Source organism: Aegilops tauschii, chromosome 2 (genome assembly GCF_002575655.3).
Source record: "Aegilops tauschii subsp. strangulata cultivar AL8/78 chromosome 2, Aet v6.0, whole genome shotgun sequence".
NCBI lineage: Eukaryota > Viridiplantae > Streptophyta > Magnoliopsida > Poales > Poaceae > Aegilops > Aegilops tauschii.
In genome coordinates, this window is record NC_053036.3 from 650,442,342 (window position 1) to 650,586,520 (window position 144,179).

Here is a 144,179-nt window from a genome sequence, read left to right on the forward strand (position 1 = left end):
TTCATTCATGTGCATTTTGGGTTTTTTGTGAAACTACCCTACCCCCTTGGGATTTCCTATAAATAGAGGTGGAGGGGCAGCCCTCCACACTCATCCCTTGCTCTCATACACATGCCATGCATTATCTGGCTTCTTCTCTCCCTCCCACGAAAAGAGTTTCGTAGGGCCGTAAGGCTGTCTGGGTTCCGGCAGGAACTAGTTCTGGACGGCGAAGCCCTGCCGGATAGATGACACCGTATGTGTGCAACTCTATAGAGAGATCGTAGTTTCGGTCTTAGTTCGTGAGTGCCTCCCGAAGGGCTGTCCGCGTGACCGTCCGAGTTTCGAAGGTCCTCCCGAAGGGCTGTCCGAGTGACCGTTCGAGTTTCGAAGGTCCTCCCGAAGGGCTGTCCGCGACACCGTCCGGGGGGCTGTTCGACCGCCTCCTGGAGGGCTGTCTGAGGAGCAGATGAGGGTATACATCCTCGCGGTTGGGAGGTTGTAAATCCTAGCTGCGGGGATCTGCACCGCCGATCGTCATCGACTCTACTTCCCGCTGCGCTACGAGTCGGTAACGAAAAAGATCAAACCATGTATGCAGTCTCCATAGTGGTCCTGGGCTGGTGCGTAGGTCGGAAAATTTTTGTTTTCTGCTGCGTTCCCCTACAATATTGTTCATTGAACTATAGTGAATCAATTATGAGTTCTTTGCTGCGTAATTTTTTTTGAGGGAATTCTTTGCTGCGTAATTAGATAGCCGTGTATGCTCTTTGATCTATTTGTCTACTTCACTCAAGTTTCATAAGTAGTTCTTCAGAGGGAGTTGTGTGCGGTAGTGGGTACAACTTGCGGTGATCCATCCCAGTGACAGAAAGGGAATGAGCACGAATTGTATTGTTGCTACTTGCTTCTAAGGATAAAATGATGGTTTCTTTATCACACTTGGATGATAATTTTACTGTCTACATCATGTCATCTTTCTTATTGTAGTACCCTACTATTTATTATGAACTTAATACTTTGAGATGCATGCTGGATAGTGGTCTTTAGGTGGAGTATTAGTTATAGTTCTAGTTGGATAATGACCTACATATCGTGGACATTATGCCTATACGAGATTGTGCCATGAATGATCATAGTCATAACTCTATCTTATGTTATTGCGTACACCGTTATAATTACTTTTCTCGCTGTTCCAATTTATTATTTTGTCCTATTTATCAATTCCTACCATACCATATAATCTATCCTTGTAACTAGGAGCACAAGAAGTTTGACAACGTTCCTGAAACACTGGGGGAAGAGTATTTTGTGTTTGGTGTGCAGGTACCGACGATTTAGGTTGCTGAAGAAATCCCTACTGGTTCGATAAACCTTTGTTCTCATTCGAGGGAAATACTTATTGGTAGGTTACTTTAGCCTTACACTTTGGGGGGGGGGGGGGAGGGAGGGTGGTTACCCAACAACTCTTACGAGAGGGCAAGCAAGTTTTTGGGTGCCGTTGTCGGGGAATTTCTTCCAACTTTAATAGGTCCTACACATTACCACTTTTCTCTCTTGTTATCCATCTTACCTAGTTACTTTCTATTTACTATTTGTTTGCCTTTTTGCTTGCTAAAATTTTAAAAACCACAAAAAAATTAAAAGAAAGAATTATATACATTTTTTAACCTTGTTATCATGGCTAGTAATTCACTTCCTACCACTTCACCCGAGCTAGAAGTGCTTCACTTTAAACAAAGAAGTGGGGAGATATTAAAGCCTAGTTTATAATGTTGGACACTCATAATAGATCCATAATTAAAATACTTCTTAGTAATTTCTATGTAGGTCTAATCATGCAAAATAGGAGCACTTCATATTATGTTGCTGAAAGAAACTTCATTGAAAATGACGCTATGAATTCTTACGAAATGAGAATCTAATACCATAAAGTGCGCTCCTTTTTCACAAAAGGGAGTTCAATTGCTTGAGAAATTAGGAGAGGTCCAAAGTGATATAATGGACCTAAGTAAAAATGGCTTCCTCCCCCGCCAAAGAAATTAGGAGAAATCTGTCCCTCTGTCGCCCGCCATTGCTATATAAACCGCTGCCCCAGCCATAGTCGCAGTCATTCGCCTCCGATCCCTCTCTGCACCACTCCTACCATGTATTCCTCCCCCGCCAAAGCTCTCTGGGACAGGCTGACACCGGACCAGAAGAAGGAGATGGCCGCCATTGCTGCTAGCTGGTTGGCCGGCAGGCAACAGGAGGACGACGACGTCCCAATGGAGGACGGCCGCCGCCGACGAGTCGGCGCCACCATCCTCCTCCTCCGCGCCACCCTCACTGGTGCACTGCACCATGACCATCGGCGAGGCCCGTTCCCATTACGTGGACATGGTGTGGGAGGAGCGGTTCTGGGAGGCACAGGCCGCCGCTGCCTACAATCACCACCTTCTCCAGGAGCACCTGCAGGCGGAGGAGCAGCTCAACGCCGGTAGGAAGATCACGCTGGACGCGGACGTAGCGGAGCAGGTAGTGCTTCTCGAGTCCTACCGCTCCGCCCGCCTCGCCCGCAAGCGGTACCGCCAGCGGGTGGCGGAGGTGGTGGCGGCCGCGTACAAGGAGGGCGACAAGGCGGTGTTCGGCAAGACCGACGACGAGGAGGAGGACATCGCCGAAGACGGCACATCCGCGGGCGCCGCCGGCAGTGAGGAAGAATAGTGCACAGTAGGTCGCCGCCGCTCGGGTCCCGGGAAGGCCACCACTCCTCCCCTCTCGTCGAAGCCAAGCTTGGTTGGCTGAACATTGTTGCTTCCCGTGGCTCCGGAGGTGGAAGTTATGGAGGCAGAGCTGGAGAGTGCCGAGGCGGAGCTAGGGAAGGCGAAGCTTCAGTTCTTGGGGTTCATGGCCGGACACGGGGAACGGGCGCCGATGACCATTTAGATTAGGTAATTATGCCTAGCCGGACGAGCTCCGCTTAGTTGATGTAATGTAATAAAAAATCCGTCATGTTTATATAAAATTCGGCCGTGTTTATATGAAATCCAGCCATGTTTGAACGAATATCGCTCAGTTAGTTCGAACTGTTGCCAAAATGCATGCGGTTATGGTTGGATGGCGTCTTCCTGCATCCGTGTCCGCGGACTGGTACCTCCCTATCCGCGAATGGATGCGGAAGAAAATTTACGGGTTGACGTTGGAGGTGCCCTTATGTTCACGCGTGAGAGAGAGCTTGTCTTTTACCTGTATATTCGCGCCTATCAGTTTAGTTGTCATGTGAGCCCTTTGTCCTTAGCATCTTGAACTAAGAGATATTTAGTTAAACAATGTAGTGTTTGATCAACACATGCGTGGCCCACTGAATACACACTAATTAATTAAGCCACATGCCTATCGTGTTCAGATCGCGTCTCTAGTGTTGGCGTAAGGCATGCGAGAAATGATGGAGGTTTGGCTCTTCGACCCATCCCGGTCCAAGTTTGCGCTGTTTTTGGGGTAAAACGGACAACGCGCGGACGGGCGGGCCGTGTGCGCATGTCCTCCCCTAGCCCGCAATCGGTGGCACATGGACGTTTTTTTTCTATCCGCCCCCCTCCCTCCCTCCGGCCGCACCCCCTCCACTCTTTCCCACTCTTGTCCACTCTTTCCCTCGCCGCCGCCGCCGCCGCCGCCGCCATTGCAGCTGTGCAGCTCGGACGCGCGCTCGCCCAACCCTTCCCCTCGTCTCCCCCAAGCTACCCAACCACGGCCACCTGATTTGAGCACCCGGCGGCCGGATATGGAGCGGATCCGGTCGGTCTTGAGCTCGCCCGGCTGTGGGAGGCCGCGCCGCGCCATGGACTAGCCGGGCACCGGGCCGGAAGGCCCTGGCAAGGCCGCAAGGCCGCATGCAGGTAGTGGCTCCTCCTCTAGCCGCTCGGGTCTACACCGTCGGTGGTCCGCCGGCAGATACACGAATGGCGGTCGGCCAGGTTCGGTGCTAGCCCAAAAGCTCGTCGGCGCACTGTTGCCACTCATTAAGTGCGACCACTGCCCAAAGAAGGTCGTGCGCCGCGTGTCTACAACACCAGAACATCCCGGATGGGTGTTCATCAAGTGCTTAAACGATGGGATATGTGCTATTTTTAGCTTTGGTTGTGCTCTTGGATTTGACTAGTTGTGCTAACTTAAAATTTTATTGTGTAGCATGGATGCAAGTTTTGTTATTAGGAAGAAGAGTACATCGATATATTGATAGAGCGCAATTTAGTAGATGTTCGTGCACTTTTAACTACCACAGAGGCTAGAGATGAGACTAGTGCACTTGTTGCTAGAATAGAGGCTAGACATGAAACTAGATGTGAGGAAGCAACGTCTACTTCTTTACACTCGAAGAAGAAAGAAGCATGCAAGATCGAGCCTCCTCCGCAAATAAACAATGAATGCATCGAGAAGGCACTAATCCAACTTACCAGAGCAGTTACGGAAGTTGGATATCTTCTAAAATGTATTCTTGTGGTTCTTGTTTTTTTGTCTTGGTTTTCTAGTCAAAATTTGGTGATGTATTTCTCATGTACCAAAAATGAATGATGAAAAAAAGTTATGGGCTTGCAAAGAAAAATGTACGCGGACAGGATGCGGCCGGGATGCGTCCGCGTGTTGGGCGCACGGCCACCGCATCCCAGAAACTGCCCGAACACGACCCCATTGCCCTACCAAAGGGACAGAATACCGGGCAAAACGGACGTCCGTTTGGGGTCGTGCGGTGGAGTTGGCCTTACAGCTGCTAACAAACCGATATGAGACTGACATGTGGACCCAGCTGAAGATATATGTAACATATAAGGTTCTAGGGTAACATCTCGGATGAAAGCTTCCATATGACGAATATTTTTTCAAAAAGTTTGACAAATTGAACATCTATCATAAATTTAAATTTAAATTAATTTTGTGTGTGCTGAAACGAAAACAAATCACTTCCTATAGATCAGAATCCACCCTTTATTCACAGCAAAGTTATTTTTCATTTCGGTAAGAGCAAACTGAATTTAAACTGGGTTTGTTTATAGATGTATGTTGATTGTTTTAAACTAGAATATTGAAATGTAGAAAATTTGCATGCCTTTACCAAATTAGAGGACATTTTCACCTTGTACGTTAACTGTCACAAACGTCTATAGATCAATGCTGTTGCTACTTTGTGTTCCTTATATTTTGCAAAAAAAAGGAACTCTTTTATCCTGTGCCATAAAACTCTTCCTTTTAACACTTCTATATGCTGGGTTGACGGCATCTCATCAATATAGCTAGGTCTCTAATTTTAGTTCTGAAGTAAACGGACCCAGTGGGTAAACAAGTGGACATACAGTAGGCTTATCCTTGCCAAAATGGACAAATAGAGTGTTTTGCAAAAAATAATAAAAAAATTGAAGCTCTAACAGTCGGGCTGTTGGTAATGAAAATGTCAAACCTTCATACAAATAGGCAGCAATGCACGTGCATACTGGCACTACTTGTATCATACTGGCATTCTAAGATGACGATCACATACCTTTTAGACTAAAAATCATAACGACAGTTTGACTTCTAATTAAAAATCCACTTTGTTTATAAAAAACTATGTACGTTATGCGTTTGTTTTACAATTCTAAGGCAGAGCAAAGACCAGACCTCATTCAGTGTTTCACTCTTCCCTGTTCTTCTGAATTATAGTTGTAGTTACAAGGATCATGACGCAAGCAAGCACTTCGACAAAATTTAACATGAAGGTTGGTTTCTTTTGGAGAAATAAAAATACATTATTCCTATAAAGGATGGTGGAGTACCCGCCTTCGTGACTGCTCGACGGCGATTAGAGCCTCCCAGCCGTCCGTTGCCGGGTGGCATGCTGCAGGAGCTTCTCGGGGCCGCTCTAGGCCGTCCAATCTGCCTGGACGGCTCCGACCCGGGCGACTTGGTTGGAGGGTCCATGACAGATGGACTGAGGGCGCGCGATCATTACAGTCAGTGTGCGTCCATGACGGGTGGACTGAGGGTGTGCGATCGCCGCACTCAGACGGCTGGTTGATGACGAGTAGACCGAAGGCGCGCGATTGCTACATTCGGAAAAGAGCCTCCTCAACGTACATTGTCGGTTGGCTTGCGGCAGGAGGCTCTCGTGGATGAGGCGAGCCGTTGCATCTGCCCGAACCAGCAGGTGTCCGGCCGACTAGTCTGGAGTGTCCATGATGGGTGGACCGCTCAGCTCGCTCGGGGCCAACGTCATTGGGCAGTGTCAGGCCTGCCAGCACACTCACGCAAAGCTCTAGTTGAGCCCGCCTAGCGGCGTACTTGCCCCTAGGTGGGTTGGTACGGTCGCGACAGGCACGAAAGCCGGGTCCCGGTCACAGCGCCGGCTCGCGCGTGGGGCCCGATTCGGGATTGCGTGTGCTAGTGGGCGCGTGGGGCCATCCCGCCCGAGCCGGCTGCCTTGTTGGTGCCTGTTTCATCCAGTTAGAGCCGGCTCTTAGCGTCTCCCGGCCAGAGTCGGCACAGCGTGTTGTCCGGTGCTACTTGTGATATGCATTGGGATTTTCCCTGAAGAGGCTGGATGAAATAACATAGTAGCAGATAGTATTCCCCTCAGTGGAGAACCAAGGTTATCGAACCAATAAGAGATTCAAAGACAAAAGTCGACAATACCTGCACACGAACAAACAAAATACGGCACCCAACACGGGCAAGAGGGTTGTCAATCCCTTGTACTTGGTAATTGTAAGGATTAATACCGATAGTTGTAGATATATAAATTGCAAAAAAAAACTAATAAATTGCAGCGAGCTTGTTAGGGCTGTAGTAATAATGATGAATGGACCCAGAAGACATAGCTTTCACTAGCGGCATCTCTCTCAAGAACATAGCAAATGATGGGTACACAAATTACGTTCGGCAATTGATAGAAAAGAGGATAATAATCATGTTATTCATGGCATGATGAGTACTACGCATTATATCCGTGACAAGTAGACTGTTAAACTTACTGACGCCTACTACCGTTACTCCATTTCGAGAGCGCTTCTATGCTTGGATCTCTACGTATTAAGTTGATAACAAACAAAGTAATGCTTGAAGCAGGATGACATAATATAGACAAAATAAGGATAAATAATATGATTGAACCACGTCATTTTATCCTTAGTAGCGACAATACAAATATGCGCATTGCTATCCTTCTGTCACAAAGTAAGGACACTGCAAAATTAAAACTACTAATATGCACCACTTTCACTAAAGATCTAATTATCAACTTGGCAAAGAAAACTCATAGATCGGTAAGCATAGTTACAACAATCACACAATAAAGTTTAGAATATAACTCAATTAATTTCAATGAATAATCTGATCATAAACACACAATTCATCGCCTCCCAACAAACGTATTGCAAAAGAAGATTACATCGAAAGAACTCCGAGGATAACATTGTACTCCCTCAGTTCCTTTATGTAAGGTATATTATTTTCGGTGCATAATTATAGATTAGTTAGGACGAAATTACTCTTGGCAAAATTATTGGTTATTGGCAAGTAAATCAGTTAGTCCAGGAAAATAAGAGATACATGCAATCGAGAGAGAGAGAGACTTTCCTTCTTTTACTACAAGGAGAGATACACACAATCATGAGAGAGATACTTTGCTTTTTTCTGGAGGGCTAAAAAGGGAATTGTGAGGAATTAGAAGAGATACACACAATCACTGACTTGAAGCCTTGAATTATTACTCAAAAAAAGGGGCAGCCCGGTGCATGTAGCTCCCGTTTGCGCAGGTTTCGGGGAAGGGTCCGGCCACTTCCCCTGACCTGTTATAGTAAGTTTACAGTTACTATGGGCCTTGAGTTCACATAGAAGTAGAGTAGGTCAGGCTCCTTAGAAACGATTCAGGACAGTGGCTTAAGTGTGCCAGTTATGATTTGTCTTGATGTAGGCAGTAGGCTGCTGGTAGTCAGTGGCACAGATAACTTAAAAGCTGGAGTACTATTATCTAAAGCTGCACTGTTGTCAAAGGTGTAAAATCCAAACCCTGAAACCTGTTACTGCGGTAGCCGGTAGGTCTCTAGTAACTGGAAGTTTGCATAATCTCACCCATGGTACGATAGGCTTTTTTGGCCCATGTGTGTGTTCAAGGGCCTTTCTGTTATAATTGGTGCTTGGTACAATATTTAGTGCTACTCTTGAACCCGTTGGATAACCATACATCAACTTCTGCAATTTTGTAGCAAAATTTGGCTCGGACAGATGATGAGTCCTGGAAGGAGCGGGAAGCTGCTGTTTTATCGATTGGTGCTATAGCAGAGGGATGCATCACTGGGTTATACCCCCACCTTCCACAGGTAACCAACGACATATTCATAGCCCCATATACGTTGCAAGAAAGCAATTCCTCTCTTGACTAAGCCTCAGTAACAGCAAGAACACATGCCATGCATCAAATCATATTGAGACGACCATGGCTGATAATTTTCCTGAATTTAGTCTTCAGAAGCATTTTAATTAGCCTGATTACTTGCTTCTCTCATGAACCTTCTATAACATATCTGAGAATTTTCTTCTCAGCATGTGATAAAATCTTTTAAAAAATTCAGTTGCATTAATAGTTCCTGCATGATAAATTTCACATTCAGTTGCATCAATAGTTCCTGCATAATAAATTTCACATTCTTCCATGATCTGTGTTATCTGTGAGATTTTGGACTCTAGTGAGTTGCGGTTCAATTATTACTTTTCCTGTCTTCAACTATCTCTCTACATCGCTTGCAGTTTGCTGTATCTTTTCTGAGATGTTCTGTTCCATTGCAGATGGTTGCCTTCCTAATCCCACTTCTCGATGATAAGTTTCCTCTTATTCGGAGTATTACTTGCTGGACCCTCTCCCGATACAGCAAGTTCATTGTTCAGGTAACAGAATAATCATATGTATTGATGCTACATCGTCTGTTTGGAAGTATACCTTTTCCTGCAAAGGCTTGATTTTTTTCTACCTACCATGTAGTGCCATTAGAACATGTAGCATTTTTGGTTGCGTTGGTACATGTATAATATGTTGTGTATTTAAGCCTGTACTGGTGAACCACTCACTTCAATGTATACACCCAGTGGTCTCTAATGTTTCCGGGGGTAGGTACCCAAAGGGTTCTACTGTGGACTTCAGACAATGTTTTACTGAAGTGGACTTTGTTTATGTGTCCTTAGTTCGTAGATTTGTCTCTCTTAACTTCTTATTACACTTCTTTTTTTGCTGGCGCAAAGCCTTGGCCATCCAAATGGTCGCGAACAATTTGATAAGATTCTCATGGGTTTGCTTAGAAGGATATTGGATACTAACAAAAGAGTGCAGGAGGCTGCCTGTTCTGCATTTGCAACGCTTGAAGAGGTTCTTTATCTATTTTTGAGTTGATTTCCTGCACTGAGATCTTGTGTGTAATTACTAATTATGACATATTGGCTTCTGTTCTTCAGGAGGCTGCAGAAGAACTAGTACCGCGACTGGAAGTCATTTTGCAGCACCTTATGTGTGCATATGGAAAATACCAGGTTCATTAGATTTCAAACATTTATAGTTTGCAATCAGCTATTCCCTCCATTTCGCTATACAAGACCACCTGTCCAAGTTCATGGTAGTTAGACTCAAACACGAGGTTGACCTTGTATACCGAAACGGGGCAAGTTCACTTCTTAGTTCTAATGCTATGTTTTCCTTCTGAGCAGAGGCGGAACCTTAGGATACTCTATGACGCTCTTGGTACCCTTGCTGATGCTGTTGGAGCAGAGCTAAACCAGGTTCAACATTTGATAAATTCCCCTTTTGCTTGTTCTTTGACTTATCAAATAAACTTCTTTGACGGTTTCCTCATTCAGTTTTCCATGGTGTTAGTTCCTTATCAAGATTATTAATCCCTTCTAAATGATGTCATGCAGGCAAAATATCTTGATATATTTATGCCACCATTAATCGCGAAGTGGCAGCAACTTCCCAACTCTGACAAGGATCTATTTCCGCTACTTGAATGCTTTACATCTATTGCACAGGTATTGCTAATATTTTCATCTGTGACTAGCTTGTACTCGTTTTGAAGTCTGAACTTGTTGTATCTATGTGAAAGATCTGTAGTACTGCTAACAGTTGCCTATCTTGATACTGTACTACAAGAATGTGTAAAGTTCTCGCGCATGTCTTTTTCATCCAATATAACTCCTACTGCAGCAATTGGTTTGCTGAGTTAGTTAGTTCTCGTTCTACTAAAGCAGAATTACTTTGCATTTCATTGTGGGTCAGGACAGGATGAGTGGCCTCTTAAATAACCTCTGTTGAATCCTGTCTTATTGTACTCAAAATAACATTAGGAATTCCTATGGACCTTTTCCTTTCAGGCACTGGGACCAGGATTTTCTCAGTTTGCTGAGCCAGTGTTTGTGAGGTGCATCAGTCTTATCCAAACTCAGCAGTTGGCAAAGGTCTGCACAATCCCCCCCCCCCCCCCCCCCCTTCCCCTTCCACTTTAAGGGTAGATTTAACTTAAATATCTACTATGATCTGTACATCAAGTCTAACCACAAAGGCACAAACACATTCCCATGCTCTAACAAGCAATTTTTTTGTCTTAATTGATGCCTTAATAATGCAGTGTTCATCACTGAATGCTTAATGTGTCTTTTTTGGTCATTTATGGAAGAGGAATTAATAATAATATTATGATCTCAAGTAGGATCTTTTCAGCCTATACCTTCTTGTATTTGTACGAGTTGGTGAAAACCACATACACAATTTATCTTCATCATTCTTGTTGGTATAGAAGACACTTGATGAAGTTGCTCCTAATTAGAGTCACATTCTGTGAACATCTGTCATAAGTTTTGTAGTCTTAAGCATAGAGATTTTCTTCTCCTGTTTGCTTGGTTTCTGGTACTCCGATCTTTTAAGTACCCTGGATTATGCCAACTTAAAAATCAATCTGTTTGCCAATTTGACATCAATCTTTGCTGGAGCTTGCTATAGGGTTTAATACATGAGACAAGCTCATCCGGTTCTGTTGCTTAAGGGATATCTCCTTTCTACATGCAGGTTGATCCTGCTGCAGCAGGTGCGTTGTATGATAAGGAATTCATTGTCTGTGCATTGGACCTGTTGTCTGGACTTACAGAAGGACTTGGTGGCGGTATTGAAAGTCTGGTAAATTCAACTCTCCCATCAATGATATTCACTTTTCCTGCATCAAGTTCTCAACATCGAACTACCTCAGTAATTTGAGGGGGCTGCATGTGCTGGCAACTTATGGCGAAAAGAAAATTAAATTTATTAGTATCATGTAGTACATGTTCTTCATAATATGCTAAAATACACACTCGTTAAGGCTCATACACCCCTTACACAGTACTGACAGTGAGTTGAGTTTGGCTAGTAAATTTTATCATACCAGGAAGACTTTCTTATTGGGCAAGCTATCTTTATCTTTGTTTTAGGTTGCACAAAGCAACTTGAGAGATCTACTTCTGCAATGCTGCGTGGATGAGGCACCTGATGTTCGACAAAGTGCTCTGGCCCTTCTTGGCGACATTTCTAGGGTTGGTTGCAAAGCTCCTAAACTGATCTTTGTCATCGCTATGTCAATTTTGAGACTATAACACCTTTTTGTATATAGGTCAGCCCTATACATCTTCAGCCACGCCTCCAAGAATTCCTTACTGCTGCAGCAAAGCAATTGGTAAGTGACTAAGTGCCTATGTTCTTTGTGGTCCAGCATTATTTTATCTCCATTTGTTCCTCACATTGTTTCTTTGATCTAGACTCCACAATCTGTGAAGGATGCTGTGTCAGTTGCCAACAATGCTTGTTGGGCCATTGGAGAATTAGCAATCAAGGTTTGTGCCAAGCGTATTATTATTGGCCAGTATATTATTTGCATATCCCTTGAGTTGTTTTTTAGCATATGCCTTTTGTTTACTACTTGTAGCTCCAGTCGTTTGACATGTACTGCCACTTGCCCCATAGCAATTTCAAAACTCTACCTGTATAAGTTGTGGGCAGTGGGTGCTCTCTGTTTTGTGCCTGGAAGTCAAACGTACTAGTGCTCATCATTATTGTAAAGTTTCTCAGAATATACCTTTGTTTACTACTTGTAGCGCCAGCCCTTTGACATGTATTGCTACTTGCCCCATAACAATTTCAAAACTGTATATATAAGAGTTGTGGGCAGCGGGTGCTCTCTGTTTCGTGCCTTAAAGTCAAGCATACTTAGTGCTCATTAGTATTATTGTAAAAATTCTTGCATGTCTGATTGACTATTCCTTGGCAGATTGGCAAGGAAATTTCACCTGTGGTGATCAGTGTTGTTTCATGCTTGGTTCCTATTCTAACAACCCCAGAGGTGATTGCCTTTTTCCCCATCATGTTCTCTAGGCGACTGATCATTTCAGCTAAGTGTGTTGTTTGTCGTGCCATTTACAGAGCTTGAATAAGTCACTCATTGAAAATAGTGCGATCACTCTCGGGAGGCTTTCATGGGTCTGTCCAGACATTGTGGCCCCTCATATGGAGCATTTCATGCAAGCCTGGTGCAATGCCTTGTGCATGTGAGCATTCCTTTTTTCTTTCTGTAGCTTTTATGCTATAGGCAAAGATTTGTTGTTTGTAGTTTGATTGCATATGAGATGTGGAGCATGGTTTTTCTTTATGCTTTCGTGCAATGCTTCTCGGAGTTAATTTCCTTGTTGTACAGGATAAGAGATGATTTCGAGAAAGAGGATGCGTTCCATGGTCTTTGCGCAATGGTAAACTCGCAGCTCTTTACATAATAGTACTTGCTATTACACTCTTCATAGATGCGAATGGTCACTTACAACAAAAACTCTTGTGTGTGCACCACTAGGTGGCAGCAAACCCCACAGGGGCTGTGAGCTCACTAGCCAACGTATGCCAGGCCTGTGCAAGTTGGAATGTAAGTTAGTCGTTTCTGTTACATCCGTATGCCTAGAGTAGCGTCGCATGTATGAGCTCACTTTTATCTGTGCACAGGAGATAAAAAGCGAAGGTTTGCACAATGAAGTGTCCCAGATTTTGAATGGCTACAAGCAGGTAAAAAACAGCGGGGCCTTTTTGTGGTCGTCGTCGTTTCAGTTTGTGTATGCTGTATGCAAGAAACTGACGGTGATCTTTCTTTCCTCGTAGATGCTCGGAGCTGCCGGCTGGGAACAGTGCATGTCCACCCTGGAACCAGCAGTGGTGCAGAGATTAGCGAGATACGGGGTCTGACGGCGCTGAGAGCCCTGCGCCACCGGTTCTTGCTATACAATCACCACTGGAGTTGAACATGAGAAAAGGAGGGAAGGGCATGAGATTGCGCAATCAGGTGTCCCGGGTGTAGCACATTGTGTGATTTCCTATATGATGATGCGATTGGTTGATTGATTCTGCCTGCCTGGGTTGGTTGGTTGGCTGGTGTTGTATACTGTCCTCTGGTTATACAGGTCTGCTCAAAGTGTAGCGCGGTAAGAATTGAAATGTGACGAGAGGAACTCTGTTTTTGTCGAGTCGGAAAAGGCGGTGCAGGTGCGCGCCTTGTAGGTTATAGGAAGTTGAGGTCGGTCGGTCGAGTCAAAATTTGTATTGGCTGGTTGCAGTGGGGCCTTTTTGGGGTTTCGCTTGTCACAACACTGGCAACCCCAGCAGCAGCACTGAAAGAGTTTTTTTTGTAGAATGTATTCTATGTGAGAGAAAAGAGAGAGAGAGAGAGAGAGTTTAGGTCTAGGGTTTGTTTTTGTAATCCTTGATTAATAGGAAGGGCGTCCTTGTATTGATTCATTCCCAACAATAATAAAAAAAAAGATTGGAACAGCGTCAGAATCTTTGTTTAGATCAGCTGATGTTGTAAGAGTGCAACGACTGAACCGTTGTCATCTGCCACCCCTCCCATTGCTCGACCTTCCCTTCTCCCATCAACCTCTCCAGGTGGAGTATTTAACCAAAAACTACCACATTTCATGGAAGCGTGTCGAAAAACTATCACTTTACGATTTTGTGCGAAAAACTACCACTTTTTTTCTAATCCGTGGCAAAAAACTACCAAGTCGCGAAATCGCTCGCTTCGCCCGCGCTAAGCACAAATCTGACCGGTTGGGCCCATGAACCAAATGCCACCGTGGCCATCCTTCGCGCCGAGCACATCCAGTTTCGCCGTCCTCACCTGCTCCTCCCTCCTCGTCCGCGTCCGCTCCCTCCTCTCGTCCCTCTTCCCCCTCGGCCCGTCCGGGTCGGCCGCCCCGGTGTCGAACAGGGCGCCGCCGCCGCGGGGGGATCTGTTGCTGCCGCTTCCGCTGCCGGTGCTCTGGCGCCGGTCGGCCTTCCTCGGGATGCGGCCAGCGTAGGAGGTGCCGAGGAGGCCCAGCCGTCCTCGTCGGAGAGATCCCAGCCAAAGCGCTCGGCCATCTCCTGGAGGGCCCCGTCGCCGTCGTTGTAGACGTAGTCGAACTTGGAGTCGCCGCGGAGGAAGCGGTGCGCGTGCTCCCACTCGACGCGGTTGACATAGACGGGGTCGTCGAGCACCTCGCGTGCCAGGCGCGCCCAGACCAGCGTGTCCCCGCAGTCGAGCTCCGCGACCACCCAGCGCAGGTAGGACGGCGGCAGCGTGCCTAGCATCTGGCCCTTGTGCTTGCCGAACTCGATCACATGGTCCCTCGCGGGCCGCGACGACGCGCCGGCGCCCGCGGTGGCCCCGAGCGGGCGGAGGAGGGGGATCCTGGCGGGTCTGGGCAGCGTGGCAGTGGAGCGGCGACGGTGAAGGGGGGAGAGAGGCGCCGCTCGGGGTTGGGGTCTCGGCGGAGGCGCCGGGGAGGAAAGGCAGGCCCTTGCGGCGGCGAGCGGGAGCATGGCGTGCTGGCGGCGGCCGGAGAGCAGGGAAGCTTCCGTGAACTCCGGCGCGAAGAATGGCCACGGTGGCACCATGTTCGTGGGCCCAACTGGTTAGATTTGTGCTTAGCACGGGCGAAGCAAGCGATTTCGCGACATGGTAGTTTTTTGGCACGAATTAGGAAAAAAGTGGTAGTTTTTCGCACAAAATCGTAAAGTGGTAGTTTTTCAACACGTTTCCATGAAATGTGGTAGTTTTTGGTTAAATACTCCTCGAGGTGACGTCCTCTACATGCTGTCGTTGGCGACGTAGGAGGACATGGTGTATCACCCCATTGACAACGCCCCCATCAACCTCTGAGAGTGCGCCTGAGGTGGGCGTCTTGTCGGTGGTGGTCATGCGTGGATTCAACATCCTATGTGCGGATCGAATATGTAGGCAGGCGCCGGGCTGATGCAGTTCGACATCAGCTATGTTTGTTGGATCAGGCGGATCTAGCTGGATGCACTACTCGTTGGCTCTGTCACGTTGCGAGGTGGTGTGAGGCGCGACCTTTCTCTCCCTCACTGGTTTTGGTGAACATTGCCATGGCGGCGCATCTGACAGGCAGTGACAACTACGGGGCACTGTATTGGTGCACATAAGGTTGGAAAAAAGGTAGACGTAAGCGAGGCGGTTGGCTTTTGCTTAGTGCCTAGGCGGTGCCTAAGCGCCCTAGGGGCAGCCTAGGCGGTAATATAGTTTTTACTCGTAGTGTATTTATGATTATTATATGGGTGTTGATATTAGTTTAGGGCATATAAATTAATTAATTACCATCTACTGCCATTGGAATACAATCCGTTTGACATATCAGTGTAGTATGCGGCATTATTTCTTGCTTGAGTAGGCAATTCCTTGCTTGCCCTGCCTAGACCTCCATTTATGCCCTAGGCGAGGTGTTTGGCCATTGCCTAGCGCCCAGGCGTGCCTAAACGCCTCCTAGGCACTGCCTTTTCCAACAGACACGGCTATCACTGGCAAGGTGGCAGTGCATGGAAGTGATGCGATTATGTCTTCCCTTCCTTGCAATTTCTCCTTTTTGTCGGCTAGTACTGTGCGAGCAGGCTGGTAGACTGGTAGATGGTTGCAGCGACTATCGAGATAGAAGGTGGTGCGGGTGAAACCCTAGCTGTTAGTTGCACGAGAAAGAAAAAGAGCGAGTCCAGAAGGAGGAGAGAACCACCATCCACGAGTTTTGGATCAGGTTGGCACACAATGGCAGATGTAATTCTCCACAAAATGGAAAGTAGTTCCGAAATCGACCTGCTAAAGCGAGAGCCAATGAGGAGATGACTATTGATTGGCACTTCATGCACTTTAGAAATATCTGTTTAGTTACAGTTAAACTTCACAGTCTTGAACTCCATACATCTTAAGCTATTTTACATCCATATACTCTAAAATCACTCTACCAAGTTCTAAAGATATTTAATGGTACATACACAAACACATTATAATATGTCAAAGGGTATATGTTAATTGGTGCAATAATGTGAAAGTATCGGTTTCCTCTTTGCTTTATTGTCAAAAAAATGTAATAGTTGATTTTTCTTAAACACCATTAAATAAATAATACAAACATGCTTTGTAACAAAATACAGTTTCAATGTAGCACAACAAATGTTTTGGTAATGGTGAATAAATTCATTGAATGACAAATTTCTACCTTATTATAAATGTGCATTTTGAGGTGTTAATGCTGCCAGTTAAACCAAAAAAGTTTTTATATATAAATAATCAAATAACGTATCAATAAAATAACATACATTGATTAGATAAAAAAGTTTAGTATAAATGGATAGGTAAGTATATTTTTAACTATACGGCGAGTTAAGAATGAAATTTTCCTTCCTCAACCAAAAAAACTAGGTTACAAATAATGCGTATTGATCCAACCTAAAACACTAATGCATCGATCCAACCTTAAATTAATAACCCTATAAATCAAGAACAGACACAAAAAAAAAGTTTTACGAAACTTGCACTCCTTAATCAAGAACTTTACAAATCCAGAACCCAAAAAATAAAATAGATAAAAGGTAACTAAGAAAATAATGAAGATTTTAGAGTATTTAGAAAGTAAGAGTTAACAATGGGCGCTAGGATAGATATCCTGGCAGCATGTCTCGATTCCTACTTGATTTCATGAAATTATATTGTGTCGACTCAAAAATTATTACAAAATTCCCATATAATCTGGACTAGTTATTTTCTAAATAAATAGACAGAGATTGTGGTGGTTCCTCAAAAGTAAAACATTATGTCCCACGTAAAAATAATTATATAATATAAAACATATCCAACGAGAAGAAGTAATACTAGTTTGATATTGTAGGTGTTACTGACTCTTTCCTTATGGGCGATTGGAATTACAAATATTTGCCGGCTACAATATCAAACTACCAATGTTATCAATCCAGTAGGAGAACCACGCAAATCCTCGTTGACAGTACCTACATACACAAAAACAAATATTTGCACCCAACGCGATCAAAGGGGTTGTCAATACCCTCGGCGGTTAATTGGAAGGATCAAATCTCGTAGTGATAGGTAAATAAAATAAAACACAAAATAAAAGAACGGTAAATAAATTGCAGCAAGGTATTTCTGGATTTTATATAGGATAAAATTAGACCCGGGGGCCATAGTTTTCACTAGAGTCTTCTCTCTCGAACAAAAAGTATACATTGGTAAACAAATTACAGTTGGGCAATTGATAGAAAAAACGTATAGTTATGACGATATATAAGACAATGATCATGTATATAGGCATCACGTCTGAGACAAGTAGATCGACTCCGACCTGCATCTACTAATATTACTCCACCCATCGACCGCTATCCAGAATGCATCTAGAGTATTAAGTTAATAAAAACGGAGTAACGCCTTATGCAAGATGACATGATGTAGACAAAGTAAATCCAGCCAATATGAATAAATCCCGTCGTGTTCCTGGCAACAATACAAATACGTCTCTTGTCCCCTTCTGTCACTGGGATATAGAGCACCGCAAGGTTGAACCCATTACAAAGCACCTCTCCCATTGCAAGATAAATCAATCTAGTTGGCTAAACCAAATAGATAGATCAGAGAGAAATACAAAGCTATATAAATCGTGCATAAAAGAATTCAGAAAAGACTCAAATATTTACCATGAATAATCTGATCATAAATCCATAATTCATCAGATCCCAACAAACACACCGCAAAAGAAGCTTATATTGAATAGAACTCCAAGAACATCGATGAGACATTGTATCAAAGATCAAAGAGAGAGAAGAAGTCATCTAGCTACTAGCTATGGACCCGTAGGTCTGTGGTAAACTACTCACGCATCATCAGAAGGCAGCAAGGATTGATGATGTAGAAGCCCTCCATCATCGATTCCCCTCCGACAGAGTACCGAAAAAGGCCTTCGGATGGGATCACAAAAAGAACAGAAGCTTGCGGCAGTGAAAAAGTGTTTTGACTGGCTCTCTGTTGGGTTCTTGATTTTAGAGAATTTATAGAGGTAGAATTAGATCAGACGGAGCCATGTGGGGCCCACAAGGCATTTTGGCGCCTACCCCTTGGGCGCACCCTGTTGCCTTGCCGTATCCTCATTTGCCTTCTGACCTACTCCCAAAGCTTCTAGGGTCTCTCTTGTCTAGGAAAAATGGTCAAAAAGGTTCGTACCGTTTGGATTCTGTTTGGTACTGATTTCCTGGAAAACCAAAAACAGGCAAGAAAACAACAACTGACACTTGGCACTAGGTTAATAGGTTAGTCCCAAAAATTGATATATAATTGCATATAAAACATCCAAGATTGATACTATAATAGCATGGAACAATAAAAAAAATTATAGATACATTGGAGACGTATCAAGGGGATCCTCACCATGTCGGTTCTCGGCTTGGTGGGCCGGGCTATGACTCCCATTGTCGGTTTTGTCTAGGGCCACTTTGGGCGTCCCATAGCGGACTATGTGAAGATTCCGTAAGACTTGGAGCACAGTTCGAAGATACCGGATCCGTGGAGGCCTCTGTATCCATCGACGTGACCGACCTAGTAGTGTAAACCCTAGTCCCCGGTGTTGTGCAAGCAAGGGGTCGAGCTAGTCATAGATCATATTGAATCCCGGTGATGTTTGTCTTTGGCGGTGTCACCCTTTTCGCTAACTCGACCGGCCACCTCGACCAGGTCAGGCTTCCGCTCTAGGCTAGATCGTAAGATTCGACAACATGGAGTACATCGCCAATTGCTGCGGAGTGATAATCTTCTCGGGTTTAGTGTCTCACAAGAACCGAGGGCAGCAGAGGCCGCGTATCCCGATCTCGACGTCAGATCGGATCTTGGAGCTGCTGGAAGAAGTCATTTTTGACTCACCCACCACCCATCTCGTTGGCAACATCGAAGTTCTCACTGACTTCCTCCAAGGAACCTCCAAGGAGACAGAAGACACGGAAGAGGAGGTCGGCCAAACCCCGGACAACCGCCCGTCAGCCATGGCGCCCTTACGCAAATGGCAGGAGACCTCGACCTACGAGTGCTACATGGTGAACACGCCAAACGACAGTGCATGCAACATCAACAACAACAACAACAACAACAACGATGTCCATGGCAATGGCAACGACAACATTGGTGGTGCCGAGGACGACCCCAACTATAATCCCGAGAGGGCGAGCCCGCAGTGTGCCAAATCACATGAGGAGGACGGAGGGCTTTGGTCGCTGAGCGAGTTTGGCCCGTGATAAGTCTCATACATATCTATATTTTTGATTATTTCATGCTATTATAATATCACTTTTGAATACTTTTGTATCAATCTATATTATTTTTCTGGACTAACCTTTTAGTTCAATGCGTAGAGCTAGTTGGTGTTTTCTGCATGTTTTTGATTTTACAGAAAATCCGTATTTACGGAGCTCAAAATAACTTGGGGATTCATGATAATTTTTTTGGAGATAGAAAAAAATCCAGAAAGCACTGAAAGGGGCTGGGGGGGGGGGGGACCCCAGGACCCCACGCGGCCGGGCGACCCAGCCAGGGGTCCACCCGTGTGTGTAGGCCGCATGAGACCGCTAGCCACTGCTTTTCGTCCATCTTTTACCTATAGATCCCAGAATTCCAGAAATTCTCCATACCATTTTTTGTGACTTTTTCCACCGCCGCAAGTTCCTGTATTTTCAGATCCAATCTGGAGGCCTGTTCCAACACCCTGCCGGAGAGGGAATCAATCACCTGAGCCATCTTCATCAACCTTGCTTCTACCACAACCTTGTGTGAGTAGTTCCCTTAGGACCTTGGGTCGATAGCACTAGCTAGATGGCATCCTCTCTCTCTTGCGATTCAATACAAAGTTCCCATGAGTTGCCTCACATGATCAGGTTCCATATCATGTAATGCGGTTTTGTGTTTGTTGGGACATGATGAACAATCACTTTATGATCATATTGTTCATTGAACTATAGTGAATCAATTATGAGTTCTTTGCTGCGTAATTTTTTTTGAGGGAATTCTTTGCTGCGTAATTAGATAGCCGTGTATGCTCTCTGATCTATTTGTCTACTTCACTCAAGTTTCATAAGTAGTTCTTCAGAGGGAGTTGTGTGCGGTAGTGGGTACAACTTGCGGTGATCCATCCCAGTGACAGAAAGGGAATGAGCACGAATTGTATTGTTGCTACTTGCTTCTAAGGATAAAATGATGGTTTCTTTATCACACTTGGATGATAATTTTACTGTCTACATCATGTCATCTTTCTTATTGTAGTACCCTACTATTTATTATGAACTTAATACTTTGAGATGCATGCTGGATAGTGGTCTTTAGGTGGAGTATTAGTTATAGTTCTAGTTGGATAATGACCTACATATCGTGGACATTATGCCTATACGAGATTGTGCCATGAATGATCATAGTCATAACTCTATCTTATGTTATTGCGTACACCGTTATAATTACTTTTCTCGCTGTTCCAATTTATTATTTTGTCCTATTTATCAATTCCTACCATACCATATAATCTATCCTTGTAACTAGGAGCACAAGAAGTTTGACAACGTTCCTGAAACACTGGGGGAAGAGTATTTTGTGTTTGGTGTGCAGGTACCGACGATTTAGGTTGCTGAAGAAATCCCTACTGGTTCGATAAACCTTTGTTCTCATTCGAGGGAAATACTTATTGGTAGGTTACTTTAGCCTTACACTTTGGGGGGGGGGGGAGGGAGGGTGGTTACCCAACAACTCTTACGAGAGGGCAAGCAAGTTTTTGGGTGCCGTTGTCGGGGAATTTCTTCCAACTTTAATAGGTCCTACACATTACCACTTTTCTCTCTTGTTATCCATCTTACCTAGTTACTTTCTATTTACTATTTGTTTGCCTTTTTGCTTGCTAAAATTTTAAAAACCACAAAAAAATTAAAAGAAAGAATTATATACTTTTTTAACCTTGTTATCATGGCTAGTAATTCACTTCCTACCACTTCACCCGAGCTAGAAGTGCTTCACTTTAAACAAAGAAGTGGGGAGATATTAAAGCCTAGTTTATAATGTTGGACACTCATAATAGATCCATAATTAAAATACTTCTTAGTAATTTCTATGTAGGTCTAATCATGCAAAATAGGAGCACTTCATATTATGTTGCTGAAAGAAACTTCATTGAAAATGACGCTATGAATTCTTACGAAATGAGAATCTAATACCATAAAGTGCGCTCCTTTTTCACAAAAGGGAGTTCAATTGCTTGAGAAATTAGGAGAGGTCCAAAGTGATATAATGGACCTAAGTAAAAATGGCTTCCTCCCCCGCCAAAGAAATTAGGAGAAATCTGTCCCTCTGTCGCCCGCCATTGCTATATAAACCGCTGCCCCAGCCATAGTCGCAGTCATTCGCCTCCGATCCCTCTCTGCACCACTCCTACCATGTATTCCTCCCCCGCCAAAGCTCTCTGGGACAGGCTGACACCGGACCAGAAGAAGGAGATGGCCGCCATTGCTGCTAGCTGGTTGGCCGGCAGGCAACAGGAGGACGACGACGTCCCAATGGAGGACGGCCGCCGCCGACGAGTCGGCGCCACCATCCTCCTCCTCCGCGCCACCCTCACTGGTGCACTGCACCATGACCATCGGCGAGGCCCGTTCCCATTACGTGGACATGGTGTGGGAGGAGCGGTTCTGGGAGGCACAGGCCGCCGCTGCCTACAATCACCACCTTCTCCAGGAGCACCTGCAGGCGGAGGAGCAGCTCAACGCCGGTAGGAAGATCACGCTGGACGCGGACGTAGCGGAGCAGGTAGTGCTTCTCGAGTCCTACCGCTCCGCCCGCCTCGCCCGCAAGCGGTACCGCCAGCGGGTGGCGGAGGTGGTGGCGGCCGCGTACAAGGAGGGCAACAAGGCGGTGTTCGGCAAGACCGACGACGAGGAGGAGGACATCGCCGAAGACGGCACATCCGCGGGCGCCGCCGGCAGTGAGGAAGAATAGTGCACAGTAGGTCGCCGCCGCTCGGGTCCCGGGAAGGCCACCACTCCTCCCCTCTCGTCGAAGCCAAGCTTGGTTGGCTGAACATTGTTGCTTCCCGTGGCTCCGGAGGTGGAAGTTATGGAGGCAGAGCTGGAGAGTGCCGAGGCAGAGCTAGGGAAGGCGAAGCTTCAGTTCTTGGGGTTCATGGCCGGACACGGGGAACGGGCGCCGATGACCATTTAGATTAGGTAATTATGCCTAGCCGGACGAGCTCCGCTTAGTTGATGTAATGTAATAAAAAATCCGTCATGTTTATATAAAATTCGGCCGTGTTTATATGAAATCCAGCCATGTTTGAACGAATATCGCTCAGTTAGTTCGAACTGTTGCCAAAATGCATGCGGTTATGGTTGGATGGCGTCTTCCTGCATCCGTGTCCGCGGACTGGTACCTCCCTATCCGCGAATGGATGCGGAAGAAAATTTACGGGTTGACGTTGGAGGTGCCCTTATGTTCACGCGTGAGAGAGAGCTTGTCTTTTACCTGTATATTCGCGCCTATCAGTTTAGTTGTCATGTGAGCCCTTTGTCCTTAGCATCTTGAACTAAGAGATATTTAGTTAAACAATGTAGTGTTTGATCAACACATGCGTGGCCCACTGAATACACACTAATTAATTAAGCCACATGCCTATCGTGTTCAGATCGCGTCTCTAGTGTTGGCGTAAGGCATGCGAGAAATGATGGAGGTTTGGCTCTTCGACCCATCCCGGTCCAAGTTTGCGCTGTTTTTGGGGTAAAACGGACAACGCGCGGACGGGCGGGCCGTGTGCGCATGTCCTCCCCTAGCCCGCAATCGGTGGCACATGGACGTTTTTTTCTATCCGCCCCCCTCCCTCCCTCCGGCCGCACCCCCTCCACTCTTTCCCACTCTTGTCCACTCTTTCCCTCGCCGCCGCCGCCGCCGCTGCCATTGCAGCTGTGCAGCTCGGACGCGCGCTCGCCCAACCCTTCCCCTCGTCTCCCCCAAGCTACCCAACCACGGCCACCTGATTTGAGCACCCGGCGGCCGGATATGGAGCGGATCCGGTCGGTCTTGAGCTCGCCCGGCTGTGGGAGGCCGCGCCGCGCCATGGACTAGCCGGGCACCGGGCCGGAAGGCCCTGGCAAGGCCGCAAGGCCGCCTGTAGGTAGTGGCTCCTCCTCTAGCCGCTCGGGTCTACACCGTCGGTGGTCCGCCGGCGGATACACGAATGGCGGTCGGCCAGGTTCGGTGCTAGCCCAAAAGCTCGTCGGCGCACTGTTGCCACTCATTAAGTGCGACCACTGCCCAAAGAAGGTCGTGCGCCGCGTGTCTACAACACCAGAACATCCCGGATGGGTGTTCATCAAGTGCTTAAACGATGGGTTATGTGCTATTTTTAGCTTTGGTTGTGCTCTTGGATTTGACTAGTTGTGCTAACTTAAAATTTTATTGTGTAGCATGGATGCAAGTTTTGTTATTAGGAAGAAGAGTACATCGATATATTGATAGAGCGCAATTTAGTAGATGTTCGTGCACTTTTAACTACCACAGAGGCTAGAGATGAGACTAGTGCACTTGTTGCTAGAATAGAGGCTAGACATGAAACTAGATGTGAGGAAGCAACGTCTACTTCTTTACACTCGAAGAAGAAAGAAGCATGCAAGATCGAGCCTCCTCCCAAATAAACAATGAATGCATCGAGAAGGCACTAATCCAACTTACTAGAGCAGTTACGGAAGTTGGATATCTTCTAAAATGTATTCTTGTGGTTCTTGTTTTTTTGTCTTGGTTTTCTAGTCAAAATTTGGTGATGTATTTCTCATGTACCAAAAATGAATGATGAAAAAAAGTTATGGGCTTGCAAAGAAAAATGTACGCGGACAGGATGCGGCCGGGATGCGTCCGCGTGTTGGGCGCACGGCCACCGCATCCCAGAAACTGCCCGAACACGACCCCATTGCCCTACCAAAGGGACAGAATACCGGGCAAAACGGACGTCCGTTTGGGGTCGTGCGGTGGAGTTGGCCTTACAGCTGCTAACAAACCGATATGAGACTGACATGTGGACCCAGCTGAAGATATATGTAACATATAAGGTTCTAGGGTAACATCTCGGATGAAAGCTTCCATATGACGAATATTTTTTCAGAAAGTTTGACAAATTGAACATCTATCATAAATTTAAATTTAAATTAATTTTGTGTGTGCTGAAACGAAAACAAATCACTTCCTATAGATCAGAATCCACCCTTTATTCACAGCAAAGTTATTTTTCATTTCGGTAAGAGCAAACTGAATTTAAACTGGGTTTGTTTATAGATGTATGTTGATTGTTTTAAACTAGAATATTGAAATGTAGAAAATTTGCATGCCTTTACCAAATTAGAGGACATTTTCACCTTGTACGTTAACTGTCACAAACGTCTATAGATCAATGCTGTTGCTACTTTGTGTTCCTTATATTTTGCAAAAAAAAGGAACTCTTTTATCCTGTGCCATAAAACTCTTCCTTTTAACACTTCTATATGCTGGGTTGACGGCATCTCATCAATATAGCTAGGTCTCTAATTTTAGTTCTGAAGTAAACGGACCCAGTGGGTAAACAAGTGGACATACAGTAGGCTTATCCTTGCCAAAATGGACAAATAGAGTGTTTTGCAAAAAATAATAAAAAAATTGAAGCTCTAACAGTCGGGCTGTTGGTAATGAAAATGTCAAACCTTCATACAAATAGGCAGCAATGCACGTGCATACTGGCACTACTTGTATCATACTGGCATTCTAAGATGACGATCACATACCTTTTAGACTAAAAATCATAACGACAGTTTGACTTCTAATTAAAAATCCACTTTGTTTATAAAAAACTATGTACGTTATGCGTTTGTTTTACAATTCTAAGGCAGAGCAAAGACCAGACCTCATTCAGTGTTTCACTCTTCCCTGTTCTTCTGAATTATAGTTGTAGTTACAAGGATCATGACGCAAGCAAGCACTTCGACAAAATTTAACATGAAGGTTGGTTTCTTTTGGAGAAATAAAAATACATTATTCCTATAAAGGATGGTGGAGTACCCGCCTTCGTGACTGCTCGACGGCGATTAGAGCCTCCCAGCCGTCCGTTGCCGGGTGGCATGCTGCAGGAGCTTCTCGGGGCCGCTCTAGGCCGTCCAATCTGCCTGGACGGCTCCGACCCGGGCGACTTGGTTGGAGGGTCCATGACAGATGGACTGAGGGCGCGCGATCATTACAGTCAGTGTGCGTCCATGACGGGTGGACTGAGGGTGTGCGATCGCCGCACTCAGACGGCTGGTTGATGACGAGTAGACCGAAGGCGCGCGATTGCTACATTCGGAAAAGAGCCTCCTCAACGTACATTGTCGGTTGGCTTGCGGCAGGAGGCTCTCGTGGATGAGGCGAGCCGTTGCATCTGCCCGAACCAGCAGGTGTCCGGCCGACTAGTCTGGAGTGTCCATGATGGGTGGACCGCTCAGCTCGCTCGGGGCCAACGTCATTGGGCAGTGTCAGGCCTGCCAGCACACTCACGCAAAGCTCTAGTTGAGCCCGCCTAGCGGCGTACTTGCCCCTAGGTGGGTTGGTACGGTCGCGACAGGCACGAAAGCCGGGTCCCGGTCACAGCGCCGGCTCGCGCGTGGGGCCCGATTCGGGATTGCGTGTGCTAGTGGGCGCGTGGGGCCATCCCGCCCGAGCCGGCTGCCTTGTTGGTGCCTGTTTCATCCAGTTAGAGCCGGCTCTTAGCGTCTCCCGGCCAGAGTCGGCACAGCGTGTTGTCCGGTGCTACTTGTGATATGCATTGGGATTTTCCCTGAAGAGGCTGGATGAAATAACATAGTAGCAGATAGTATTCCCCTCAGTGGAGAACCAAGGTTATCGAACCAATAAGAGATTCAAAGACAAAAGTCGACAATACCTGCACACGAACAAACAAAATACGGCACCCAACACGGGCAAGAGGGTTGTCAATCCCTTGTACTTGGTAATTGTAAGGATTAATACCGATAGTTGTAGATATATAAATTGCAAAAAAAAACTAATAAATTGCAGCGAGCTTGTTAGGGCTGTAGTAATAATGATGAATGGACCCAGAAGACATAGCTTTCACTAGCGGCATCTCTCTCAAGAACATAGCAAATGATGGGTACACAAATTACGTTCGGCAATTGATAGAAAAGAGGATAATAATCATGTTATTCATGGCATGATGAGTACTACGCATTATATCCGTGACAAGTAGACTGTTAAACTTACTGACGCCTACTACCGTTACTCCATTTCGAGAGCGCTTCTATGCTTGGATCTCTACGTATTAAGTTGATAACAAACAAAGTAATGCTTGAAGCAGGATGACATAATATAGACAAAATAAGGATAAATAATATGATTGAACCACGTCATTTTATCCTTAGTAGCGACAATACAAATATGCGCATTGCTATCCTTCTGTCACAAAGTAAGGACACTGCAAAATTAAAACTACTAATATGCACCACTTTCACTAAAGATCTAATTATCAACTTGGCAAAGAAAACTCATAGATCGGTAAGCATAGTTACAACAATCACACAATAAAGTTTAGAATATAACTCAATTAATTTCAATGAATAATCTGATCATAAACACACAATTCATCGCCTCCCAACAAACGTATTGCAAAAGAAGATTACATCGAAAGAACTCCGAGGATAACATTGTACTCCCTCAGTTCCTTTATGTAAGGTATATTATTTTCGGTGTATAATTATAGATTAGTTAGGACGAAATTACTCTTGGCAAAATTATTGGTTATTGGCAAGTAAATCAGTTAGTCCAGGAAAATAAGAGATACATGCAATCGAGAGAGAGAGAGACTTTCCTTCTTTTACTACAAGGAGAGATACACACAATCATGAGAGAGATACTTTGCTTTTTTCTGGAGGGCTAAAAAGGGAATTGTGAGGAATTAGAAGAAATGCACCTTACATTATGAAGTTTTATAAAAAAAATACACTTTATATAAAGGAATGGGGGATTATTGAAGATCAGAGAGAGAGAGAGAGAGAGAAAGTTATCTAGCTACTGCTATCGACCCGTAGGTCCTGTGGGGAATTAATCACACATCATCGAAGGTGAAGCAAGGTTGATGTAGAGGCCCTCCATGATCGAATCCCCCTTCGGCAGTGAATTGACGAAGGACTTTGATACGTCTCCAACGTATCTATAATTTTTGATTGTTCCATGCTATTATATTATCTGTTTTGGATGTTTAATGGGTTTTACTATGCAGTTTTATATTATTTTTGGGACTAACCTACTAACCAAAGGCCCAGTGCAAATTGCTGTTCTTTTTGCCTATTTCAGTGTTCCGCAGAAAAGGAATATCAAACGGAATCCAAACGGAATGAAACCTTCGGGAGAGTTATTTTTGGAGCAAACGCAATCCAGGAGACTTGGACTGGGCGTCAAGGAAGTAACGAGGCGGCCACGAGGCAGGGAGGCGCGCCCAGGGGGGCAGGCGCGCCCCCACCCTTGTGGGCCCCTTGTGGCTCCCCTGACCTAGTTCTTTCGCCTATATATACTCATATACCCTGAAAACATCCGAGAGCACCACGAAACCCTATTTCCACCGCCACAACCTTCTGTACCCGTGAGATCCCATCTTGGGGCTTTTTCCGGTGCTCCGCCGGAGGGGGAATCGATCACGAAGGGCTTCTACATCAACACCATAGCCTCTCCGATGATGTGTGAGTAGTTTACAATAGACCTTCGGGTCCATAGTTATTAGCTAGATGGCTTCTTCTCTCTCTTTGGATCTCAATACAAAGTTCTACTCAATTCTCTTGGAGATCTATTCGATGTAATTCTTTTTGCGGTGTGTTTGTCGAGATCCGATGAATTGTGGGTTTATGATCAAGATTATCTATGAACAATATTTGGTTCTTCTCTGAATTCTTATATGTATGATTTGTTATCTTTGCAAGTCTCTTCGAATTATCAGTTTGGTTTGGCCTACTAGATTGATCTTTCTTGCAATGGGAGAAGTGCTTAGCTTTGGGTTCAATCTTGCGGTGTCCTTTCCCAGTGACAGCAGGGGCATCAAGGCACGTATTGTATTGTTGCCATCGAGGATAAAAAGATGGGGTTTATATCACATTGCTTGAGTTTATCCCTCTACATCATGTCATCTTGCCTAATGCGTTACTCTGTTCTTATGAACTTAATACTCTAGATGCATGCTGGATAGCGGTCGATGTGTGGAGTAATAGTAGTAGATTCAGAATCGTTTCGGTCTACTTGTCGCGGACGTGATGCCTATATACATGATCATGCCTATATATTCTCATAACTAAGCGCTTTTCTATCAATTGCTCGACAGTAGTTCGTTCACCCACCGTAAATTATGCTATCTTGAGAGAAGCCACTAGTGAAACCTATGGCCCCCGGGTCTATCTTCCATCATATTATTTTCCTACCAATTTGCTATTTCTGCCATCTTTTATTTTGCAATCTTTACTTTCCAATCTATATCATAAAAATACCAAGAATATTTATCTTATTATCTCTATCAGATCTCACTTTTGCAAGTGGTCGTGAAGGGATTGACAACCCCTTTATCGTGTTGGTTGCAAGGTTCTTATTTGTTTGTGTAGGTACGAGGCGACTTGCGTGTAACCTCCTACTGGATTGATACCTTGGTTCTCAAAAACTGAGGGAAATACTTACGCTGCTTTGCTGCATCACCCTTTCCTCTTCAAGGGAAAACCAACGCATGCTCAAGAGGTAGCAAGAAGGATTTCGGGCGCCGTTGCCGGGGAGGATTACGCCAAGTCAAGTCAAGTTAAGACATACCGAGTACCCATCACAAACTCTTATCCCTCGCATTACATTATTTGCCATTTGCCTCTCGTTTTCCTCTCCCCCACTTCACCCTTGCCGTTTTATTCGCCCTCTTTTTCCGTCCGCCTCTTTTTGCTTGCTTCTTGTGTCCGTGTGTTAGATCATTTGCTTCGCCGTCAGGGCTAGTCCTTCTATCATTGTTAGTACTCCCGATCATGAAGTTCTCAATTTTAAACAAAGGGAGGGAGAAAAATTTAAAAGATGCTTGGTATAGAATTTGCAATGCTCAGAATAGATCTACTAGGAAGCAATCTATTTCCGTTCTTCCTCGCAATTCTTATGTAGGCATCACTCCTTGGAACAGATATATTCTTGATACCATTACCGGAGGGAACTCCTTGGGTAGCCATACTTTTGATTCTTATAATGCTATGTTAGATTTGTTTGGCTCACCACCTCTTTTGGTTAATGGAACTATTTTAACTTTGGAACATGTGCTGCAAAGGCTTGAAATTATTGAAAATAAAGTTGCCACTATAGAGTTGATTGAAAATTTGGATAAAAATATCCACAACCAGATTACCCAATACGGATCTAAGGTAGGAGTTACTCTGAATTTTTTGAAGGAAAAAGAACCCATAGTTAATGAAAAGATAGATCAAGATTCCACAAGAATTGATAAACTTGAGGATATTATTACCAACTTAGGGTCTGCCTTTTCTTGCGTGAGAAATAACCCAAATCGTCCTAATGCTAAAATTGCCAAATTGATGTATGTTCCTAAAAATAAGGGTGAATCTTCTAGTAAGGAAAATGCGGATCTCAAATCCATAAGTGGTCACCCCAACTTTTTTGCTATCATTAAGGAACCTTTTGCTACAAATGAATTTCTTGATTTCTTGCCTAGGAGTTTGATCATTAACAAAAAGAAGGAAACTCCTAAGGGTTATAAGTGCTCTATTGAAGAATTGCCTACCAAAGATGATAATACCTAGATCTATTCTTGCTTTTATGCCTAGCTAGGAGCGTTAAACGATAGCGCTTGTTGGGAGGCAACCCAATTTTATTTTTGTTCCTTGCTTTTTGTTCCTGTTTAGTAATAAATAATTCATCTAGCCTGTGTTATGATTGTGTTTTTAATGTTTTAGTTAGTGTTTGTGCCAAGTAGAACCTTTGGGAAGACTTGGGGAAAGTCTTTGCGATCTTGCTGTAAAAAAATAGAAACTTTAGCCCTCACGAGATTTTCTGCCATTTTTTACTGGAGAGTGCTATTAGGTCGATTATTTTTGCAGATGATTAATAGATAAACTCTTCACGTCCACCTATTTATTTAAGAATTTTTGGGTTCCAGAAGTATACGTTTATACAGATTACTACAGACTGTTCTGTTTTTGACAGATTTTGTTTTTCGTGTGTTGTTTGCTTATTTTGATGAATCTATGGCTTGTATCGGGGGGTATGAACCATAGAGAAGTTGGAATATAGTAGGTTTAACACCAATATAAATAAAGAATGAGTTCATTACAGTACCTTAAAGTGGTGGTTTGTTTTCTTATACTAACGGAGCTCATGAGATTTTTTATTGAGTTTTGTGTTGTGAAGTTTTCAAGTTTTGGGTAAAGATTTGATGGATTATGGAATAAGGAGTGGCAAGAGCCTACGATTTTGGGATGCCTAAGGCACCCCAAGGTAAAATTCAAGGACAACCAAAAGCCTAAGCTTGGGGATGCCCCGGAAGGCATCCCCTCTTTTGTCTTCATCCATCGGTAACTTTACTTGAGGCTATATTTTTATTCACCACATGATATGTGTTTTGCTTGGAGCGTCTTGTATGATTTGAGTCTTTGATTTTTAGTTTACCAAAATCATCCTTTCTGTACACAACTTTTGGGAGAGACACACATGAATCAGAATTTATTAGATTACTCTATGCGCTTCACTTATATCTTTTGAGCTAGATAGTTTTGCTCTAGTGCTTCACTTATATTTTTTAGAGCATGGTGGTGGTTTTATTTTATAGAAATTATTGATCTCTCATGCTTCACTTACATTATTTTGAGAGTCCCTTAGAACAACATGGTAATTTGCTTTGGCTATAAAATTAGTCCTAATATGATAGGCATCCAAGATGGGTATAATAAAAACTTTCATAAAAGTGCATTGAATACTAAGAGAAGTTTGATACTTGATGATTGTTTTGAGATATGAAGATGGTAATATTAGAGTTGTGCTAGTTGAGTAATTCTGAAATTGAGAAATACTTGTGTTGAGGTTTGGAAGTCCCGTAGCATGCACGTATGGTAACCGTTGTGTGACAAATTTGAAACATGAGGTGTTCTTTGATTGTCATCCTTATGAGTGGCAGTCGAGGACGAGCGATGGTCTTTTCCTACCAATCTATCCCCCTAGGAGCATGAGCGTAATGCTTGGTTTTTGATGACTTGTAGATTTTTGCAATAAGTATGTGAGTTGTTTATGACTAATGTTGAGTCCATAGATTATACGCACTCTCACCTTTCCATCATTGCTAGCCTCTTCGGTACCGTGCATTGCCCTTTCTCACCTTGAGAGTTGGTGCAAACTTCGCCGGTGCATCCAACCCCCCTGATATGATATGCTCTATCACACATAAACCCCCTTATATCTTCCTCAAAACAGCCACCATACCTACCTATTATGGCATTTCCATAGCCATTCCGAGATACATTGCCATGCAACTTTCCACCGTTCCGTTCATCATGACACGCTTCATCATTGTCATATTGCCTTGCATGATCATGTAGTTGACATCGTATTTGTGGCAAAGCCACCATGCATAATTTATCATACATGTCACTCTTGATTCATTGCCCTTCCCGCTACACCGCCGGAGGCATTCATATAGAGTCATATATTGTTCTAGTATCGAGTTGTAATCATTGAGTTATAAATAAATAGAAGTGTGATGATCATCATTATTAGAGCATTGTCCCATGTGAGGAATTAAAAAAAAGAAGAGAAAGGCCAAAAAAAAGAAGGCCCAAAAAAAAAGAAAAAGAGAGAAGGGGCAATGGTACTATCCTTTTTCCACACTTATGCTTCAAAGTAGCACCATGATCTTCATGATAGAGAGTCTCTCATTTTGTCACTTTCATATACTAGTGGGAATTTTTCATTATAGAACTTGGCTTGTATATTCCAACAATGGGCTTCCTCAAATGCCGTAAGTCTTCGTGAGCAAGCAAGTTGGATGCACACCCACTTAGTTTCTTTTGTTGAGCTTTCATACATTTATAGCTCTAGTGCATCCGTTGCATGGCAATCCCTACTCCTTGCATTGACATCAATTGATGTGCATCTCCATAGCCCGTTGATTACCCGCGTCGATGTGAGACTTTCTCCCTTTTTGTCTTCTCCACACAACCCCCATCATTATATTCTATTCCACCCATAGTGCTATGTCCATGGCTCACGCTCATGTATCGCGTGAAAGTTGAAAAAAGTTTGAGATTACTAAAGTATGAAACAATTGCTTGGCTTGTCATCGGGGTTGTGCATGATGAGAACATTTTTGTGTGACAAAAATGAAGCATAGCCAAACTATATGATTTTTTAGGGATAAGCTTTCTCTGGCCATGTTATTTTGAGAAGACATAATTGCTTAGTTAGTATGCTTGAAGTATTATTATTTTTATGTCAATATTAAACTTTTATCTTGAATCTTTCGGATCTGAACATTCATGCCACAATAAAGAAAATTACACTGAGAATTATGCTAGGTAGCATTCCACATCAAAAATTCCGTTTTTACCATTTACCTACTCAAGGACGAATAGGAATTAAGCTTGCGGATGCTTGATACGTCTCCAACGTATCTATAATTTTTGATTGTTCCATGCTATTATATTATCTATTTCGGATGTTTAATGGGCTTTACTATGCACTTTTATATTATTTTTGGGACTAACCTACTAACCAAAGGCCCAATGCAAATTGCCGTTTTTTTGCCTATTTCAGTGTTCTGCAGAAAAGGAATATCAAACGGAATCCAAACGGAATGAAACCTTCGGGAGAGTTATTTTTGGAACAAACGCAATTCAGGAGACTTGGAGTGGACGTCAAGGAAGCAACGAGGCGGCCACGAGGCAGGGAGGCGCGTCCAGGGGGGCAGGCGCGCCCCCACCCTCATGGGCCCCTCGTGGCTCCCCTGACCTAGTTCTTTCGCTTATATATACTCATATACCCTGAAAACATCCGAGAGCACCACAAAACCCTATTTCCACCGCTGCAACCTTCTGTACCCATGAGATCCCATCTTGGGGCCTTTGCCGGCGCTCCGCCGGAGGGGGAATCGATCATGGAGGGCTTCTACATCAACACCATAGCCTCTCCGATGATGTGTGAGTAGTTTACCACATACCTTTGGGTCCATAGTTATTAGCTAGATGGCTTCTTCTCTCTCTTTGGATCTCAATACAAAGTTCTCCTCGATTCTCTTGGAGATCCATTCGATGTTATTCTTTTTGCGGTGTGTTTGTCGAGATCCAATGAATTGTGGGTTTATGATCAAGATTATCTATGAACAATATTTGGTTCTTCTCTGAATTCTTATATGTATGATTTTTTTATCTTTGCAAGTCTCTTCGAATTATCAGTTTGGTTTGGCCTACTAGATTGATCTTTCTTACAATGGGAGAAGTGCTTAGCTTTGGGTTCAATCTTGCGGTGTCCTTTCCGAGTGACAGTAGGAGCAGCAAGGCACGTATTGTATTGTTGCCATCGAGGATAAAAATATGGGGTTTATACCATATTGCTTGAGTTTATCCCTCTACATCATGTCAACTTGCCTAATGCGTTACTCTGTTCTTATGAACTTAATACTCTAGATGCATGCTGAACAGCGGTCGATGTGTGGAGTAATAGTAGTAGATGCAGAATCGTTTCGTACTACTTGTCGCGGACGTGATGCCTATATACATGATCATGCCTATATATTCTCATAAATATGCGCTTTTCTATCAATTGCTCGACAGTAATTCGTTCACCCACCATAAATTATGCTATCTTGAGAGAAGCCACTAGTGAAACCTATGGCCCCCGGGTCTGTCTTCCATCATATTATTTTCCTATCAATTCGCTATTTCTGCCATCTTTTATTTTGCAATCTTTACTTTCCAATCTATATCATAAAAATACCAAAAATATTTATCTTATTCACTGCTGGAATCAGCTTCTTTGCCGTCCGAAGGCATGGATCACGGACGGCAAACGTCTTTGCCGTCCGCCAGCAGACGGCAAACTGTCCGTCTGAACACGTTCCAGCAAAGGCCTTCTTTGCCGTCCACTTCCAGTAAGCGGACGACAAAGGATTTTGCCGTCTGCCATCCTAGGTCAGCAGACGGCAAAGACAACGGACGGCAGTGCGGTGGCGTGAGAGCCATTAGGGGGTTAACGGCGCTCTTTGCCGTCTGCCAGCAAACGGCAAAGAGTCAAAGCTCTTTGCCGTCCGCTGACAGACGGCAAAGAGATCAGCTAGGCAGTGCTGGGAAGCTGCCACGTGGCCAGCTATGCCGTCCGCTGGCAGACGGCAAAGTTATTTGAATCTTTGCCGTCCGCCAGCAGACGGCAAAGTGACCAAAGGCAGCCTGTGTTCCGAAGTTTTACAGGTAGCTGCCACGTGTCCTCTTTGCCATCTGCTAGCGGACGGCAAAGGTCTTTGCCGTCAGCTAGCAGACGGCAAAGAGGCTACATATCCTCTGTTTTTATTTGAATCCATTTAATTTCACAGGAATTCACACACAGATATACATATTTTTTTTCACATGCACATCAGACATATGATGTATCCAACACATAGCTCCATCCATGACAACATACATACATAATAAGAAACAGAGTTCCATCCATACATATTACAGTAACATCACAATGTTCATCCAACACATTGTTCCATGCATCCATATAACAAGTTCCACATTTTTCATCGATACAAACGAAAAAAAGAAAAGGGAAACAAGCACTCCATCCATGCAAGCTTCCATATAGTGAATTAAATCTGCAAAATGGGAAACAAGAAAGTTAGAAGAAGAAGACTAGAATCAGAAGAAGAAGAAGAAAATGAAGAAGAAGAAGAAGTAAGCATACTTAGGTAAAATGGAGCTAACCTAGCTAATTGTGCCATTTTTGAGTGAACTAAGCATATTATGCCATTTTATAGATATAACTTAGAGCTAACTTCATTTTGGAGAAAAGAAGAAAACTAGAAGAAGAAGATGAAGAAGAAGAAGACTAGAAGAAGAACTTCTTTTTCTTCTTCTTTGTCTTCTTCTTCTTTTCTTCCTATTCCTTCTTTTTTTCCTCTTCCTGGATTTTCTTCATCTTATTATGTCATTTGTGGACTACATAGGCTAAATTATGTCATAAATGGACAAAATAGGCTAAATAAGAAGAAACATGCCATTTTTGAGCTTACCTAGCTAATTATGCCATTTTTGACCTAACTAAGCATATTATGAGATATAACTTAGAGCTTACTTCTTGTTCTTCTTGTTCTTCTTCTTCTTCTTCTTCTTCTTCTTCTTCTTTTCTTCTTCTTCTTCTTCTTCTTCTTCTTCTTCTTCTTTTCTTCTTCTTTTCTTCTTCTTCTTCTTTTCTTCCTATTCCTTCTTTTCTTCCTCTTCCTTGATTTTCTTCATCTTATTATGTCATTTGTTGACTAAATAGGCTAAATTATGTCATAAATGGACTAAATAAGAAAAAATGCCATTTTTGAGCTTACCTAGCTAATTATGCCATTTTTGACCTAACTAAGCATATTATGCCATTTTTGATATAACTTAGAGCTAACTTCATTTTGGAGAAGAAGAAGAAGAAAACTAGAAGAAGAAGAGGAAGAAGAAGAAGAAGAAGGAGGAGGAGAAGAAGGATAGAAGAAGAAGAAGATCTTCTTCTTCTTCTAGTCTTCTTCTTCTTCTCCTTCTTCTTCTTCTTCTTTTCTTCCTATTCCTTCTTTCCTTCCTCTTCCTTGATTTTCTTCATCTTATTATGCCATTTGTGGACTAAATAGGCTAAATTATGTCATAAATGGACTAAACACGCTAATTAAGAAGAAAAATACCGTTATCACGGAGGTGTAGGAATGGTCGGGGCTGCGCCAGTGCCAGACAGAGGTGAAGGACCGGTCGGGGTTCCGGCATTGGCAGAAGGAGTGGTCGATGCTTGTCGGGAGCCATGCTGCACCAAAGATCATTTCCCATAATGTCTCGTTAGCAAGTTCGCAAACTGAAATGTGAATAGTAGTAAGCAACGACCATTCAAATCAAACTCACCGTGGTCGCCGGAGCAATCTGGGGCATCGACGGAGGGGCCTGACCTTTTTCTCGCACAAGCTCTGCACATTTGGTTCTCACGAGTCAGTCATATTAGATAGTAATGCGAACATTACGTGCATGATTGGGCTAATATGCACGAGAAACGTACCACGATGAGCTCGTATAGGGCCCGGTTAGCGCTGTCGTTCTGGTTCCTCTCCTCCTCCAACAACTTAGCCGTCCTCTCCTCCATCTCCCTTTCCCTCTCGTCCGCCTCCCTTTGTGCCTCCCTTTTTGCCTCCTCCACAAGCTCCTTCGTCTTCAATCTCTCTTTCTCAACAATTGCCTGCAACACACCACTCCTCGTTAGCATTGTAATCATCGACGGACGCACACACAATGTAATGGAGGAAAGGTGAGAGAGTCTGTATAACTAACCGCCGTGGCGATCTCCGTGGGCCGTGCACGAGGCGTTATCTCAGGACCAGAGCTACTCAGGTGCTTCTTGATCTGCGGGAGAGTCTTAGGACAACGTATCAGTCCATCACCAATGGCTAGAGAGCCATGGGACCTCCCGCCACCAGATATCATCACCAGCTCTGTATCAAAAGGATCCTGGCTCGGGTTAAAGTCCTCCCCTTTCCTCGCCTTCCCCTCGTGTCTGTACTTCACAAGCTTGTGGTGGGAGGTCTTGTTGGTGAAGCTCTCTGGATCATCTAGGCCAGACTCCGTGAATGGCTTGGCCTTCTTGTACGAGGCCATATGGGCCATGCCATAGAGGTCAAACAGACCTGGCAGAGCCTTCTTGTGGTGGTGCGCCTGAGAGAGAGGAACAAAATATTAGTTAAGGGCTCAAGCTAGCATGGAGAATGATATTGCTATGTAAATAGGTCATTTTGGAGCTAAGAAAGGTTATTATGTCATTTTCAAGGAAAATAAGCTAAGTTTAGGTCATTTTTGAGGTAACCAAGATTATTATGCCATTTTGACGAAAGTATGCTAATTATGTCATTATTGAGCTATCCAAGGTTATTATGTCATTTTAGAGCTAACTATAGCATATTTAGGCATTCTATAGAGCTATTTAAGGTTATTATGTCATTTTAGAGCTAATTATGTCATGAATGAACTAGCTAAGATTAGTTTAGGTCGTTATTGAGCTATCAAAGGTAGTTATGCCATTTTTTAACTGACTAAAGCATATTAAGTCATTTTATAGAGCTATCTAAGGTTATTATGTCATTCTAGAGCTAAATATGTCATAAATGAACTATCTAGCATGAAGAATGAATTGCATGAATCATGTAGCAAACCACATACCCAGTTCTCCCCGTACTCAAACATGTTGGAGCTCCCTTGATGGTGTGGCACACCTTCCATTTGGTCGCGCTTATCCTTGGCCCTTTGGTATTCGACTTTCCATTGGGCAGAGCACCACGCATCCACCAACGCCTCCCAACAGTCCATCTTATCCACACACCATCTCGGGGCACCTAAGTGAGTCAAGAGAAATTTCAGCGCTACGCCTATGAATCAAATCAAGAAAACTAAGTTCAAGGCCTTAAGTATAGGTAATTACCTGCATGTACTTCTCCTTACTCAGAAACTTGCCACGACACTTCTGCTTGCCCCTCCTAATACCCTTCGAGGCGTAGTAGTCTCAAACGGCCTGCACCCGAGCCTCGTGCCTTAAGTTCTGAAGTAGGCGCTTGCACTCGTTTTCGACAAGCATACACGCGGCCTCCTGCTCTTCCTCTGAAACCCTGTAGAAGGTCCGCAATCAAAATAGACAACACTGATTAGTACAATCACTAGGTAGTGTTGATTTTTAATTCCGTAAAGGAGAAATTACCCAAAACCGACGGAACACAATGTCGGCCACCGTCTCGCACAAGACACCGTCGACCCTCTCCTCCGGCGGGGCCGGGGCAACCGAGTACAGCTCCCAGGTCAGTGCTAGCTGTTGAGCCTGACCCTCACCTGGCAACGTGACCCACCCAGGGAAGTGCTGCCGGCAAAGCACACCAAGGACCTGCTTGGGCCTACGGGAACCACGGGGGCGTACCCAGCCCCTGCAGTATGACAAGGCCAACGCATTAGATATTAATTTGAAGGATCATGAAGGCAAAAGGTTAAAAAATAGTAAATGCACTTACTTCAACCCTTAGGCGCAATGAACCACCTCTGGTCGGGGGTCGTTGGCACGGGCGGGAGCTTTGTACAACCACGCTTGTAGACCTTCTTGCCCTTCTCAACCAGCTCGTCGTCGTTGTAGCTATCATCTGAAAAGGTGTCCTCGCTACCATCCTCCGAGCCACTAGCCTCCAGAGTCTCGTGGGACGAAGACCCCGTGACCGGAGTCTTCTGAGACAAAGACTCTGGGACCGGACTCACGTGGGGCGAAGGATCGGCGACCCGAGTCTGGTCGGGGGAAGGATCAGAGACCGAAGGCTCATGGACCGGAGTCCGAGACGGGTCCACGTCAGACGGAGCACTCCTGTGGTCGGGTGAATCAGCTGAGGGTGGCGGCAAGGAAGGCGTAACAACCTTCCTACCTCTCCCGCTGCCACGTCCACCTCTAGCAGGCTTCTTCGTCCTCCCCCGACCTCTCCCAGCCGAAGAAGAAGCACCCGCCGCAGTTGTCTGCATACTGTCTAGGAGCGCTCTCCGGAGGGGCTGGGCTGGAATAATGGAACCACCCCTCCCAGTAGCGCTCGCAGGAGGATCGGGGCGCTCTGGACCCTTGCCCACCATCCTGTCAACACCTGCAATGACAAAAATTAAACGAAATTAGTACAACATAAAAAATTTGGATACCTGACATGAACATAATAATATGTATATAATTTAACACCCGATCAACACAAATATATATGGGGTCGGGGTGTGGTGTCAGGGTGTCGGGGTGTCGGGGGTCGGGGTCGGGGTGTCGTGCCGAGGTGTCGGGGTGTCGGGCGTCGGGGTGTGGGTCGGGGTGTCGTGCCGAGGTGTCAGGGTCGGGGTGTGGGTCGGGGTGTGGTGTCAGGGTGTCGGTTGGTCGAGGGTCGGGGTCGGGTGTCAGGGTGTCGGGGGTCGGGGTCGGGGTGTCGTGCCGATGTGTCGGGGTGTCGGGTGTTGGGGGTCGGGTCGGGGTCGGGGTCTCTTTTCTCCTCTTCTTCTTCTTCCTCTTCTTCTTCTTCCTCTTCTTCTTCTTCCTCTTCTTCTTCTTCTTCTTCTTCTTCTTCTTCTTCTTCTTCTTCTTCTTCTTCTTCTTCTTCTTCTTCTTCTTCCTCTTCTTCTTCTTCCTCTTCCTCTTCTTCTTCTTCTTCTTCTTCTTCTTCCTCTTCTTCTTCTTCTTCTTCTTCTTCTTCTTCTTCTTCTTCTTCTTGTTTTTTTGTCTTGGTTTTCTAGTCAAAATTTGGTGATGTATTTCTCATGTACCAAAAATGAATGATGAAAAAAAGTTATGGGCTTGCAAAGAAAAATGTACGCGGACAGGATGCGGCCGGGATGCGTCCGCGTGTTGGGCGCACGGCCATCGCATCCCAGAAACTGCCCGAACACGACCCCATTGCCCTACCAAAGGGACAGAATACTGGGCAAAACGGACGTCCGTTTGGGGTCGTGCGGTGGAGTTGGCCTTACAGCTGCTAACAAACTGATATGAGACTGACATGTGGACCCAGCTGAAGATATATGTAACATATAAGGTTCTAGGGCAACATCTCGGATGAAAGCTTCCATATGACGAATATTTTTCGAAAAGTTTGACAAATTGAACATCTATCATAAATTTAAATTTAAATTAATTTTGTGTGTGCTGAAACGAAAACAAATCACTTCCTATAGATCAGAATCCACCCTTTATTCACAGCAAAGTTATTTTTCATTTCGGTAAGAGCAAACTGAATTTAAACTGGGTTTGTTTATAGATGTATGTTGATTGTTTTAAACTAGAATATTGTAATCTAGAAAATTTGCATGCCTTTACCAAATTAGAGGACATTTTCACCTTGTACGTTAACTGTCACAAACGTCTATAGATCAATGCTGTTGCTACTTTGTGTTCCTTATATTTTGCAAAAAAAAAGGAACTCTTTTATCCTGTGCCATAAAACTCTTCCTTTTAACACTTCTATATGTTGGGTGGACGGCATCTCATCAATATAGCTAGGTCTCTAATTTTAGTTCTGAAGTAAACGGACCCAGTGGGTAAACAAGTGGACATACAGTAGGCTTATCCTTGCCAAAATGGACAAATAGAGTGTTTTGCAAAAAAAAAAAATTGAAGCTCTAACAGTCGGGCTGTTGGTAATGAAAATGTCAAACTTTCATACAAATAGGCAGCAATGCACGTGCATACTGGCACTACTTGTGTCATACTGGCATTCTAAGATGACGATCACATACCTTTTAGACTAAAAATCATAACGACAGTTTGACTTCTAATTAAAAATCCACTTTGTTTATAAAAAACTATGTACGTTATGCGTTTGTTTTACAATTCTAAGGCAGAGCAAAGACCAGACCTCATTCAGTGTTTCACTCTTCCCTGTTCTTCTGAATTATAGTTGTAGTTACAAGGATCATGACGCAAGCAAGCACTTCGACAAAATTTAACATGAAGGTTGGTTTCTTTTGGAGAAATAAAAATACATTATTCCTATAAAGGATGGTGGAGTACCCGCCTTCGTGACTGCTCGACGGCGATTAGAGCCTCCCAGCCGTCCGTTGCCGGGTGGCATGCTGCAGGAGCTTCTCGGGGCTGCTCTAGGCCGTCCAATCTGCCTGGACGGCTCGGACCTGGGCGACTTGGATGGAGGGTCCATGACAGATGGACTGAGGGCGCGCGATCATTACAATCAGTGTGCGTCCATGACGGGTGGACTGAGGGTGTGCGATCGCCGCACTCAGACGGCTGGTTGATGACGAGTAGACCAAAGGCGCGCGATTGCTACATTCGGAAAAGAGCCTCCTCAACGTACATTGTCGGTTGGCTTGCGGCAGGAGGCTCTCGTGGATGAGGCGAGCCGTTGCATCTGCCCGAACCAGCAGGTGTCCAGCCGACTAGTCTGGAGTGTCCATGATGGGTGGACCGCTCAGCTCGCTCGGGGCCAACGTCATTGGGCAGTGTCAGGCCTGCCGGCACACTCACGCAAAGCTCTAGTTGAGCCCGCCTAGCGGCGTACTTGCCCCTAGGTGGGTTGGTACGGTCGCGACAGGCACGAAAGCCGGTTCCCGGTCGCAGCGTCGGCTCACGCGTGGGGCCCGATTCGGGATTGCGTGTGTTAGTGGGCGCGTGGGGCCATCCCGCCTGAGCCGTCTGCCTTGTTGGTGCCTGTTTCATCCAGTTAGAGCCGGCTCTTAGCGTCTCCCGGCCAGAGTCGGCACAACGTGTTGTCCGGTGCTACTTGTGATATGCATTGGGATTTTCCCTGAAGAGGCGGGATGAAATAACATAGTAGCAGATAGTATTCCCCTCAGTGGAGAACCAAGGTTATCGAACCAATAAGAGATTCAAAGACAAAAGTCGACAATACCTGCACACGAACAAACAAAATACGGCACCCAACACGGGCAAGAGGGTTGTCAATCCCTTGTACTTGGTAATTGTAAGGATTAATACCGATAGTTGTAGATATATAAATTGCAAAAAAAACATTAATAAATTGCAGCGAGCTTGTTAGGGCTGTAGTAATAATGATGAATGGACCCAGAAGACATAGCTTTCACTAGCGGCATCTCTCTCAAGAACATAGCAAATGATGGGTACACAAATTACGTTCGGCAATTGATAGAAAAGAGGATAATAATCATGTTATTCATGGCATGATGAGTACTACGCATTATGTCCGTGACAAGTAGACTGTTAAACTTACTGACGCCTACTACCGTTACTCCATTTCGAGAGCGCTTCTATGCTTGGATCTCTACGTATTAAGTTGATAACAAACAAAGTAATGCTTGAAGCAGGATGACATAATATAGACAAAATAAGGATAAATAATATGATTGAACCACGTCATTTTATCCTTAGTAGCGACAATACAAATATGCGCATTGCTATCCTTCTGTCACAAAGTAAGGACACTGCAAAATTAAAACTACTAATATGCACCACTTTCACTAAAGATCTAATTATCAACTTGGCAAAGAAAACTCATAGATCGGTAAGCATAGTTACAACAATCACACAATAAAGTTTAGAATATAACTCAATTAATTTCAATGAATAATCTGATCATAAACCCACAATTCATCGGCTCCCAACAAACGTATTGTAAAAGAAGATTACATCGAAAGAACTCCGAGGATAACATTATACTCCCTCAGTTCCTTTATGTAAGGTATATTATTTTCGGTGCATAATTATAGATTAGTTAGGACGAAATTACTCTTGGCAAAATTATTGGTTATTGGCAAGTAAATCAGTTAGTCCAGGAAAATAAGAGATACATGCAATCGAGAGAGAGAGAGACTTTCCTTCTTTTACTACAAGGAGAGATACACACAATCATGAGAGAGATACTTTGCTTTTTTCTGGAGGGCTAAAAAGGGAATTGTGAGGAATTAGAAGAAATGCACCTTACATTATGAAGTTTTATAAAAAAAATACACTTTATATAAAGGAACGGGGGATTATTGAAGATCAGAGAGAGAGAGAGAGAGAGAGAGTGAGAGAGAAAGTTATCTAGCTACTGCTATCGACCCGTAGGTCCTGTGGGGAATTAATCACACATCATCGAAGGTGAAGCAAGGTTGATGTAGAGGCCCTCCATGATCGAATCCCCCTTCGGCAGTGAATTGACGAAGGACTTTGATACGTCTCCAACGTATCTATAATTTTTGATTGTTCCATGCTATTATATTATCTGTTTTGGATGTTTAATGGGTTTTACTATGCAGTTTTATATTATTTTTGGGACTAACCTACTAACCAAAGGCCCAGTGCAAATTGCTGTTCTTTTTGCCTATTTCAGTGTTCCGCAGAAAAGGAATATCAAACGGAATCCAAACGGAATGAAACCTTCGGGAGAGTTATTTTTGGAGCAAACGCAATCCAGGAGACTTGGACTGGGCGTCAAGGAAGTAACGAGGCGGCCACGAGGCAGGGAGGCGCGCCCAGGGGGGCAGGCGCGCCCCCACCCTTGTGGGCCCCTTGTGGCTCCCCTGACCTAGTTCTTTCGCCTATATATACTCATATACCCTGAAAACATCCGAGAGCACCACGAAACCCTATTTCCACCGCCGCAACCTTCTGTACCCGTGAGATCCCATCTTGGGGCTTTTTCCGGTGCTCCGCCGGAGGGGGAATCGATCACGAAGGGCTTCTACATCAACACAATAGCCTCTCCGATGATGTGTGAGTAGTTTACAATAGACCTTCGGGTCCATAGTTATTAGCTAGATGGCTTCTTCTCTCTCTTTGGATCTCAATACAAAGTTCTACTCAATTCTCTTGGAGATCTATTCGATGTAATTCTTTTTGCGGTGTGTTTGTCGAGATCCGATGAATTGTGGGTTTATGATCAAGATTATCTATGAACAATATTTGGTTCTTCTCTGAATTCTTATATGTATGATTTGTTATCTTTGCAAGTCTCTTCGAATTATCAGTTTGGTTTGGCCTACTAGATTGATCTTTCTTGCAATGGGAGAAGTGCTTAGCTTTGGGTTCAATCTTGCGGTGTCCTTTCCCAGTGACAGTAGGGGCATCAAGGCACGTATTGTATTGTTGCCATCGAGGATAAAAAGATGGGGTTTATATCACATTGCTTGAGTTTATCCCTCTACATCATGTCATCTTGCCTAATGCGTTACTCTGTTCTTATGAACTTAATACTCTAGATGCATGCTGGATAGCGGTCGATGTGTGGAGTAATAGTAGTAGATTCAGAATCGTTTCGGTCTACTTGTCGCGGACGTGATGCCTATATACATGATCATGCCTATATATTCTCATAACTAAGCGCTTTTCTATCAATTGCTCGACAGTAATTCGTTCACCCACCGTAAATTATGCTATCTTGAGAGAAGCCCCTAGTGAAACCTATGGCCCCCGGGTCTATCTTCCATCATATTATTTTCCTACCAATTTGCTATTTCTGCCATCTTTTATTTTGCAATCTTTACTTTCCAATCTATATCATAAAAATACCAAGAATATTTATCTTATTATCTCTATCAGATCTCACTTTTGCAAGTGGTCGTGAAGGGATTGACAACCCCTTTATCGTGTTGGTTGCAAGGTTCTTATTTGTTTGTGTAGGTACGAGGCGACTTGCGTGTAACCTCCTACTGGATTGATACCTTGGTTCTCAAAAACTGAGGGAAATACTTACGCTGCTTTGCTGCATCACCCTTTCCTCTTCAAGGGAAAACCAACGCATGCTCAAGAGGTAGCAAGAAGGATTTCTGGCGCCGTTGCCGGGTAGGATTACGCCAAGTCAAGTCAAGTTAAGACATACCGAGTACCCATCACAAACTCTTATCCCTCGCATTACATTATTTGCCATTTGCCTCTCGTTTTCCTCTCCCCCACTTCACCCTTGCCGTTTTATTCGCCCTCTTTTTCCGTCCGCCTCTTTTTGCTTGCTTCTTGTGTCCGTGTGTTAGATCATTTGCTTCGCCATCATGGCTAGTCCTTCTATCATTGTTAGTACTCCCGATCATGAAGTTCTTAATTTTAAACAAAGGGAGGGAGAAAAATTTAAAAGATGCTTGGTATAGAATTTGCAATGCTCAGAATAGATCTACTAGGAAGCAATCTATTTCCGTTCTTCTTCGCAATTCTTTTTTTTTTGAGGGAGAACGACAGTGGGAGAGGCTCCCACTGACTTTGTATTACTCACAAAGGAACAATTACATATGTGTTACAAAGGGTTTTGTGGCCCCCCGGCCATGCTAGCTATCCACGGTCTTAGTGGCCCAAGTTTACAATGTAATTAGATAGGAAATGATGAAGATCCTCCCGGCAGTTATGTGTTAGCAGCTCCAAGAGATGCTTGAATCTAGCTAGCCATGCTCCATGGGAGTGCTGAATCCCTCTAAAGTGTTGATTGTTTCTCTCCATCCAAAGACTCCAAGCAGCCAAGAGAAAGATATCCATGAAGAGAGGTTGTCTCCAATTACCCCTACCTCCATGCAGAAGAGCCAGTCTGTTGTCAGCTATCGGCCATGTCACTCCAACTACATCCCAGCAGTGTTGACTAAAGGGGCAATTGAAGAACAGATGTTCCACCGTTTCCTCTGGAGGGTTTTGACAGAACATGCATGCATAGTTGCCCTCCACGACAACAAAATGTCTGCGTTTGAGCATATTCCTGGTATTCAGACGATCAACTAGGAGTAGCCACCCAAACATCTTGAATTTGATCGGGCTTTTAGCTTTCCAGAGCCATCCAAGCGCCTCATCTGCCACAACCTGTTTGTAGCAGTGATTATAGAACTTCTTGGACGAAAAACGCCCGAGCAAGCATTCCCAGACATCACAGTTATCGGCGGCCAGCCGATTTTGCGGCAACCCCTCCTGGATCTCTTTGATTTCTTCTCTCGCCTGGGTCGAGAGAGGTAGACTAAAAATCGTGGATGGGTCAGTTGCAGTAAGAACCTTAGCAATGGAGTCGTCCTCATTCAAACAAAATGAAAAGGCTCGTGGGTATATATCCATTAATGGGGAATCTTGAGTATTATCAAACCAAACATCTTTCCAGAACAGAGCACTAGAGCCATCCTCGGGGGTGACTAGTGATCCCTCGGAATATCCCACTGAGTTGCATCACATCTCTCCACCAGAAAGAACCCACCGCCTCAGATGCATGCGGTATCTTGTTTCTGTAGTAGGCATCCCAAACAAGTTCCACCCAGGGAACATCTTCATGATTATAGAATTTGAAAAGATATTTTAGGAGGAGGGCTGCATTCTGTGTTTTAAGATCAATAACACCAAGGCCTCCGCAGTGTTTTGGGCGGCAGACAAGCTCCCAGGCCACAAGAGAGTTATTTTTGACCCCGTCGTCAGAGTTTTTAGCCCAGAGGCAATGTCTACGCAGCTTGTCCACATGTTCAATCACCTTTGGGTGTATCTTGATGGTGCACATTGCATATATCAGCATCGAAGTCACAACTGAATTGACCAAGGTCAGTTTAGCTCCGGATGACATCAGTGACAGTGCAGTGGATGTCTTCCGCTCAACTGCATGAACCAGCGGCATAAGATCAAGGACACTGGGCCTCGTCGTGCCCATTGGCAGGCCGAGGTATGTGAAGGGCATGGAACCAACAGAGCAACCAAAAACCCCAGCCAGTTCACAAGCACGTCGGTGATCAATGTTAATGGGTATGAGAGTTGATTTCTGAAAATGGATCTTCAGTCCAATGGAAGTAGCATAATCTTCTAGGATAGCTTTCATACGGGCAGCCTGCACGGGACATGCCTGCATAACTAAAATCGTGTCATCAGCGTATTGGACAACCGGGAAATCACCCGCCCTGTCACGAGGGAGAGGAAGATCAAGCAGCCCTCGAGTAAAAGCATCTTTAACTGCTGCTTGGAGGAGGTCAGCCGCAAGGACAAAGATCAACGGTGAGAGAGGGTCCCCCTGGCGCACTCCACATTTACAGTTGAATTTTCGACCAGGGACTCCATTAAGGAGTACAGAAGAAACCCCCGAGCCAAAGATCGTGTTCATCCATCCAATCCATTTGTCATCAAAACCCATGTGTTTCATAATTTCCATCATGGGGGAGTGCTCAATAGTGTCAAACGCCTTGGCAAAGTCTAGCTTGAGGAGGATGTTTTCCCTCGCTGAGGTATGGCATTGATGGATGTATTCAAACGACCATGCTAGGCAGTCCTGAATAGTCCTCCCTTTGAGAAAACCGTACTGATTTCTGTGTATGATCTTGAGGATGACTTTCTGTAGCCGATTTGCCAAGATCTTAGTGATGATTTTCAGACAACAATTCAGTAAAGTAATTGGTCTATAATCATTTGCAGTTTCTGGAGAAGAGTTCTTTGGGATCAATGTGATATACCCCTCACTAATACTGGTTATATCTAGCCCTCCGGCATGAAATGCATGACACAACTCATAGAAGTCCGACTTGATGATCGGCCAGCAGCTCTTAAGGAAGCAACCATTAAAACCATCAGGACCTGGAGCCCGATCACTCGGCATTTCCTTAATAACAGTGTCAATCTCTTCATTGGAAAAAGGTGCCGACAAGTGCTCCAGTCCCTCAATCCGAAGGATGATTCTGGAAAGATCAAAGCGCATGTGAGTGGGTTTAGAGGAACCCAACCGTTCCTTATAGGTTTTGAACAACACCCCTTCCTTGCCAACATGGTCATGCATTTCCACATCGCCATCCCGAAGCATGGCGATAGAGTTATGTCTGTATCTCTCCGTGGCCAGAGATTGAAAGAGTTTGGTATTTTCATCCGCAAATCTGAAGTATCTGATCGTGCATCTTTTCCTCCAGTATTCATTCTGAAACTGTAACAATGTCTGCAAGTGAGATTTCAAAATTTTCCGGAAGTTTGATTCCTGGATAAATAGAGGTCTTTTGTCCTCGAGATTATCCATCGTAGCTAAAGATTCATTACAATTTTGAATGATGATTTTCAGCTTTGAGATATCCCTGCTCCATCTCTTGAGATCATACCTCAGAGTTTTTAGTTTTTTACAAATGCGGGCAGCAGCGTTCGGTGCATGGCATGCCTTGGACCAGGAGGCGGCCACCACCTCCATAAACCCAGAATGGTTAATCCAAAAGTTCTCAAAACGGAAGAGTTTGGACTTGGGGATAGAGGACTCAATTGTAACCACACAGGGAATATGATCGGACACCGGTTTTCCTAATGGCAAGACCATTGTATTTGGAAACGAAGTGGTCCAGCAAGAGGACGAGAAGAACCAGTCAAGCTGTTCAAGTAAGGGGTCGTCTTGCATATTACTCCAGGTATATGTTCGGCCCTTCACAAGTAACTCCATCAGAGACTGCGCTCTAATGATTTCATTAAAAAGCAACATGTCCGCAGCGTCACACCCAGGTTTGTTTCTGTTATTTGTGGAACGAATAAAATTGAAATCACCGAGGATCAACTAGTTCTCATCATCAGGTATATGTAGGTCAAATAACCAATTAGTAAAATCCACCCGACGCTGACCAGAACATGGACCGTAGACATTGATCAATTTCCACGAGTCACTGGACTGTGTAGCAACAAAAGAGACACCCACAGCAAACGAATCAACGTACCAAGGAGTGCCCACAAACACGGAGCTATTCCAGATAATAATAAGACCACCCGAGGCACCCACAGATGGGGCAAACACAAATTTATCAAACCGCTTAGGGCAGGAAGTTTTAATAAACGCCAGATCAAAAGATTCACGCTTTGTTTCCTGGATACATATCACAGAGCAACCACTAGTATCAATAGTATTTCTGAGAGCCAAAGTTTTAGCATCGGAGTTGATGCCCCGGATGTTCCACGACAAAACATTCCATGATTTATTCATGAACCAGCAGAAGTTCAGTCTCCAGCTCCCGTGGACGAGCGCTGATCATCCAGCAGCTTCTCGGGGGAAAGAGCATCCTGCGCAATCCCGCAGCGTTTGCCCATCTGTTGAAGATCTTCAATCGTCATAGGAGGGGGACAATCATCAGACCGAACCTGCACGGGGGCAGCAGCCAAAGAAACAACTGTGATAAAAGAAGTTTCGCGTGGTTTCACCCGTGACTTAGAGCGTTTGATGTCAGAGACGTGGTTGATCTTGAAACCATCATACTTAGTAGAATGAGTACTTCTTCTGACAGTGGTTGTGTCAAGAGGCACAAGCACATTGCGGGACTGAGAGGCATTATAAAGAGAAGTAGAAGCAATCACCTGAAGAGCCGACTCTTGAACAGACAAGGTCACTGGATGTAACGCTGCATCTTGGGGGGCAAGTCTTGAAATCTCCTTAAGACCAGGAGAACGAGCCACCCTCCCCCACTCAGTGTCAAACGCTGAAGACCTGCATTCAGTGGCCTCCTGCAGCCAAGACGACGGGATGATGGCAGCCCCCATCTGAAAGATTGAACTGAACACCTCTGTCAGAACATCACGCTCTGGGACTATGCCCTCCAGCCAGGTAGACACAGCAACATTCAACTGGTTCTGTATAAACTTGAAAGGATTGAGGGGAAACATAACAGCCTCAGATGTCTGAAAGGCTAGGGCTGGCGTATATATGCGTTTAAGCACCCCTCCCATCCAGAGCAACAAATCATGATCGACAGTCACAAAGAAACTAGCTGAATTTCCTCCAGCTCTGACGAACGCAAGTCGTGCAGTAGGATTCCCAAGCACAAAACCATCCGCCAAAGCTTCCACCGCTTGAAACTCTAAGTCAGAAGACCAAACATCCGACAGGTTATCCTGGATATTGATTTCAGGATCCACCCCATCCATCAGAGATGGTCCATCGTACTGGAAGAACGTTCTGAAGCTGAACCCTGTGTATGGCGGAGGAACCACAGGCCACAAAGGCCAACCATTATCCTGGAATTGCACCTGGGCCGGTTCTGGGGCGTGCCATGCCGCTTCATTCAGAGCCTCTTGGGCAGCCATCTCATCAATTCGTGCTTGCTGCATGAGGGTGTAGTAGGGAAGCTCATAAGGGTGGGGTGATGCATTCAGAAGCGGAGGAGCATCTTCATTGCCAACTAAATTAGGAATAGTATTCCTGCCATTCAGAACATACACTGGTACAGACCAGGATTGAGCAAGCCCTGGCAGCAAACCAACCCTGGTAACCAACAGACTATGTGGCACTTCAGCCACATCTTTGATATGGCATTTAACCAGAACTCGAGCTTTGTTGAAACCCGGACGTGGCCACACAAGGAGCTTGCCAAAGTTAGAAACGGCCTTGTGAATATAGTGCTCAGTCTGGTAATCCATAGGGAAAGCTAGAAACATAACCCAAACCTCATATTCAAAAGCAGGCATGCGCATATTGAGACCTTCATCATGAGGTACCAGAGAAAAAGTAGAATCCTCAGACAGAGCGTGAGGTCCCTTCCTAATTGCAGCATCCCGACTCTCCATATCCGCAAAGACCACACAGCCAATTCCTAACGGGTAAATAAAATCATCCACCAAATCATACTCTAGATCCCCAGTAATGATGCGACAGACCTCGGCCAACCAGAGCTCCTTTTGATGATCAGGGACTGGAGGGTGGACTGTAACAATGGCATACCTGTCATGGTTGAGGGGCGGATCATCGACCACCATGACATGGCGCTGAACGCGATGAGCAGGGTCACGGTCGAAGGTCGATCCAACCGGGGCGAAGGCGAACGGGCGCACTGGAAAGTTCGCCATAGCTAGAGCTGTCGGAGGTGTGGAATCAGCTGAAAGAGGAATCGCCGATGATGGACAGCAAGAAATCGGTGGGAGCGGGGGCAATGAAGGTTGGGGTGGTGAGCTCGAGGACGCCGGCTGACTCGATTGGGGTTTTTGGCAGGCTGAAGTGACTACACCCTGACCAGGGAGGCGTATCGTCAAGCGTTGAGCGGTGGCCACTTCCGAGGAGCGTGGGATTTTCTGTTTCTGTTTCCAAATCCAACGGGCCCGCGTATCCCTCGCCACACGGGCCATACCAACAACCATAGAATTACCAAACACAGACGCCTCCAGCTCACCCCGAGGCAGGATCCTCTCAGATTTTGTTACTGGTAAAGATTTTTGTGCCCAAACCAAATGAGGTAAAGCATTGCAATAGCTGGGCTTACGGGCCACATGACCCAGACGGTGGCAGAACGGGCAACGACGAAGCCCAGGACAAAGGCTAGTCATGTGATCCATTGCAGAACACGCATTGCATGGATGGCCTAGAGGGTCCGGGCCCACCTTGCATGGCATATGGAAGTTGGGATTATTACGTGTAGAAACACAGGAGCCATGCACAGAAACATCCCCACAAGGCTGATAAAAGAACCCATTGCAACAATCAGCAACATGACCAAGCCGATCACATAAAGAGCAAAGCTTAAGCCGCTTGTATATATAATCTTTGGTGGGAACTGAAGAGATTTGTACCATTTGCTGAACACTGTCATTATCATAACCAGCCTGCCATCCATCCAATATGGAATAAAGAATATCATCCGGAATGGACTCCCATAAACCCCGAACAAACAACTCACCTCGAAAAGAAGGTAACTTGGCCGGAATATCGGAGGAAATAGGTACGGATATGGATCCAATCCGAAAATTATCCTGAGAAACCGGAGCCCGAAAACTACCAAAAGAGAGCACGGTCGGGGGCTCGCCGGAATGCAAATCCGTCGGCGGCGGGATCAAACCCAATTTCTGAAACACTGGAATAGATGCAGGATCCATAGGCATATTTTGTTGAGATGATAACCATTTAGATTTGATCGCCGGGCCAGGTGAAGAAGCCAAACCAGTCAACTCAGTATCCGTATGCCATGATTGAACCCTGGGGTGCTTGTCCATACCACGATGCAAATGAAAATGACAAATAAAGTCCGGCCAAATACGGTCCCGTAGCCCAAAGATAAGATGTCCCACTCGATTTGATGCCACAGAGAACCGGAAATGACGATCACCCAAGCGAACGACATTGAAACCCACACCAAGCCCTCCAATACAAGACTGAAGAGCCAAACCAACCGAATCCACCGAAAGGGGAAAAGAGGCCGAGGAGAAGGAAACTTCAAGGAAGAATTCCTTGGAGCCGGAGTTGGGGACGAAATGGACCGTAGATCCAAACCGTGCACGCACCTGTGCCTCGACCTTAAGGCCGGGGGAAAAGTCCCAATGGAGGAGGCCATCCATTGGGTTCGCCAGGAGGAGATCATAGGGTTAAACCCTAGAATCGCCATCGTAGTCGCCCGAGGTGGAGAGGAGAGAGGTGGGAGCCATCATTCCACTCGAGTCCACTCCCTCATGACCCGCTTTTGCGCGGGTGAAGACAGCTGGCTGGCTCGTGGCAAAAACACTTCTTCGCAATTCTTATGTAGGCATCACTCCTTGGAACAGATATATTCTTGATACCATTACCGGAGGAAACTTCTTGGGTAGCCATACTTTTGATTCTTATAATGATATGTTAGATTTGTTTGGCTCACCACCTCTTTTGGTTAATGGAACTATTTTAACTTTGGAACATGTGCTGCAAAGGCTTGAAATTATTGAAAATAAAGTTGCCACTATAGAGTTGATTGAAAATTTGGATAAAAAGATCCACAACCAGATTACCCAATACGGATCTAAGGTAGGAGTTACTCTGAATTTTTTTAAGGAAAAAGAACCCATAGTTAATGAAAAGATAGATCAAGATTCCACAAGAATTGATAAACTTGAGGATATTATTACCAACTTAGGGTCTGCCTTTTCTTGCGTGAGAAATAATCCAAATCCTCCTAATGCTAAAATTTCCAAATTGATGTATGTTCCTAAAAATAAGGGTGAATCTTCTAGTAAGGAAAATGCAGATCTCAAATCCATAAGTGGTCACCCCAACTTTTTTGCTATCATTAAGGAACCTTTTGCTACAAATGAATTTCTTGATTTCTTGCCTAGAAGTTTGATCATTAAAAAAAAGAAGGAAACTCCTAAGGGTTATAAGTGCTCTATTGAAGAATTGCCTACCAAAGATGTAATACCTAGATCTATTCTTGCTTTTATGCCTAGCTAGGGGCGTTAAACGATAGCGCTTGTTGGGAGGCAACCCAATTTTATTTTTGTTCCTTGCTTTTTGTTCCTGTTTAGTAATAAATAATTCATCTAGCCTGTGTTATGATTGTGTTTTTTATGTTTTAGTTAGTGTTTGTGCCAAGTAGAACCTTTGGGAAGACTTGGGGAAAGTCTTTGCGATCTTGCTGTAAAAAAATAGAAACTTTAGCCCTCACGAGATTTGCTGCCATTTTTTTACTGGAGAGTGCTATTAGGTCGATTATTTTTGCAGATGATTAATAGATAAACTCTTCACGTCCACCTATTTATTTAAGAATTTTTGGGTTCCAGAAGTATACGTTTATACAGATTACTACAGACTGTTCTGTTGTTGACAGATTCTGTTTTTCGTGTGTTGTTTGCTTATTTTGATGAATCTATGGCTAGTATCGGGGGGTATGAACCATAGAGAAGTTGGAATACAGTAGGTTTAACACCAATATAAATAAAGAATGAGTTCATTACAGTACCTTAAAGTGGTGGTTTGTTTTCTTATACTAACGGAGCTCATGAGATTTTTTATTGAATTTTGTGTTGTGAAGTTTTCAAGTTTTGGGTAAAGATTTGATGGATTATGGAATAAGGAGTGGCAAGAGCCTACGATTTTGGGATGCCTGAGGCACCCCAAGGTAAAATTCAAGGACAACCAAAAGCCTAAGCTTGGGGATGCCCCGGAAGGCATCCCCTCTTTTGTCTCCATCCATCGGTAACTTTACTTGAGGCTATATTTTTATTCACCACATGATATGTGTTTTGCTTGGAGCGTCTTGTATGATTTGAGTCTGTGATTTTTAGTTTACCACAATCATCCTTGCTGTACACAACTTTTGGGAGAGACACACATGAATCAGAATTTATTAGAATACTCTATGCGCTTCACTTATATCTTTTGAGCTAGATAGTTTTGCTCTAGTGCTTCACTTATATTTTTTAGAGCATGGTGGTGGTTTTATTTTATAGAAATTATTGATCTCTCATGCTTCACTTACATTATTTTGAGAGTCCCTTAGAACAACATGGTAATTTGCTTTGGCTATAAAATTAGTCCTAATATGATAGGCATCCAAGATGTGTATAATAAGAACTTTCATAAAAGTGCATTGAATACTAAGAGAAGTTTGATACTTGATGATTGTTTTGAGATATGAAGATGGTAATATTAGAGTTGTGCTAGTTGAGTAATTGTGAAATTGAGAAATACTTGCGTTGAGGTTTGCAAGTCCCGTAGCATGCACGTATGGTAACCGTTGTGTGACAAATTTGAAACATGAGGTGTTCTTTGATTGGCATCCTTATGAGTGGCAGTCGGGGATGAGCGATGGTCTTTTCCCACCAATCTATCCCCCTAGGAGCATGCGCGTAATGCTTGGTTTTTGATGACTTGTAGATTTTTGCAATAAATATGTGAGTTGTTTATGACTAATGTTGAGTCCATAGATTAAACGCACTCTCACCTTTCCATCATTGCTAGCCTCTTCGGTACCGTGCATTGCCCTTTCTCACCTTGAGAGTTGGTGCAAACTTCGCCGGTGCATCCAACCCCCTTGATATGATATGCTCTATCACACATAAACCCCCTTATATCTTCCTCAAAACAGCCACCATACCTACCTATTATGGCATTTCCATAGCCATTCCGAGATACATTGCCATGCAACTTTCCACCGTTCCGTTCATCATGCCACGCTTCATCATTGTCATATTGCCTTGCATGATCATGTAGTTGACATCGTATTTGTGGCAAAGCCACCATGCATAATTTATCATACATGTCACTCTTGATTCATTGCCCTTCCCGCTACACCGCCGGAGGCATTCATATAGAGTCATATCTTGTTCTAGTATCGAGTTGTAATCATTGAGTTATAAATAAATAGAAGTGTGATGATCATCATTATTAGAGCATTGTCCCATGTGAGGAATTAAAAAAGAAGAAGAGAAAGGCCAAAAAAAAGAAGGCCAAAAAAAAGAAAAAGAGAGAAGGGGCAATGCTACTATCCTTTTTCCACACTTATGCTTCAAAGTAGCACCATGATCTTCATGATAGAGAGTCTCTCATTTTGTCACTTTCATATACTAGTGGGAATTTTTCATTATAGAACTTGGCTTGTATATTCCAACAATGGGCTTCCTCAAATGCCGTAAGTCTTCCTGAGCAAGCAAGTTGGATGCACACCCACTTAGTTTCTTTTGTTAAGCTTTCATACATTTATAGCTCTAGTGCATCCGTTGCATGGCAATCCCTACTCCTTGCATTGACATCAATTGATGGGCATCTCCATAGCCCGTTGATTAGCCGCGTCGATGTGAGACTTTCTCCCTTTTTGTCTTCTCCACACAACCCCCATCATCATATTCTATTCCACCCATAGTGCTATGTCCATGGCTCACGCTCATGCATCGCGTGAAAGTTGAAAAAAGTTTGAGATTACTAAAGTATGAAACAATTGCTTGGCTTGTCATCGGGGTTGTGCATGATGAGAACATTTTTGTGTGACAAAAATGAAGCATAGCCAAACTATATGATTTTGTAGGGATAAGCTTTCTCTGGCCATGTTATTTTGAGAAGACATAATTGCTTAGTTAGTATGCTTGAAGTATTATTATTTTTATGTCAATATTAAACTTTTATCTTGAATCTTTCGGATCTGAACATTCATGCCACAATAAAGAAAATTACATTGAGAATTATGCTAGGTAGCATTCCACATCAAAAATTCCGTTTTTACCATTTACCTACTCAAGGACGAATAGGAATTAAGCTTGCGGATGCTTGATACGTCTCCAACGTATCTATAATTTTTGATTGTTCCATGCTATTATATTATCTGTTTTGGATGTTTAATGGGCTTTACTATGCACTTTTATATTATTTTTGGGACTAACCTACTAACCATAGGCCCAATGCAAATTGCTGTTTTTTTGCCTATTTCAGTGTTCTGCAGAAAAGGAATATCAAACGGAATCCAAACGGAATGAAACCTTCGGGAGAGTTATTTTTGGAACAAACGCAATCCAGGAGACTTGGAGTGGACGTCAAGGAAGCAACGAGGCGGCCACGAGGCAGGGAGGCGCACCCAGGGGGGCAGGCGCGCCCCCCACCCTCATGGGCCCCTCGTGGCTCCCCTGACCTAGTTCTTTCGCCTATATATACTCATATACCCTAAAAACGTCCGAGAGCACCACAAAACCCTATTTCCACCGCTGCAACCTTCTGTACCCATGAGATCCCATCTTGGGGCCTTTTCCGGCGCTCCGCCGGAGGGGGAATCGATCATGGAGGGCTTCTACATCAACACCATAGCCTCTCCGATGATGTGTGAGTAGTTTACCACATACCTTTGGGTCCATAGTTATTAGCTAGATGGCTTCTTCTCTCTCTTTGGATCTCAATACAAAGTTCTCCTCGATTCTCTTGGAGATCCATTTGATGTAATTCTTTTTGCGGTGTGTTTGTCGAGATCCAATGAATTGTGGGTTTATGATCAAGATTATCTATGAATAATATTTGGTTCTTCTCTGAATTCTTATATGTATGATTTGATATCTTTGCATGTCTCTTCGAATTATCAGTTTGGTTTGGCCTACTAGATTGATCTTTCTTACAATGGGAGAAGTGCTTAGCTTTGGGTTCAATCTTGCGGTGTCCTTTCCCAGTGACAGCAGGGGCAGCAAGGCACGTATTGTATTGTTGCCATCGAGGATAAAAATATGGGGTTTATATCATATTGCTTGAGTTTATCCCTCTACATCATGTCATCTTGCCTAATGCGTTACTCTGTTCTTATGAACTTAATACTCTAGATGCATGCTGAACAGCGGTCGATGTGTGGAGTAATAGTAGTAGATGCAGAATCGTTTCGTACTACTTGTCGCGGACGTGATGCCTATATACATGATCATGCCTATATATTCTCATAACTATGCGCTTTTCTATCAATTGCTCGACAGTAATTTGTTCACCCACCATAAATTATGCTATCTTGAGAGAAGCCACCAGTGAAACCTATGGCCCCCGGGTCTGTCTTCCATCATATTATTTTCCTATCAATTCGCTATTTCTGCCATCTTTTATTTTGCAATCTTTACTTTCCAATCTATATCATAAAAATACCAAAAATATTTATCTTATTCACTGCTGGAATCAGCTTCTTTGCCGTCCGAAGGCATGGATCACGGACGGCAAACGTCTTTGCCGTCCGCCAGCAGACGGCAAACTGTCCATCTGAACACGTGCCAGCAAAGGCCTTCTTTGCCGTCCGCTTCCAGTAAGCGGACGACAAAGGATTTTGCCGTCACGGCAAAGACAACGAACGGCAGTGCGGTGGCGTGAGAGCCGTTAGGGGGTTAACGGCGCTCTTTGCCGTCTGCCAGCGGACGGCAAAGAGTCAAAGCTCTTTGCCGTCCGCTGACAGACGGCAAAGAGATCAGCTAGGCAGTGCTGGGAAGCTGCCACGTGGCCAGCTATGCCGCCCGCTGGCAGACGGCAAAGTTATTTGAATCTTTGCCGTCCGCCAGCAGACGGCAAAGTGACCAAATAGGCAGCCAGTGTTCCCAGGTTTTACAGGTAGCTGCCACGTGTCCTCTTTGCCATCTGCTAGCGGATGGCAAAGGTCTTTGCCGTCAGCTAGCAGACGGCAAAGAGGCTACATATCCCCTGTTTTTATTTGAATCCATTTAATTTCACAGGAATTCACACACAGATATACATTTTTTTTCACATGCACATCAGACATATGATGTATCCAACACATAGCTCCATCCATGACACATACATACATAATAAGAAACAGAGTTCCATCCATACATATTACAGTAACATCACAATGTTCATCCAACACATTGTTCCATGCATCCATATAACAAGTTCCACATTTTTCATCGATACAAACGAAAAAAAGAAAAGGGAAACAAGCACTCCATCCATGCAAGCTTCCATATAGTGAATTAAATCTGCAAAATGGGAAACAAGAAAGTTAGAAGAAGAAGACTAGAATCGGAAGAAGAAGAAGATAATGAAGAAGAAGAAGAAGTAAGCATACTTAGGTAAAATGGAGCTAACCTAGCTAATTGTGCCATTTTTGAGTGAACTAAGCATATTATGCCATTTTATAGATATAACTTAGAGCTAACTTCATTTTGGAGAAAAGAAGAAAACTAGAAGAAGAACTTCTTTTTTTCTTCTTCTTCTTTTCTTCCTATTCCTTCTTTTTTTCCTCTTCCTGGATTTTCTTCATCTTATTATGTCATTTGTGGACTACATAGGCTAAATTATGTCATAAATGGACTAAATAGGCTAAATAAGAAGAAAAATGCCATTTTTGAGCTTACCTAGCTAATTATGCCATTTTTGACCTAACTAAGCATATTATGAGATATAACTTAGAGCTTACTTCTTCTTCTTCTTCTTCTTCTTTTCTTCTTCTTCTTCTTCTTCTTCTTCTTCTTCTTCTTCTTCTTTTCTTCCTATTCCTTCTTTTCTTCCTCTTCCTTGATTTTCTTCATCTTATTATGTCATTTGTTGACTAAATAGGCTAAATTATGTCATAAATGGACTAAATAGGCTAAATAAGAAAAAAAATGCCATTTTTGAGATTACCTAGCTAATTATGCCATTTTTGACCTAACTAAGCATATTATGCCATCTTCTTCTTCTTCTTTTCTTCTTATTCCTTCTTTCCTTCCTCTTCCTTGATTTTCTTCATCTTATTATGTCATTTGTGGACTAAATAGGCTAAATTATGTCATAAATGGACTAAACACGCTAATTAAGAAGAAAAATACCGTTATCACGGAGGTGTAGGAATGGTCGGGGCTGCGCCAGTGCCAGACAAAGGTGAAGGACCGGTCGGGGTTCCAGCATTGGCAGAAGGAGTGGTCGATGCTTGTCGGGAGCCATGCTGCACCAATGATCATTTCCCATAATGTCTCGTTAGCAAGTTCGCAAACTGAAATGTGAATAGTAGTAAGCAACGACCATTCAAATCAAACTCACCGTGGTCGCCGGAGCAATCTGGGGCATCGGCGGAGGGGCCTGACCTTTTTCTCGCACAAGCTCTGCACATTTGGTTCTCACGAGTCAGTCATATTAGATAGTAATGCGAACATTACGTGCATGATTGGGCTAATATGCACGAGATACATCCCACGATGACCTCGTATAGGGCCCGGTTAGCGCTGTCGTTCTGGTTCCTCTCCTCCTCCAACAGCTTAGCCGTCCTCTCCTCCATCTCCCTCTCCCTCTCGCCCGCCTCCCTTTGTGCCTCCCTTTTTGCCTCCTCCACAAGCTCCTTCGTCTTCAATCTCTCTTTCTCAACAATTGCCTGCAACACACCACTCCTCGTTAGCATTGTAATCATCGACGGACGCACACACAATGTAATGGAGGAAAGGTGAGAGAGTCTGTATAACTAACCGCCGTGGCGATCTCCGTGGGCTGTGCACGAGGCGTTATCTCAGGATCAGAGCTACTCAGGTGCTTCTTGATCTGCGGGAGAGTCTTAGGACAACGTATCAGTCCATCACCAATGGCTAGAGAGCCATGGGACCTCCCGCCACCAGATATCATCACCAGCTCTGTATCAAAAGGATCATGGCTCCGGTTAAAGTCCTCCCCTTTCCTCGCCTTCCCCTCGTGTCTGTACTTCACAAGCTTGTGGTGGGAGGTCTTGTTGGTGAAGCTCTCTGGATCATCTAGGTCAGACTCCGTGAATGGCTTGGCCTTCTTGTACGGGACCATATGGGCCATGCCATAGAGGTCAAATAGACCTGGCACAGCCTTCTTATGGTGGTCCGCCTGACAGAGAGGAACAAAATATTAGTTAAGGGCTCAAGCTAGCATGGAGAATGATATTGCTATGTAAATAGGTCATTTTGGAGCTAAGAAAGGTTATTATGTCATTTTCGAGGAAAATAAGCTAAGTTTAGGTCATTTTCGAGGTAACCAAGATTATTATGCCATTTTGACCAAAGTATGCTAATTATGTCATTATTGAGCTATCCAAGGTTATTATGTCATTTTAGAGCTAACTATAGCATATTTAGGCATTCTATAGAGCTATTTAAGGTTATTATGTCATTTTAGAGCTAATTATGTCATGAATGAACTAGCTAAGATTAGTTTAGGTCGTTATTGAGCTATCAAAGGTAGTTATGCCATTTTTTAACCGACTAAAGCATATTAAGTCATTTTATAGAGCTATCTAAGGTTATTATGTCATTTTAGAGCTAAATATGTCATAAATGAACTATCTAGCATGAAGAATGAATTGCATGAATCATGTAGCAAACCACATACCCAGTTCTCCCCGTACTCAAACAGGTTGGAGCTCCCTTGATGGTGTGGCACACCTTCCATTTGGTCGCGCTTATCCTTGGCCCTTTGGTATTCGACTTTCCATTGGGCAGAGCACCACGCATCCACCAACGCCTCCCAACAGTCCATCTTATCCACACACCATCTCGGGGCACCTAAGTGAGTCAAGAGAAATTTCAGCGCTACGCCTACGAATCAAATCAAGAAAACTAAGTTCAAGGCCTTAAGAATAGGTAATTACCTGCATGTACTTCTCCTTACTCAGAAACTTGCCACGACACTTCTGCTTGCCCCTCCTAATACCCTTCGAGGCGTAGTAGTCTCGAACGGCCTGCACCCGAGCCTCGTGCCTTAAGTTCTGAAGTAGGCGCTTGCACTCGTTTTCGACAAGCATACACGCGGCCTCCTGATCTTCCTCTGAAACCCTGTAGAAGGTCCGCAATCAAACAAGACAACACTGATTAGTACAATCACTAGGTAGTGTTGATTTTTAATTCCGTAAAGGAGAAATTACCCAAAACCGACGGAACACAATGTCGGCCACCGTCTCGCACAAGACACCGTCGACCCTCTCCTCCGGCGGGGCCGGGGCAACCGAGTACAGCTCCCAGGTCAGTGCTAGCTGTGGAGCCTGACCCTCACCGGGCAACGTGACCCACCCAGGGAAGTGCTGCCGGCAAAGCACACCAAGGACCTGCTTGGGCCTACGGGAACCACGGGGGCGTACCCAGCCCCTGCAGTATGACAAGGCCAACGCATTAGATATTAATTTGAAGGAACATGAAGGCAAAAGGTTAAAAAATAGTAAATGCACTTACTTCAACCCTTTAGGCGCAATAAACCACCTCTGGTCGGGGGTCGTCGGCACGGGCGGGAGCTTTGTACAACCACGCTTGTAGACCTTCTTGCCCTTCTCAACCAGCTCGTCGTCGCTGTAGCTATCATCTGAAAAGGTGTCCTCGCTACCATCCTCCGAGCCACTAGCCTCCGGAGTCTCGTGGGACGAAGACCCCATGACCGGAGTCTTCTAGGACGAAGACCCCGTGACCGGAGTCTTCTGGGACGAAGACTCTGGGACCGGACTCACGTGGGGCGAAGGATCGGCGACCCGAGTCTAGTCGGGGGAAGGATCAGCGACCGGAGGCTCATGGACCGGAGTCCGAGACGGGTCCACGTCAGACGGAGCACTCCTGTGGTCGGGTGAATCAGCTGAGGGTGGCGGCGAGGAAGGCGTAACAACCTTCCTACCTCTCCCGCTGCCACGTCCACCTCTAGCAGGCTTCTTCGTCCTCCCCCGACCTCTCCCAGCCGAAGAAGAAGCGCCCGCCGCAGTTGTCTGCATACTGTCTAGCAGCGCTCTCCGGAGGGGCTGGGATGGAATAATGGAACCACCCCCCCCCCCCCAGTAACGCTCGCAGGAGGATCGGGGCGCTCTGTACCCTTGCCCACCATCCTGTCAGCACCTGCAATGACAAAAAGTAAACGAAATTAGTACAACATAAAAAATTTGGATACCTGACATGAACATAATAATATGTATATAATTTAACACCCGATCAACACAAATATATATGGGGTCGGGGTGTGGTGTCAGGGTGTCGGGGGTCGGGGTGTCGTGCCGAGGTGTCGGGGTGTCGGGTGTTGGGGTGTGGGTCGGGGTGTCGTGCCGAGGTGTCGGGGTCGGGGTGTGGGTCGGGGTGTGGTGTCAGGGTGTCGGTTGGTCGAGGGTCGGGGTCGGGGTCGGGTGTCAGGGTGTCGGGGGTCGGGGTCGGGGTGTCGTGCCGAGGTGTCGGGGTGTCGGGTGTTGGGGGTCGGGTCGGGGTCTCTTCTCTCCTCCTCTTCTTCTTCCTCTTCTTCTTCCTCTTCTTCTTCTTCTTCTTCTTCTTCTTCTTCTTCTCCTCCTCCTTCTTCTTCTCCTTCTTCTACTTCTCCTTCTTCTTCTTCTTCTTCTCCTTCTTCTTCTTCTCCTGCTTCTTCTTCTCCTTCTTCTTCTTCTCCTTCTTCCTCTTCTTAAACCTAGCACTAATTAACCTCAAACAAAACAGGAAAAAACTACACCTAAACCTAGCTATTCTTCTTCTCCTCTTCTTCTAATTATTCTTAGTTTTTTTCATGACTAAACATAAACCTAAGACCAAACTAAAAGTAATCTAAACTAAACTAAATTAAGAATCAAACTAACAGTAATCTAAACTAAACTAAATCTAAAACAAAACTAAAAGTAATCTAAACTAAAAAACAGAAAAAACAAAAAAAGGAGAAGAGGGGTGCGGCCGGGGCTCACCTGCGGCAGGCCCAGGGGCGCTGGACAGGCGAAGGGGGCGTCGGGCGGTGGTGGCGACGGGGCCGCAGGGCTTCGGGGCGGCGGGGTGGCGCTGGCCGGGTGGAGGGGCGACGGGCGGTGGTGCCGACGAGGCCGCAGGGCTCCGGGGCGGCAGGGTGGTGCTGCGGCGGGGGGGGGGGGGGGGGCGGCGCTGGCCGAGCGGAGGGGGCGCCGGGCGGTGGCGGCTCCGGGGCCGCAGGGCTCCGGGGCGGCGGGGTGGTGCTGTGGCGGGGTGGGGTGGCGGCAGCGTCCGGGCGGCGGCGGTGTTCGATGGTCGCGTTGCGGGCGCAGGCGCGGTTGAGTTGGGGGCGCGGGCGCGGTTGAGTTTGGGAGAGAGGGGAGAGAGAGGGGGGTGGGGCTGGAGAGACAAAGAGCGAGCATAGGAGGGGGAGACGGCCGTTAGCTGGGCCATTTCTTTGCCGTCCGTCGTCCGCCAGCGGACGGCAAAGGTCCATAAGGCAGACGGCAAAGACCAGGCGGACGACAAAGAAGCTGACCTAGCCACGCCGTGCCCTGTGGGGCCCACCTGGCCCTTTGCCGTCTGCCTTCTAGCTCTTTGCCGTCAGCCAGCTGACGACAAAAAAAAGCGGATGGCAAATAGACTTTTTGCCATCTGCCCATTCTTTGCCGTCCGCTTTGTGGAAGCGGACGGCAAAGAGTTGGCAGACGGCAGATTACCAGATTCTGGTAGTGATTATCTCTATCAGATCTCACTTTTGCAAGTGGCCGTGAAGGGATTGACAACCCCTTTATCGCATTGGTTGCAATGTTCTTATTTGTTTGTGTAGGTACGAGGCGAGTTGCGTGTAACCTCCTACTGGATTGATACCTTGGTTCTAAAAAACTGAGGGAAATACTTACGCTGCTTTGCTGCATCACCCTTTCCTCTTCAAGGAAAAACCAACGCATGCTCAAGAGGTAGCAGACTTCAGATGGGATCGCGGAAGAACATAGACTTTCGGCAGCGAAATGATTGTTTCGGGTCTCGCTCTGGGGTTTTTGAAATATTTTGAAATTTATAGTGCTGAATTTAGGTCAAACGGAGCCACAAGGGGGCACGGTGTGCCTACTCCCCTAGGCGCGTCGTGCTGCCTTGTCATCTACTCATCTGGCTTCTGGACTCCCCCTGAAGCTTCCTTGTTCTCGTTTGGTCCAGAAAAAATCATCAAAAAATTTCGTCTTTTCAATCCCCTTGTACTCGTTAATTGTAAGCATTAATTTTGATAGTGGTAGATATATAAATTGTAAAAGAAAATAAAAGATAATAAATTACAGCGAGCATTTTAGGGTTTAAGAACATAGCAAGCTGTGGGTATACTAATTATTGTTGGGCAAATAATAGAAAAGCGAATAATTATGATGTTATTCATGACATAATCAGTACATAGGTATTACGTCCATGACAAGTAGACCGTTAAACTTAATAACACCTACTATTATTACTCCACTTCAAGAGCGCTTCTATGTTTGCCTCTCTACGTATTAAGTTCATAACAAACCGAGTAATCCTTGAAGCATGATGACATAACGTAGAAAAAAAATAAGACCAACTAATATGATAGAACCCCGCCGTTTTATCCTTAGTAGCAAGAATAAAAATACGTGCCTCGCTACCCTTCTGTCACGAGCCGAGGACACCACAAGATTGAACCTATTACTATGCACCATTTCCACTAAAGATCTACTCCCTCAGTCCCATAATATAAGAGCGTTTTTGACACTAGTGTAGTATAAAAACGCTCTTATGTTATGGGACAGAGGGGTAATCATCAACTTGGCCAAAGAAAACTCATAGATCGGAAAGCATTACATAGCTATAACAATCACACATAATAAAGTTCAGAATATTACTCAAATACTTCCAATGAATAAACTGATCATAAATCCCAATTCATCGAATCCCAACAAACGCATCGCAAAAGAAAATTACATCGAATAGAACTCCGAGGAGAACATTGTGTTGAAGATCAAAGAGAGAGAGAGAGAGAGAGAGAGAGAGCCATCTAGCTACTGCTATGGACTCGTCGGTCCTCTGGGGAACAACTCACACATCAACGAAGGTGCAACAAAGTTGATGTAGAGGCCCTCCATGATCGATTCCCCCTCCAGCAGAGTTGGCGAAGCCCTCGACTTCTTCCTGTAGCGCCCGTACGAGTCCGCCGGAGTTGGCGGAGCTCCCGCAAGCAATTCCTTGCGGAGGAGAAGTAAGGTGAGAGGGGTTTTCGGATGTGCGGGTGAGGGGGTTCGAGGTGAAGACGATTGTGGTACTTACGCGTGCTAAGAGATCCGGGATGAGGTTGCGGCTTTTAATGGTGGCTCCGAGCGCTGCGATTTTCGAGGAATTAAAACATTAAATGGGGGTTTTAATCTTTTGAAAGGATTTAATTTCCGCAAATCAGGGTTTTAATCTCCGCAATTTCCTCCAGTCCGGAGGGAAGAGATGGCTTTGTCATGGGGAACAATACGCTTACTGCGTCCAACAGACGCGCGCCGCATAGAGGTTCTTCCGACTGGGCTAGCCCAGCAGCACGCAGATAGCGAAAAAGCCGGAAAAAACACGCAAAGAGCAAAAATCAAGGAACATAAAAATTACGGACGTGACTAATCGAACCCCGGACCTTCGGGTTGTGAACTATAATAGCTAGCCAATGTACTAGACAACCTTCCTCCCACACAGAAGCAGCCGCGACAGATCTTAACTTTTTTTGGATAAATTCGACGTGATTGCATCTAGAAAGGTTATTTTTTTAACACGAACATTTTAAATTCTGTGAACAATTTTTTTAAAAATTGAAAACTTGATGAAAATGTGAACATTTTTCAGGAATCTCAAACAATTTTAAAAAACATGATTTTTTTGAACTGTTTCTTAAAACACAAACAATTTTTAAGCACTGACAAAAATTGGAAAAGGTGATCATTTTTTGGAATTGTGAACAATTTTTGTAAATGGAAACATGTTTTGAAACTCTAAACAAAAATTGAACTTGCAAACATTTTTTTGAAAGAACACGAACATCTTTATCAAAACACGAACAAATTTTGAAAAATGATATTTTATTGAGAAATAGAAAAATATTTTTGAAACATGAACACATGTTTGATTTCTGAATTTTTTTCAAATTTGTGAATATTTATTAAAAATGTGAACAAAATTTTAAATCCTGAATATTTTTCTGAAAAATGTGAACATTTTTTAATAAATGTTGACAAAATTAGAAAAACATGATTTTTTCCTTTAAAAAAATTCAAATCTTGAAAATTTATGAATTGATAAAAAATAAAAATAAACCGAAATAAATGAGAAGAAAAATAATAATGAAGAAACAGAAAAAATAAAGAACGAAAAAATAATAAAACAGAAAAGAGGAACCAAAACAGAACAAAACGGGTCAGGAACCATCTAGAAGGTTCCCAAAACCGGTAGAAATAGTGCAGAAAAGCTTACGCAAGGCTTGCTAATGAGCCGGTCCACTAGGTTTGCTGGCTCGCTAGTTCCTCCTGTTCGTTCGGTAGACAACTTTTCGCGGTGAGCGTCAATTAGGAAATTCAGTGTCCATGGCTGTTCTCTCTGAGGGGGAAGAAAAAGAGGGCCTGGGAATGGACCTTAGTGGAAGAATAGGCCCAACGGCAAATGAGAAAGGAAAAAAACGAAAAAGTAACTAGTGGGCTGTGCTGCTTCACTCACGAGCACTGGATAGAGAGAGAGACAGAGAGTGAGTGAGTGAGTGAGAGAGAGAGAGAGAGAGAGATGATGGGCTAAGCTCAGTAGTCTAGGTTTAGTTAACTATTTCCTTCGTGAGCATTTTTTATTTCAATTAGAAAATAAAGAAAATGTTCACATTAACATAATTATTATTTGCAGCCTAATAAAAAGAGTTTCAGAATTTAGTAGAGTAACTTTGTTGCATAAAATTGTTTGTAATAATACATTATGGGATTCATAATTTTCCCAACAAATTACTTAGGGTTTTATGAATACAAAAAATGAAAAAAATAAATATTACATATTTCCAATGATAGTTTTTAGAAGTCGTACTATCTCCTCTCATATATTATTTAAATGAGTTATTGTAAATAATTAAATAGCTCCAATGCAATTAACTACAATTTCAAAAGGAAATCCCCAAATGTCTAATATACTCCTTTATGAAGTATTTTTCCAACACACTTGAGACAGTCATTTTATTCTCACTCCATAATTTTTAATGTGGTTTCAAAATATTTCAAAAGGGTCAAAAAGAAATGAATGCCCTTTGAATTCCTGAATAAACTCTCCAACCATAGTTTTCTTTATTAGATGAATGATCAACTAACTTTTATGACATGATTTGAAAAGGTTTAAACAAGGACTCAATTTTTTAAAAAATTACCTGAAAACCAAAGCAATTCAATCGATATCATCTTATTAATTATTATTAACATTCCAAAATTTGAATTTTTTATTTGGGATATTATAGTGGGTTTATGCACGCCACTAATAGGTGGGTTACTAGTGACGTTTAAGTGACATGCCAGTAAAATACCTACTCCCTCCTTATCAAAAAATGTGATTATTGTTGTGTTGTATGTCACCAACATGCCACTAATAATCTTTCTGGCATTGTCATTTCAACATGCCACTAATTGTGTTGTATGTGGTGTTGTAGCACCATTAAATCGCAGCCATGAAAACGGGTCTAGACTCTTGAAATGCCATGCACCTTAGATTGTTCTTGACACACTGATTAAGTCTCTCTGATTGCCCATCTGAGTGCGGGTGATATTGCCCAGCATGGTTAAGTTAAATAAAGCTGGTTTTGAATGGACTAGTAGCCAACATAACTTTTGAAATTTTGAAAGTATTGTGATCACTTGGCTGCATGTGAGAGTTTATACGTGGGCGCCAGGAACCAAGCAAACGGTCTTCAAAACTGAGATTCGGATTCGTTCTTATTTTTTCTGTTAACAAACATCCAGTTGCTCAATCCTACAGTTGCTCAAATAAAGATGTACCAACTAACAGGGGTGGAGCCATGATTTGAACATGAGGGGGGCGAGAAACCAATGCTTAGAATGAAAGAAATATCATGACATATTAAGTCTCATAATAACGTTGAGGACAAAGCATAAGAAATATTCATAGACCTATAAAATGAAGTTACATATCTATTAGCTTAAACTCAGCTCTACGACCACCAGTGTCGAACAAATTGATTATCTCATCAGATGTGATCTTTGCAGCTATTTCCTTCCCAATATAGACGACCATGTAATGCCGAGGAAATTCATCTCCCATTCTGTTTCGAAGACGTGTCTTGACTAGTTTCATAGCTGAAAAAGCTCGCTCGGTTGTCGCGGTTGACACCGGAAGAGTAATGACCAACCGTAGTAATCTATCAACCATTGAGTACGTAGCAGCTTTACCTGTATTTAATAATCAAGCAGTCAAATAAGCAAAAGTTATGAACAACTGCAGTAGTCTATCAATCATTCAACCATTGAGTATGTAGCAACTTTACCTGTTTTAAATAATCCAATAGTCAAATCAGCAAGTGAGGGCGAACTCTTTAGCTCTGGATGGTTGCAAACATCAAGCTGGAAATGGGGAAGTTGAGACTCCAAATGAGCTCGTTCTTGACTAGAAAAGTCAGCATGATAAATTTTTTCCACTAGTGTGCATATATTAGACACATCAAACGAGTCATGCCGTGGATCCAAAGATGCACAAAGTGTCAAAAGCTCTGTGTTTTGAACACCGAAACGATCATTTAGCTCAACCAATTGCTGATCTATGGCAACATTGAACACATCTGCTTTGTAGTGATGTAATGTAGTAGTGTTATCATGTTTGTTGCGAGACTTTGTTACATCTACATACCTACAAATCACATCATATATTAGTAAATATGATAAATAATATTCTATATTATATGAACAAGAAAATATATGTTACCTGCTATTCAGATCAGGGATGTCAATCTCATGCTTCAAACAAAAAGATTGAACCTCCTGAAGAAGGGGATCCCAACCATCTTCTCTCAGCTTACCAAGTAGCACCTTTGTGGTTGAGACCAAATCTAATGCATTCAGAATATCTAGTGACTTCTTTTGGAGTGTTTGACATAAAACATCAGTGATTTTCATGATTTTCTCCATTAGATGTAAAATGAACACAAAATCAAATGACATAATTATTTTTAGGGCTCCTACGGCATCTCCTCTAGAATATTTCGAGGCTGCACGGTCATTTGCTATACTCCTTAGGACCTCAACTGGAGCGTCAAACATCTTCTGTAAACTCTGAATTGACTTGAAGTGGGAACTCCATCTAGTGTCACCAGGTCTTTGTAAAGTTCCTATCTGATTTTGCCCTTTTCCTGTATCGAGTTCTCCCAATTCAATTTCGCGTGCAATCCCCGCAGCTTTATTTGCTAACAAGTAACAACTCATCATTACGTTTAGTCGATGCGCTAACAACATTTATAATGAAATTTGCATTTTGGAAAAAGTTATGCACATCATGTACCTCCCTTGACGCGGCAACAAGCGCTAACTGTAACTGATGAGCCATGCAATGCACATAATATGCATAAGGGCAGTCATTCAGAATTAGATCCTTCAATCCATTCCATTCACCTCTCATATTACTTGCCCCATCATAGCCTTGTCCTCTAATGTCTTGGACATTCAAATTATTATCAGAAAGGACTTTGCAAATTGCCTTCTTGAGAGTCAAAGCAGTAGTGTCAGTGACATGAATTACATCAAGAAAACGCTCCTGTATGAACCCCTCGGTGCTCGGGAATCGAAGAACCAATGCCATTTGCTCTTTCTTTGATTCATCTCGTGCTTCGTCTACCATTATGCAGAACTTGCTAGTACCAATTTCATCTCTAATTTTTTCCTTAACTCTACTAGAAAGTAATGTGAGGATTTCTAGTTGCACTGTATGGGAGGTGTACTTCGCATTCCTTGGAGCATTTTCCAAAACAACCGCATTCACCTCTTTGCTATAAGAAGCCAAGAACCTCACCAGATGAAGAAAATTACCCTGATTACTTGATCCCGGAGATTTGTCATGGCCTCTATAAGCACAAGCTTGGAATGTTAACCATCTGATGAAATCAACAAGAAAAAAGGTCATAACTTGCTTTATTGTACATTATAAAATATTTGAATTCTCAAAACAGAAAAGTTTGCTTACTTGATGCAATCAATTGTAACTTTAAGCCTTAGCCTTGCATCTGCGACCTTTTTTGCACACACTTTCACCATTGACTTGTTGATGTGAGTCAAACTATTTTTTAGATTATCATGACACCGCTGAGAAAAGTTATGAGCGGAGTTGGAATCTTTGCCCATGTGAGTTAAGAAAGCACATTCGTTTCCATCATTCACCTTCTTCCAATTATTAAATCCCTTGACTGTGAATGCATCAGAGCCACACCTTCCACTTGGCCTTTTTGTGAAGAGAAAACAAGGTAGGCAGTACGCACGATGTGTTTCCATCGGATACTCAAGCCAAGGAAAAGAATTGAAATAACTGTATTGAAATCGACGACGATTTTTTCCTGGTTTATTATATGGATATTCTCTCATGTATGGTTGATAAGCTCCCTTCAAAATATAGAAGCGGCGTGCTTCTTCTTGCTCATCATGAGGTAGTTCCCAAATTTGCTAGCGCATATCGGGGTCCCTTACATATTTTGTGCTTTCAATTGTACCTTCTCCTGCTGCAACTTCTTCCGGTGCCACAACATGTTGCTCATCAGTTTGCATATCAACAGGAATATCATTTGTTTGGTTATCTGCAACAGGTTGCTCCTCAGATGGAATCACATTTTCGGCACCAGTAGTGTTGGAGCTTGAAGTTGACCCAACTGGCGTGAAAAAGGAATTTATCCCCCTAGTTGTTGGTGCTTTTCGCTTCCTCATTGACTACTATATAAAGGAAAACCATGATTAATAGATTAATTCACTATTCTGTAGACAACACTAACACACCAGATTAGGATAGTAGGATTTTAATTCATAATAACTGATAGCTACAAGTACGTAGTGGTACCTTCCTCTATCTGATCTTCCTTTCTCACTGCAAAACTCTGATGTAATGAAGCCTCTTTCTCTCCTCCGGTACTCCCTCCTTAGTCCTTACACACTGGACACACAGCGGACAAAGACGACAGATCAGCGCAGCCGATAGGGTAGGGGCGGCGGCGGCGTGGTGACTGGTGAGCGCCTTACCTGAGCGGGAGCGGCAGCCGGGCAGCCGGCGGCAGCGGCAAACAATGCCCTAGTGCAGGACACGATCAATGGATGGATTGATCGCATGGCCGCATGGATGGATTGACAATGAGTCAATGACATGGGTTATTGGGCTTTCGGTCTAGAATAGTTATTATATTAGTACTCATATGGGCTAATTTCTCTAAAATAATCTTATATGGGCTTCATGATGTGATTATCTCCGGCCAATTAGCGCATATACAGTATACTACTACCTACTAGAAATCGGTTTGGGGGGGGGGGGGGGGGGGGGTGTGTGTGGGGCGCCAACGTAGACCCCTGCTCGCCCCCCTGTCTCCGCCCCTGCCAACTAGTTTATGCAACTAATGTCGGCGGCACTCCTCGTTCGGCGCACTCTGCAGTGCATCGGGCTCTGAAAATGGTTGGATCTGCTCTGATCCATGAAACTGAAACGAACCAAGTAGATCCAAGTTGGAGTAGGACAAAAGGGGCCGGTGGCGTCGTGGTCTTCAACGTGGTGTGAGCGAGTAAACTGGCGGGAGGAACTAAACTAATCTTCGCATCAGATCTTGCGCTTTCAGCGGCCATGATAGAACTAAACTAATCTTCGCGTCAGATCTTGCGCTATCAGTGGGCACTCACTCGTTCCGTCAATGGCGGACAGATCGACTCTAGGCTACCATTTGGTTCGCCTAGTTGACCCTTATGTTGGATTTGAAGCACTTAGCTTGGATCATCCAGAGAGCAACACACGGACGTACAAGTGCAAGCTAACAAGCAAGCAAAGCTGATAGATTGATTGATTTTGCTGGGACGTACCTGCGCGTATGTGTAGCCGCGTAGACGCTCGTACACGAAGCTTGGCTCGTAACCTGGTGATCGAGAAAATTGACGGAGGAATTAGTTTGGCCGTGCGTAAAACTTGCATCTTTTCAGGGTTTTTTTCTCTAGTATATGTAAAGGTATACAGAGACTTTCTGCGTCTAACACGTAACCTAGTCGAAGATCCATAGTAGCTCTGCCGCCTCCCACTTAGGGCTCCTCCGGCTCCCGCACGCCGGCACCGCCGCTAGAAAACGGCTCTGTTTTTTTTATACACTAGTAGAATGCCCGTGCGTTGCCACAGGCCGATAAATGGATCTATCGCGAGCCCTTTAAATACAGTTGTTCAGTCGTTGTGTTATTACTTCGCTGTGTCGTCACCCCACTCCAAATCCACCTAGTGTTCCCTTCAAGTCTATCAAATTATTGAGTTCCATCATCCCTAACAAATGCACCAACAGATGAATACATGCTGTTTGGCTTCATATCTACATTGCCACCCAGCCCAAATTCGCACATGTTTTCTCCAAGTTCGCCAAATTGCCATAGGCATTTCCATCATCTCTAACTTTGAATGTCTTCCAACATTTGTGAGCCTGTCCCTCCTAAAAGTTCTGATAAATTAAACAATTCCATACAATTTAGAAAATGTTATACATAAAAAACCATCCCAAATTGCTGTCATTTTTCTTTTTTAAGCATTGCATGAGAGTTGACAGTTCCACTCCTACGAACCCTCCTACGTCAGGATTAAAATCACTCGTAGAAAGGAAAATAGCTAGAATAGTATCATATGCACATAATGATCAAGGTGTAGCACTTGTGTTGTCCAATTAGCTGTTATAAAAACAATTTGTTTTGGCTTTTGTCCACTACAAATCCCATGAACCAAGTTCTTCTCACTTGAATTGATGACTCATGCGGCATATTTCTATTCTATTATGCAAATGATTGCATGTATCATCGTCCCTCTATCAGGCTATTATGAAACCACTTCATGACAGAGCATCCAGTCCTTGCTCTATGCACTCCCCTATTTCTCTCACATGCTCGTGTTCCATGCCCTCCCCTATAATGCTAAATTGTTTCAGAAAAAACTGAATCAATATCATCACATGCGCATATTTTGCTATCTCAACCATTTAAAATCCCTTAAATGATTCTCATATGTCTATTACAGCCTAGGTTGCCCTAGGAATGTACCCTGCATTTTACATATTGTTTCACATCACACGCTTCCAACCACGATGAGATATATTGATTTTGAAACATGAATGTACGACATAATGATTTGCACAAACACAATACACTCACATATGTAGTTTGTAAGAATGTTCTAACATGCATGGGAAATAATAATATGTAATATGGTTCATCTCCGATATTTAGAAGGTAGAAAGACAAATTGCTTGACCCATTTTTGAAGCGTTCCCAAGCCAACCATCGCCATGCTGACGGTGCTTGTTCTGTCTGCACCGGAACGCTCACGCAGGCCATCCTCGTGGTCCTCCCAGCAGCTGGCACGCGATCTCCACACCAATCCCATCACCTCCGTCATCTCCACTCCACCATGTCTTTTGCCTGATCTCTCACCGACCACGTGAACCTCCCCGACAGTCTCCGGCAACCGTAGATCAATGTATTACATAATCTTGAGCATTAGGAGATGTGTGTAGTGATTTTCAGAAGTAATCGCTTGTTTGTCCTTTTTGGAATACAAGTTAGTAATGGACAATGCAAAAAAAAAGAACACCATGTCATTCGGAATATGCTATTTTGCAGTGTTGTTGGTTTAGGTAAACTGAGATACTTTGATATGAAAGAGTCTAAAATACAGATCTCAAAAGGCCTGGAATTTATAAGACCAGATGATGCAGCAGATACGAAAGAGTCCAACATACATATCTCAAAATGGCTGGAAGTTATAACCCCATAACAGATACTGATGAACGGAAATAGCGCGTTGGAGATGTATCAGAATATATAGGACTATGACCAGGTGATTCCACTTTGCCAAGAGTGGCATCCACCGTAAAAGGTGAGCTGGAAAGTAAAAAAATACTGAGCTATATGCAACGTTTTCTCATCACCCATCATCTTCGTTGGGAATAATAAGATGTTGCATACTTTGAGCCTTGAAGGATAGTAAAGAACTTTTCCTTCTCAGGAGCATGCATACTTTGAGCCTTGAAGGATACATTTGTTCTTGTACTTCACTGCATGAAATGTATTGAGTACATTGACATATATCATGCATGCTTTGCACCTATAGTTTTGATTTACCCACCTGATCCATTGTCTGAAGAATGTTATATGGCTATATAGACTTCATTGGAGAGAATACATTATGCAATTTTCACGTCTCAATGTTAAATAATCATGTAAAAGGAAAGAGAATAAAAGTAAAAGTGAGTCTAATGATAGAAATGAGTAAGAAAATGAAAAGTTGAAAATAAAGTATCTTAGGGCATGTCCAATGTTGTCTGCTAAAACGGACAAACTATTGAGTGCTCATATTTATGTTTTCGTAGCCTGCAGATGGACGAATTTGGCATAAAAATATAAATATGAACCAACATTATGAAAGCATATCACGGGTGTAGTTATTGTTGCAACTCTTGTTCTCTTATTCCATCTTTCTGCAGTTTTATTAGCCTTTGAATACACCCGTGTTAACCTTATCTGTGTGATGGGCGGCACATTAATATTTTGTCAAGAGAAGTCTACCTAGATTTGTTTGCTAAAGCCACTGCTCGATGTCCACTATTCGATAGAAATGTTGAATTAAACACTTAGAATTAATCTTTCAAATTGATTATAAAGTAGAGATAGTATGTACTCTATAACTAAGGGAATTTAAGACAAGTACTTGCTTGACAATGAAGGAAGACTTGCTAGTTTTGTAAAACCTATTCAACCCTGATATCACTGTTATATGTTTTTATTTCTCCAAGACCGCGGAGTTATTCTGCATAAGGGAAATAAATAACATAGTGATACATGTTTTTCTTGCCTTAACCCAATAAGGTGTAGTAAACATAAATATGACCAATCAGAATAATAAGGGGATAAAAAGGATGCCAAGAAATTAACCATCAAGCATAAGAAGCAATATATTATCAATATGACAAAAGAGTCACTACAAATTCAATTAAAATCCTTTTTTAAATACGGATTTCCACCAGGTTCAGAAATCAAGTAGAAAACAACAGTTCAGTGCATGTCAAGGAGTGTTACAGGCCAGACATTATATTATCATCTCATATTACACATTTCAAAATATACTTTGTGGCACATATTGAACTACATACTTCTTGTTTATTTCATCTCACCTATTTTTACATCTAACAGTAGGATTTTCTAGATCAACTCCCCGTAAAGACCTGCGTCGAGGGAGGAGGACCTCTACCTACTACACAACGCTGAGCATGTCGTTGGCAAGACAAGGAGAAGAGGGAAAGCTAGGTTGGCTGGGGAAGTGAAGGAGATGCAATGTTGTGATGGTACCGGCTTGCTGCCCATGGTGGCGAAAGTCATCGAAGCGTAGGTGGGGAATGGTGGGTCATGCCCGTGGGGAACGGTGGAGCGCATCTCATCACATCTAGAAGATATGAGAAAGCCATGCGCGTGAGCCCCATGTCCTACGTGGCGAATGCGACGCGCATGGTGTGCGAGCATGACCGGCCGAAATCTTAGCCGGTCAGGCGTCACAAGTCATTTACCTAGAAAGTTTTGATTGTTTTCTTTTTTCAAATCCTTACTTTTTTACGAATCTAAGCAAATTGGATTGGACAACGCCGCACACTCACTACACTCACTCTCAGTTGCGTGATCTCAAGAGTTAATATTCTAGAGAAATCTTGGTTGTAGTAGATGACTGATTAGAAAACAACTATTCATAAATTAGTGCATGTTGTTTTGGTATGATTATGTATGTACATCCGCAGGTGCAAATGCAAACAACAAATGTGCATGCAAAAGTAATAATTCAGACGAACACACATATGCACAGAAATAAAAGATACCACCTCACCTTGAGAAAACCCATGAGTGAACGGACATTGTCGTGCGACAACATTACTGATCCTCACATACTTCATCCCTCATCGCCACCATTGTATAAAAGAAAAGCCTGGACGCAACATCAACACCTCGACCTACTTCATTCAGAACCCCTGAAGCACACCCCTGGTCTCTCCATACAAGAATAATCTGTATATACAAAATATAGCATACAAGCACAAAAAATTGAAATCAAATATTGGTGCGGATCCACATGTAAATCATATGAAAATACACAAAAAATGCAGTGTATAAATGCATTCACTTCCACCGGTTCATACTGAACAGTAAAAACATAACCACATCCAGCAAACAACATTTATATAGTAAGAAAGCTGATAAAATGGTGACCCACCAGGAAAGTATGTGGAAAAATGGCAACTGGAATTATAAAGCACCTCAACCAATCTTTCAAACAACTTGTAATCAGGAGTTCATAAAGTAGATAGTATACAGGGTATAGAAAACATGACCTCCTGATTAGATTGCCTAGATCCTTTGGCATATAATTTCCGAATACCAGCTGAAATCCTATAAATTCTGGAAAAGTAGGTGACACCTAGAAATTACACCTAGAAATTCATGAGTGAGGCTGAGGACAATGTGGTGTAAATTCTAAAACTTAGTATATATGCCTTTGTTATCTGTATATGATCTGCGCTCGAGAAATATTTATCTGTATGAACTGGTAGTGCACCAAAAAATTAATTTTCAGTGAGATTTGTATGCACTGTAAGTGCAACAGGAAACCAATTTTCAGTGAAACTTGGAACTGGGGCAATGTTTGATGTCCTATGCATCCAAAACAATTATACTTGGATAGCTCATTAACACATACCGATTGCATGTGACATTAAGTATGTGTCAAGTCGCACGTGATTATAGATGATAAATGTGCCTTGGGGAGTTACTGTCCGACCTTATTTTGTATCTGAGTCGGGAAGAGATTACTATAAATGGCACGGTTAGCCCCTTAATCATAGAACAAAAAAATGTATGTATGCAGCATTCCTAAACCAAGCATGCCGAGAGCTGATCATGGCTCTCAGTTATCAACCGAACTCTAAAAAGAACAAAAGGCTGAATTGATAGTTACAGGAATACATCAACAACAAAGAATTGGATTGGGATCTGGCCGGCCTTACTTTGTATCTGAGGGGCGGATCTGGCCGCCGGCTGGGTCCTTGGGTGCGGGTGCGAGGAGAGGGCGGCGGCGGTTTGGTGCGCCCGCGGAGGAGTGGAGTGGAGTGGAGGCCGACGGGGTTGGGGAGAGGATGGAGCTGGGTGGCTGCGGCGGCGGCGGCCGGAGGCAGGGCAAGTCGACGAACACCCATGCGGCAGCGGCGGCGGTGACGGCGACGGCGACGGGGGCGTGAGGAACCCTAGCGCGCGAGGGGCTAGGGGACAGGAGCGACTCGTCCCTGCGTTTTTCATTTGACGGGAGATCGGGAGGAGCGGTGTTTCCCGAGGGCTGGTTTTTTCTTCTGCAGTGCCTATGTGGGGTGGGGAGGGGGGTGGGAGGTGACGAAAAAAAACCAGCGAAAATAAACCATGGAGACTATTCACCAACTCAGACATTAGCAGTAGAGATTTCTTTAAATTTTGTTAGGGTTTGTGTCCTGCTAAGGTGAGACGGTGGCGGCTCCCTGGAGATGAAATAAGATTGTCCCCACCTAGCCTTCGTATCGGTGGTGTGTTTAGCATCATCGGTGGGCGTGTGAAGGTGTGTCTCCTGTGGATCTGTCTATGGTGGATCTGTTCTGACCTGGTCGTCGCTCGTCTACGTTCGTGTGTCTTCAGGTTAGATCCTTCTGATCTACACTACTATTCATCGGCGGCGGTTGTTCTTCTGGTACGCTTTCTCTATAGGGACTTAGCAGCACGACTTTTTAACTGTCTACTACAACATGTTTTGCCCGGCTCCGGCGAGGGAGGGGCGATGACAGCGGCGCCCCTTTGGCTCACTTCAGTGCTTGTAGTCGTCGCTAGGAGGTCTACGGATCTGAATGTAATTTTTCTTATTGTTGATGTTTGTTGTACTGCCATGATTAAAAATGAGTAGATCTAAATTTTTTTCACACACACGCGCGCGCGCACACACACAACCTAGTGGGAGACCAACACGACACGACCTGGTGTTGTTTATAATTTCACAAACATCGGTTTCACCACTGGGAAAAGGTTTATAGGTGAAATCACATTAGTGGTGAACAGTATAAGAACCGCCACTGCTATTTTGAAAAACCAGTAGTGGCAGGAGAAAAATGTCTGCGGTCATTACTATGTGCACACTAGTGGCGGAAAAAAACCAGCACGTGACGGGTGACAAACTTGTGCCCGCCATTGCATTGTCATGCACCAGTGGCCGGCGAAAAGTTTGTGCACCAAAGCAACCTTCACAAACCCGCGCTATTTAAAAAGAAGATCAAAAGCTAGTAGCGGCGGGCACCCATGGTTGCCCGCCACAGATATTAAGTAAAACAAATGCTTCAAAATATCATATTTACTAACCCTAGAATGGTGGCCAAATTTGAGCATGACAATTTGGATGTGTATATTAAACATAGAAAAGTTTGAATGGGAAATGATATAGAAAAAGAGTTCCCTGTGGTAGGTCGTGATTTTCGTTCCAAACTCTGATACATTGTCGGAGAGTTCAATTTGTACATGAAGTGTATCAAGTTTCTGTCGTAAAACTCTCAAATTTCTATCACACCTTACAGGGGTCCTACGAAAACGCAATACCAAGTTTCCACCCTTTCCGAGCTCATTTGCACGTCCATTGAAACAGAAGAGCTTTTTATCCTTTTTAATTGTAGAAAATTTAGTTAATGCTTTATAAATAGAAAAACAACTCAAAAAGTGGTCAAATTTGAACGTGGCACTTGCGGTGGTGTGTATTACACATAGCAAAATTTTGCAGGTGAAAGGATGTAAAAAAAATTGATTTTGCACGGTAGAAAATGGTTTTCGTTTGAAACCATGATTCTTCATCGGAGAGTGTTCAGTTTGTACACAAAGTGCATCAAATTTTTGCCGTACACTCTCAAATTTCTAAGACACCATACATGTTTTCTATGAAGACACCATGCCAAGTTTCAACCCTTTCCAAGTTCGTTTGCACGTTATTTTGAATCAATGGTCTTTTAAACATTTTTAATTGCCGAAAAATCTGCTAATGCTTTAAAAATAGCGAACCAACCCACAAATAGCTAAGTTTGAGCACCCACTTTGGATGGTGTGTATTAAATATAGAACATGTTTGAATGGGAAATGCTGTAAAATATAGAGTTCCGCGTGGTAGGCGGCGGCTTTCATTCGAAACACTGATACTCCACTGGAGAGTGTTCAGTTTATACGCTAGGGGCATAATATATTTGTCTCACACTCTGAAATTTCAAACATACACTACAGGGATCCTATGAAGACACCATACCAAGTTTCATCCCTTTCCGAGCTCGTTTGCATGTTATTTGGAACCGAAGAGCTTTTTGCCCTTTTTTAATTGCTGAAAAATTACTTTATACTTTAAAAATAGAAGACAAACTCAACGTGGCCAAATTTGAGCATGGCACTTTGGATGTTGTGTATTAAACATTATAAAGGTTTGATGGGAAAATGATGTAAAAATAGATTTCCCCGTGGTAGGCGGTGGTTTTTGTTCGAAACCCTCGTACTTCGTCGGAGAGTATCCAGTTTGTACACGAATTGTATCAAGTTTTTGCCGTAATGCTCTCGAATTTCTTCAACACCCTACAGGTGTCCTATGAAGACACAATGTCAAATTTCATCTCTTTCCAAGCTCGTTTGTATATTATTTGGAACCAAAAAGCTTTTTCCCCTTTTAATTGCTGGGAAATCAGTTAATGCTTTAAAATAACAAACCAACTCAAGGCCAACTTTGAGAATGGAACTTCGAAAGGTGAGTATTAAACATAGAATTTTTTTGAAGGAGAAATGATGTAAAAAATAGAGTTCAGCGTGGTAGGCGGTGGTTTTCGTTTGAAACCATGATACTTCACCAGAGAGTGTTCAATTTATACACGAAGTGCATCAATTTTTTTCGCAACACTGGAATTTCTAACATGCGCTACAGGGATCCTATGAAGACACAATACAAAGTTTCATCCTTTTCCGCGCTCGTTTGCACGCTATTTGGAACCGTAGAGCTCTTTGCCCTTTTTAATTGCTGAAAAAATATTTAACACTTAAAAAATAGCAAACCAACTCAAAAAGTGGCCAAACTTGAGCATGTCACTGGATCCTGTGTATCAAACATTGTAAACGTTTGATGGGAAAATGATGTAAAAATAGAGTTTCCTGTTGTAGGCGGTGGTTTTTGTTCGAAACCATTGTACTTCATCACAGAGTGTTCAGTTTATACACGATGCATATTTTTTGCCATAACTCTCTGGAATTTCTAAAACACACTATAGGGTTCCTATGAAGACACCATACTAAGCTTCATCCCTTGCCGAGCTCGTTTGCACGTTATTTGGAACCAAAGAGATTTTCCCTTTTAATTGCAGGGAAATCAGTTAATGCTTTTAAAATAACAAACTAACTCAAAAAGTGGCAAGAGTTGAGCATGGCACTTTGGATGGTGTTTAATAAACATAGAAAAAGTTTGAATGAGAAATGATGTAGACTTCTACGTGGCAGGCGATGGTTTTTGTTCAAAACCCTGATACTTTGTCAGCATGCCATAGCCAAGGCCTATGAGAGGTTCCTCTTGCTCAGCTCCTTTAGCATGTCGGCCCCTGACTCCATCAGCTTGGACATCTCGATTGCCTTATTCTCGCGTCTCACGCTCGAGAGGGAAAATCACACGATACTGGTACCAGCTTGTGCATTCCCCTAGGAGGAACTTGGCATGTTCATCACCAAGGATAAAGTCAAAACAGTTGGAATAGTCACCCCCATGGAGACAATTGAACCAATGACGCCGACGCCAGGGATGCCTGCGGCCCCTTGTAGAAATGTAGTCGTCGGAACAACTAAACAGACGGCTGATGGGGGTCCGCAGCACCACCGGCAACTCCCTTAGGACTCCGGCTCGACGAACCCCTCCTAAGGAAGTTCATTTTCCTGAGAAAAATTCTGAAATTTTTGGACCACAAAAAGATGTTAAATAAAACTTGACAAGATTGATAGCAACTACTCATATAAGTGTCTAGAAGCTATATCAAGCTTTCAAACTACTTAAAACCAAATAACTTCAACATGCAAGCTCATTTCGAGTGGCACCAACGGTAAAAACAATAAGCAAAATTAATATAATCAAATAAAACAAAAACAATTGGATAAATGGAGGAGTCACATACCCAGGAGTAATCCCAAAAAACAGTTTTGGAAACGAAGCTTCGAGAAATGAGATCGAAAATCTCAGTTTTGGAAGCAAGAACACGAGAACAAGAGCTAACCATGATTTTTTATAGAGGAGTAAGATGAAGTGTGAAGGATTCGGAAGAGGAAGAGTTATTGTCATAATTCTTCCAATAGAGTTTATACTATTCATTGGACTTTCTTACTTCGGGAAACATACCGTATGTTCATTACCATTCACATAAAAAGTGACCTTGCTTTTGTTGCAATCAATAACAACCCCTGCAGTATTCAAAAAGATTCCACCAAGGATAATCGACATGTTGTTGTCCTTGGGCATATCAAGAATAACAAAGTCTGTTAAGATAGCAACATTCGCAACTACAGCAGGAACATCCTCACAAATTCCAATATGTATAGCAGTTAATTTGTCAGCCATTTGCAAAGATATTTCAGTAGGTGTCAACTTGCTCAAATCAAGTCTTCTATATAAAGAGAAATGCATAACACTAACACCAGCTCCCAAATCACACAAAGAAGTTTTGACATAATTACTTTTGATAGAGCATGTTATGTTAGGTATTCCTAGGTCCCCTAACTTCTGAGGTATTTTCCTTCAAATGAATAGTTTGCAAGCATGGTAGAATTTCAGCCTCAGGTATTTTCCTTTTATTAGTAATAATATTCTTCATGTATTATATGGAGGCATTTTCATAATGTCAGTCAAAGGTGTTCTCAAATAGAAAGGTCTAAGCATTTCAACAAAACGATTAGAAGCCTCTTCATCTCTACATTTCACAACCTTACTAGGAAATGGCATAGGTTTTGGAACCCATGGTTCTCTTTCTTTACCGTGTTTCCTAGCAACAAAGTCTCTTTTATCATATCTTTTATTTTATGAGGTGGGTTATCAAGCTCTTTGTTATTGTCTAGTGGAGCATCATTATGATGATCCTTAACATCATCATTATCATTATCACTAGGTATATGCTCATTACCATATTGTGTCTCAGCATCAGAAATGGACATTATTTGGATTCTCAGAAGGTTTTTCTACAACAGTTTCACCAGAAGCATGCAAAATCCTTATTCTTTTTCTTCTTTCTAGGTGAACTAGGTGCATCATTCTTAATTTTCCAAGAGTCTTTCTCAATTCTTTTAGGATGACCTTTAGAATATAAATACCACCAGTAACTACTCTAATAGCATGATCATTCATTTTATTATTCATCTCATTAAGTAAATCATTTTGTGATTTAGAAACTTGTCCTTCTGAGTTTGAACCATAGAATCATATTTACATAAGCTTTTAACATCATTAGCAATTCTAAACATCAAATCACTCAGGCGTTCAATCATGATAGCATTACGTTTCAATTGATTACTAGTTTGCATACTGAAGTTTTCTTCCTTGACAATGAAATTATCAAATTCATCCAAACGTTGACTAGGAGATTTATTATATGGAATATCACCCTCATCAAAGTTATAAAGAGAATTTGCCTCTACTACCTACGTCGGGATGTCAAGTCCACGTATTTCTTCAATAGGTGGTAAATTCTTAACATCTTCATATTTAACACCCTTTCCTTTCATATATTTCTTTGCCTCTTGAATATCTTCTCCTCTTCTTTGGAGTTGGCCTAGGCAGTGGTTCAAGAAGTGTCCAATCATCAACATTCCTCAATATATTACCCAGTAATTCCTGAGCCCGTTCACCAGTTCATTCCCAGAAAACAAAGCTGGCACAACTATTTAGGTAGTCCCTAGAAGCATTAGTTAGTCCATTATAAAAGATATCAAGTATTTTATTTTTCTTAAGAGGATGATCAGGCAAAATATTTAATAATTGAAGCAACCTCCCCTAAGCTTGAGGGAGATGCTCTTCCTCAAATTGCACAAACTTACATATTTCCTGTAAGGCGGCTTGTTTCTAATGAGCAAGAAAATATTTTTCGGAGAAGTAATATATCATATCTTGGGGAGTACGCACACAACCAGGAGCAAGAGTATTAAACCATTCTTTAGCATCCCCCTTTAATGAGAAAGGAAATAACTTAAGAATATAGTAGTAGCGAATTTTTCCTCATGAGCAAAATGGTGGATATGTCATTTCATTTAGTAAGATGTGGCACAACAGTTTCAGTTTCATAACCATGAAAATGATCGGATTATACCTAAGTAATAAGTTTAGGATCAATAGAGAATTCATAATCCTTATCAGTAACAAAGATAGGAGAGGTTGCAAACTTAAAATCATATTTCATTCTTTCTATCATAGCCTTTTCATTCAGCGTACAATCAAGAAATTCTTCAGTAATCTCCCCATCCATAACATAACCTTGAGGTACCTTAGGCATTTCAAATCTAGTAGGAGAGCTAGGCATAATAGGTGAATCATAATTTTTAGTAGTTTCTGCAGTCTCAAGTTCTTTAGCTTTCGCAATTTGTTCATCAAGAAATTCACCTAGTGACACAGATTCATCAAGCCAAGTATTGGCATTACCACACGTTTCATTTGCAACAGAAGTAGTATCATCAATTACTTGTGACATGTCAGAATGAATAGCAGGTGGTGGTGTCGCAAGCCTACTTAAAACATAAGGTGAATCAAGTGCGGAAATAGATGGCGGTTCCTTACGTCCCCTCATCTTAGATAGTACGATCTTGGTCTTGGCATCTTTCCGATTCTTCATAGTGATCAACAGATAAATAATTCTCAAGTGAACTCAATAAATAGAGCTATGCTCCCCGGCAACGGTGCCAGAAAAAAAGGTCTTGGTAACCCACAAGTATATGGGATCGCGACAGTCTTCCAGGGTAGTATTTCACCCAAATTTATTAATTCGACACAAGGGGAGCGAAAGAATATTTATGAGCCTTAGAAGTTGAGTTGTCAATTCAACCACACCCGGAAAGCTAAATATCTGCACTAAAGTATTTAGTAGCACAGTAGTATGGTAGTTTCATAATAGTGGTAACAGTAGCATTAGTAACGATGACAGTAATAGTAGCAGTATTGTAGTTATTGTAACATTAGCAACAACAGTAGTAACTTAGCAAAGATCAATATGAGCGAAGTGTAGTCATTGGATCATCGATGGATATTTGTGTTGGATGACATTCATCATGTAACAATCACAACCTAGAGCGATACACAATAGCTCCAACTCATCAATTCAATGTAGGCATGTATTCCGTATATAGTCATATGTGTTTATAATAAAAACTTGCATGATATCTTTTGTCCTACCCTCCTGTGGCAGCGGGATCCGTAAGGTAATCTAAGGGATATTAAGTCCTCCTTTTAATAGAGAATCAGAACAAAGCATAAACACATGGTGAATACATGATCTCCTCGAATTACAGTCATCCCCGGAGAGTATCCCAATTATTGTCACCTCCGGGTCCATGGTTCAGAATAATAACAAGTGCATACAACTAGCAGATAGGATCAAGAACTCAAAATATTTATGAAAACATAGAGGGTTTAGATCTGAAATCATGGCACTCAATCCCTAGTGACAAGCATTAGGCATAGCAAAGTCATAGCAACATCAATCTCAGAACATAGTGGATATTAGGGATCAAGCCCTAATAAATTGACTCAATTACATGAGAAATACCATCCAACTCCATCAGCATCCAACAAACCTATGAAGGAATTACTCACTCCCGGGGGTGAGCATCATGAAATTGTTGATGGAGGATGGTTGATATGACGACAGTGACGAATCCCCCTCTCGGGGGCCCCAAATGGACTCCAGAACAGCCCCCCTGATGAACAACAAGAGGTGGTAGCAGCTCCGTATAGTAAAACATGATGAACCTTTTTCTCTCTCTTTTTTTCTCGGGGAAACAGAATTTATAGGCTTGGAATTTGGTCAGACGGCCACCTGTGTGACCCACAAGGCATCAGGGTGCGCCCTAGGGGTAGGCACGCCCTGTTACCTTGTGAGCAACTGATGGCGCCTACCCAGTGGATCTTCATTCCAATATTATTTGTTTATTTAATAAAAAATATCCGCAATGTTTCGTCCGATTCTGAGAACTTTTATTTCTGATAAAAACAACATCATGGTAGTTCTGCTAAAAACAGTCTCGGTCCGGGTTAGTTTCATTCAAATCATGCAAATTGGAGTCCACAACAATAGCAAAAGTGTTTGGAAAAGTAGATACGACGGAGACGTATCAGTCCACGTCCATGAGCTGGGGTATGTTCAACATGGTCTTCACTTCTCAGTTCGCCGGTCCTCACAGGCACGACGATGTCAACATCCTGGTGGCGGGGTGTAACCTGCTTAGTCGGCTCAGATAATGGGGCGACTGAGCGGACGACATTGTCTTACTCGTGGTCTTCTGCTGGTGGGTGAAACTGGTCTTGTGCTTGTTGCATTAGCGAGGAGACAACTAAGAAATTACTTGCCTCTTCGCCACTAGAAGGCATCCTCTCTTGAGGAGATCTCTCAGCCAACCAATAAGGGGCACCTTGAGTCCGTCAAATAGTTAGAAATCTTTCCAGCGATGAACAGTCGGGTTTCTCCAGTGAGACCTCAATTGACTTGGGGGCTACTGTCGGGGTTATACCCACGGGGTAGGTCCAAGTATGGAAATATCTCGGCTAAGAGCCATAGCCCATCAAGGATACGGTCTAGAAGTATGTGGGTCAAGGGAAATACTTCCAGCCCACAAGCGTTACGGACCAAGATAGTGAAAGCTAAAGAGCTTCTCATGATCAGGCCAAGTCATAACAGCTGGATCCTACACCCCTAGATGGAGAAGGCCCAACAGTCGGTCACCATGAAGGCGGGAGCAGTCGGACATTCTGCCGTCGGTTGCGACCTAGGATAAATGACCCCCACGATGTCTTAATTACTTTTGTTACCTAACGGTGTTATAATCTAGTTAAATAAGGCAATTACTAGCCGTAATGACTATGAGGAGTCGGCCATGAACAACATTAATACCAGCCCATTATGACACCCCTTCTAGCACACTCTATATAAGCCGGGAGGAGGGCACCAGACTGAGGGTTGAACTCTTTCATAGTGTACCTTACGCCAAGAGTTAAGAGCATCACAGAAGTAGGGAATTACCTCCACTAGAGAGGGTCTGAATATGTACAAATCCATGGGTGTACTCCCGTCTGTACTGATCGATAGATATCATTGCCTCTACATACAAACCCCTTATAGCATTGTCTGGATTATATCCACGACAGCTTTGGACCTGGTGTGGGAAAAGACCGATTTAAGCGTTCCTACTCAGCTAGACCCGTAGGAGCTTTAAACATGGAACGGGCCATGATTTAGGTGCAAGGCAAGCAATCAAACAGGCCAAAACTACATGGCGCGGCCTGACGCAATGTAGGCTACGGCTACCAAACACGCCAATGTGTATGGCTCCATTTTATTTCATACCGGCATACAAGCTTTTCTTTCTCTCCCTCTCAGTGCATGTCGTAGATTGGCTGTTCAATTTTTCAATGTGTGCAATCGTCTACCTAGCAGAGTACAACGGTGCCATTAAAATACTATTGAGATCCAATCTCTAGCAGCGCTTTTTTTTGCACAGAACACTTTCTGAAAAAAACCAAAATATATATGTGTAAGGCCAAAAAAGAAAGGGACAATTGCATTTTTGCCCCTAGTTGGTTCCTACCCACGGGTTTTGCCCTTACTTTTCGAGCTTGCTCAGTTTTGCCCTTACTTTTTCCGTTGAGGTCCCTCCAATGCCCTTTGACCGTTTGACCAAAACATTGAAAATTCATATGAACTCGGAAAAATGCAAATAAGATATCAAAATATGTAGATAAACATTACCTTTATGTGCATATCATTTGCATTCAGGACAAAAGCACACTTTAAACTACCTGAGGTAATTAATATTATTAACATTATTAAAAATAAAAAGGTATAAACAATATTTTTTTCATGAATAAAAATTACAATGCAAATGTAGGTAATGTTTTCTGAACATCCTAATATCTTATTTGCATTTTTCTGAGTTCGTATCAACTTGTTATGAAGTTTCCAAATAATGGTCAAAGTCATTAGAACATTCTTAACAAGATGATACGAACTCAGAAAAATGCAAATAAGATATCTGGATGTTCAGAAAACATCACCTACATTTGCATGTATTTTTTATTCATGAAAAATATATATTATTTATACCTTTTTATTTTTGATAATGTTAATAACATTAATTACCTCAGGTAGTTTAAAGGGTGCTTTTGTCCTGAATGCAAATAATATGCACATAAAGGTAATGTTTATCTGAACATTTTGATATCTTATTTGCATTTTTCCGAGTTCATATGAATTAGTTATGAATTTTCAAAGTTTCGGTCAAACGGTCAAAGGGCATTCGAGGGACCTCGACGGAAAAAGTAAGGGCAAAACTGAGCAAGCTCGAAAAGTAAGGACAAAACCCGTGGGTAGGAACCAACTAGGGGTAAAAATGCAATTGTCCCAAAAAGAAAACCAAATCTGTACTGTTTATTCTAAGGATACTTGTGCTTCGGATTACTTATCGGGAAAAACTAACTGGCAACCAATCGCTGAGAAGGGGTGACAAGCGAACCCTTCTTAGTGGTAATTTTAGTTTGAGATGGGATCAAAAGATAGCCGTTTAAAAACGAAAACTGCTGACAGAAACTATCATGTCGCTATGAATAAACTGTCATCCACTCAAACTAGAAATGACACCGAAATCGTTCGCAAATGTCACTCCCTCTGACGATTTCGGTGTCATTTCTAGTTTAAGTGGATGACAGTTTATTCAGAGCGACATGATAGTTTCTGTCAGCAGTTTTCGTTTTTAAACGGCTATCTTTTGAGAAGATCCACGAGCACATCGCAGGAGGCGCCGGCATGTCCGTCCTCCAAAACATGGCCGTCTCTGTCCAGGAACTCTACATCAGCAAGAAGCTGCGGCCGGCGCCGCGGCAGGCGTCCCAGTTGCTCCACCTGGTGCATCACTACTTTCAGCCAACCAATCCGCCTCCGGAAATGGCAGCGAGCACGGCACGGCGCAGCGGCCGGTGGCGCCGGGCGACGGAGTACGGCAGGTACGGCGGCATGCATGCGGTTCAAGCGCCGGGCCTTCGTGAACGGCGAGGAGTGGACCGTCCTCGACGTGCGCCTTAAGCGAGGCACACTGTGCATCCCCCATCTGCGGGTCGACAGCAACACGTGGGCCGTCCTGCGTAACCTGATGGCGCTGGAGGAGCGGCGTACTGCCTCTTCATGTCACAGGTGGCCGGTACGGTGGAGGACGTCAGGCTACTGGTTAACGCAGGGATCGTCGAGCACTTCCTGCCGAGTGACGAGCAGGTCGCTCAAGGCTTCGCGGACCTCTGCAATGGGGTGGTCATGGACGTCGACAACCTTGACCGGAACTACCTCAAGCCCATCTGGCACAAGCTGCAGGAACGCTGCCAGAGCCGCGTGTTTAGATTCATGGGATGGTTCTGCCATGACCGCCACCTCGGTATCGGTATGGCTATCGTGTTCCTTATGGCTGTCATCAAGTCACGCAGACGTTCTATGCAGTTACCGGCCGGAGGTGACTAGAGTCTGTATAATTAGTTCTCAGGGCATGAGTCGATCATATCCCACATTTAGGGTAGTCTTCTTTGTTGTTGTTTTTCTTTTTGAGGCTAGTGTGCTTTGTTGTTTTGTCCGTTGAATGAACGGTAGTCTCATAGTTACTTTTTTCTGTTCCTCTTTTGTCCCCTCCCTTTAGAATGGTCAGCTGCTTTAAAAGAGCCCGATGTGTTGGTAAGGCATCTCCAGCGCTAACCTCAATTTGGACACGGTATCATTTCGTGGGCCGATGGAGACCAGCCTATCCAACCATAGTCACATACATTTCAAACCACATTTCCACAAACCGGTCGAATTTTCATTTAAACCATACGAAAACATTGACATTCCAAACATATTTCAATTAAACTATAAAGGAGTAGGCTAGGCTATTCTAACCTAGTCTATCGCCAAACCTATTCCTACGACATCTCTTCCCTATGTTTGGCAGCCCAATCACCGAAACGTTGTAAGGCCCGGAGGTATATGCTTTTTTTTAAAACGAAGACGCTCGACGCGTCCGGTTTTAACTTTATAAAGCCCTCAATAGGCAGCCTACACACAGATAAAGTCTTACTACATGTCCAGAACCCTCAAAAGATCAAACGATACGAGGGCATTAAGTTTCGGGCTACAAGCCTTAGACGGCTAGGCCAGAGCATGCAGGCTCGAAGCGATGAAGCCAAAAGGTGCCACCAAACCCTACGGTTGCGGCGCAGGAGCTCTTGCCAAAGTGTATACCTGACGAAGACGGGCAATGGCGAGCTGCAGGAGATCAACGTCTTGATGCCTTCCCAGCGGCGCCCACTGCTGCAAAAAGATGACACATTTGAAGATAACATCAGCCGGATGTGAGGGGAAGACTCCCTCGATCGTAAGTTTGTTCCTAATGCGCCACAGTGCCCAAAGTAATGCCCCCACGCAGTACGACATGACACGTCTAGCAGAACCAGAGACCGACGATAGGAGAGCGCTGATACGTCTCCAACGTATCTAATTTTTGATTGTTCCATGCTATATTATATTCTGTTTTGGACATTAATGGGCTTTATTATACACTTTTATATTATTTTTGGGACTAACCTATTAACCGGAGGCCCAGCCCAGAATTGCTGTTTTTTGCCTATTTCAGAGTTTCGCAGAAAAAGAATATCAAACAGAGTCCAAACGGAATGAAACCTTCGGGAACGTGATTTTCGGAACGAACGTGATTCAGAGGACTTGGACCCTACATCAAGACATCAACCAGGAGGGCACGAGGTAGGGGGCGCGCCTACCCCCTGGGCGCGCCCTCCACCCTCGTGGGCCCCACGTTGCTCCACCGACGTACTTCTTCCTCCTATATATAACTACGTACCCCCAAACTACCAGATACGGAGCCAAAAACCTAATTCCACCGCCGCAACCTTCTGTACCCATGAGATCCCATCTTGGGGCCTTTTCCGGAGCTCCGCCGGAGGGGGCATCGATCACGGAGGGCTTCTACATCAACACCATAGACTCTCCGATGATGTGTGAGTAGTTTACCTCAGACCTTCGGGTCCATAGTTATTAGCTAGATGGCTTCTTCTCTTTTTTTGGATCTCAATACAATGTTCTCCCCCTCTCTAGTGGAGATCTATTCAATGTAATCTTCTTTTGCGGTGTGTTTGTTGAGATCGATGAATTGTGGGTTTATGATCAAGTTTATCTATGAACAATATTTGAATCTCCTCTGAATTCTTTTATGTATGATTGGTTAGCTTTGCAAGTCTCTTCGAATTATCAGTTTGGTTTGGCCTACTAGATTGATCTTTCTTGCAATGGGAGAAGTGCTTAGCTTTGGGTTCAATCTTGCGGTGTCCTTTCCCAGTGACAGTAGGGGCAGCAAGGCACGTATTGTATTGTTGCCATCGAGGATAACAAGACGGGGTTTATATCATATTGCATGAGTTTATCCCTCTACATCATGTCATCTTGCTTAAAGCGTCACTCTGTTCTTATGAACTTAATTACTCTAGATGCATGCTGGATAGCGGTCGATGTGTGGAGTAATAGTAGTAGATGCAGCCAGGAGTCGGTCTACTTGTCTCAGACGTGATGCCTATATACATGATCATACCTAGATATTCTCATAACTATGCTCAGTTCTGTTAATTGCTCAACAGTAATTTGTTCACCCACCGTAATACTTATGCTCTCGAGAGAAGCCTCTAGTGAAACCTATGGCCCCCGGGTCTATTTTCCATCATATTAATCTTCCAACAGTTAGCTATTTTATTACCTTTTATTTTACTTTGCATCTTTATCATAAAAATACCAAAAATATTATCTTATCATATCTATCAGATCTCACTCTCGTAAGTGACCGTGAAGGGATTGACAACCCCTTTATTGCGTTGGTTGTGAGGATTTATTTGTTTGTGTAGGTGCGAGGGACTCGTGCGTGGTCTCCTACTGGATTGATACCTTGTTTCTCAAAAACTGAGGGAAATACTTACGCTACTTTGCTGCATCACCCTTTCCTCTTCAAGGGAAAACCAACGCAGTGCTCAAGAGGTAGCAAGAAGGATTTCTGGCGCCGTTGCCGGGGAGATTCGCGCCAAGTCAAGTCAAGATTTGACTCCCAGCAACGAGCCATTTCTGGCGCCGTTGCCGGGGAGTCTACGCAAAAGTCAACATACCAAGTACCCATCACAAACCCTTATCTCCCGCATTACATTATTTTCCATTTGCCTCTCGTTTTCCTCTCCCCCACTTCACCCTTGCCGTTTTATTCGCCCTCTCTTTTCCGTTCGCCTTTTTTCCGCTTGCATCTTGTTTGCTCGTGTGTTGGATTGCTTGCTTGTCACGATGGCTCAAGATAATACCAAATTGTGTGACTATACCAATGCCAACAACAATGATTTCCTCCGATTGCTCCTCTTACCGATACTGAATCTTGTGAAATCAATGCTGCTCTGTTGAATCTTGTCATGAAAGATCAATTCGCCGGCCTTCCTAGTGAACATGCCGCTACCCATCTAAATAGCTTCGTTGATTTGTGTGATATGCAAAAGAAGAAAGATGTGGATAATGATATTGTAAACTGAAGCTATTTCCTTTTTCGCTTAGAGATCGTGCTAAAGCTTGGTTTTCATCTTTGCCTAAAAATAGTATTGATTCTTGGAATAAGTGCAAAGATGCTTTTATCTCTAAGTATTTTCCTCCCGCTAAGATCATCTCTCTTATAAATGATATCATGAATTTTAAGCAACTTGATCATGAACATGTTGCACAAGCTTGGGAGAGGATGAAATTAATGATACACAATTTCCCTACACATGGTTTCAATTTGTGGATGATTTTACAAAAATTTTATGCCGGATTGAATTTTGCTTCTAGAAATCTTTTAGATTCGGCCGCGGGAGGCACTTTTATGGAAATCACTTTAGGAGAAGCTACTAAACTCCTAGATAATATTATGGTTAATTATTATCAATGGCACACCGAAAGATCTACTAATAAAAAGTGCATGCGATAGAAGAAATTAATGTTTTGAGTGGAAAGATGGATGAACTTATGAAATTATTTGCTAATAAAAGTGTTTCTTCTGATCCTAATGATATGCCTTTGTCTACCTTGATTGAGAATAATAATGAATCTATGGATGTGAATTTTGTTGGTAGGAATAATTTTGGTAACAACGCGTATAGAGGAAACTTTAATCCTAGGCCGTATCCTAGTAATTCCTCTAATAATTATGGTAATTCCTACAACAATTCTTATGTAAATTTTAATAAGATACCTTCTGAATTTGAGACTAGTGTTAAGGAGTTTATGAATTCGCAAAAGAATTTCAATGCTTTGCTTGAAGAAAAATTGCTTAAAGTTGATGAATTGGCTAGGAACGTTAATAGAATTTCTCTTGATGTTGATTCTTTGAAATTTAGATCTATTCCTCCTAAGCATGATATCAATGAGTCTCTCAAAGTCATGAGAATTTCCATTGATGAGTTCAAAGAAAGAACCGCTAGGATGCGTGCTAAGAAAAATTGTTTTGTGAAAGTGTGTTCTTCTAGTTTCTATGAAAAATAAAGATGAAGATCTAAAAGTTATTGATGTGTCCCCTATTAAATCTTTGTTTTTCAATATGAATCTTGATAATGATGGGACTGAATATGATCCACCTTTACCTAGAAGGCGTTCCAAAAATTCGGAGTTTTTAGATCTTGATGCAAAAATTGGTAAAAGTGGGATTGAAGAGATCAAAACTCTAGATATTAATGTACCCACTATTTTGGATTTCAAGTAATTTAATTATGATAATTGCTCTTTGATAGATTGTATTTCCTTGTTGCAATCCGTGCTAAATTCTCCACATGCTTATAGTCAACACAAAGCTTTTACTAAACATATCGTTGATGCTTTGATGCAATCTTATGAGAAAAACTTGAGTTGGAAGTTTCTATCCCTAGAAAACTTTATGATGAGTGGGAACCTACTATTAAAATTAAAATTAAAGATCATGAATGCTATGCTTTGTGTGATTTGGGTGCTAGTGTTTCCACGATCCCAAAAACTTTGTGCGATTTGCTAGGTTTCCGTGATTTTGATGATTGCTCTTTAAACTTGCACCTTGCGGATTCCACCATTAAGAAACCTATGGGAAGAATTAATGATGTTCTTATTATTGCAAATAGGAATTATGTGCATGTAGATTTTATTGTTCTTGATATAGATTGCAATCCTTCATGTCCTATTATCCTTGGTAGACCTTTCCTTAGAACGATTGGTGCAATTATTGATATGAAGGAAGGGAATATTAGATTCCAATTTCCGTTAAGGAAAGGCATGGAACACTTGCCTAGAAAGAAAATAAAATTACCTTATGAATCTATTATGAGAGCCACTTATGGATTGCCTACCAAAGATGGCAATACCTAGATCTATCCTTGCTTTTATGCCTAGCTAGGGGCGTTAAACGATAGCGCTTGTTGGGAGGCAACCCAATTTTATTTTTAGTTTTTAGTTTTTTGCTTATTTTTAGGAATAAATATTTGATTTAGCCTCTGGTTAGATGTGTTTTTATGTTTTAATTAGTGTTTGTGCCAAGTTTAACCTATAGGATCTTCTTGGATGATAGTTATTTGATCTTGCTGAAAATTGCAGAAACTTTCTGTTCACGAAAATAATTGTTAACAATAACCAGAACGTGATAAAATATTGATTCCAATTGCTGCTGATCAATAAACAAATTTTATAGGTCTTCCTATTTTTTCTGAATTTTTGGTATTCCAGAAGTTTGCGTCAGTTACAGACTACTACAGACTGTTCTGTTTTTGACAGATTCTGTTTTTGTGTGTGTTGTTTGCTTATTTTGATGAATCTATGGCTAGTAAAATAGTTTATAAACCATAGAGAAGTTGTAATACAGTAGTTTTAACACTAATATAAATAAATAATGAGTTCATTACAGTACCTTGAAGTGGTGTTTTGTTTTCTTCCGCGAACGGAGCTCACGAGATTTTCTGTTAAGTTTTGTGTTGTGAAGTTTTCAAGTTTTGGGTGAAAGATTTGATGGATTATGGAACAAGGAGTGGCAAGAGCCTAAGCTTGGGGATGCCCATGGCACCACAAGATAATCTAAGGACACCAAAAGGCCAAAGCTTGGGGATGCCCGGGAAGGCATCCCCTCTTTCGTCTACTTCCATCGGTAACTTTACTTGGAGCTATATTTTTATTCACCACATGATATGTGTTTAGCTTGGAGCGTCTTGTATTATTTGAGTCTTTGCTTTTTAGTTTGCCACAATCATCTTTGCTATACACACCTTTTGAGAGAGACACACTTGATTCGGAAATTATTAGAATACTCTATGTGCTTCACTTATATCTTTTGAGTTATATAGTTTTTGCTCTAGTGCTTCACTTATATTTTTTAGAGCACGGTGGTGATTTTGTTTTATAGAAACTATTGTTCTCTCATGCTTCACTTAGATTATTTTGAGAGTCCTACAAAACAGCATGGTAGTTTGCTTTGACAATGATAGGCATTTAAGATTAGTAAAAAAAAATCTTATGAGTGTGTTGAATATTATGAGAAGTTTGATACTAGATACTTGTTTTGAGATATGAAGATGGTGATATTAGAGTCATGCTAGTTGAGTAGTTTTGAATTTGAGAAATACTTGTGTTAAAGTTTGTGATTCCCGTAGCATGCACGTATGGTGAACCGTTATGTGATGAAGTCGGAGCATGATTTATTTATTGATTGTCTTCCTTATGAGTGGCGGTCGGGGACGAGCGATGGTCTTCTCCTACCAATCTACCCCCCTAGGAGCATGCGCGTAATACTTTGCTTTGATAAATTGTAGATTTTTGCAATAAGTATATGAGTTCTTTATGACTAATGTTGAGTCCATGGATTATACGCACTTTTCCTCCTTCCACCATTGCTGGCCTCTCTAATACCGCGCACGTTTCGCCGGTATCATACACTCACCATATACCTTCCTCAAAACAGCCACCATACCTACCTATCATGGCATTTCCATAGCCATTCCGAGATATATTCCCATGCAACTTACCACCGTTTTGTTTATTATGACACGCTCCATCATTGTCATATTGCTTCGCATGATCATGTAGTTGACATCGTATTTGTGGCAAAGCCACCGTTCATAATTCTTTCATACATGTCACTCTTGATTCATTGCATATCCCGGTACACCGCCGGAGGCATTCACATAGAGTCATATTTTGTTCTAAGTATTGAGTTGCAATTGTTGAGTTCTAAGTAAATAAAAGTGTGATGATCATCATTTTTTAGAGCATTGTCCCAAGTGAGGAAAGGATGATGGAGACTATGATTCCCCCACAAGTCGGGATGAGACTCCAGACGAAATAAAAAAATAAGAGAAAAAGAGAGAAGGGACAATGTTACTATCCTTTTACCACACTTGTGCTTCAAAGTAGCACCATGATCTTCATGATAGAGAGTCTCCTATGATATCACTTTCATATACTAGTGGGAAATATTTTTTTCATTATAGAACTTGGCTTGTATATTCCAATGATGGGCTTCCTCAAAATGCCCTAGGTCTTCGTGAGCAAGCGAGTTGGATGCACACCCACTTAGTTCCTTTTGTTGAGCTTTCATATACTTACAGCTCTAAGTGCATCCGTTGCATGGCAATCCCTACTCACTCACATTGATATCTATTAATGGGCATCTCCATAGCCCGTTGATACGCCTAGTTGATGTGAGACTATCTTCTCCTTTTTTTTGTCTTCTCCACAACCACCATTCTATTCCACATATAGTGCTATGTGTTGGGGATCGTAGCAGAATTTTTAAATTTCCAACGCATCACCAAGATCCATCTATGGAGTATACTAGCAAGAGGGGAAAGGAGTGCATCTACATACCCTTGTAGATCGCGAGCGGAAGCGTTCTAATGAACGGGGTTGATGGAGTCGTACTCGTCGTGATCCAAATCACCGATGACCGAGTGCCGAACGGACGGCACCTCCGCGTTCAACACACGTACGGAGCAGCGACGTCTCCTCCTTCTTGATCCAGCAAGGGGAAAGGAGAGGTTGATGGAGATCCAGCAGCACGACGGCGTGGTGGTGGATGTAGCGGGGATCCCGGCAGGGCTTCGCCAAGCGCAAGCGGGAGGGAGAGGTGTTGCAGGGGGAGAGGGAGGCGCCAGGGGCTGTGTTGTTGCTGCCCTCCCTCCCCCCACTATATATAGGCCCCCTGGGGGGGGCGGCCCTGGGAGATCAGATCTCCAAGGGGGGGCGACGGCCAAGGGGGAAGGGGGGTGGCTTCCCCCCCAAGCCAAGTGGGGCGCCCCCACCCCTAGGGTTTCCAACCCTAGGCGCAGGGGGAGGCCCAAGGGGGGGCGCCCCAGCCCACTAAGGGCTGGTTCCCTTCCCACTTAAGCCCATGGGGCCCTCCGGGATAGGTGGCCCCACCCGGTGGTCCCGGTACAATACCGATAACCCCTGAAACTTTCCCGGTGGCCGAAACTGGACTTCCTATATATAATTCTTCACCTCCGGACCATTCCGGAACTCCTCGTGACGTCCGGGATCTCATCCGGGACTCCGAACAACTTTCGGGTTTCCGCATACTAATATCTCTACAACCCTAGCGTCACCGAACCTTAAGTGTGTAGACCCTACGGGTTCGGGAGACATGCAGACATGACCGAGACGCCTCTCCGGTCAATAACCAACAGCGGGATCTGGATACCCATGTTGGCTCCTACATGTTCCACGATGATCTCATCGGATGAACCACGATGTCGAGGATTCAATCAATCCCGTATACAATTCCCTTTGTCAATCGGTATGTTACTTGCCCGAGATTCGATCGTCGGTATCCCAATACCTTGTTCAATCTCGTTACCGGCAAGTCTCTTTACTCGTACCGCAATGCATGATCCTGTGGCTAACTCCTTAGTCACATTGAGCTCATTATGATGATGCATTACCGAGTGGGCCCAGAGATACCTCTCCGTCAGACGGAGTGACAAATCCCAGTCTCGATCCGTGTCAACCCAACAGACACTTTCAGAGATACCCATAGTGCACCTTTATAGTCACCCAGTTACGTTGTGACGTTTGGCACACCCAAAGCATTCCTACGATATCCGGGAGTTACACGATCTCATGGTCTAAGGAAAAGATACTTGACATTGGAAAAGCTCTAGCAAACGAACTACACGATCTTTGCGCTATGCTTAGGATTGGGTCTTGTCCATCACATCATTCTCCTAATGATGTGATCCTGTTATCAATGACATCCAATGTCCATAGTCAGGAAACCATGACTATCTGTTGATCAACGAGCTAGTCAACTAGAGGCTTACTAGGGACACGTTGTGGTCTATGTATTCACACATGTATTACGATTTCCGGATAACACAATTATAGCATGAACAATAGACAATTATCATGAACAAAGAAATATAATAATAACCATTTATTATTGCCTCTAGGGCATATTTCCAACAGTCTCCCACTTGCACTAGAGTCAATAATCTAGTTACATTGTGATGAATCGAACACCCATAGCGTTCTGGTGTTGATCATGTTTTGCTCTAGGGAGAGGTTTAGTCAACGGATCTGCTACATTCAGGTCCGTATGTACTTTACAAATATCTATGTCTCCATTTTGAACACTTTCACGAATGGAGTTGAAGCGACGCTTGATATGCCTGGTCTTCCTGTGAAACCTGGGCTCCTTGGCAAGGGCAATAGCTCCAGTGTTGTCACAGAAGAGAGTCATCGGGCCCGACGCATTGGGAATCACCCCTAGGTCGGTAATGAACTCCTTTATCCAGACTGCTTCCTGTGCTGCCTCTGAGGCCGCCATGTACTCCGCTTCACATGTAGATCCCGCCACGACGCTTTGCTTGCAACTGCACCAGCTTACTGCTCCTCCATTCAAAATATACACGTATCCGGTCTGTGACTTCGAGTCATCCAGATCTGTGTCGAAGCTAGCATCGACGTAACCCTTTACGACGAGCTCTTCGTCACCTCCATAAACGAGAAACATATCCTTAGTCCTCTTCAGGTACTTCAGGATATTCTTGACCGCTATCCAGTGTTCCTTGCCGGGATTACTTTGGTACCTTCCTACCAAACTTACGACAAGGTTTAGATCAGGTCTGGTACACAGCATGGCATACATAATAGACCCTATGGCCGAGGCATAGGGGATGACACTCATCTCTTCTATATCTTCTGTCGTGGTCGGGCATTGAGCCGTGCTCAATTGCACACCTTGCAACACAGGCAAGAACCCCTTCTTGGACTGATCCATACTGAACTTCTTCAATATCTTGTCAAGGTATGTACTCTGTGAAAGACCAATGAGGCGTCTTGATCTATCTCTATAGATCTTGATGCCTAATATATAAGCAGCTTCTCCAAGGTCCTTCATTGAAAAACACTTATTCAAATAGGCCTTTATACTTTCCAAGAATTCTATATCATTTCCCATCAATAGTATGTCATCCACATATAATATGAGAAATGCTACAGAGCTCCCACTCACTTTCTTGTAAACACAGGCTTCTCCATAAGTCTGTGTAAACCCAAACGCTTTGATCATCTCATCAAAGCGAATGTTCCAACTCCGAGATGCTTGCACCAGCCCATAGATTGAGCGCTGGAGCTTGCATACTTTGTTAGCATTCTTAGGATCGACAAAACCTTCCGGCTGCATCATATACAATTCTTCCTTAAGGAAGCCGTTAAGGAATGCCGTTTTGACGTCCATTTGCCATATCTCATAATCATAGAATGCGGCAATTGCTAACATGATTCGGACGGACTTCAGCTTCGCTACGGGTGAGAAAGTCTCATCGTAGTCAACCCCTTGAACTTGTCGATAACCCTTAGCGACAAGTCGAGCCTTATAGATGGCCACATTACCATCCGCGTCTATCTTCTTCTTAAAGATCCATTTATTTTCTATGGCTCGCCGATCATCGGGCAAGTCAGTCAAAGTCCATACTTCGTTTTCATACATGGATCCTATCTCGGATTTCATGGCTTCTAGCCATTTGTCGGAATCCGGGCCCGCCATCGCTTCTTCATAGTTCGAAGGTTCACCGTTGTCTAACAACATGATTTCCAGGACAGGGTTGCCGTACCACTCTGGTGCGGAACGTGTCCTTGTGGACCTTCGAAGTTCAGCAGTAATTTGATCCGAAGCTTCATGATCATCATCATTAACTTCCTCCCCAGTCGTAAGCACCACAGGAATATCTTCCCGCGCTGCGCTACTTTCCGGTTCGGAAGGGGTGACTATCACCTCATCAAGTTCCACTTTCCTCCCACTTACTTCCTTCGAGAGAAACTCTTTCTCCAGAAAGGACCCGTTCTTGGCAACGAAGATCTTGCCTTCGGATCTGAGGTAGAAGGTATACCCAATAGTTTCCTTAGGGTATTCTATGAAGACGCATTTCTCCGACTTGGGTTTGAGCTTTTCAGGTTGAAGTTTCTTGACATAAGCATCACATCCCCAAACTTTTAGAAACGACAGCTTAGGTTTCTTCCCAAACCATAATTCATACGGTGTCGTCTCAACGGATTTCGACGGAGCCCTATTTAAAGTGAATGCAGCTGTCTCTAGAGCGTATCCCCAAAATGATAGCGGTAAATCGGTAAGAGACATCATAGATCGCACCATATCTAATAGAGTGCGATTACGACGTTCGGACACACCATTTCGCTGAGGTGTTCCAGGCGGCGTGAGTTGTGAAACGATTCCACATTTCCTTAAGTGTGTACCAAATTCGTGACTTAAATATTCCCCTCCACGATCTGATCGCAGGAACTTTATTTTTCTGTCACGTTGATTCTCAACCTCACTCTGAAATTCCTTGAACTTTTCAAAGGTTTCAGACTTGTGTTTCATTAGGTAGACATACCCATATCTACTTAAATCATCAGTGAGAGTGAGAACATACACCGCGAGCCTCAACACTCATTGGACCGCACACATCGGTATGTATGATTTCTAATAAGTTGGTTGCTCGCTCCATTGTTCCGGAGAACGGAGTCTTGGTCATCTTACCCATGAGGCATGGTTCGCACGTGTCAAATGATTCGTAATCAAGAGACTCCAAAAGTCCATCTGCATGGAGCTTCTTCATGCGTTTGATACCAATGTGACCAAGGCGGCAGTGCCACAAGTATGTGGGACTATCGTTATCAACTTTACATCTTTTGGTATTCACACTATGAATATGTGTAACATCACGTTCGAGATTCATTAAGAATAAACCATTGACCAGCGGGGCATGACCATAAAAACATATCTCTCAGATAAATAGAACAACCATTATTCTCGGATTTAAATGAGTAGCCATCTTGCATTAAACGAGATCCTGATACAATGTTCATGCTCAAAGCTGGCACTAAATAACAATTATTGAGGTTTAAAACTAATCCCGTAGGTAAATGTAGAGGTAGCGTGCTGGCGGCGATCACATCGACCTTGGAACCATTCCCGACGCGCATCGTCACCTCGTCCTTGGCCAGTCTCCGCTTATTCCGCAGCTCCTATTTTGAGTTACAAATATGAGCAACCGCACCGGTATCAAATACCCAGGAGCTAGTACGAGTACTGGTAAGGTACACATCAATTACATGTATATCACATATACCTTTGGTGTTGCCGGCCTTCTTGTCCGCTAAGTATTTGGGGCAGTTCCGCTTCCAGTGACCACTTCCCTTGCAATAAAAGCACTCAGTCTCAGGCTTGGGTCCATTCTTCGACTTCTTCCCGGCAACTCCCTTGCCGTCCTTCTTGAAGTTCTTCTTACCCTTGCCTTTCTTGAACTTAGTGGTTTTATTCACCATCAACACTTGATGTTCCTTTTTGATCTCCACCTCCGCTGATTTCAGCATTGAATATACCTCAGGAATGGTCTTTTCCATCCCCTGCATATTGAAGTTCATCACAAAGCTCTTGTAGCTTGGTGGAAGTGACTGAAGGATTCTGTCAATGACCGCGTCATCTGGGAGATTAACTCCCAACTGAGACAAGCGGTTGTGTAACCCAGACATTCTGAGTATGTGCTCACTTACAGAACTATTTTCCTCCATTTTACAGCTGAAGAACTTGTCGGAGACTTCATATCTCTCGACCCGGGCATGAGCTTGGAAAACCATTTTCAGCTCTTCGAACATCTCATATGCTCCATGTTTCTCAAAACGCTTTTGGAGCCCCAGTTCTAAGTTGTAAAGCATGCCGCATTGAATGAGGGAGTAATCATCAGCACGTGATTGCCAAGCGTTCATAACGTCTTGGTTCTCTGGGATGGGTGCTTCACCTAGCGGTGCTTCTAGGACATAATCTTTCTTGGCAGCTATGAGGATGATCCTAAGGTTCCGGACCCAGTCCGTATAGTTGCTGCCATCATCTTTCAGCTTGGTTTTCTCTAGGAACGCGTAGAAGTTGAGGACAACGTGGGCCATTTGATCTACAAGACATATTGTAAAGATTTTAGACTAAGTTCATGATAATTAAGTTCATCTAATCAAATTATTCAATGAAATCCCACTCAGATAGACATCCCTCTAGTCATCTAAGTGAAACATGATCCGAGTTAACTAGGCCGTGTCCAATCATCACGTGAGACGGACTAGTCAAGATCGGTGAACATCTCCATGTTGATCGTATCTTCTATACAACTCATGCTCGACCTTTCGGTCCTCCGTGTTCCGAGGCCATGTCTGTACATGCTAGGCTCGTCAAGTCAACCTAAGTGTATTGCGTGTGTTCCGAGGCCATGTCTGTACATGCTAGGCTCGTCAACACCCGTTGTATGCGAACGTTAGAATCTATCACACTAGATCATCACGTGGTTCTTCGAAACAACGAACCTTCGCAACGGTGCACAGTTAGGGGGAAAACTTTCTTGAAATTATTATAAGGGATCATCTTACTTACTACCGTCGCTAAGCAAATAAGATGCAAAACATGATAAACATCACATGCAATCAAATAGTGACATGATATGGCCAATATCATTTTGCTCCTTCGATCTCCATCTTCGAGGCGTCATGATCATCTTCGTCACCGGCATGACACCATGATCTCCATCATCGTGTCTTCATGAAGTTGTCACGCCAACGATTACTTCTACTTCTATGGCTAACGCGTTTAGCAATAAAGTAAAGTAATTTACATGGCGTTATTCAATGACACGCAGGTCATACAAAAAATAAAGACAACTCCTATGGCTCCTGCCAGTTGTCATACTCATCGACATGCAAGTCGTGATTCCTATTACAAGAATATGATCAATCTCATACATCACATATATTTCATTCATCACATCTTCTGGCCATATCACATCACAAGGCATATGCTGCAAAAACAAGTTAGACGCCTCTAGTTGTTGTTGCATGTTTTTACGTGGCTTCTATAGGTTTCTAGCAAGAACGTTTCTTACCTACGTAAAAGCACAACGTGATATGCCAATTACTATTTACCCTTCATAAGGACCCTTTTCTTCGAATCCGATCCGACTAAAGTGGGAGAGACAGACACCCGCCAGCCACCTTATGCAACTAGTGCATGTCAGTCGGTGGAACCAGTCTCACGTAAGCGTACGTGTAAGGTCGGTCCGGGCCGCTTCATCCCACGATGCCGCCGAATCAAGATAGGACTAGTAGCGGCAAGTAAATTGACATGATCTACGCCCACAACTGCTTTGTGTTCTACTCGTGCATAGTAACTACGCATAGGCCTGGCTCATGATGCCACTGTTGGGGATCGTAGCAGAATTTTTAAATTTCCTATGCATCACCAAGATCCATCTATGGAGTATACTAGCAACGAGGGGAAAGGAGTGCATCTACATACCCTTGTAGATCGCGAGCGGAAGCGTTCTAATGAACGGGGTTGATGGAGTCGTACTCGTCGTGATCCAAATCACCGATGACCGAGTGCCGAACGGACGGCACCTCCGCGTTCAACACACGTACGGAGCAGTGACGTCTCCTCCTTCTTGATCCAGCAAGGGGAAAGGAGAGGTTGATGGAGATCCAGCAGCACGACGGCGTGGTGGTGGATGTAGCGGGGATCCCGGCAGGGCTTCGCCAAGCGCAAGCGGGAGGGAGAGGTGTTGCAGGGGGAGAGGGAGGCGCCAGGGGCTGTGTTGTTGTTGCCCTCCCCCCCCCCACTATATATAGGCCTCCTGGGGGGGCGCCGGCCCTGGGAGATCAGATCTCCAAGGGGGGGCGGCGGCCAAGGGGGAAGGGGGGGTGGCTTCCCCCCAAGCCAAGTGGGGCGCCCCCACCCCTAGGGTTTCCAACCCTAGGCGCAGGGGGAGGCCCAAGGGGGGGCGCCCCAGCCCACTAAGGGCTGGTTCCCTTCCCACTTCAGCCCATGGGGCCCTCCGGGATAGGTGGCCCCACCCGGTGGACCCCCGGGACCCTTCTGGTGGTCCCGGTACAATACCGATAACCCCCGAAACTTTCCCGGTGGCCGAAACTGGACTTCCTATATATAATTCTTCACCTCCGGACCATTCCAGAACTCCTCGTGCCGTCCGGGATCTCATCCGGGACTCCGAACAACTTTCGGGTTTCCGCATACTAATATCTCTACAACCCTAGCGTCACCGAACCTTAAGTGTGTAGACCCTACGGGTTCGGGAGACATGCAGACATGACCGAGACGCCTCTCCGGTCAATAACCAACAGCGGGATCTAGATACACATGTTGGCTCCTACATGTTCCACGATGATCTCATCAAATGAACCACGATGTCGAGGATTCAATCAATCCCGTATACAATTCCCTTTGTCAATCGGTATGTTACTTGCCCGAGATTCGATCGTCGGTATCCCAATACCTTGTTCAATCTCGTTACCGGCAAGTCTCTTTACTCGTACCGCAATGCATGATCCCGTGGCTAACTCCTTAGTCACATTGAGCTCATTATGATGATGCATTACCGAGTGGGCCCAGAGATACCTCTCCGTCACACGGAATGACAAATCCCAGTCTCGATCCGTGTCAACCCAACAGACACTTTCAGAGATACCCGTAGTGCACCTTTATAGTCACCCACTTACGTTGTGACGTTTGGCACACCCAAAGCACTCCTACGATATCCGGGAGTTACACGATCTCATGGTCTAAGGAAAAGATACTTGACACTGGAAAATCTCTAGCAAACGAACTACACGATCTTTGCGCTATGCTTAGGATTGGGTCTTGTCCATCACATCATTCTCCTAATGATGTGATCCCGTTATCAATGACATCCAATGTCCATGGTCAGGAAACCATGACTATCTGTTGATCAACGAGCTAGTCAACTAGAGGCTTACTAGGGACACGTTGTGGTCTATGTATTCACACATGTATTATGATTTCCGGATAACACAATTATAGCATGAACAATAGACAATTATCATGAACAAAGAAATATAATAATAACCATTTATTATTGCCTCTAGGGCATATTTCCAACACTATGTCCATGGCTCACGCTCATGTATTGCGTGAAGATTGAAAAAGTTTGAGAACACTAAAAGTATGAAACAATTGCTTGGCTTGTCATCAGGGTTGTGCATGATTTAAATATTTTGTGTGGTGAAGATAGAGCATAGCCGGACTATATGATTTTGTAGGGATAACTTTCTTTGGCCATGTTATTTTGAGAAGACATAATTGCTTAGTTAGTATGCTTGAAGTATTATTATTTTTATGTTAATATTAAACTTTTGTCTTGAATCTTTCGGATCTGAATATTCATACCACAATTAAGAGAATTACATTGAAATTATGCCAAGTAGCATTCCACGTCAAAAATTCTGTTTTTATCATTTACCTACTCGAGGACGAGCATGAATTAAGCTTGGGGATGCTTGATACGTCTCCAACGAATCTATAATTTTTTATTGTTCCATGCTATATTATATTCTGTTTTGGACATTAATGGGCTTTATTATACACTTTTATATTATTTTTGGGACTAACCTATTAACCTGAGGCCCAGCTCAGAATTGCTGTTTTTGCCTATTTCAGAGTTTCGCAGAAAAAGAATATCAAACGGAGTCCAAACGGAATGAAACCTTCGGGAACGTACTTTTCGGAACGAGCGTGATCCAGATGACTTGGACCCTACGTCAAGACATCAACCAGGAGGGCACGAGGTAGGGGGGCGCGCCTACCCCCTGGGCGCGCCTACCCCCCTGGGCGCGCCCTTCACCCTCGTGGGCCCCACGTTGCTCCACCGACGTACTTCTTCCTCCTATATATACCTACGTACCCCCAAACTACCAGATACGGAGCCAAAAACCTAATTCCACCGCCGCAACCTTCTGTACCCGTGAGATCCCATCTTGGGGCCTTTTCCGGAGCTCTGCCGGAGGGGGCATCGATCACGGAGGGCTTCTACATCAACACCATAGCCTCTCCGATGATGTGTGAGTAGTTTACCTGAGACCTTCGGGTCCACAGTTATTAGCTAGATGGCTTCTTCTCTCTTTTTGGATCTCAATACACTGTTCTCCCCCTCTCTGGTGGAGATCTATTCGATGTAATCTTCTTTTCGGTGTGTTTGTTGAGACCGATGAATTGTGGGTTTATGATCAAGTTTATCTATGAACAATATTTGAATCTCCTCTGAATTCTTTTATGTATGATTGGTTATCTTTGCAAGTCTCTTCGAATTATCAGTTTGGTTTGGCCTACTAGATTGATCTTTCTTGCAATGGGAGAAGTGCTTAGCTTTGGGTTCAATCTTGCGGTGTCCTTTCCCAATGACAGTAGGGGCAGCAAGGCACGTATTGTATTGTTGCCATCGAGGATAACAAGATGGGGTTTATATCATATTGCATGAGTGTATCCCTCTGCATCATGTCATCTTGCTTAAAGCGTTACTCTGTTCTTATGAACTTAATACTCTAGATGCATGCTGGATAGCGGTCGATGTGTGGAGTAATAGTAGTAGATGCAGGCAGGAGTCGGGCTACTTGTCTCGGACGTGATGCCTATATACATGATCATACCTAGATATTCTCATAACTATGCTCAATTCGGTCAATTGCTCAACAGTAATTTGTGTTGGAAATATGCCCTAGAGGCAATAATAAATAGGTTATTATTATATTTCCTTGTTCATGATAATCATTTATTATCCATGCTAGAATTGTATTGATAGGAAACTCAGATACATGTGTGGATACATAGACAACACCATGTCCCTAGTAAGCCTCTAGTTGACTAGCTCGTTGATCAATAGATGGTGACGGTTTCCTGACCATGGACATTGGATGTCGTTGATAACGGGATCACATCATTAGGAGAATGATGTGATGGACAAGACCCAATCCTAAGCCTAGCACAAGATCATGTAGTTCGTTTGCTCAGAGCTTTTCTAATGTCAAGTATCATTTCCATAGACCATGAGATTGTGCAACTCCCGGATATCGTAGGAATGCTTTGGGTGTACCAAACGTCACAACGTAACTGGGTGGCTATAAAGGTGCACTACAGGTATCTCCGAAAGTGTCTGTTGGGTTGGCACGAATCGAGACTGGGATTTGTCACTCCGTGTAAACGGAGAGGTATCTCTGGGCCCACTCGGTAGGACATCATCATAATGTGCACAATGTGACCAAGGAGTTGATCACGGGATGATGTGAGTTACGGAACGAGTAAAGAGACCTGCTGGTAACGAGATTGAACAAGGTATCGGGATACCGACGATCGAATCTCGGGCAAGTAGCATACCGATAGACAAAGGGAATTGAATACGGGATTGATTGAATCCCCGACATCGTGGTTCATCTGATGAGATCATCGTGGAACATGTGGGAGCCAACATGGGTATCCAGATCCCGCTGTTGGTTATTGGCCGGAGAACGTCTCGGTCATGTCTGCATGGTTCCCGAACCCGTAGGGTCTACACACTTAAGGTTCGATGACGCTAGGGTTATAGGGAAAGTATGTACGTGGTTACCGAATGTTGTTCGGAGTCCCGGATGAGATCCCGGACGTCACGAGGAGTTCCGGAATGGTCCGGAGGTAAAGATTTATATATGGGAAGTCCTGTTTTGGACACCGGAAAAGTTTCGGGTGATATCGGTAATGTACCGGGACCACCGGGAGGGTCCCGGGGGTCCACCAAGTGGGGCCACCAGCCCCAGAAGGCTGCGTGGGCCAAGTGTGGGAGGGGACCAGCCCCAGGTGGGCTGGTGCACCCCCCCACCAAGGCCCAAGGCGCATGGGAGAGTGGGAGGGGGCAAACCCTAGGTCCAGATGGGCCTTAAGGCCCACCCTAGTGGCGCCCCCCCTTCTCCTCCCCTTGGCCGCCCCCCTAGATGGGATCTAGGGCTGGCCGCCACCCCTTGGGGTGGAACCCTAGAGGGGGCGCAGCCCTCCCTCTCCCCCTATATATAGTGGAGGCAAATGGGCAGCCCAACACACGAAGTTCATCTTCCTCTTAGCGCAGCCCTATCCCTCTTCCTCCTCCTCTCCCGTGGTGCTTGGCGAAGCCCTGCGGGATTGCCACGCTCCTCCACCACCACCGCGCCATCGTGCTGCTGCTGGACGGAGTCTTCCCCAACCTCTCCCTCTCTCCTTGCTGGATCAAGGCGTGGGAGAAGTCACCGGGCTGCACGTGTGTTGAACGCGGAGGCACCGTTCTTCGGTGCTTAGATCGGAATCAACCGCGATCTGAATCGCTACGAGTATGACTCCCTCATCCGCGTTCTTGCAACGCTTCCGCATCGCGATCTACAATAGTATGTAGATGCACTCCCCTTCCCCTCGTTGCTAGATTACTCCATAGATTGATCTTGGTGATGCGTAGAAAATTTTGAATTTCTGCTACGTTCCCCAACAATTTGTTCACCCACCGTAATACTTATGCTCTCGAGAGAAGCCTCTAGGGAAACCTATGGCCCCCGGGTCTATTTTCCATCATATTAATCTTCCAACAGTTAGCTATTTTTATTACCTTTTATTTTACTTTGCATCTTTATCATAAAAATACCAAAAATATTATCTTATCATATCTATCAGATCTCACTCTCGTAAGTGACCGTGAAGGGATTGACAACCCCTTTATTGCGTTGGTTGCGAGGATTTATTTGTTTGTGTAGGTGCGAGGGACTCGTACGTGGTCTCCTACTGGATTGATACCTTGGTTCTCAAAAACTGAGGGAAATACTTACGCTACTTTGCTGCATCACCCTTTCCTCTTCAAGGGAAAACCAACGCAGTGCTCAAGAGGTAGCAAGCGCCCAGCTCAGAACATGACCTAGGATCCCAATCCCGGCCAGCGGCCTCTCGGACCGCACTCCACGCAAACCGGGCCAAGTGGCATTGGAAGAACATGTGGTTCACCGTTTCGGGCTCCCCGCACACCGCGCAAGACCCGTTGGATGGCCCGTTGCGTTTGGCTATGTTCACAGATGTGGGGAGCTTGCCACGACACATTTGCCAAAAGAAATTCTTGATTTTGAGGGGCAGCATTGCCTTCCAAAGCCCATATGCGACTTGCTGTTGGGTGCCCCTAGCGAGAGCTCGGTACAGGGAGTTTACCAAGAACTTGCCGGAGGCGTTGAGACGCCACGTCACCACGTCCGGGCCTTGGGATAGCACGACACCCTCCAGAAGAGTTAGCAAGTTTGCCAAACTTGCTGTCTCCGGGCCAGTCAGTTCCCGACGAAACTGCAGAACAGGCGGGGACTCGGCCAAACCTTGCGCCACAAAAATGTGCAGTTTGAGCGCAATACTAAACAGCTGTCTAAATCTGGACCAGAGAGGCTGGTCGCCAATCCATAGGTCCGTCCCAAAACGCGCTGAGCAGCCATCCTTAACCTGAAACTTTGCCCCCATGGCGAAGATTGGTTTTAGCTCCTGGATGGAGTTCCAAAAGGGGGACCCCCTTCCTATAGCTGCAAAGAAGTTACCCGTCGGGAAGTACTTGGCTCTAAGAAGGTCAACCCAGAGACCACTTTCACCCTGGGACAGCTTCCAAATCCATATGCACATAAGTGCAGCGTTCATCAACCTGGAATTCATCACCCCCAATCCCCCCCGGGACTTGGGACGGCACACGGCCGTCCAATTGACAAGGTGATACTTCCGTTTCGGGCTGGCTCCTTCCCAGAAGAAGCGGGACCGCGGCGTGTCCAACTTGGAATGCTCGCCTTTGGCAAGCAGAAACAGCCCCATGGTGAACATGGGAAGCGAGGAGAGGCTGGAATTCGTGAGAATTAGCCGTGCTCCCGATGACGTAAATCTCCCTCGCCACGGTCCCACCCGGCCAGCCACCGTATTGCAAGGGGGGCCCAGTCCAGGATGGTGGGAGCCCGATCCCCTATCAGAAGCCCCAGGTAATGGAGTGGCAAATATCCCAATTTGCAGTTGAGCAGATCTGCCACATCCTGACTCTCGTCTGGCCCCATCCCCATGGCAACCACTTCACATTTGTGGAAGTTGATTTTTAGGCCAGACTTGAGTTCGAAGCTCAGCAGGATAGCTTTGACCGTAGCAATGCTATGCCTATCAGGCTCGAACAGTAGTAGTGTATCATCTGCGTGCTGTAGGTGGGAAACCCCTCCCGGAACCAACTGGTTGGCAACCCCCCTTAGTTGTCCAGCCGATATAGCCTTGTCCAACATTGCAACCAGAGCATCGGCCACGAAGTTAAACAACAGCGGAGAAGCTGGGTCTCCCTGACGCAGCCCTCGTTTATTGCGAAAGTATTGGCCTACTTCGCCGTTGACCGCAATTGCCGTTTGGCCCCCCGAGACCAGTTGCAACATGCGGTGAACCCAAACGGGCGAGAAGCCTCTTCCCAATAGGACGTGCCTAAGGCACTCCCAATTTACACGGTCATACGCTTTTTCGAAATCGAGTTTAAGCAGAATCGCGGGCTGACACGTGCGTTTGAGCGAGTGAACAATCTCGAGCAAGGCAAGGGGCCCCTCCAGAATGTTGCGCCCACGAACGAACGCAGACTGGTTCCTACTAATAATACGATGGGCTACCGGAGACAAACGCGTCGAGCAGGCTTTAGAACAGATTTTAAAAGGAACGCTGATCAACGCAGTGGGTCTAAATTGCCTAATATTATCAGCCCCGTGCACTTTAGGGATGAGGGAGAGGATCCCGAAGTTTCTACGGGAGAGGATCCCGGAGGTATATGCTTCAACGGGAGGGAGTAGTAGCCTCCGCCTACGCGAAGCACGAATGAGCGGTAGGTTTTGCGGTGGAGGTAGACGGTCACCATAGCCTACGCCCCCGCGAAGCGGGCAAGTCACCGGCTGTGTAGCCCAACAGAATTGTGGCAGTGGCTTGGGACCCAAGCAGTGGCGGCGTCACATGGTCTACCATTCCTCGCTATCGGCAGCGGCGACACCAGTGGCAATAGATGGCTTCTTGCTCTGCTTGCAGGACGCGGTACCGCTAACGCTCGCGACAGATGGCGCGGGAGGAGCAGTTGGACAGGTGCAATGCCTCCTTGTCATCCATGTCCGCCACGTGCCCGTGCCAGCGAGTTGCTCCTCCGTGTGCTGGCCTGGACCAACTCACCGCTCCTCCGCGCACCGGCCAGGAGCGGCGAGTTGCTCCGCCGCGCGTCTCCCCTGGTTATGCCGGCCTGGCGTGCAGCGGTGAGGTCCTCCTTCAAAGGGCCCGCCAACAAGCCAGACTGTATCCGGCTGGCTCTGCTAGCCACCCAGCCGGCTACAATGCCAGCGAGCTCCTTCTTCTGCTAGCCAGGGCTTTGGGACCGGAGGCCATCGCGGGTGTGGTGCAAGGAGGATATATAGAGCGGGGTGCGGCGTGTTTCTTGGCCGGCGTCAGGCTACATACAAATAGCAGGTGGAAGTCAGGCACCAAGCGATGATGTGTTTAATGTCGGCTGGCTGGCGGACGGACGTATGGCACTCGGGGCGCCGGAGTATATTTCTCATTTGACGCGCCTGTTTAATGGAGGTAGGTAGGGCAGACAAATGTCGTTTGAATGGGAAGAGAAGGCACATGTAGCGAGCGGCGCTCTCGGCCGGCGCGCCACTTCAATGAAGGCTCAAGTGAAAGGTCGTGTTCATTTTAGGCCAGGCGCTAACCGCTTCGAATGGGAAAAAGGCGCAAGCGAGGTAGAGGATTCTGGTTGGTCCAAGGTTGGGTGAGGCAGCGATCCAGACTCAGGAAAAGCCTCCCCTTCCTATAGTTTGCTTCTGGTTTACGATAAAAGAGACGTTGAGCTAACAGATATAGACCCGCGTTGGATGATAAAACACGTTCAAACTACTTGGTCCAGACAAATCTGGACACCGCGTTGGAGATGCCTTAAACCAATCATCCAATATGACATCAGTCACCGTGTCAAAGGACCAGATGTTTACTCGGGTTTACGATAGCTCAATCACTTGCCTGTCCTTTATTGTGACGCATCAAAATACGTGAGCACTGGCGGGCTGAGTCGGTTGTACAACGGTTCTTTGTTACGTGCGATGAGAGGGTAATGTCGGAGAATTTAAGAAAGGAGATTAGAACCACATTGGGCATCTAATTATGAGGATTAGAGGAACTAGGTCTACCTTTAATTAGTCAACTAGGATGAACTAGAATTAGATGAGCTAGAGGAGGCTCCAAACTTGTGTATCTCAATGGACAAAATCCTCTAGTATATATAGGTTAGAGGGGGAGGGAAGGGCATCCACCAAGGAGTAAAAGACCCTCCTTGGGGCGCTGACCAACATGGGGGAGTTGGACTCGTCCCCTAGTACAATTCCATCCCCCCCCCCCCCCCCGCCCCACACACACACAAGGAAAGGGGGTGCCACTTCCTATTGGGCCTTGGTGGCCCAATACTCCTTCCACCAATTGGCCTTTTAAACCCCGTTGATATTAAATTAAATATAAAGCCCTTTCGATAATCTCTAAAGCCCTCAGGTGACACATGTTTAAACCCCGTATATATTATTTTTCAGTAATACCTGGTATTGCCCGATAATCTCTAAAGCCCTTCCGATGACCCCAAAACGCTTCCGGTTCCTCTCGAAACTATTCGAATATTACTGAAACAATTCCACAAATAAATCCTCGACACTCTTGTCCTACTAACACTCAGCGGATCATGATTGCCTTAAGCTTGTGACCCCGTAGGTTTGGTACATCATAGACATGAACGAACCCCCTTCGTTCAATGACCGATAGCGGAACCGTGGCCGTCCATATCGATCTATGATTACAAGAATGAAATTCGAATGAACCTTTTTTTTATTATGTGATGTGTCCTTTGCTTCGTGATACTTTACAAAACCCGATGTGTGTCGGTATCCTCCCGAGTCATGCTCAAGCTCACTATACCGTCATCCTCGTTACCGGTTTTGTTCTTATTTCTTGCTGTAGTATTCCGTCATCCTCGTGACATAGCCATCTGTGTCTAGCCAAACAATGATAGATGTCAAGCTTACCATCCCAGCGGACAAGGGAAAAACCAGCGCCAGAACCCGCACACTGAGAGGGTCCTAAGAATGTCTCTCCATCATCAAAGGAGCAAATCCCACTGTTGATCTATCTAGTCCCTTGTCAATCGTTTCGATGAACATGTAAGTTGTCGTTATGATCACCGTGTTACAAATGACGTTTGAGCAGCCCCAAAGTCCACCGCACGGTAGAGAGTGACTATGATACTCTCATGGTCTGAGGAACTAAAACACATGCTAACACTCTGTGTTATAACTATTGATTTCAGACGATATTATCTCAAAGTATAACAAACAAGTTTGGGTCGATTCAATATGATTGTTTTTCTAACGCCCTACTGTCAATGTTCTTTCAGGACTATCATTACACTTGACGATATCCTAAGATTTGAAAAACATGATCACCAACAACAATTGAGCCAATCTTAGAGGCAAGACTAGGAATCTATATTTTGCCGTTTATCATTCCATACGTGCATATGAGTTTTCCACTGAAACGCACATTGCGGGATAATAGTTGTTATAGCATGAAACATAAACTCTTAATTATGAAAATGAAAATATAATAATATAATATTATTGCCTCTAGATTATATTTCCAACATTAAACATGTGGCAGGTATTGTCAGTGTTAAGTACTACAAAGCACCTACCATAATCTTGTATTTTGTTGACACTTCGGCCCCCAAAGGTTCTCCTTCTTCTCTTGACAATTTTCTGATGTAGAGAGAGGCATGTTTGAAACTTTGCAATTTATCATACCTGCACATTTTAATATATCCGAGACATACTTTTCTTAGGTCAGAAGAGTGCCATCTTTCACCTTTTTAATTTCAATTCCCAAGAAATAATGTAGATCATCTAAATCTTTTAGGGTCCCGATAACGCCCACACGTGTGGGCGTTAAGGGGTCTTGCCACACGTCTACGTGTGGTATCTAAAGAACCAGCCCACACATCTACGTGTGGGCAAAACAAGTAACGCCCACACGCCCGGTCTTTTGCCTCATGGTCCCTCTCACACGCCTACTTGTGGGCAAAGTAGATAACGCCCACACGCCCGTGCTCATGGTCCCGCATGCTTCGCGTGACAGTCACCACGCGTCCCCGTAGTTGCCATGGTCCGGACCCTCTTCCAGGTTCATTTAATTGCAGCTGCCATGTTGCTGAACTACAGTTGCCATGTCTGATAACTACAGTTGCCATGGTTGCTCAACTACAGTTGCCATCTCAGGTCAAGTGCCAGATGTCATTTTTGGACAACTGCAGCTGTTGCCAGGTATGGTCTGGTCTACTACAGTTGCCATGATTTGAAAACTTTAGAAGTTGCCACCTACTAACACTAGGCAGTTGCCATGCTACAAAAAGACATGGCAAAAAACATGTTCGGGTAAAGAGAGAGTTGCCATCTGCTTACAAGCATGCTAGGGCAGTTGCCATGTACCCTGCAAAAACACATGACAACTCGGGTAAAAGAGAGAGTTGCCATCTGCTTACAAAGCACGCTAGGGCAGTTGCCATGTACCCTGCAAAACACATGGCAACTGACAGCTTTGGGTGTGGGAGAGGAGACAGGCGTGTGGGCGAACTGCTAAACGCCCACACACCAGCCCCTCCGTGTGCGTGAAAACTGGCGTGTGGGCGAACTGCTAAACGCCCACACACCAGCCCCTTCGCGTGGTCAAACGGGCGTGTGGGCGACCGGATGAATGCCCACACACCAGCCCAATCCTACGTGGCATACAAAATTTGGCAAAACATGCCAAAATTCATGCAAACACAAACGGACGTTGATCCATGCGTGTGGGCGTTAGTATTTTCGATCTTTTAAGGCAAAGTCTTTTCTCAAATCTTCCAACAATGCCATAGTTGCATCTTGTGATGAACTAGCAACAATAATATCATCAACATAGACCAACAAAAAGATAATGATCTTGCCTTTCCTATAAAAGAACAAGTATCTCCTTTGGATGATTTAAAACCAAGTGCTTGAAGTTTTTCACTTAACTTGGAGTACCATGCCTTAGGTGCCTATTTTAAACCATAAAAAGCTTTATCAAGTTTGCCAAGATGATTCTCCTTGCCTTTGACCTCATAGCCAGGTGGTTGTCTCATGTCACTTCTTCCTCTAAAACGCCATGAAGAAACACATTCTGCACATCCAGATACCTAAGGCTCCAATTACCTCTAGTTACCTAAGGCTCCAATTACTTGATCGACAGAGCGTTACAAGATACGGTAGTCACGTCATTTCTGGATTGATCCTCACATAAAGCTATACAAAGATACGGATAAATCCTAACGACCTAAACTACCTGATTACAACAACTCAACGCTTCGCCTAAATGCACCAGAAGTATATACGGTTTATACAAACACTGTATATACATGTACAGTACTTTCTAACAGCAACAACAGATATGGCCTTATTTATAACAAGCAAACATACAATATTACAAAGATAATGGGCTACCCACGTTGTGAGACCCATGCCACGACCCGTTGGAACCATGTCATCCCACGTCCTGCAATCGTGGCTCAGCTAACTACTCAAACAAATGCAACGACTACCTTAACGTGAGAGAACCAGCACTACTATTTCTTGTATTTGTAGCTTAGGACTGCAAAGACCGCTTGCAGAAATCCACAGGCAAAGAGGATGGCAGTGATAACGAATGCTATGGTGTACAACCCGTTGCGGCAGTGGTGTTCACGGCACGTTCCCATGAATCTGTTCACCCATTTGTTGCAGCGCATGTCCAGGTCGTGCCATATGGGCTTGAGGTAGTTTTGCTCGAGGTTGTCCACGTCCAATTCCACCCCGTTTAAGAGGTTGGCTAAGTCTTGGGCGACCTGCTTCTCACTTGACAAGAATTGTTGGACGATCCCGGCACGAACTAAGAGCTTCACATCCTCCACCGTGCCCGCGCCCTGCGACAGGAAGACGCAGTAGGCCGTCACGGGCCGCTGTGTCATCTGCTCCTCCAGGGCCATCAGGTTACATAGGATCGTCCATGTATTGCTGTTGACCTTTTTTCGAAAAGGGGGTATTGCTGTTGACCTGCAGGCGAGGGATCCACAGCGTACCTCCTTGATAGCTCACGTCCAGGATGGTGGACTCCTTGCCTTCCACCAAGTCCTCGGGCTTGAAACGTACGTTGCCGTGCCATCGGCCTGTGCGCCGTGCCGTGTTTCCTGCCCTTTCCGGAGGCGGATTGGTTGGCTGAAAGTAGGGATGCACCAGGTGCAGCAAGTGGGACGACTGCTGCGGCGCCGGCCGAGGCTTCTTGCTGAGGTAGAATTGTGCCTGCAGAAGCCCCTGGACAGCAACGGATATGTTTTGGGGGACTCAACTATCAGTGTCTCCCGTGACGAGCTGGTGGATCTTGTCAAGCACCAAGAGAGGTATTTGATTCTCAAGAAGGAACACGCCGTCGGAGACTCCACCGGCTGCCGTCTCGGGATATTGAGGCGCGTTGTTGTTGGACTCGGATGGATCGCGCACCACCGCTTTGTCATCGTAGCCTGCTGCCGTCGAGCCGCTGTTGCTGCATGCCTCTGTCTCATATTTTACAAACAGAGAGAGCAGATAGCAGCCATCGTGCAGCAGCATATGTGAGAATAAGGACTGCTCCGAACACAAAATGGGGTCGGGCAGATGGGCATAGCACCTCCTTGCTTCACCCTCTACATTTTCAAGCTCCCGCATCACCTCATCCACTTCACCGTGAAACAGATCAACGACGGCTTTCTCCTTCACTTCCGTCCATTGGGAAAGACCTTTACGGTGGTTGTAAAGGCCGATCAGCACGATGTGCGGCGTGAATGCGTCGTCGCGTGCGTCGACGCGACGGAGTTGCGCACGGACCCTGGAGATCGCTGCGCGTGTGGTCGTCATGCACCTGGGCGGCACGGGATTCGTCACAGCTCCTGCCTCCACGTCGGTCTCGGCTTTCCATGACATTAGGATGTCCTGTATCGGCACGCATGCATGCCACAATAATCAGAATATAGTGTGCAGTAATGGTTTTTTCTAATATATGCTGCCTGCTAGGTTGCTACATCAATCCGTGTTCATCTTTTTGTTCTTTTTTCAATGATTAAGTAACCCTAGAAGTTTTGTCCACATTACTGTCCGGAAACTCGTATTATAAATCAAATCCCACATTGCTTTTCTGATCAACTGAAAGAATTTTAGTGATAGTGACGCACGTGTGAGTGCATGAAACTTAATTATCCTTCGTTCATATCAAGTTTTAGTATTTGAATCTTGTTGAAATTTTAGAACTTGTCAAAATGTATTCAAGAGTGGTCTTTTTTCCTGAAGTCCAGATCTTCAGGAACACAAATATGCAAACATAACATAAAATAGACTTTCAGTTCAAAAGATAAAATAGATTCAAAATTGGAAGTCATATGAAAGCATTGGAAATTGAAAAAACAGATGGGTGAAGCAAGCAATCTATGAAAAAAACATTCATGCAACACATCCCCCGCACCCACACACACAGAAAAAAATGGGCTAAACCGTGTCAAATACATAATTTGAATAAATGATTTTTCACACTACGAAGCTTCATAATCTAAAAGTTTCTTCGAGATTTAAAATTGGTGGCATGTTCTCTCTTTTTTGGCGAAGGCGAATAAAAATGTGCCATATTCAGAATTTAGCAAAAGGCTTTTCACATTAAAAATTTCTACTCATAGATCGATCAGGTGGTGGCCTAGCTTCCTCTTCATTTTAATAGTCATTATTCATGACACTCAGTTGCTTATGTTCATACATCTAATGACATTGCAATTATCATATGACGGTGGAGCGCAAGTTAACTCGCTAGCGCCCTGGATGTTGGGATAGGTAGTCTAGATTCCTAGGCCGGGGTAAAATAAAAGCTACTCTAGATTTTAGTTCTCTTTAACTTGAACGTCCTTGAGTCTTACCGGTTAGCACCACAAGTTGGTGGGCTAAATGGCTCGGTTTTGAGCCTCACCACCTCCGATTTAATCTGAGCATATCTCATTTAATTTGAGTGTATCTCCTCCTATGCTCAACTCGTGTTTTTTTAGTTCCCTCTACCTGTTTTGGGGTGCAAGAGAATTGTTTCCTTCAGACTATATGTTCATGATAACAAATTTTTGAGGATTGAAAATTTAAAATTAAAGTAAAATATTTAGTTCTTCATCCTATAGTTCATTAAGTAGCTTCATGACCATGTAAAGCAAGAAACTTAAATTTTAGCTCATAGATCGGTCCAATGGTGGACTGGTGGCCCTAGCTAGGTTCTTCTTCCATTTAGACTAACACCTACTTTTCCTACTGTACCTGTTGCATATAGTGTGACCGCAATCTAGCTAGCATTTTGAATTTGTGATAATTTTTCCCTACAAAATAGAAATGTCATCAAGTAGTCACCGCTAGAACTGCAAGAAAAACATTCGTCCTTTCCAGCAGAAACTTGTACCCTTTCAAACACATAGCAAATCCAGTATGGTATATATGTTTATATTATTATGTGTTAACACAATGAAGAAGCTGAATTGGGAATACGATTCAGTTTAAGGTTAAAAATAATATGAGTAAAAGTCATCAAAAGTGAAATTTGCAAGTAAGCAAGTACTAAAATCATGAGGAATAGTTCTAAAAAAATCATAAGAAATATAATTTTCGTAATAGCACAAAAAATATAGGCAAATATTCATGTCTTACCTTGATCCGTTGCAACATTGCTGACCAAACTTGAAAGCTAAACTACCCTCGGTTCTTCGGGTAGCTCTTATCTCTCCTCGGTGTTGTTGCTATTTTTGTTCATTTCAACGGTAGCTCAGCTCTATCTCTCTACGTATATATAAGCAGATCCCATTACACAAGTCCCACCGATCTATCTAGCTTTGATGCTGGCACAGACGCGCAAAGGATTCATTTGTCCTTTCCTCTGGTGCAGTCAAAAGTACAAAACAACCGTCAACGTTGCAGGCTTATACTTTAGGTTCTGGGAAGTTGGCAGTCTTGTTCGAGCCGCTGCTCTCTTGATTTGCATTTGAGAAGTACTTTGATTTGTTTCCTAGTTACGTGCGTGGTTTTGTTTTCTTGCAGGAGTCACGTGCGTGACAGCGTGAGTTGTTAACCGAATCTCAGAGGAAATTAAGAGTAGCTCATGTTATTTTTTGGGGGCAAAAAAATCAATGGCGGCCGCTTAACCGTCCCAGGGAGAGAGACGCCATCACCTCCATCATCACCCAGCTTCGCACGATGGCTCCTCTGCTTGCCCCACCACCTCTAGAGCCAGATTAGATCCTGTCTCCTCGCTGCCACCGCCGTTTATGTGTTGTGCATGCCTCATTTCTGTGTTGGGCTTGTTGTGTTGTGCCCACAGCTGAACCTTGTGTAGTGTTTGTGTGCGTGTATGTTGGACCTTGCCTGCGGTGGCGTTGTCTGTGTGTGTTGTTCGGCTGGTACCTTGATGACTCTGTGCTCGGTGTTTTACTTTATTTATAAAGCGGGGCGAAAGCCTTTTTCGGTAAATTTGCCATCTCAAGAAAATTTTGACACGAGCGCTTAATTTAGTGTTGTTGTGGCTGCCGCTGTAATCAGTCAATCGGTCAATCAATCATTTTGATCTGCCATGCTTGTGTCTTCTCCAAGGTATATTACAGATTTCTAAATTTGCCATGCTTTCAGAGAACTAAATTTGCCATCTCACCAAAAGTTGCCATGTGTTTCAGAGAACTAAATCCCTATAAAGAACTCCTAAATTTGCCATGTTCCCAAACTTAGAAGTATGATCTCTAGTGCAGGGGCCAATTTAAGTCATGGCAAAAAAGTGTAAAAAATGGAGTCATGCTTAGAAATTATTATAATCATGTTTTTCTACTCATGGCATACTTAGAAAAAATTCTATATTTTCGCATGGGAAATTCATAACATTTTGTCTTCTAAACATGGAAAATTTAGGTCTTTTTGCAACACTCCGACGACAAGCTTTAGGAATTTGTGGTTTCTGCTTGTGCTTTATTTCCTTGTTGGTTTCCCCTTTCTCCCTGGTTCTTGGCTTGTAAGAAGACATGTGTCGCTGTCTCGGTGTTTTCTCCCGAATACAAATGACGTACACTTTGTTGTGTATCTGAGAAAAATAGTATTAGCTACTGCGAACAATGAACATGCAGGCAGATGGTTTCAGGTTTCTGAAGTGCAGAAATATTAGCTAGTTTGGTGTAGCATATTGCGGATGGTTTCCCTGATCTAACAAGAGGCCTGAGATGGTGGTGATGGCCGGGAGCGTGCGCTGCTCGCCGGTGACCGGGTTGACCAGGCAGATCCGGGCCCGGTCATCGGCGGTGATGAGCCAGCCGTCGGAGGAGGAGCCTAGGACGATATGGCCGTGTAACGCGGGTTCCGGGGCACCCAGGATGGCGGCGCTGCGGTCGGAGAGGGAGAAGAGCGTTGCGGTCTCCGGGTTGTCGCCGCCGGGCAGGACGAGCCACGGCGCCTCTGGCCTGAACGCGTCGCGCGAGGCGGGGAAGGTGGCGGCGAAGGCCAGGCGGTTGAGGGGGCTAAGGCGGGCGTGGATGTTGGCTAGCATGTCCGGCGGGAGGTCGGCGGCGCCGGCGACAGCGGCCTTTGCTCGATGTCGCCGCATCGGAAGGATCGGTTGGGGATTGGGAGGAGGGTGCTTTGCTTGGTTGGATTGGAGATCAACGGTTCCGAACTTATTACTGCCAATTACCTTTACCGACTCTCCTCACTTTTGTTTCTTGATGATGACAATCCCTCCGTTCCTACTATATGTTGTCCCCCGTCAGAAAGATTTTCTCCAACAATTTTTCAAGAAAAATAGATTTCCCCCAGCATCTGAAAAAAAGATAGATTTTTTAAAGCAAATTATCCTCGCCAAACCATCATATCCGACGATCTGTGGGATGGAAACACCATAGGCTTCCAGGCGTTGGCCCTCACACCACGACAAAGATAACGTTGTGCGTCCTCACACTTGAAACGTCATAACTATGTACAAACTTGTCCTCGTAATACGTCGGCTAACGCTTGAGTCCCTCGTCTTTGTGAGTGCCTCTCCTCCCTCACGTCTCATCTCAACTTTAGTGATGCTACTGTAATCAATCAATTGTGGGCCAGACAATCAATTTGATATGCTCTGCTTTGCGTTTTACTGGTTTTTTAAAAGTTGTCATTGTTGCAGTTGTTGTTGTTGTTGTTGTTTATCTGCTCTGCTTGTGTTTTCTCCAAAGTACATTACAGATTTCCAAAATTACCATGGTTTCAGAGATCTAAATTTTTCGTCTCACCAAAAGTTGCCATGTGTTCCAGAGAACTAAATCCCTATAAAAAAACTCCTAAATTTGCCATGTTCCCAAACTTAGAAGTTTGATCTCTAATGCATGGGATAATTTTAGTCATGTTTAGAAATTATTATAATCACATTTTTCTACTCATGGCAAACTTAGAAATATTTCTATGTTTTCACATGGGAAATTCATAACATCTTTTGTCTTCCAAACATGGAAAATTTAGGCCTTTTTGGAACACTACAATGGCTAACTTTAGGAATTTGTTTTTTCACTTGAACCATGGCAACTATAGTTCATGGGTCATGGAAATTTAGTTTATGAACTATGGAGAATTAAGGTTATGGACCATGGAAAATTTTGAACTTCATAGTTACCACTCATGAGGATTTTTGTCACGCAGACTTTAGCTTTTAACCATGAAAATTTTCTTTTATGTACCATGGTTTTTTACCTGGTGGACCATGGTGAATAATTTTCCATGGAAAAAATGGAACATGGGAAAAAATTGGAACATGGAAAATGTGTTACGATGGAAAAAAAATTGAACATGGCAAATCTGTTTCACTAGCCATGGCAAAGTTACTGTATGTATCATGGCAAACAAAAAAAATTTGCCATGGAAAATTTTGAAATTCATAGTTACCACTAATAGCACCCACTTAAGATGATTTTTGTCATGGGAACATTAGGATTTTACCATGGAAAATTTATTTTCTGTGCCATGGCTTTTTAGTTGGTGGACCATGGTGAATAATTTGCCGTGGTATTTTTTTGGAACATGGAAAATTCGTTACCATGGCAAAAAAAAATTGAACATGAAAATTTATTTCACAAGCCATGGAAAATTTACTATATGTATCATGGCAAAAACAATTAATCACGGTAAACTTTTTTTTGTCATGGTAAATTTATGTTTCTTACCATGGCAAATTTACGTTCTTTAAGAAGCTCAGTTTGTGTGGATCTGGTCTCTTTTGCAATATTGACTGCTGCTTCCTCACCTACTTATCTTGAATGTGAGTTTGTCATCCCATCCAACTACAAATGTGGAGTCTTCCGGCTCTACGGAAGTTGCATATTGAGTGCAAATGTCTGCACCTATTGGAAGTTCTGCAAATATCTCCATTTCTACCGACACTGACAGCATTACAGCATTCTTGTCATTTATTGTCGTTTAGATTTGCAGCTGTTAGAACTTGTCAACCCTTGATGACTTCCTAACGTAAGAATATCTACCTGATATTGTGAACATTGAAATATTGTCTTGTATGGAGTTATTGTCCCTGCTGGGTGAAAAGTTTGGTACTTTTCCATATTCGAAATATCTTGTAGTTAGTAAGTGCCAAAGTCTCAATTGACAAAGATATTTGGCGTTGCCATCATCACTCCAAAGGCTTAGCTTAACGAGACGTGGGGATATATCTCCATATGTTCCCAGCTGCCTATAGAACCTCACGTCCCTCGTCTCACTGAGCATTAGTGGCCTGAGTATAACATCCATTCCAAGCGACATTTGGCATCGTAATCTTGTATCAGTTAAAGAATTGGTGATTGAGGATTCTCCATACCTAGTTTCATTTGGTGGAGCTAAGGCAGTTGCAAAATAAAGAAGGTGTTGATACGCAATTGTCCAACACTCTGGTGAAGATGTCGCCTAAGGTATTTTTGCTAACCCTTGTTTCATGTCCAAACATCTTCAACGTCCTCACGACAGCGTTGACATGAGTACGTGACCTTCAACCTCTTTACAATCCATGGCATCCCCGAAAAGATGTATCGCCAGCTCCTTGTAGCCCTCTCCTCTTCATCAAGATCGTCCAGGACAAGACTTGGCTACTATATCTCCGGAGTTACAAATTTACTTTGCCATTACATTTGAACAACCATACATAGTACTTCAATTCATATTACAAGTTACAAATAAATAACAAGCAATTGTCATGTTCTCAGTCACACATTGTTTTGCCATAACAAATTGCTACGTTCAAGAAGATATACGGCAAATAAGCTGACCATAGGGATTGTAAATATAATCTCTCCACCAAAACTAGCACGCAACACACTCATATTTATTTTCCTCGCACTCCTTCAACAGCATGTTCTCATGCAAGCCGCCACCCTTCGCCTTTGTACCCTCCTAGTGCCAACCAGGCAAGACAAATGAAAAAAGTTAACGAGATGAAGGATGTCAATCTATTTTTTTCAGAAGCGACATTGGGAGATTAACATGCAGGTACCCAAGGATAGTTCCTAAAGAACAAATGGTGTGCGTACAATAATTAAGTTACCCGTCATTGCACATACCAGCGATCCAGAGTGCCTGTTGAATCTCGTTCAGCCTGGACCCACTGTTAAGTTCCTCTTCCCATGTATTTGGTGCCAAGTTCTGATCTCATTAGCAGCAGTGCCAACCAGGCTCTAGACAAATGAAAAAGGTTAATGAGCTCAAAGGTCCAAATCTGTTTTTTTCAGGAGATATCTCTAAGGATAAATTCTAAACAACAAATGGTGTGCATACAGTAATTCAATTGCCCGTCATTGTACATACCAGCGACAGAGGGGCTGTTGTATCTCATTGAGCTCGGGACACTCCTGTATATTCACTTTCTTTATTTTATCAACAGCTGCTGCACCACCAATGGACTTGAGGCCTCGACAGTTCTTAATGCTAAGTACCTCCAGTAATGGAGAACTTCCCAACTGGCTATTCGCGAGGTTGATGGATTCTATGCCGTCACAAGTCGACAAATAGAGCTGCTTAAGAGAGGATGGTATTATCATTACCCTCTGCGAATTCAACTTGAAATAGCAATCTGAAATCTCCAGAGTCTGCAACCAGTCGAGCCTATCAACAGAGAGGGACATCAACATTCTACAATCGGAAACCGCGACGATCTTCACAGCAGGTACACAATCTGGCTTCAGCAATTCATCAAAGGTCAATAATTTGCAGCACCTCTCAATACGTATCTTAGCAAGAGATGAGAATCCTGTAACACTGCTGCTGCTGGTACTTGCTTCAGAGACTATTGAAGAAAGGTTTTCACAAGAACGAATATCTAGTTCCTCCAGAGATGGAAGATTGCTTCTCCACACGTGCAGGGGAATAGATGTTAAGGATTCACAGTTCTTTATATATAAAAAAGTGAGGGAAGTGAGGTCAAGGAAGCGGCTCACCAAGTGATCCATGGAATAGCCCGAATTATGAAGGACTAGCTTTCTAAGAGAAGTAGGTAAGACCACCGAGCCTTGCCAATTGATTCGACTACAACCCATTATGATCAACTCTTCAAGACGATTGACGTTGTTTGAACATGCTGTATTGTCAAGTGACCTCTCTAACGGGAATAAAAATGGAATGCTCTTCAAGTGGTGACACATATAAAATCCAAGGAAACTTAGCCTTGGTAGAAGGTTGGGCTGGAGCCAGCTAGGACAAGATTCGCCTCCGTAAAAGTCTACATTCAAATGTTGGAGCTTCCAGTGAGGTAACATTTCGATCTGATTTTCCATCGTCTTCATACAGCGCCATTTTAGGCAGAGCTTGCCAGAGTTGTCCTTGTTATAAGAAAGCCCCTTTGAATTAATTTTCTCTAAGCTGAGGATATCACTGAAGCCTGGAGGAAACCTTTCAATCACACAGCTGCGACAGTCTATAACTTTGAGATGATGCAGATGGCAAACTGATGAAGGGAATGTGCTCAAAGTACAACTTCCATGTAAACCTAGGTAACGCAGATGCTTTGAGTTGCCCATGCTCTCAGGTAGCTGTCCTCCTTTGGAAAGTTTAAAACTCAATACACGGATTTTCAATAGTTCCTTGAACCAATAGTTTACCACAGGCTCAAAATCTTTTGATTTGCTATATGATTCATCACACACTAGAGACCTCAAATTTTTCTTGCTACATATGCTCTTCAATTCAGAACACTTAACATCTCCGTTTGTGAATATTGACAGATGACGGACTTTTGAAGGAACTTTATCAAGGTCACTAGCATGCTTTATAATGAAGCACTCATCCTTTGAGACTAGTTGTGCCGTATCATGCATCAGATCATGAATGACATACTTAACACTATGCGGCGATGCTTTCTGAAAGAATGAACGATTTGCAAGGGCATCAAAGCACAGTGATGCTTCTTTGGGCCCTGACGCATATCCTTGTGCAATCCAAATATCAGCTAGAAAATCCTTCACAAATTTGTGATCCTTGGGAAACATTGCACAAATTGAGAAGCCTCTCTTCAATTTCTGTGGTAGGTACATATAGCTCAGTCGAAGGGCTGGCAGAATATCAGTCTCCGTTTGTTCAAGTTGCCAGAGTTCACTTTCCATTATATTTTTCCAATGTGTTGTACTTAGATCCATTCTCAGCAAGCGTCCAATAGTCTTGGCAGCCAATGGGGAGCCCTTCAGCTTTGGAACAATTTTTTCACCAATGCACTCCAATGACTCCCGGTTGTTGCAAGCATTTGTGGATCCAAATGTGCAAGATTTGAATAAATCCCAGAATACCCCAGCTTGTAAGCCCTTTAACTCGTAAATATTCATAAGGCTAACTAGCTTAGCAACCTCGGGAGATCTAGTGGTGACCAAAATCCTACTTCCTTCAGCACCATATTTCAAAGATGCACAAAAACTGTTCCATCCCACCCCATGATCCTTCAAGACATCATCCCACATGTCATCAAGGACAAGTAAAAACTTTTTGGACTTGACACAGCCTTTTAGTTTTCTCTCAAGAACATTCAGATTATTAGATGACGCATCACCTCCCAGGTGCTCTATAATCTCTTTCGTTAACCTTTTAATGTCAAAGTCATCTGAAACACATGTCCAAATTATATTTTGGGGGCCAAAATCTGTCTTTACATTTGTATCCTTGCATATGTGTTGGGCCATTGTTGTCTTTCCAACACCTCCCATCCCAACAATTGACAAAACAGGCAACTCTGTCATTCTTGCTTTGCTTTCAGTCCTTTCCCTCTTTGGGGCACGAACTCCTAGTGTTTCAACCAACTTCTTCAATTCTTTTTTGCGACCAAGCATTTTTCCCTCATTAAAGCTGGAAGTTGTTTCTGGCCTAACTGATTTATCAAACTTCAGTTGTGCTTGGTGCAAGCCCATTTCCATGGACTGCTTATGGACATGATCTAGGTTTTTCTGAACTCTGTTGACTTTTCTGATGTAGCCATTGGATCTGACACTGTCGTAGAATCCCAGACAGGTATCATGCAATTGATCTGGCCCCAAATTCTTGCTGCACTCAAGTTTCCACCTGAGTGCGTCATAATCAAGCTCATCAAGCAGGTCCTCCGCTTCGAAGACTGCATTCTTAATATGCGGGAGGAGATCAGCCGCTTGTTTCTTATGGCTTTGGTACTCGACCCGATCAATGAGGTCAAGCATCTTGGGCAATGTTGTCTCCAGCTTCCAAAGATCATCCTTCAACCGCTCAATTTGCTCTTCAGTCTTGTCTTCATTTGGCAACTCTGAGGTGTTCCGTAAAGAACGAGTGGCCGTTATAACTGATGCCGTCCAACTGAAGAATTCACGACATGCATTGACGTTGGAAAGGACCCCAGCATACTCATTGAATATTGCCAAAGCCATGGCTATAACTGAGCACTGTTGAAATCGTATAAACAACATTAAGCTTAGTTCAAAGAGTCTGACATCGAAAACAGGCAATCATCTAGAATAGGAAGAGACGGCATGAAGATTAAATTACCTTGTTTATTTGCTGATTTGATGGCCTGTTGGTGGAGAGATGCTTCTTATTTGTATTTGGTCAGTGAGTGATCGTGGGGATCCACTCCGGCCGAAATAAAGGCAATGGCGATGCGTACGCTGCTGATCTCACAGGCCTACTGGTGTATTTCTGCAGTTAAGTTGTTTTAAATGGCGGGCTATACCATTTAGCGGTGCCTTGTCCAGAACTATGAAAAGCTATAGCGGAGCTACAGTGGAGCTATAGCCGAAGCTATGCCTCATTTAGCATTTTCCTTAAATCAAGAAGAATAGAAAATATAAGTATACACTCAGGCATCATATATGATATATTGCATATACTTGACATATACACATGTTCGCATATCAAAACCCTAGCACCAATCAGGTATCCTAATTCAATAACCAAGTTCGCATCAATGCATCATATATATCATAAGCAAGAACAAAAAAATAATAAAAATCATGGTTTTGTATAGCGGCTTAGCGGGCTAAATGACTCCAAATTTAGCGCCATAGCGGGAAATAGCGGGCTATTAGCGTCATTTTCCATTTACCGTTAAAAGTGCATAGCTTTAGCAGGAGAGCTCTCAAAGGCTATAGCGGGGCAAACGTCTCATGTCTGAACTAGTAAGCACCAAAATGTAATAGTGTCAAATATCATTTTGGGATGGAGGGAGTACAACATATACAACTATATTATATACTTATTGAAGGGAAGCATTCCTCTTTGCACTAAGCCCATCTCCTGATTGCCTCGTTTCACGTTTTAGCCCACATACGGGCATACCAGATAGACAGTAAAGGACAGACCTGCTAGAATCTCCCCAGTTACTCAAAAAAATGCTAGAATCTCCCACATCAGGTGGCTAGCCATCAGGTGGGGTCTCAGGAAAGATTATACGAGGCAAGCGGTACCCCTGCACCATGCAATGCTGAGAAATTGTGTCGAACCAAGGACCTCTTGGCACAGGTGGGGAGTACTTCACCACTGCCCCAGGCCTGTCCTTCATGCCAGATAGACAGTAATGACAAAAAAAGAATATGCATGCAAAACCCAGTGGCAAAAAAGTCTAATACTCCTTAATGAAAATGCAGAGAAGAACCTATTTTCTTCATGACTGCATTATATGTTGTTTAAATAGAATATCAAACTTACATATGTCAGATCATTAGAGGCCAGCGCAATAAAAGCCAAGTGTGAAGTTTCCATTTGCTTTTTTGGTGTGGTGGGTGGGGGATTAAGAAATAAGTCAAATAGGTAAGGTCAACAAGGTACCACCTAGTATTACTCCTATAAAGGATGGCGGAGTACCCACCTCCTTGGGCTCTCCACGGGCGAGCAGCGCCTCTTGGCCATCCGTTGACTGCTGGTGTGCCGCTGGAGCCACCCTCGGCCGACACAAGACATCCGATCTGCCCGTACTATTCGCGCCCGGGTGATTCGGCTGGGAGGTCCATGACGGGTGGACCTCGTGCCAGCCCGGGGCCACCGTCATTGGGCAGAGGCCATCGTGCACCCTCCTGCACGCCATGGGCTAGCCAAGCCTGCCTGGTGGCGTCTGCCACGATGGCTCGCCCACGGGAGACCCACCTGGGTGGGTCCATGACGGGTGGACCATCGAGCACGCCCAGGACCACCTTTTCATTGGGCCGCATTGGGTGTGTTCGCACCTACTCGCGAAGTCCTGGCCGATCCCACCTGGCGGCGTCTTAGCCGCAGCTGGTTGGTTTGGCCGCGATCCGATCTGCCTGGACAGGTCGGACCCAAACGAGCCGGCTAGGAGCACCTACTCGCGAAGTCCTGGCCGATCCCACTATCATTGCGTGGCGTCGAGCGTGCCTGCAGGTGAGGAACGGCGCTATTTCTTGCGCGGGAAGACGTGCCCGGACGGGCCTGGCGGTGTCTTTCCTGCTGCCGCTGACGAACCGCGTGTTTTGCTAGTCGTGTGGTGTGCTCGAGCGAATATAATAATTTGGTAATAATTTCTGGTAGGTCAAAAAAATGCCCTAGATAAGTCACTTACCTATGGCCTTTTCCCTATGGTGTGACCGGCTGGTGTGTCTTGGCCGTTTGTTCGAAAGAGCGCTTGTCCTGGAGCTTGAATAGAGGTTGGTCTCATGGCGCACGCATAAGGACGAGTCTACTCAGTCAATACCCAGGCTTGGAATGATCGAGTTGTATGCAGGGGCGGAGCCAGGATTTAGGTAGGGGGGGGGGGCAAGGTAACTTACAAAATAAAACTATGTGGTGCAAAAAAAAATAGTATCGAGTACAATACTAAATAATGTGGGACGTCAAGAAAATTAGAACATAGCTGCATTTAGTTTAAAATTTCCCCTAAAAGTGCCTGTAAGATGATTTTATTTAATAATTTCATGAGAAGTTAACCTAGTTGCTAAGTTTCAGTATCAATGTAGCACTAGTAGAAAACAGGGCTTTGGTCACAGGGCAGTATTCACATTAGTCCCGGTTCAGTCACGAACCGGGACTAATGTGAGCATTTGTCCCGGTTCGTGCGGCTAAGGCATTAGTCCCGGTTCACCTAGGACCTTTAGTCCCGGTTGGTGCCACGTATCGGGACTAAAGGGTGTGCTGCCCATTAGTACCGGTTGGTGGCACCAAGAGTTGTTGCCACCAACCGGTACTAATGGGCTTTGAGGCATTAGTACCGGTTCGTGGTACGAACTGGTACTAAAGGTCTCATTTTTCAAACTCTACCACCCCCCTCCGGACCGCCTTTTCAGTTTTAGGAAAAACAAAAGAAAATGATGTAAATGTCAAAAAAATAAAATAAATAAGTTTCCCATGTGATGTGGTCTAGTTGTTGGGCAAATTTACAAATATGAATTTCGACTTTATTTGCAAAACCTCTCTGGAATTTGTAAAATGGGCATAACTTTTGCATGCGAACTCGGATTAAAAAGTTTTTTATACGAAAAAAAGTTACGGGGCTTTTAAGATCTAGAGTGGAAAAAAATCGAAAAAATTTCAAACTTACTAGTGGCGCACCATTTGCTAGGTGCGCCACTAGTAACAAAAAAAAATATAGTTTCAATTTTTTTTTGGAAAAAATGTGGTCACATCTGGTCAAACTGTGGTCAAACTAATTATTCTAGAATATTAGTGTTACTAAATAATTATTTCAGTTTTTTTGAATTTTGGTCAAATCTGGTCAAACTGTGGTCAAACTAATTATTCTAGAATATTAGTGTTACTAAATAATTATTTCAGTTTTTTTGAATTTTGGTCAAATCTGGTCAAACTATGGTCAAACTGTGGTCAAACAATGGTCAAACTAATTATTCAAGAAATATTAGTGTTACTAAATAATTATTGTTTTTTAAAACAATAGTTTCAAACTCAAACAGTGAAATGTGTCACTTCATGCTCAAGCTAAATTCCTGAGGGTTAATAGGATTGACAACTTACTATTGTCAAAAAAACAACAAGTGCAGATTTGGAAACGAGGATAAATTGAGCAGTGATGAGGGGTGGTTACGCCGAACATTGGTCGGGCGTTATCTCCGGTTGTGCTGGCCTCTCTTGTCTTGGAGCTTGAACAGTGGTTGGTCTCGTGGCAATCGCAAAAGGGAGTCTACTCGGTGCAAGACGACACCCTATTCGCACGAGAAGCACTCGATTTTAATCATTTTTAGGGAAATCCTTAGGCGTTTTGCTTGACCCGATTTCATTTTAATCAAATTGATCCTGACTTTCATTGTTTTATATGTAATCCTTGGGCTTTTGTTGATGCATGCATTCAACTTTCTCTATTGGTGGCGTAAATAAAAAGCACCAGGTTCAGGTCAACTGGCCTTTGTATCCCTGATAGAAATGCAATGTGAGGCGGACGACATGCAATCAGTAGAGAAATCACGGTACAGTCCGCGAGGCGCCGCCTAACAGAACACAAGTAAAAGTGGGTGTAGTCACGAGGGGTTTGCTGACCGGCTATGCGTGTGTATGCTGGAGTGCAAACCTTTCCATGGTACAAAAGGTTATTTGAGTCCCATAGAGGCTATGGCATGTCAGTGTCGCTTAGCATCTCAGAATGCTCGTGCCGAATAAGCTTGATATGCGCACTAAGGCGACCGCTTTTCGAAGTACTTCTCCATCAACCTTGAAGGAAGGCCGAGAATGAATCCACTGAAGGAGGTGTCCTTGTCGGGCCTAGCCATGGGAAGCCGCCGTTGACGAGCCATCACCACCATTACTTCCGTAACCACCACCTGTTCTTCCTTTCCCATCTCCATGATAGAAACCGAACAGGGCCACAAGAATACACAAGATGGCCGCGCATAGCCCCTGCCTATTGGCTTCAAAATCCCATGTAGAGAGAAGGTTACCGAAAGATCCAGTAGCGCCCAGAACTAAAGAAGAAAACGATAAGAAACTACTACATAGAACGCAATGGCCCGTACACATTAAAACGGGATTGCGCAGCGCCATTCGTATTGGGGAAGAATTGGATGGACTCCGAACAGAAACACACAGACGGAAGCACATGAAAGGTGCCTGTCACGATCCAACTCTCAAAATCAAGCAACCGAATAAAATACATCGACGAGCATGATTAGATACAATTCGACGACACAGTGCAACGAACCTCCACCTGTTTGTATCCACCGGGATGTATGTTTTACAACTCATTAAAATGACTAGCTTGACTTCGTTCCAATGTAGTGGGACTCCTATGAGTCTAGTTGGGCAACCCTAGCTCGGAATGGCCGCGTATCAGCACGATAGGGCAATTGATCTCGAAAGGCACCCCTGCACCTAAATTTTTGGTTGCATTAGATGCTACGCTTCTTTGATGAAGTTGGTCTTTGTGCCAATGGTGCAACAAATCATCTTTTCATAAACTGTCTAGGTTGATATTGGTCAGTTTTCACTTGACTTCCATTTTATATTTCAAATAGTTCATTTAACTTCCAAGTTGTAGTTGGTTATTTGGTCTCTTCAAATAGTTCACTTAACTTCAATTTATGTTTCATACAGTTAGTTTAACTTGCAGGTTGCAGTTGGTCTCTACGGCAATTGGTGCAACGGTTCACCTAGTGTATATAACACCTAATAGGTAGCGACATGGCAAATGTTCCAAAAACTATCCCTAGGAGACAGATAAGCAACACTATTGGAAAATTGACGAAACAAGTTAGTTGATAAACCTTCAGGATAGAGGTGTGAGTCTGATATTTCGAGGACGTTGCAGCTGGAGACAACGCCGCTGATCTTCTTGGAGCAAGCCAACAGTGAGTCACACATAGCTTTGACCTTCATGGCGTGAGCCTTCCTTGTCTCTCTCCCCGTGGGCTCCTTTCCCTTCAAGCTCGGATCTTGATCCTCTTGCAAGTTAAATGAACCCAGACCGGCTCTGTACAACTTGGAAGCCTTTGTCGATCGACGGTACTCTTGATCGATGGTCCATTTTATGTTAAAAGCCTTGTCGATGGTCCTCTTGCAACACACTCGGATCTTGATCGTGCTGGCTTCATGGACCCAGACCGGCTCCGTACCATCGATCGCGGCAGCAACCTCGACGCAGGGCACAAGAGGCAGGTCACAGAGGAGATGAAGTTGAGGAGGGCGCTCCGGACGGTGGAGGGGTTAGCGTCCGGGTCGAAGTGCGACTGTAGTCGAGCACAAATTTTTTAAGTGACGTACTCCAGCAGGGAGAGCGTGAGAAGCGTAGCCGCCGCGTCAACGAACACACGGACAAGATAGCCGAAGATGGCACATAGGTTGTCGACCCCACCAACCTCTTCAACGATCTCCACGAGGCCTTGGAAGACGTCAAAGGCACCCCAAGGGGTGATGACTCATCGCAGAGCATGTGCCCGCGATTTTATTTCCTATTTCTTTTTTTCTCATCCTTTTTTGTTTTCTTTAATGAGCAGTTTAAAAAAAATCGTGAACCTTTTTTGTCTAAATTGATGAACTTTTTAAAATTAGATGAAAAAATATTCAAATTCGATGAAGTTTTTCAAATTCAATGATTTTTTTTCCAAATTTGATGAACTTTTTAAAAATTCATGAACTATTTAAAAATCCGTGAACATTTTTAAAATTTGTGAACCTTTTTTCAGATCACCGTGAACTTTTCCGAATACGGGAACCTTTTTTTCAAATTCATGAAGCGTTTTTCAATTTCATGAACTTTTTTTGAATTCACACTTTTTTCGGATATATTTTATAAAAAAGTCCGTCGACCAGTCAACCGTTGAACAACGTACGTACATGTTTTGAACGTATGCACGTACAGTTTTTTCTTAGTGGTGTACGTACTTACAGGTGTGCTGGCGAACGATTTTGCCTCGCCTCGTGGTGGGCCGACCAATATCAGCAGCCAGAAGAACCAGCCGGGTTCGTTAGCATGAATCTAAATAAAACTGAAGGAGCTATGTGACAGTTTGATCGCAGGAAAGCAGCAGCAGCTGTGCTGCAAATCTCCAATAGGTTAGATATAGTAGGTTGAACTGAAGCCAGGCCATATATATAGTTATCCTATCGAAAGAGAGAAGACGGGATGCCAACGTACGCCAGCCAGTAACTAACTAACTGACTACAATTGTTGATAGAACAGGAGGTTCCACTACGTATTTTTGAAGAACATATAGTACATGACAAGCATCAGTAGCAGCAGAAGAATTACCTCCTCAGACTCCGCAGCGCAGGCAACGAGACAACCCCGGCTTCTCCGCTGTACGCCTTTGGTCCGCCATGAGGGTCAGGCGCTGTGTTGCCCGTACATCTAGCGAAGGCAATTAGAAGTCAATGATTGAATTGGCGACGGGCTAAACGAATGATTGGAGATGTGGAAGATAGTAGGTGGATTAGGCGGAAAGTGGCCCACGCGCTCAGGTTAGGGGCGGACCAACCTGCATGGTTGGCCGGCACCCACCTGCTTCACTACAACCTCCTTACTAATAAACATGCTCCCTCTGTCCGAAAAGACTTGATGCTAAATACATCTATTTGAGGGATAAATTTTTTCAGACGGAGGGAGTATAAAGGACAATATGGAAGGGATATTCGATTCTGAGCCCAGGCTCAGCTGAACCCTAAATCCTCCCCGTCCGATCTTATGAAGATGCGTGCCCACGGTTTTATTTATGTATGTATACCTGATGTATCGCTGGTAAAAAAATCCAAGGGCTTTGGCCCATTAATTGCAACGACAGGCGTCAAGTCAGAGGCGGAACAACTTACTGGGACACGGCCCAGTCAATCTTCCGTGCCAGCCTGAGTCATCCCCAGGGCACGGAAGAATTACACGGTGCACAACTAGTTCTTCAGACATCACATTTACTCATCCAGCAGTTCAAATTTTGAATCCCATTATCACTCCATGCAAGCTACAGAATATTCGATAGCAGGCATCAAATGCAAACTCGCAAGTGTTACATGCGTAGCATAGCTTCATACAAACACTGACGGCCCCCAAGAAAATTTATCAATTCAACAAATCCACTGATGAACGACAACAAAGTTTACTCAATGGTATAGTAGGTCTCATGCCACGAACTGGAGGAACACAAGGGTAGAGCATTGCTCACTGAAACACACGAGAGAATCCTCAGAGTACAAGTTTCAGAATTAAAATTTTAACTATCCCATCTTATTTTGAGCACCACCGCGCGGCGTGTGCATGTGTTCCGGCACTGCCCTTGCATACCATAGTTCTTGCATTTCCTCGGCTTTCCGTGGTTTGCTTGGGGCATCCCCCCGGTCAGGGGCAGGTTGTCCTCTTGTGGACTTCGCGACAACAAATGCTGCAAAACCTCGTCTGTTTACTCAGTCCCTCATACAGTGCTTTCTCCAGCTATTCATCGGCCGACACCTCTCTGCTTCTTCAGAGCAGTGAGACCTTGAAGTGCATTCACACTGACAGAGAGGCCAACACTGTCTTCATGCTCAGCACTGCGATTCCCACAAATGCAACTTCTCCATTGACAGGTAGTCTCCCGGCAGGCAAAGTTGATGGCGGTCCTCGAGGCCCAAACCATCCCTCTTCTCTGCCAATGGTGCACCACAAACCAACAAGGCCTTCAGTGCAGTCGACATGTACCTGAACGCTTCTGCGCTCGCATCACCCATCCGTACAACATCCATAGCTTGCAAATATAAAGGCGAATTTCAACATTTTCCGATTGTAATTTTTTTTTTCAGATCAGAAACTTTGTAGCACTCGTGTTGTTGCTACAGACTGTACTTATACTGCTATGGCTTCTGTATAAAAATCGCTTTTGCCCTCAAACAATAAAAAAAAATACATGATGTCCAGTGTAACCCCTATGTTTAACATAGCTTTATTAGCATGGAGTAAACTCACTTTATAGAATACATGGAACTGTAATTAATCTAAAAATGTAAGGCAATCAGTGTACATGTTGTATACATAGTTAAGAGATAATTTTGTAAATTTTCTTGGATACAAATTTGAAAAAATACAATGCTATAAATGAGTAAACATAAAAGGATATATAGACTGAGGAGTATTTTCAGAGAACATATTTTCGAAATATTTTAAAATCTACTTAATAGGCAGGCTATGCCTTCGTAGCATCATCAATGACCATTGCTTTAGTACAGAATTGTGCAGCAGCACCTTATGGATTAAAGCCATAAGAGAGCAAGGTGTGGATAGTTGAATATTAACTAAGAATCAATGACACAAATATGGGTTCGGAAGGTACCTGCTGAACTTCTTTTATTCAATTTTTCACATGCAAGCCTGTCTTGATTTTCATCAAATGCCTAGTGAATACTCTTTTTTCAAGGAAGCCTTGTGGAGACTTTGACAGAGATAAAAAAATTGCCACCATAGATAATGTGATAGTGACCCAAAATTAACTCAAGAGCATCATTTATAGACATCCCACGAACATGCACATGGCTATGCAAGGCCATTGGCATCAATGTATTGCCCTACGCTCCAATACAGTGGGCTTGGCTAAAACATCCAAAGTAGAAGGACCAGACGTCACGGCCGTAATGACCCTGGCTGTTGCCCGTGATGGCTGATAATTTGACGAGCTGCGAGGCAGTCTTGGGCTGCAGATGTGTTGCAGATTGAAGAAGTTGAAGAGGGAGGAGGAAGAGATGGGGATCCCATGGGTTAAAAGGGAAAACATTCTGCTCTAAGGTGCTCATCCTAGATGGACACGGCGTTCTGTCCGGCAGTGCACTCCCAAGGCGTAACCTGAATTTACAAGCAAGAACAATCTGTGTAGGACTCCACATGAGGAAACAGAACTCAAATCATCAGTGCCCGACCAGAACTACCTATTTGTAGCCATCATACCTAGCATGACCGAGCATTTTCATTTTGTTTTGTTCTGCAAATATTAACAAAGAAAACCTTTCCAAGAAATAAGAAAAGAGAATAAAAAAGAAAGAAGAAAAGAAAGGAAAAGCTCTAAGTAAACACAACAGTTGATGTGATATAAAAAAAAAACACAACAGTTGATGTGCCCAGTTGGTTAGAGCATGGTTAATAGTATAGCCAGCTGCTGGCTATAAGCCAGTGCCATGTCATAAACAACCCATCTTATAGCCAACATGTACAATAGTAGATCAAAAGAGTGTACTACTTTTTTATTATGTAGCCCACCTTTCATTCTCACAAAATGCCTAGGAGCACGTGCTAGAGCTGGCTCTTCACGAAGAGCCCGCTTACCTTCTCTCTCCTCTTCTCTTTCCTCCAACTAAGCAGAAATATACTAGTTTATTCCTTATAGCCCGCTGACTCATCTCTATTATACTTGCTCTTAGTGCAGCGGGTACATAGAAGCGAGGTTACTTTTTTTTAGGATTACCACGGTCTTTATTAATCAACGACAATGGGTACAATTATTACATCCCAAGGCTTCAAGAGCCAAACATACCGACCGTGATCTGAAGACAGAGAACACTTAACGAGGTTATGCACATGTGTATTGAACTCTCTGCCTTCATGGACAAATTCCACAACTTGGAAGTCCCGCCGCCTGTGGTCAATCTCCTTCGGCACCGAACTATAGCTGCATCGGCTCCCTTCATTTATCGCCTTGATCACAACAGAAGCATCAGATGCAATCCACAACTTTTGAATGTTGAGGTCTTTAGCTAGGGCCATAGCTTCGCAGCAAGAGCCTCAAGCATGGGAGGATCTGTTATATCATCATAAACACGAGCTGACGATCCTTGGTACACTCCATCTGCATTTCGACATACCACCGCTGCTGCTCCTTTGTTCTGTACTTTCGCCACTCCCCCATCGACATTTAGCTTCATGAAGTCAACCGGTGGTGCTATGCAGCCTTGTTCAAGCCCGGCGACTGTTTCCCCATCGGCTTGGCCTTCTCCTTATGATCAGTAATAAGCTGTAGTTCACCCAACAGATTTGTAACAAAGCCTTTTACAGTGACTGGGCTTTGATAGATCGATTCATTTTTCGATAAAGGGCGCTTTTATTATCTCAAAATGTAGCATCAAATTGATACAAAGCATTAAGAGTATCACCCGGCCTCTGCATAACTGGATACACACAGCCAAACACCAGTAGTCTGATAAATAGAAATATAAAAAACCGACAATTCGGCAACAGTAGAGTCCATAGACCGACACTATGCCTATGTCGAAAGAGATGGTGGACCGAGCCGGAGATTATGCTGCCATCCATGTTGGATAAAAACCTCCGTAGCCACCTGCTCCAACAGCGTACACACCGCCTTGAATAGCGGTTGGTACTCTGCTCGTTGTAGCGTACACCACGTACGAAGCGAGTGCGTACAACGGAAAATAACCTGCAAAGGAGAAACAGTTTTGTCATTAAAAACAACATCATTTCTACATAGCCAAAGCGACCATAGTAAGGCATACGCTCCCACCCTTATTAGCATTTTGTATGCATTTGAAATACCATCCAGCCAATGACCAAAAATATTGGCAACACTTGTGGGCGGATACAAATTTGACGCTATTTGGATGGCTGACCAAGTAAAACGCGCAAACTTACAGTGAAAAAAGAGGTGTTTAATTGTCTCGTCATGAGTACAAAAACAACACTTCTTACTCCCCAACCAGTTGCGTCGTGCGAGGTTGTCTTTTGTTAGCACAACTCCCCTACGGAGATACCACATGAATATTTTGACTTTAAGTGGTACCTTCGCTTTCCAATTTTTTTTGTTATTACTCACTGGTACCTCAGAATGCGTGAGTGCACGATACATAGAGTCTACTGTGAAAGACCCCGATGTAGTAAGGTTCCAGCGAAACACATCACGACCTTGTGTCAGGATAATCGAATCCAGACGGGACAATAGATTATTCCATGACATAAGTCGGGTGCCAATCAAATCCCGCCTGAATGAAATATTTGGCGGGGATGAGCTGAGCACTTGCGCAATAGTATTATTCTTATCGCGTGCAATGTTGTATAAGGCTGGGTATTGTTCTCGGAGGCTAGCATTGCCTAGCCAGATGTCTTCCCAAAAACGAATCTCTGACCCTTCCTTTATCGCGAAAGACCCAAAGCGAAAAAGATGTTTCTTTGCCGCCATTAGGCCGGCCCAAAAGTGTGAGTCTCCAGGTTTCCAATATACCTGAGACACTGCCTTTTGGCCTATATACTTATTGCGCAGCATGGTTTGCCAAACACCATCCTCAGTAAGAAGTTTGAACAACAATTTACTAAGTAGGGCCTCATTTTTGACCTGCAGGTCATGAATACCGAGGCCGCCCTGGTCTTTCGGCCTACAAACCACACTCCATTTGGCCAATTCATGAATGGCCTTTCTTCTAGCTGTCCAAATAGCCCACAACATCAGCAAGATCTCAATGAACTCCTCATAGGACGTCGTCTCCATAAGATGAGAAAGCCACTCACGTGCATCCGGGCACTCGGACATGCACACATGTTGTGTCAGTTGTCGATCACACAAGGTCCACAGACACCTCGCCATGGTACAGTCTACTAGTGAATGTTTCCAACTATCGTATGCGTCGTGGCAAATAGCACACGCATCAGTCTTGGCCATATTCCTGTGTTTGAGCACATCCCCACTAGGTAAAGAATTCTGTGCAAGTCTCCACGCAAAGGTCTTAACCCTGGCCGGCACCTTAATCTTCCAAAGACTTGACCAAGCTTTCTCAGATTTTGCTGAACTTGTAGCAGGACGCTCCTCCAACCAGTCTTCCCTCTCCTTCTTGATGGAGACAAGCATCTTATAGCATGACCTGACCGTGAAAATACCCGTCCTTTCAAAATGCCATGCCCAAAAATCATCGAGGGACTGTGCTGATCGGGATTGACTTAATATAGTCCACGTCCATTGGCAGAAGGTACTGTTCCAGTTTTTGTACATCCCAAGTGCCTTCTGTTTGATTCAAAAATTCTGAAACCAATTGTGGACAATCATGCGATCGGACATCATATGGTATACGCCGTTCGTCCCTTGGGATCCAATTGTCCGACCGAACCTGAGTAGTTCGGCCATCTCCAATCCTGCGAATTAGTCCAGTCCGTAGGACATCCCGACCCACGAGCACCGAGCGCCATATTTGCGATGGTCTTGACCCTAATTCAGCACCTAAAATATCGGAAGATGGGTGATATACTGCCTTCAAAATCCTCGCACTTAGAGTCTCCAGAGAGACTAGACACTTCCATGCTTGGCGTGCTAAAAGGGCCAGGTTAAATAACTCCATATCCCTGAAGCCCAAACCGCCCATATACTTAGGCATTGTGAGTGTGTCCCAGGAAACCAGTGCGTCTTCCTCTTCGCTTTTTTGCTTCTCCAGTAAAAACTTCTCACAAGTGCATTAAGCTCATTACACAATCCTCTTGGCAATTTGAAGCATGCCATCGAGTAGGTTGGGACTGCCTGTGCAACTGACTTAATCAAGACCTCCTTTCCCGCCGTTGCTATGTTCCATCCGGCCTTTAACCTTTCCCCACAGGCTGTCCTTGAGATACTTGAAACCTCAGTTTTTGGAATTGCCCACGTCTGTGGGCATACCTAAGTATTTTGCACTCAGAGATTCATTGGGAACTTCCAGTACACCCTTCATCTCTTCTCTTACAGAATTTGGACAACCCTTACTGTGAATAGCGCTTTTTTGGAGATTAACCATCTGCCCTGGGGCATTGCAGTACACTTGAATGGCATCTTTTAATTCCTTTGCTCCCTTCACACTAGCTTTTGCAAATAGCAAGCTGCCGTCTGCAAATAAAAGGTGACTGACCGGGGGTGTTGTGGGCGCCACAATGATGCCCGACAAATTTTCAGAATTCCCCCTGTTCCTTAAAAGGCAAGACAGACCTTCAGCAGCAAGCGAAAACAAATAAGTGAGATTGGGTCGCCCTGTCGGATGCCCCTACTTGGTTTAAAATCTCCAGTATGTTCCCCATTAAATAACACTGAGAAGTTGACTGATGTGACAACTTTCATTACCAAATCAACCCACCTGGTATTGAAACCAAGTTCAAGCATGATAGCACGCAGGTATGGCCACTCAATTCGATCATAGGCCTTCATCATATCCACCTTGAGAGCACAGAACTGAGATCCCCGAGCCCTCTTCTTCTTCACAAAATGAAGGCACTCATACGCCGTAATAATATTATCAGTAATTAACCGCCCATGTACAAACGCCGACTGCTCTACTGATATGATTTTCGGCAGTATCTCCTTCAGCCTATTTGCTTGTACCTTCGATACAATCTTCAAAATAATGTTACATAAACTAATCAGACGGAATTGGGTAAGAGAAGTTGCACCTTTAATTTTTTGAATGAGAACGATGAGAGTATGGTTAGCTTCCCCTGGATCTTCTACCCCGTTCAAAATACTCAGCACCGCTCTAATCACTTCTTCCCCACACAAATTCCAGTGGCGCTGCAAAAAGTGGGCAGGGAAGCCATCCGGGCCCGACGCTTTTGTTGCTTTCGCATCTTTGCGTGCAGCTCACTCAAAGAGTTACTTTCGCCTTCTTTCTTCCACGAGGATTCAACAAATTCCCAAAAATTCCCGTGTCTTTCCCACATCAATTCATATCTGAACAAACGTGTCCCACTTCCATTATTGCATGTGCTTGGTTCGGTTGTTCTCAAAAGCAATGGGCAATGATCTGACTTTGCCGCTGTTAAATGGTGAACCGAAGCAAAAGGAAATCTCGACCACCAAGTAGTAGACGCCAGAGCCCTGTCTAGCCTTACCCTAGTGTAAGAACCACCCCTAACCTTTTTCTCAAAGGTCCATGCATTGCCGATAAATCCCAAATCACACAGACCACACACGTCCACAGCCTCACAGAAACCTCACATTTGTTTGGAATCTCTTTCGCCCACCCCAAAGTGCTCCTTCTGATGCAACACTTCATTGTAATCTCCAATACACATCCACGGGAGGTCGCTCTCCGTTCGCAAAAAACTGAGTAAATCCCAAGTCTTCTGTCTCTCGGTCACGGTGGCCTCACCATAGATACAGGTGATGCACCATGGATCTGCGCCCGCTTCCCTGACAGGTTACTGGTTCGAACCACTCCCACGCGCGCAGTTTTGTGAGATTTAGAAAACCGAATGAAAATGAAGATGGGCCGGCCCAGCACGGAGGAAAGGGTGTGTGACCGATTGCAAAAATAGGAGGAACGGATGCCGAAAGCGCCGTTTAGGATTTGCCCGAACGAAGACCTCCTGTACGAGGCCTATTGCCAAACAGATCACCGGGATTCGAACTAGGGACCCCACACTCTTGACACGGACTGCTTGCCGCTTGCCACTCGACCAAGCAACTACTTGTGATTTCATATAGCACGAATTATATGAGAACAACCAACAACGTTCATATACAAAAAACATTTCCGTAAAAAATCAAAACTTTTCATAAAACAAATGTGAAGAATTTGGAAATGTTGAATATTCTTTTGGAAAAGAAAATAATTTATGAAACTCAATTTTTTTTGGAAACTTGGAACAAACTTTGAAATTCCAAAACGTTTTTGGAAAAGTGTGAAGAATTTTGGGATTACTAACATTTTTTTAAATGTGAACAATTTTTGTAATCCTTAACAGTTTATAAAAATGTGGACAAAATTTGGAAATACCAAACAGTTTTAAAAACACATGAATTTTTTTTCAAAACCATGAACATTTGTTGAAACAAAGGCGCAGCAACATCAGCACAACATGCATATACCGAGCTAAACTGCACTACATTACCTAAGCGCTGCTGCACACTGCAACCAGTGGCCGAGCTAGAGCAAAAGGCTTGGATTCCTTGAGCACTTCCATAAGCCGCCTGCATTGGCAGTCTGCTCCCACACGCCTCCATGGCGCCGTTCTAGGTGATGGAGTGGTACTTGCCGTTTTAGAGGACAACATCCTCGACCCTGTCACGCGAGGGAGCCAGCCTCCACCTGTCGGCCTCCCCTGTGGCGAAGGCCGGGACGCCTAAGTGCGGTGCCGTGATTAGCATGGCGGCAGAGTCGGAGAGGACGACCTTGTGATAGAAGAAGCGACACATCAGCTCGACACCTATCGTAAACGTCCCCTGCAGCGGGCGGTTCCCGCTGACGTAGTACAGGGGACCCCTGAGGAAGTCTTTCGGCTGGAGCATCATGATGCTGAAGCCGCCCCACTTCTCCAAGAGGTACAATAAGGCTTCCCAATACCTGCTCCAGCTCGATCCATGTCACGACCAGAATTTCAATTTCATATGGCAAACAGGTGATCTCAGGCCTGACTAATTCGTCAAAGCTTCATGTAACTCCACGGAGCCCCATATTCTCCAGTTGAGTGGAAGGATGAGGCGGTACAAAACAAAACAAGACAAAAAAAAACTTACCTAGGAAAACCGTCGAGCACTCGCAAGGAGGTGAAGGTGTACCGGCTGGCCGGCGACATTGAGGCCAAACTAGGTTGCTGCGATGCATGCCAATGACCTTCAAATGTGCGTAAGAACAGTCAGATGCAGCGCCAGCGGCCGCCAACGCGGAAGAAGATCTGAGGCGCACGTCCTCCGAGGGCAGGAGTACTCGTCTGTGGTCTCCTTGGACACCTTGAGCACCACCATCAGCCGGTCGCCCGGCGCCGCTACGAGGTACTTGCGGGTTGCGGCACAACAAAGACCATCCACATTGGGCAGCCTTGGCGCGACCACCGCGTTCATGAACACGCCGCCGGCATTGTGGTTGCCGCGCCCTTCTCCCTCCCTCACCGGAGCACTACCTCTCTCTCTATGCACTCGAGGAAGAAAAGGACTGAAGGAAGAAGAAGGACACAGGGACACAAGAGTATTCCGGCGCACGTACCCCACCCGCCGCACCAACGGCGTTCTCTTTTTCTCCTGAGCACGTATTCAGCACACCAGACTACAACATGCGGGGTCAATACTTATACACGGACACACACACGCACTAAGCTAGCTAACCTGATCCATCTAACAAACTCATGCATGCATGCAGCTGGACGCAGCTAGCGCCTACGCAACGCCCGCCCGCCGAGCTCCACGCGCGCGTACACGATCTCCTGGAGACTCGGCGCGAGCCGCTGCTCTTCCGCTGCTTTCGCCCAGCCCTCACGCCCACTGCGCCACGCCCCGCGCTTCTCAGCTCCTGCGCCTGTCGCGCACGCACGTCAACGGGACGCAACTGGTTCCGGCGCCCGGCACGGCCACACCCCGCGTGTCCGTCTTAGCAACCCACACACCAGGTCACATACGCACGCGACCCAGGCTGCCACGGGCCGAGCCCGACGCATTCACCACGCGCACGCATGCGCACCGCGTCCCGGGCTCGCCACGGCTTATTCCCAACACACTCCCCCTAAGCCGTGGCCTAGAGGAGTCCGTCGTCGTCGACGTTGCCGTTCACCAGCAACGCCTGCTCCGCCGCTGGCGCCTTCCTCAGCTTGGGGCAGTCCCTCTTGAAGTGGCCGCGCTCGCCACACTTGTAGCAGCGCCCGCGCCGGTTCTCGCCGCTGCTCGATGCCACGCTGTTGTTGTCGTCGTCGTCCCGAGCACCGCCGTGTCGACCCTCGCGCGCTGCCCACTGTGCCGCCATCCTGAGGAGCTGCTCACCCCCGCGCTCGCCGCCGTCTTGTCCACGGCGCCGAACCCGCTCGTCGAACGCGCGCAGCCGCCCAAGCGCCTCGTCGAACGCCATCGTGGTCACGTCATGGAACTGCTCGATGCCGGCGACGACGGGAAAGAGCCGATCCGGCACCGTATCCAGCAGCTTCTTGACGAGCGCCGCGTCGCCCAGCGTCTCCCCGAGGTTGGCGTACCTCGCCGCCATCGCCGCGAGCCTCCCGCCGTACACGTCGAGCTCCTCGCCGTCCG

At 44.2% G+C, this 144,179-nt stretch overlaps 4 protein-coding genes and 2 pseudogenes across 4 annotated transcripts; 2 read left to right on the top strand and 4 right to left on the bottom strand.

Moving 5' to 3' along the window:
- Positions 1-9,205: 9,205 nt before the first annotated feature.
- Positions 9,206-13,768, top strand: LOC141041869 (transportin-1-like). Its single transcript, XM_073509409.1, has 15 exons — positions 9,206-9,349; positions 9,436-9,510; positions 9,685-9,756; positions 9,895-10,005; positions 10,348-10,431; positions 11,039-11,146; positions 11,437-11,538; positions 11,616-11,678; positions 11,761-11,835; positions 12,270-12,341; positions 12,422-12,546; positions 12,693-12,744; positions 12,843-12,911; positions 12,989-13,048; positions 13,142-13,768. The coding sequence occupies exons 1-15, from the start codon at positions 9,269-9,271 to the stop codon at positions 13,223-13,225; spliced, it is 1,233 nt and encodes a 410-aa protein (XP_073365510.1). The 5' UTR covers positions 9,206-9,268; the 3' UTR covers positions 13,226-13,768.
- Positions 13,769-14,066: 298 nt separating this feature from the next.
- LOC141041448 (uncharacterized) lies at positions 14,067-14,873 on the bottom strand (annotated as a pseudogene).
- Positions 14,874-38,614: 23,741 nt separating this feature from the next.
- On the bottom strand, positions 38,615-48,471 carry LOC141041449 (uncharacterized). The gene is made up of 3 exons (XM_073507600.1): positions 46,243-48,471; positions 39,064-39,212; positions 38,615-38,954 (listed from the first exon to the last, which is right to left on the bottom strand). Exons 1-3 carry the CDS (start codon positions 48,469-48,471, stop codon positions 38,615-38,617), a joined length of 2,718 nt encoding a protein of 905 aa, XP_073363701.1.
- Positions 48,472-67,973: 19,502 nt separating this feature from the next.
- LOC141041450 (uncharacterized) lies at positions 67,974-71,146 on the bottom strand. The gene is made up of 8 exons (XM_073507601.1): positions 71,060-71,146; positions 70,540-70,753; positions 70,020-70,239; positions 69,464-69,930; positions 69,342-69,374; positions 68,769-69,246; positions 68,335-68,693; positions 67,974-68,239 (listed from the first exon to the last, which is right to left on the bottom strand). The coding sequence occupies exons 1-8, from the start codon at positions 71,144-71,146 to the stop codon at positions 67,974-67,976; spliced, it is 2,124 nt and encodes a 707-aa protein (XP_073363702.1).
- Positions 71,147-88,146: 17,000 nt separating this feature from the next.
- LOC120974320 (uncharacterized) lies at positions 88,147-89,619 on the top strand (annotated as a pseudogene).
- A 34,037-nt stretch (positions 89,620-123,656) lies between these two features.
- Positions 123,657-126,762, bottom strand: LOC109749602 (putative disease resistance protein RGA1). The gene has a single exon (XM_020308549.4). It carries the CDS (start codon positions 126,735-126,737, stop codon positions 123,657-123,659), a length of 3,081 nt encoding a protein of 1,026 aa, XP_020164138.3. The 5' UTR covers positions 126,738-126,762.
- Between the last annotated feature and the right edge of the window lie 17,417 nt (positions 126,763-144,179).

Bases quoted from the DNA above. Each gene is read 5' to 3' on its own strand.
- LOC141041869 (XM_073509409.1), top strand. From the start codon at position 9,269: ATGGGTTTGCTTAGAAGGATATTGGATACTAACAAAAGAGTGCAGGAG. The intron at 10,432-11,038 runs GTCTGCACAATC...TTCTACATGCAG, and splicing joins AAACTCAGCAGTTGGCAAAG to GTTGATCCTGCTGCAGCAGG. The intron at 13,049-13,141 runs GTAAAAAACAGC...CTTTCCTCGTAG, and splicing joins TTTTGAATGGCTACAAGCAG to ATGCTCGGAGCTGCCGGCTG.
- LOC141041449 (XM_073507600.1), bottom strand. From the start codon at position 48,471: ATGTTGCTTTTTAATGAAATCATTAGAGCGCAGTCTCTGATGGAGTTA. The intron at 39,213-46,242 runs GTGGGTTCTTTC...AGGTGTTGACAG, and splicing joins TACCGCATGCATCTGAGGCG to GATGGTGGGCAAGGGTCCAG. The intron at 38,955-39,063 runs GTCGGGGGAGGA...ACCCGACCACAG, and splicing joins TTCTTCTTCGGCTGGGAGAG to GAGTGCTCCGTCTGACGTGG.
- LOC141041450 (XM_073507601.1), bottom strand. From the start codon at position 71,146: ATGCGATCAATCCATCCATTGATCGTGTCCTGCACTAGGGCATTGTTT. The intron at 69,247-69,341 runs GTACATGATGTG...GTTACTTGTTAG, and splicing joins TTGTTGCCGCGTCAAGGGAG to CAAATAAAGCTGCGGGGATT. The intron at 68,694-68,768 runs GTAACATATATT...TGTGATTTGTAG, and splicing joins ATCCCTGATCTGAATAGCAG to GTATGTAGATGTAACAAAGT.
- LOC109749602 (XM_020308549.4), bottom strand. From the start codon at position 126,737: ATGGCTTTGGCAATATTCAATGAGTATGCTGGGGTCCTTTCCAACGTC.